This window comes from Leptidea sinapis, chromosome 23, assembly GCF_905404315.1.
Source record: "Leptidea sinapis chromosome 23, ilLepSina1.1, whole genome shotgun sequence".
NCBI lineage: Eukaryota > Metazoa > Arthropoda > Insecta > Lepidoptera > Pieridae > Leptidea > Leptidea sinapis.
The window spans coordinates 10042995-10170587 of NC_066287.1; the positions used below are offsets into that span (position 1 = coordinate 10042995).

At 37.4% G+C, this 127593-nt stretch overlaps 3 protein-coding genes and 2 long non-coding RNA genes across 23 annotated transcripts; 1 reads left to right on the forward strand and 4 right to left on the reverse strand.

Annotated features, from left to right (window-relative positions):
• Positions 1-47694: 47694 nt before the first annotated feature.
• On the reverse strand, positions 47695-50744 carry LOC126971295 (uncharacterized). The gene is made up of 3 exons (XM_050817518.1): positions 50717-50744; positions 49008-49416; positions 47695-48521 (listed from the first exon to the last, which is right to left on the reverse strand). The coding sequence occupies exons 1-3, from the start codon at positions 50742-50744 to the stop codon at positions 48056-48058; spliced, it is 903 nt and encodes a 300-aa protein (XP_050673475.1). The 3' UTR covers positions 47695-48055.
• A 2974-nt stretch (positions 50745-53718) lies between these two features.
• LOC126971222 (uncharacterized) lies at positions 53719-55500 on the reverse strand. Of its 2 annotated transcripts, XR_007730868.1 has the most exons (3): positions 55092-55500; positions 54275-54542; positions 53719-54191 (listed from the first exon to the last, which is right to left on the reverse strand). It is a non-coding gene; the product is annotated as an uncharacterized LOC126971222 (long non-coding RNA). The 2 variants fall into 2 exon arrangements; XR_007730867.1 differs by having other exon boundaries at positions 53719-54542.
• A 2441-nt stretch (positions 55501-57941) lies between these two features.
• Positions 57942-90533, forward strand: LOC126971205 (integrator complex subunit 14). Of its 10 annotated transcripts, none has more exons than XM_050817373.1 (12): positions 57942-58240; positions 59914-60068; positions 62148-62283; positions 65175-65284; positions 74657-74849; positions 76975-77075; positions 78262-78354; positions 83053-83248; positions 86117-86271; positions 88483-88703; positions 89404-89485; positions 90386-90533. In XM_050817373.1, exons 1-11 carry the CDS (start codon positions 58054-58056, stop codon positions 89417-89419), a joined length of 1563 nt encoding a protein of 520 aa, XP_050673330.1. In that variant the 5' UTR covers positions 57942-58053; the 3' UTR covers positions 89420-89485; positions 90386-90533. The 10 variants fall into 10 exon arrangements, with proteins under 10 accessions (XP_050673330.1, XP_050673338.1, XP_050673331.1 ...); XM_050817381.1 differs by having other exon boundaries at positions 83065-83248; XM_050817374.1 differs by lacking the exon at positions 90386-90533 and adding an exon at positions 89986-90133.
• LOC126971220 (uncharacterized) lies at positions 88623-90533 on the reverse strand. Of its 9 annotated transcripts, none has more exons than XR_007730863.1 (5): positions 90386-90533; positions 89986-90285; positions 89686-89785; positions 89404-89485; positions 88623-88703 (listed from the first exon to the last, which is right to left on the reverse strand). It is a non-coding gene; the product is annotated as an uncharacterized LOC126971220 (long non-coding RNA). The 9 variants fall into 9 exon arrangements; XR_007730859.1 differs by lacking the exon at positions 88623-88703 and adding an exon at positions 88716-88903; XR_007730862.1 differs by lacking the exon at positions 89686-89785.
• A 3689-nt stretch (positions 90534-94222) lies between these two features.
• LOC126971204 (serine/threonine-protein kinase Pak) lies at positions 94223-120952 on the reverse strand. The gene is made up of 13 exons (XM_050817372.1): positions 120775-120952; positions 120400-120533; positions 120083-120243; positions 116100-116271; positions 113593-113708; positions 111585-111686; positions 110212-110357; positions 108706-108834; positions 107774-107951; positions 105760-105961; positions 104663-104778; positions 103558-103776; positions 94223-99509 (listed from the first exon to the last, which is right to left on the reverse strand). The coding sequence occupies exons 2-13, from the start codon at positions 120509-120511 to the stop codon at positions 99426-99428; spliced, it is 1737 nt and encodes a 578-aa protein (XP_050673329.1). The 5' UTR covers positions 120512-120533; positions 120775-120952; the 3' UTR covers positions 94223-99425.
• Positions 120953-127593: the final 6641 nt, after the last annotated feature.

Consider the following 127593-nt stretch of genomic DNA (forward strand, 5'->3'; position numbering starts at 1 on the left):
GAGTGCTCGGGGAGGGATTCTCCGGCTCTGGTAGAGCTGGTACCCTCCTGGGGTAATATCTTTTTACGGACCGCTCTCATAATTTGTGTGGGGGGGGGGGGGGGAAGGGATGGCCTCCGGTCCTCGACACTAACCTATGCGAAACATAGCGGCACTAGGCCGCTACTTCACGCCGGTATTCTGTGCGAGTGTGGTAATTAACCCGGACGAGTCTGGCCCGATTGTGCTGACGTCATAAGACGGCAGCGTGACTCTCCCACTTCTAAAAAGCCCTTAGTCGCCTCTTACGACACCCATGGGCCTGGGACTCCCCTATTCTTTTTACGCCCCGGAGAAAGTACAGGGCATAAAATAAAATCATTTTTATATTTCAACTACAAGTTACAACCCCGAACATACATAATAATTTATCTCCACAGAAGTCTTCAGAGCACGGCTTTAAATTGAAGTTTTCAGGTTTTCATGATTACACTAATAAAATATAAAGCTGCTGCCTCATTTGCAACCCCAACTCAACCCCAAACGTCACTCGAACGGTTGGCTCAGTTGGAACGCGAGAGGTGACGGATTCGAGGCCCACATCGTTCATAAATTTTGTTTTCAAATTTTATTTGTGTAATAAATCTTAGAAGTGAGGGTTATCACTTTAAAACATAACAAATTGTTTTCCAAGGTTTCCAGAAAGTTTTTATAGAAATATGTAAGCCTTGCCTAAAGGTTACAGTTAAAGACTGTCTTTAGAAGTTTCTGTGTTGTCGAGTAGAGAGACAAAAGTCAGGAAGTCTGTGGGAGGAACGGGAAGTCAGCTCGGATACATCCGACTTCTAACTTTTACAGGGACACACAGGAAAACATTTATGTACACCAATGATGTAAGTTCTATAACTGAGGTAGATACGATGCACTCACTCCGCACTGGTTGTGGGGTGTTTGACGACCCAGTGGTTAGTAACCCTGCTTACTGAGCTAGAGGTCCCGGGTTCGAATCCCGGTAGGTGCAAACATTTATATGATGAATATGTATATTTGTTTCCCAGTCGTGTATGTTTATAAGTGTTTATATATGTTTTAGTATTTAATTAAATATATCGTTGTCTTGTACCCATACAGGCAATGCCTAGTTTGGGCCAAGATAATTTGTGTATAGGTGTATCAATATTTCATTATTATTATCGTATGTCAGCTCAAATAGGTTTTTTATTCGTTCAAACTTGTTTATCTATATATATATAAATGAATTGCTGTTCGTTAGTCTCGTTAAAACTCGAAAACGGCTGGACCGATTTGGCTAATTTTGGTCTTGAATTATTCGTGGAAGTCCAGGGAAGGTTTAAAAGGTGAATAAATAGGAAAATTCTGCTAAATTAAATTAAAACAACAAATTTGTTTTTCCTTTGATGTGTCCATACATAATTTCCATGAGAGAATTTATTGACGCACGGTTTGACAGTTCTGCTGTGAAACAATTTCATTACGACAGCAGGGTGCATATTTTACGAAGTAATTTTTGATGTTATGATATATTATTGACAAATTCATATAAAAACATTATTTTATTTATTATATACAGAACAACGTCTGTCGGGTCAGCTAGTAACAATATAAAAATGATACGGCCCAAAATTTAACTCAAGTAAAAAAATAAGCATAAGTGACTGGCGTTTTGGCGCTTTAGTGGACACGAACCATGACGTCACAGTTCGTAGCACAAACAAACAAGTGGAGAGGATTGGTTGAATAATGACAATTATCGCCATTTTTTTACTTCTAAATTCAATCTGACCAATGGCGTCGCTTTTCAATTCATAATGTATCAAAGCCAAAACTATTTTTTCCCTATTTTATGGAAAAAAAGAAGAGTGACACCCTACACTTAGCAAGCCCAAAGTGACACAGCACGCAATAACGCATCAATTCTTGCTTACAGTTTTATTTCAAGCACAGCGGCGAGCTCTATCTAGACAGGTTAATATTGCATCTACAAGTCTATAGTAAACTTTATTTTTTATTTGTTGGCAAGTTAGATATTTTTTAATTTAATAGATTTATTCGAGATAAAGTCTCTTGCTGTTAGACAACCGACAAAAACAGGCTAGGAATATTAGTTTAGTGTGCATGACAAGCTACGTGTTACATTCGCATTTGTATGACACCTTTAGTTAGTGTGCGAGCATTGCTCAAAATAGAGATTAGTTCTAAACTCAATATTTTTGACGTTTTCACAGCTGTTATAGTCTATCGTATAGATCATCTTTCTTTGCTCTGTGGTATAAATGATCTAAGGTTGGCAAATTCTCTGTTATTTACAATAAAAGCAACAAAAGAGATAAGTTGACGAATAATGAGAAATAAAGAAATCCCACGATGTGGCCTTTTAATTCTCATTTCATAATATCTTGCGTTTGATGTCGAAGGAAGTTATATTTATTAGCAACCTGGATCCATTTAATATAATTTTTCAAAGCTACTCAATCAAAAATTGCGTGAGCATTGTTTAAGATATAATTTTTTTCTATCATTTATGGACGAGTTGGTTTATATTTGAAGTTTTTTTATTCGTGAAGTATGGCTGTCCAAAAAGATAAATCATATCACAGGCATAACTCGGAAATTTTAACTTAATGTATGCCAATGTACTTTTACCATACTAAGAATTTTTGTTTGTTTGTCTGTTTGTTTGATATTCTGGCTATGACTGTGCCCCGTGATAATCTTTATATATATAAATCCAGTATCATGATGTTTGTTTCCAGTGAACTCCTAAACGAATGAACGGATTCTAATGGGGATTACTTCATGGAGTGCAGTTGAGAGATAGGATAGTTTTTATTTCGATTTGGGACCCATAATATTTTGTGTGGACATTTTCTACGAGAAAATTTGGCGCACGGTTTGACAGTTTTGCGGTGAAACACTTTGATTATAACGACAAGGACCATATGTTACGAAATAATTCTTGATGTTATTAAATATTATTGACATATTCATAAAATACACCATTTTATTTATTATGTACAGAACTATGTGTGTCGGGTCAGCTGGTATTACTATAATTATAAAAAACAAGTATAACAATGTCGTAAATTATGGTGCAGTTTCAGAATGTACAAGTTAAGTTGTGAATAGTCTACTTGCGACTCATCTATCGAATAAAGACATCGTTTGAGTATCACAATGTTTACTCCTTTGCACAGGATGCCGGCTAGATTATGAGTACCACAACTACGCCTATTTCTGCCGCGAAGCAGTAATGTGTAACATTACTGTATTTCGGTCTGAAGGGCGCCGCAGCTAGTAAAACTACTGGGCAAATTAAACTTAACAACTTATGTCTCAAGGTGACGAGCGCAAGGTGAGTGGCACTGCATTGTAATAGGCAGTTTCAGTTCGATTGTCCTGCTCGTCTTGTCCCTTATTGTCATAATAAAAGAACAAAATACCACCTCAAGTTATAAGTAACGATATATTCAATACACGTTATAGATATGTATTAAGTGTAGCGACTGAGATAATTGAGATCCTTAATGTGCGATTAAGGCAACGATTTTCCTATAATGGATCATAATAATAATGTTGATGTCGACACGGTAAATATGTTATGGAGCGCGGCGGCTAAGTCGTGAGGAAAATATGTTAGGAATTGCTTTGTGATTCTCCTTTCAAATGCACAGCAAGAACTTTCAACTATGCGACACATTTCTTTACAATTATTTGTCGTTTGTCAACAACATACGAAATTGTTTAGATTTGCAGAAGCGACCTCTCAAATCAATTTCCTAATACACAAATATTGGAGTTGAGAAGGTTATCAACTGTAAAGTAGATCCTGTGATGCCACAACCTGAGAGTTGAACAAGATTTACTAACGATAACGGTTGGCTCAGTGGGAAAGAGCGCTGGCACGGAACGCGAGAGGTCGCGGGTTCGAGTCCCGCATCGTTCATAAAATTTTGTTTACAGTTTTATTTGTGTCATATTTCTTTATTCAAAATTAATCTATATAATTAAAATGATAGAAGTTTTCATTAGATTATGGCAGAGGAGGACAAACGAGCCTACGGATAACTTGATGTTAAGTGATCACCGCCGCCCCCCTCTCTCCTGAAATACCAGAGGAATCACAAGAACGTTGCCGGATTTTAAGGAAGGTATACGCGCTTTTTTTAAGGAACCAGTGCCGTATCGTCCTGGAAACACCGCACAAGGAAGCTCATTCCATAGTGAGGTTTTACGTGGAGGAAAGTTCCATAAAAAACACACTGCCGCATATCCAGAAGGTGGATATGATACTTATTTCATTTGTGCGCGCATTATGAAAAAACTACTGGATAGATTTCGATGAAGTCTTCTAAGTTTTATGCATAAGACACTTGGCCCTTATGTAAAAAAAATATTGCGCTATCTTCATTCAATATAAAATTATAAGAGTATAAAAAAACGATTTTTATAAGCACTACGTCCTCAGTCATGTATGTATGCGTACCAATTCGTCGGTATCAGCTAATTATATAATAAAAAGATCTCTATTTTGTTAATAATACATGAATTTATTAAAATTTCTAGTTCTGATTGCATTTGCCCCAAACTAGGCATAGCCTGTACTATGGATGCAATATAACGATTATATTTTATACGATATACATACATGGACGAGTAAAAAAAGAAGGACTCCGGTTAGGGTGCGGTTACCAGTTACACAATTTCTTCCCTTCTGGCCCCAATTACTTTAAACTCCAATTTTTTAAATTCTGATAGATTGTTTTACACTGTTACACAACCCACGACGGCATTTTTAAAATATTTTATTGCGACGCAAAACTGATCTGGCAAATATCATAATGGCGGCCGATCGCCTTGTATTGGTGTAAGTGTTTGCGTGGGGCTATGTATGTACAGGTTAACCGGCTTGTTTTGGTGCTTCACTGATTTGTAAAGTGACACGGAGTCCTTTTTTTTTATTCGTCCGTGTATACATACTTAAAAATATATGTATACAAATAAACATCCATGACTCGGAAACAAACATCCATATTTATCAAATAAATGTTTGTACTCACAGGAATTCGAACTAGGGACCTCTTATCAGGCAGGGTCTAAGGCAGGCACTAGCTACTGAGCCGTCAAATACATCTCCAACCAGAAATTAATCGATCTTCGAAATTCGATATTTCTCGTCTCAAAAAATTTCGTTTCGTGATTTCTAGTGTAATTTATAAATGTTGGAGAGCCTATCATTCAAACTATATCTAGTTCCTTCATTCTAAAGTAAGGCTGGTTTCCTTTTGTTGAAAATAAAGAATAACTCAGTTAATTCTGAAGCCAAATCTTTTTTATTTCAGGCAATAAATTCACTGTTATCGACAAGGGCGATATGCCTATTGCAGAGATTGCCCACGTTACACTTGACAGCGAATACTTTCGCAGTGGGCAAAAAGAACATTTTTATTATAATTCCTTTTTAAAAATAAATGTATTCCTCGCTAGCTTAGCTTATGTAAAGCAGTGTTATATCACCGGTTGACTTTTACTAATCTTTATATACTTTTAAATTTTCTATAAAAGACATTTATTTTCTCAAAATTATTATTCCTTTAGAATTCTTTTAGAAACTCTCCTAGCATTTTTTCTTTTAAATCAAATATATAATTTAAGACGTTATATTTTTGTAAAAAAACTTCAATAACTTATATCACACTTGAAAGTGTAAAAATGGTATATTTTTCACAAAATATTAACGATTTCTACGAGGGTGTAATTTGTTGGCACGAGACGAAGCTGAGAGCCTCAATACACACGAGTATGCGTCTCCATTAACCAACAACAAATTAAAAGAAACTATGATAATTTTAGTCTATAAATCAAGCCAATTGAGACCTATACAGTGACTAGGGTTGCCACCTTTCTAAACAGACTTCAAAAAAAGAGAGGTTTCAAATACGTCGCGTAGTAGATATTGCTGGGCGTAGCAAAAACTATCCGTTTCTTATTTATAGGAACCGGGCATAAGTGAATGAAATGATTACGAAATTCAAATAGACACAACCTAGGTAATAGTAAAGTACGAAATGACTTGTCCGTAAATGGGCCTTAAATATTTTTATTTTTCATACTTTATAATTGAAAGTTTTTTATATTAAGGCCTTTCAATCTAGCCTTATTTGATGATTAAAATAATTTTAAATACCTGCGTATTCACAAAAAAGTAATTTGAATATCACTATCACTAACATCTAAAAATCTAATTTTTTTATGTTTATTTTAGCATGGATTCGATGATTTTTTTGTTAATGTAAAAATAACATTGAATGATTATTTTATCATTGGTTTTTTTTTAAATAAATAAACATATTTTATGTGTGTATCGCTTTTGTACATGCTGGCAATACACTCACAGATTCCACCTTCGCACGACACGCCACAAGTTAGGATATCATCCCCACCATCTGGATGTGTGGCGGTAATCCACAGTGCGGTTTTCAAGGAGTTTTCCCCTCGTACTACAAAGCTGTGGAATGAGCTTCCTTGTTTGTTTCCGGGACGATACGACATGGGCACCTTCAAAAAAGCGCGTACACCTTCCTTAAAGGCCGGCAACGCTCTTGTGATTCCTCTGGTGTTGCAAGAGAATGTGGGCGGCGGTGATCACTTAACACCAGGTGACCCGTACACCGTAAATAAAAGATTATTATTTTTTATTTCCAAAGCTTTATCTTTCAATAGTCAATTTAAACGTTTGATGTCAGATTGAGAGTAGGTGTCTCTCATTGCTCACAAGTCACAACAATCAAAAGTACATACAACAACACAATAAATATATTATTTTTGCTGTAGCCTCCAATTAGCATTATAGAGTAAACTGGGGAAATGTATAACTCATTTTAGGATGGAGCTCAGAGTCGATAGTAAACAGAATTTACCCCTTGGTAACGCGGTATTTTATCACATGTTTTTTCACAACCCAATATCAAAATATAGAAAGCCAGGAGACATTTATTCACATTATATAGAAGTGATATTATAAAAATATCAACATAAACATCATATCAAACTGAGTAATCGATACGTCTTATAATATAATCCAAGTCGGACAGTCATTCCTATTCTTGCCTCTTGGACTTTTTGCTAAACGTAAACAAACATTTTGACGTTGACAGTTGAGAGCAGATAACATAAATACCATGTTGACATAAGGCTAGTAATAAAGACTATATATTTTTGCTTTGTAATGTTGCTATATATATAGTATAATGGTGGCAGCTTTGATATTTAATTTAACAAAGTGTTTAAAATTATTGAAGTAGCTATTTTAGATTACTTAATTTAAAGTTTCATAGGGCATTGTAGTTTGGTTTTGTTTAGTGACCGCAAATTTAAAAAAAAAACACACTCCATATAAAAACGGGACAAGTCTTTAATACTATCTACTATCTAATCGGTTCATTCCTTTGGGAGCTACGATACGAGATACATAAAAAAAGACGTGTGGCACTCGGGGACAGCCGCGGTAAAGCTATTGCTTAGCATTTTTTATCAACTTATGCAATTATAATTATTTCTTTATTTTATTTATGCAGTATTTTTTTTGATAATATTAATTTAAAAAAAAAAGCAAACGGAAAGTGAGTAAAATTTTACTTGCAAGATTTGATTACAGACAGACAACGGGACAGCTGAAACTAAATAAAAATGCTTGTCATAATAAAAAAATAAAGAAATTAAAAAAAACCAAGACGTAACCCCAGAAAGCATACGTGATAACCGCTGTTCCACGGCAACTCTAATGACCGTGGCAAAACATCTATATAAATCTGGTAAGTAAGTGTTAGGTTATTTTCGTTACGGAATTTCTGGATTCGGTCTCCACGTTCAAGGCCCGCGATAGAAGCTATGAAATAGCTTAATAAACACACGTTAAACTTATACTCACTCATTTTTTTCATTGGAGGTAATAAATTACTAAATATTATGATCGAAATGAAATGAAATGAAATGAAATGAAATGAAATGAAATGAAATGAAATGAAATGAAATGAAATGAAATGAAATGAAATGAAATGAAATGAAATGAAATGAAATGAAATGAAATGAAATGAAATGAAATGAAATGAAATGAAATGAAATGAAATGAAATGAAATGAAATGAAATGAAATGAAATGAAATGAAATGAAATGAAATGAAATGAAATGAAATGAAATGAAATGAAATGAAATGAAATGAAATGAAATGAAATGAAATGAAATGAAATGAAATGAAATGAAATGAAATGAAATGAAATGAAATGAAATGAAATGAAATGAAATGAAATGAAATGAAATGAAATGAAATGAAATGAAATGAAATGAAATGAAATGAAATGAAATGAAATGAAATGAAATGAAATGAAATGAAATGAAATGAAATGAAATGAAATGAAATGAAATGAAATGAAATGAAATGAAATGAAATGAAATGAAATGAAATGAAATGAAATGAAATGAAATGATTTATTTGTATGAATCGTGGTAACATAGTTGTTAACAATTAATTGGTGTACAGCACAATTCGCCAATATATCGGCATACAAATATTTGATTGTCAATATTGGAATATCATATTTAATTTATACTTATACGTTCTTAATACACATTACATAGCTTTAATTCAATGAGATAATATAAAATAAACATTAGTTTGTAGGTACCTCTCAAAAATTACATTTGAATACTATTATTTTTGGCTAAAGAATTCTTTTAAACTATAACAGCATTTATCTATTAGCCATAATTTTAATTTCTTATGCATTAATGTTTTAGGCATCTCTCTAATATTCTTTGGAAGGTGGTTAAATACCCTAATACACCTAACATTTGCGTTATTTTGATGAAGCGCTGTTCTACAGTATGGCATCAGAAGGCGAGTTGGATCTCTTAATCCTAATATGGAATAGTCCTTTGCTGGTTTAAAAAGTTCACCATGTTTTTTAATGAACATACAAATTTCTAATATATATAGACCAGTAAGCGTTAACAGACGGTGCTTTTTGAATAATGGTCTACACGATTCTAGAGGACTGACATTGCATAAAGCTCTTATACATTTTTTTTGTGCCAGAAAAACATTTGAAATATTAGTGGAGTTTCCCCATAGTATTAACCCGTACCGTAAAACTGACGCAATATAAGAAGAAAAAAGAAAACAAATAGCATTTTTTCTGTGTTTCCAACTCATTTAATTTTAATATATTAAAACAACATAGAGTATGCAATATTGAACAGTATTTCCACAGTTCAAAGGAAACCTCTTGAAATGCAATCTTGTGCGAGCAATATGCTTTGAAAGTCGATAAGATGTTTTCAGTAAACATTGACAATACATCTAACATGCATCGTACAACACTTAAGTACCATGTCTGAACTTTTATGATATACAAATCTTTCTGCTGTTATAATCTTTATCTACACCCATGCTTTAATTCCTCTATTAAAGATTCTATAACAGTAAGCTTATTGCCAACATTAAAACACCCAATGTTCTAATAACCATTCCATCATCCAAACGAGTGTTGTAATGAAACTCAGTACAAGATTACAACACTCCTTTGGATGATGTAATGGTTATTAGGACTGGCTTTTTTAATGTTAGCAGTAAGCTTACTGTGATAGAATCTTTTATAGAAGACATATTATGGGTGTGGATAAAATAAAAAATCTTGTATACAATTGTTCATAATAAAGCATTAAAACACTCATGTGATACTATTGTCAATCATAAACCCACATTCGTGTTTTAATACCCCTTATTACACATTGCATTGTTGCATATATTACGGCCGCTATTCCAAGAAATCGCCATAATAGCGCATAATTGAAAATATTTTATGCCGGTTTATATAAAGCTTATATTTTTACAAAAACTAATTATATATCTACAGAATATGAAAAGAAAATTTATTTTTTCTTTACATTTAAAAAAACACTTTGAAAGGATTAAAACGCGTGTAATTGTAGCTGTTCTTACAGTTTGGCAACAACTGTAAAAGTTCTATAAAAGTCAAGTTATCAAGTTCTATAAAAAATAGAAATGTAAAGAAAATTTTTATGACAAGGAATGAAAAAGGAATGCTGAAATGGTTTGGAAACGTGAGTGAAGAAAGAATGACGCATCAAATATATAAGGTAAGTGTGTGTGGGCAAGTCGGTCGCGGGAGACCTCGCAGAACATTCGTCGACCAAATTGGGGACGTTTTGAGAAAAGGAGAGAGGCAACCGGCGAGCATGTATGAAAAGAGTAATGAATGTAGAGGAAGCGCGTGAGGTTTGTAAGGATAGAAGCAAGTTGGATTCTATTGTCTCTGCCTACCCCGACGGGAACAAGGCGTGAGTATGTATAAACAAAATTCTATTTTTTATGGACAGTGCGAAAAAAATCACTAAAATACTTTAGTTTATAGTTGTTGCCATGCGAATCATTCAATCTGTATAAAATTAGTATGAAAATTTATTAATTGTACCCCAATACTATGTAACATGAAACGGTTTCGTTAGTTTTGTGAAGGAAATAGTATTATGTTTGTTCTAAATTAAAATAGCATCTAATTCTGAATTAAAAGTATGGTGATCTTGTGCGAGAGAGGTTACCTAGCTCCACTCGATTCAGCAAGGCTCCCATTGGCTCGGTCCCCAGCCTTAAAAAAACGATTAATTATGAACGCGGTTATTATAAGTCTTTCTAGTGCCTATTGTATAAGTTTACTATTAATACTAGAAAATAATAAAAGTTACAAGGTAATGATTTACAAGTCGTACTAATTTGTGTTGTAGAACAGTTTTTGGTTTTACAAATAATACAGGAAAAAATGTTTTTTTCTTGGAAAAGGAGGTCAAAACTCACAAAGTTTCATTTTATTGAAGTTGTTAGCCAAAGTATATCAAGATTAAACTAGACACTCTTTAAAAATGAACTCTAGACTTTCCAGCAAGACAACACCACACTAAATAATTTTTATGGAAAGGGGGACAAGTGAGCGTACGGGTCATCTGGTTGTTAGTGATCACCGCCACCCACATTCTCTTGCAACACCAGAGGAATCACAGGACCATTGCTTTTTTTGAAGGTACCCATGTCGTGCTTAAACTGCTAATAATTTTTCTAAACTACAAGTTTTATGATCTCAATTTACTAGTACTAATGTATTTATTCTTCTTAGTCGAACACTCTTGTCAGAGTGGTCGTGGTTGCGCTGACGAGGTACATGGTGGGGTGTTCGGTGGGTCAATATCCTTTCTGAGGGTAGATCTCCTGGCAATGTGCTTCCATTTCTGACGGTTAGAGGCGTTGCGAGTACACTGGACTATGGTGGACTCAGTAGCCTTTGTGATGGCATCCATCCAGCGGGTTGGCGAACGACCGCGTGCTCTCTTGCCTTCCACCTGGCCCTGAACTACCATCTCTCCATCGAGTTCTCATTTCTAGAGACGTGACCAAAGAACTTCAGTATTCTTAGTTGCACAATTGACGATAGTCTGTCTTTAATACGAAGCTCTTTGAGGATGGATACATTGGTGCGAAATGCCGTCCACGGGATCTTTAGGAGGCGTCTCCAGCACCACATCTCTAATGCATCGATTTTACGGCGGTCCTGCAGTCTCAGAGACCAAGTTTCTTCAAATGTATTTATCCGATCTAGTAATATTGGTGTTAATATTATCAGCAAGCTAGTGGAGAGTAGAACACATTTGTTGACTGGGAGAATGTGCAGCACCATAACATCTTTGTTGTATTTTATGTGAAATAGCTTGAAGAGTACGCATTTCATAGATGTTTGCACTATTTTCAAAGGTGAAATCTATTCGGCTTCTTGTTCATCTACTGATGAATTTAATAAAGTGTACATTTTCCATGAACGAATACTTTAATGGTATGGTGCTAATTAGAACTAGTAGATCTAATTAAAAGTTTCTTCTAATAATTTGTATTTTCAGCTTCAAATTTCAACAGAAACTGGTAAAATTCACTTATTATACCATTAATTATTACATAATATATTTTGCCACTTGTAGTTTCTGTGTTATGCAAGAGGCCCTAGAGTACAGATAAGATGAGTGACAATGAGTGTTTTAATACTTAATTATGAGCAGTTGCATACAATACTTTATCTACACCCATAATATGAATCCTCCATTACATCATCCAAACGAGTATTGTAATGAAATTCAGTACAACATTACAACACTCCTTTGGATGTGGTAATGGGTAAAATTGATAAAATTTGAAACTTAACCTTTTGCGATTAATTTTTGCAATATTAAAATATGCTAATTAAGGATTTTCGACTTAGTGTACGGCAAATTGGAAGTGACGCTTTGCATGAAAGTATGTGATTGTTAAATCGTAATAATGTTTATAATCATAAGAGTTTGAGTTTTAGCTACTAAGCTTAAATAAATAATGCTCATTACAAATTTTAGGATATTCACAATTTAGGCGCTACAAAGGCTTAAAGGTCATTTATATTATGTTAAGTTTATGATTATACAGGCAGGTGTCATGCTAACCTATCAAAAATAGGTAAGTACCCATTCAAGAGGTAAAGTAAAATAAGTTTAGTTAACGTTTTCCTTGCTGGATAACGATTCGTCAAAATAATTGCTTTGCTAAAACATCACTTTACGTCCTTCCCGTGTCCAGAATTCAGTATCAAAAAGATAAATAATTGTTTCGCATCATAACAATGTAAGTGTCAAAAGTTGCCGCCATTGTGCGTAATGAATGAGTATAACTAAGATTAAGGATTGGTCTCAGCTGCGCTCACACTAGATACCGCAGGCGTAGTTGCAAAGTGCGGCAACTAATACTACGCCCAAGTGAGCGTACTCGAGCCAGTCTCGAAGAATGTGTGACGTTGACGTGCCACATGTTCTGTTCAACTTTGGTAATAATTGAAACTAAAATGTCGCGTTGCGTACTAAAACTTTGTAAAAATAGTACTACAAGAAAAAAGAAAGACACCGGGATCACATATCATCAGTAAGTATTTTATTTTATTAATTTATTAATTTCAATGTAAAATAACACGAACCATTGATGCCATTTAGTGTCAAGATGCCACGCACAAAAGCATCTAGTAGCCGTAATTAAAAAGCTATTGTTCTTAGTTAGCGTGGTATCTAGTTGGTGCGCAGCGGATACCTATACTAAGGAGTATTTATTTTGAAATGATCAGGTTCCTAGCCAAAAAACTCAGTAAAATAATAAAATTAATGGAAATAGCAAATACAGTATGGTTCTATACTTTTTCATTGAGAGCAAAATTCAAAGAAATTAACATCTTGACTGTTGCTTCTCAATATATTCTTGATAATGTAATGTATGTTCATAGGCACATAAGTGAATTTGCCAGAAACTGTAATAACCATAATGTTAACATCAGGAACAGACATAAACTTATGATGCCTACTACTCGGCTAAATCGAGTTAGTAAGTCTTTTGTGGGGCGATGTATATGCTTTTACAGCAAGATCCCAGAAAATGTTCAATTCAAAAGTATTACGGTTTTCAAAAGAATTGTTAAAAAACGTTTGTGTGGTTTACCACCTAGTAACCTTTAGGTTACTATAGCATAAATGACTTTCTTAATGACACCACAGATTGGGAATAGAGTGACCGCCCTCTGGCTATTAAATAATAAGTTTAATTGTACAATATTACTTTGTAAACATATTTATTCGATGAAAAAAAAGCCCGCTGAGTTTGTTGCGCCCATTCTTCTCAGGTCTGAGGCATTCATTTTGGAATGGGTGGTACTTTTTTGACTTTCAATAAGTGATGTCAAATCCTATTTTGAATGAAAATATTTGAATTTGAATTCCGTCATCTTTTTGTTTGTGTACTAGACCTAGCCTAGACAATAGGCCTAGACTAGCCTAGACTATTCTGGGCCACAGAAACATCTCTTTTCGAAAACTTAATAGGAAAAAATGTTCTGTATTGTTTGCCAGTTTTGTATACCTGACTTTTGCTAGCGGTATGTTGAGTAGTTCAGTATACCAAAGTTGGATCTTACTGTTGTTCATCTATGAATTTCAATATACGCAATAAAAAAAAGGTAATTTATTTCAAACAAACAATCCTTGTAATAATATTTACTATACTATGATTTTATTAAGCTAAAACTATCATTACGGGGAAGTGTACCAAGAAACACTGACAGCATTTCCGCGGTGGATTTTTTTTATGAAAATAAGGGACGAGATGAGCAGGACTTTCAGCTGATGGAAATTAATACGCCCTGCCCATTACAATGCAGTGCCGCTCAGGATTCTTGAAAAACCCAAAAAATTCTTAGCAGCTCTACCCTTTTTGCGCTCGTCACCTTGAGACATAAGATGTCACGTTTCATTTGCCCAGTAATTTTACTAGCTACGGCGCCGTTCAGACCAAAACACAGTAATGCTTACACATTACTACTTCACGGCAGAAATAGGCGCCGTTGTGGTACCCATAATCTAGCCGGCATCCTGTGCAAAGGAGCCACTGGTAAAATATAGCTAGGCTGATCCGTTGGCCGTAACAGCTGCCAGCGCTTGGGCTTACCATAGTCTTATTGAGGCGCGTAGATAGTACTTTGTATATTATCCGCGCCACACGAGCCAAGTGTCGCGACACCAGACACCACAAAGATGTAAGACTCACCGACATAGGTAATGTGATTGTGAAATTTCACACATTTGAATCTTTAAATCTCAACCCGAGTAAAATCGAGGCAGGCGACTAGTTAATTTTATCAAAATAAGTCGCAGACGAAATAGAATCGTACTTAAGCAAAGTCACTCCGGGGCGTCCTTACTTACTAACTCAAATAAAAATTAATGTAACAACGCAATAACAAAGTTCGAAAAATTCACAGCGGGAATTAACTTTTGGGTAGTCTTTGATCCTTTCATCGTGGAACGGGGTGAATATCAACAGGTGGCCACCCAGTTGGAGCGTACATCAACCGCACCTGTCCAAAGTAAATAATACTGTGAGCTTACTTTTAGCTATCGAACTGACTGTAGACTTACGGCCGTTCCCTATATACTATATACAGATAGAGAAAAATTACTACCTTCTACTTCGACAGTAATTTGCAGTCAATAATCTGAAACTATCCCAATATACCCGATAAGTCATTCTTACCGCCTTATATTGGGACGCTTGAATTGCAATTTCCATACAAACTTCTATCGCTGGTAAGCTAAACGTCGTGCCATTGACAGATAAGGTGGGTTACCGTCGATAAGTTTATTATTAGATAAGAACAGCCGTTAATGAATATAGATATTGGTTGGCCAAATTCAAATTCAAAAGTTCTTATAAAGCACCAAGATGAGGAAAGTCGCATTTTTGGGGCACGTGCTTAGGCACGAGAGGTAGGAACTCCTACAACTCATCATAATGGGAAAAGTTGCCGGAAGAAGAGGCGTCATGGATCGCAGGAAAAAGTCTTGGCTGAGCAACATCTGAGAGTGTACAGGAATCGCGTGTGCGGCAAAAATAATTCGCCTCGCGTAGAACAAAAAGTTGAATTTACAAAGCTTATTGCCAAACTTCTCTAGTTGGAGAGGCGCGAGAAGAAGAAGAAGACTTTTACCGGACTGCGCCAGAAGGAGGGTTATGTTTTTCGATAGTATGTATGTATGTATAATTATTTGGCACTTTCTCCGGCCTGCACGGCTCGATAGATTCTTGCTCGAGTTGTGTTGTTAGATTCATATTAACTGTGAAAGTGGCACTATATTAAAATAATAAAAAAACAAAATGGCGGATTTTTGGCGAATTCAAATGTTTGGCACGCTCTGCAGCCTGTACGGCTCGATGGATTTTAGCTTGAGAGGTGTCGTTAGATTTGTATTAATTGTGGAAGTGACACCGGGTATAAATTGTGAATCAGAAAACAACATAAGCTGGGGGTAAGGTCAGGCGTCTAGTCAGTATATTGGAGTAATCTGCAATGTAATATAATACGTATCTGCTATCAGTTCACTGAGCCTCCATTTCTAGAATATATCACGACTGTTACAATTATTCTTGTATTTAAAAATATTGTTAAAAATAATATGAGCTCTTTTTATATAATTAACCTGCCCGTATTAGTCGAGTGCCCGTTTGCATTAAACTTCTTAAAGCACCTAATTATCACGTAATTTCTAAATTTACATTTTTGTATGGATGTGACGCTTATAAGCTTCGCTTTGGGGTTTTTTATTTATACTGCGAAAACTACTGAGCTGATAGTAATAATACTTATAGTATAATAATATTATAAGATGAAAAAAAAGCCCGCTGAGTTTGTTGCGCCCATTCTTCTCAGGTCTGAGGCATTCAATTTGGAATGGGTGGTAGTTTTTTGACTTTCAATAAGTGATGTCACAACCTATTTTGAATAAAAATATTTGAATTTAAGTTTAACAAAAACACGATTAATGTAAACTAACGAATACATATTTAAATCCTTTTAAATCTTTAAAATGTGCTGTGCTGTGCCCTGCGTGGCCTACAATGTCAGTACAACTTTAGATATGCACCATAATTATTATAAGACCATTGTTGAATGCAATAAATATTTTGAGTTTTGAGTGGAGGTTAAGTATGTATATTTTGGTGGTTATTTATCCGGAACCTATATTTTTTGTACTTAGAAGTTACTATGTATTCGAAATACAAATAAGTCAGTCAATGACATTTCGTTACATATCATAATTATACATACAACAAACAGGCGTGGGTTACTCTATATCTATATATATAAAAATGAATTGCTGTTCGTTAGTCTCGCTAAAACTCGAGAACGGCTGGACTGATTTGACTAATTTTGGTCTTGAATTATTTGTGAGAGTCCAGGGAAGGTTTAAAAGGTGAATAAATATGAAAGTGTTCGGAATTAAATAAAACCAACAATTTTGTTTTTCCTTCGATGTGTCCCCCGTCGTCGTAGATATTTGTTTTGTATGGACATATTTTCTATGAGAGAATTTATTGACGCACGGTTTGACAGTTGTGCTGTGAAACAATTTCATTACAACAACGGGGAGCATATTTTACGAAATAATTCTTGATGTTATGATATATTACTGACAAATTCATATAAAAACATTATTTTATTTATTATATACAGAACAACGTCTGTTGGGTCAACTAGTAATATATTAAAAAGATTTCCATCTATATATTGACTCATCACCATATTATCTCTAGAACCATATGGCGTAGAAACTTGATAACAAAACCACGTCTGTCGGTTCAATTAATTAAACTAAATTGCAGAACAACGTTTGCCGCGTCAGCACTTGTGCCAGGATAAAATGTTAATGTAATCCGTAAAGCGTTTTTTGCGCATTAGAATCAACCGTTGACACTCACTACTTTAACCCAAGTTAGATCCTCGCCCGACACTATAATTTCTATGTTTGTTTGTGACAATCGTAATGTTAACACAAGGAACAAACATAAACTTGTTATGCCTACTACTCGGTTAAGTCGAGTTAGTAAGTCTATTGAGCGGTGCAAAACAAATGTGTTACGAAATTTAAAAGAATTGTTAAAAAACGTTTGTGTGGGAAAGGTTATTATAACATAAATGATTTTCTTAATGATAATGACTGGGAATTAAACAAACACCCTCAGGGTCAGTAATTATAAATGTTTATTGTACGATATTACATTGTAATCCATATTTTTATAAAAAAAAAGCCCGCTGAGTTTCTTGCGCCTGTTCTTCTAAGGTCTGAGGCAGTCTATTTTGAATGGGGGGTAGTATTTGACGATCAATTTCAATCACGATTTTGGATCCAACTGAATTAAATTTACTCTGAATTTTTGATCTGAATTCAACTATTATTTAATTATTTTCTCTGAACTTAATTAAAATAAAAGTATTTAATATGCGAAATCATCCACGAAACGCATAACAATATTGTATCAATATCGCTCCTAGCTCGTTGAGTAATTTAGTTGTTTCATAAGCCTGGGGATAGCTCACTTAGAAGATCACAAGCTACCCACATCATAATTCAAATTCACGTCCAGGAACGGAATATAATATGTTCATATATATGAGGTTGTCCTGTTTGTCTTATAATGTTTTATACATACATATATACTTTTTTTTATGAAAATAAGGGACGAGACGAGCAGCAGCCGATGGTAATTTATACGCCCTGCCCATTACAATGCAGTGCCGCTCAGGATTCTTGAAAAACCCCAAAAATTCTGAGCGGCACTACAGCTGCGCTCGTCACCTTGAGACATTCTTATGTAGAAAGATGTAAAGTCTCATTTGCCCAGTAATTTCACTAGCTACGGCGCCTTTCAGACCGAAACATAGTAATGCTTACAAATTACTGCTTCACGGTAGAAAAAGGCGCCGTTGTGGTACCTATAATCTAGCCGGCATCCTGTGCAACGGAGCCTTCCACTGGTGCTTCACGGTAGAAATAGGCGCCGTTGTGGTACCCACAATCTAGCCGGCATTCTGTGCAAAGGAGCCTCCCACTGGTACAATACGCCTATCTGTCACAGAGGGGACAGAACGCATTATTCTCGCCAGTGTCCTGACCACAGACTAAGAATATACTATTTTTTTTATGACAATAAGGGATGAGACGAGCAGGACGTTCAGCTTATGGTAATTGATACGCTGCGCCACTACGCCACTCAGGATTTTTGAAAAATCCAAAATTTCTGATCGGGACTACCATTGTGCTCGTCATCTTGAGACATAAGATGTTAAATCTCATTTGCTCAACAATTTCACAAGCTACGGCGGCCTTCAGACCGATATACAATAATGTTTACACATTACTGCTTTACGGCAAAAACGCACCGTTGTGGTTCCCATAATCTAGCCGGCATCCTGTGCAAAGGAGCCTCCCACTGGTAGATACTAGCGTATATACGACCTGACAGCCCCGATAATGGGTGGCCAATTATATTTGTACATATTTGCGTTAGCCAGTGGCTTAATAGTCGCAATACTAATGAGCTAAAATGCCAAAAGTGGCTGACTGTTTACAACTTTACAGATGTTCTTCTCTCTCGCACGCGTTGTCTATACGCTAGTATATTGTACATCTATGATTGTTACTAATTGTGCTACCTTTTGGCCTGACTTACCTATGGTCCTGAATAACTTTCATACGTGATCTCTCATACTTCGTGTTCTTGACTTGACTCATTTTGCATCCCTGACCTGTCATGCAATTTATGATAGGTCTTTTCCTAACACTTCCCTCCACATTTGTGACAGACATTGTCAGTCTCACTTTTATACCATTGCTTTTTTATTTAAATAAAATTTATTAATTAAATAGTCTGAGTAACCTTACCAAATTAAAAAAGTTTTTTTTAATAATTCTTTTAAATTTCGTAACACATGTTTTGTACACTTTCTGGAATCGTGTTGTAAAAGCATATACATCGCCCGACGCATTTTTTTTTACGCAAGTCTCACAACACCACCCGATACCCGGTGATATCTTAGCACCCCATCCCCGCCATCGTCTGTCACCCCGTGGGACGGTCGCGCATCAAGTTGTCGCACTATAATCGCAACCATCTTTTAGATTAGATTCAGATTACCGGATCAAACTGGTTTATGGCCACTGTCCCAGAACAACATTATACCTAAATAGGTAGCTAGGCAATGTGTATAAAATTATTCAATCATCTACCTCTAACCACAGAACATCTAAACTTACCACAGAAACGATTTAGTGGACTCCTGTTGAACCATTTAAATCCTGTTTAAACATTTAAATCGACAATTTTTTTTTATAGTGTTAAGGTTTTTTTTTATTTTAAGTAAACTTTTTGCATGCTAATTTTAATTAGCTGAATAGAAGACACTAAAATTAATTTAATATCTATAAGGTATACTGTATCTGACGCAATACATATATTTCATTTCATTTCATAAGTGAGTTGTCTAAGGCAATATATGCAAGTCGCATTTCATTCAAGTAATATTGATATGCATCAAGTCCATCCCATTTGGCTAACAAGTTTGCTAGATAAAAAAACAAAAACTATAAGGCTGTACTGCCTTATATTAGCTGTTATAGTTAAGATCAAATTTAACGTTAACAGTAACGCTGGCATTAACATAGACTGCGGAATGTGTTGCACCATAGTATTCCTTGGCGTAGTTGAAGTTAAAAAGTGAAATATCAACTCTGTATCGAATATTTATTTGAAACTTTTAACAGGTCGCTATTTAGCTATTTAACAGTAACAATAGCTTTAACCAGCGTATATTGGACAGTTAGGGTTAAGACTTAAAGTTATGACGTCGTCTAAAAATTGTCAAATGGTGCAACTTATTTTTTGATTAACCAGTACTTTAACATGTTTTTTATTGCTAAAGTTAGTTGGTGCAAGCCGACCTATCGGCAAGTGGGATTGTCAAGGTTTATCATCTCAATTATTATATAACAGTACCTAGTTATAGACTAGTTCAATCGAGAGGCCGTGTTGTTCTAAGAGTCCAATAAATTAATATCCATCCCTTGGGTTGAAGGGACGCTCGCGGCAGTCAAAGGCTTACCTACTGTTATCGATAACCATTTACGATCTCGTGACCCGCGTTGATAAGATATGAAATTCGCTTTCATTATGGGGCTAACAATCAACTGATACCTCAAAGGACTAATTATTTGTGGACGGGTAGCCATTATCTTTGAATTTGTGTGTTTTGATGGCAATAATATGATGTGATATTTAACATAAACTAAATTTCGTAATAATATAATTTATTGAAAACAAAACAATACTTCAATAATTGGCAGACTTTTTCGGTCAGTCTCGTGCTAGATCACACCAAGTTAACATCTACTGAAGAAGCCTCGTGAATTTGTGATAGAATTATTTCCTCATAGAAATAGATAGAATTATCCTAGTGGCTTGGGCTAGGATAATTCTATCTATATATGTACTTTTAAGACTTAAGAATGAACGATAAGATTCGTAATTTTATTTGTGACCGTCAATTCGCGAGAGGTGTGCGACGGCCATAAAGCAGCCAAGCATTACGTTTAAAATGTTTTACAGAATTTGTTCTTTGAAAAGGGTGGAATTGGCACTTCATTATAACTGTTTCTTTGGAATCATCTACATTTATATGGAAGAGGACGACAAGAGTGTGAGATGGAGCCTTTTATTTTATTTTTATTTTATTTTATTAAGAAAGCCAGCAGCATTAACAGCATATTACAGATTAGATAAATAACAAATTATATTTTACAATAATAATGCCAATAACAGGTTTTCCTTATATTATATTATATTAAATTACGGTTTCCGAAAAATTTCAACATGGTGCGATACCTACTAAACAAAAATGAGATTTATTTTGAGATTATATAGGTCGTTTCATTATATTAAAAAAAACTGTTACTAAATATATACATAATAGATAATACATAAATATGTATACTATATGTGGTAAAATAAACAAACATATTAATATATGTTAGTGCATCAGTTACTTAGATGTAACATTGAAAGTAGCTATGAGTTCTGATTTGAATTTTGATTTATTTATGGTGAAAAGATCTACGTGACTGAAGGTTGTGTTGTAAGTATGTATTGCCCGTGATATGAAAGTGTTTTTGGAATAGTTTGTATAGTGTAGTGGTTCATATAGTAGATTCGTGTGCCTCGTGCGGGTTGACGGTGTACAGTATGATATTTTAGGGATCAATTTATCACAGTCGACAAAGCTGTTCACAATATCCAATAGTAGGCTCATATCAAGTGGGTTTTAAGAAGGTGTACACACTTTTTTAAAGGTGCCCATGTCGAATGGTCCTGGTAACAAACCCGCGGAAAGAAGCTCATTCTATAGTTTGTTTGTTTAACTATTAGTTTAATTTCTTTTTTATGAAAATAAGGGAAGAGACAAGCAGGGCGTTTAGCTGATGATAATTGATACGCCCTGCCCATTACAATGTAGTATACTGCGCTCATCACCTTGAGACATAGATGTTAAGTCTCATTTCCCCAGTAATTTCACTAGCTACGGCGCCCTTCAGACCTAAATACAGTAATGCTCACACATAAGTGCTTCACGACAGAAATAGGCCCCGTTGTGGTACCCATAATCTAGCCGGCATCCTGTATAAAGGAGCCTCCCACTGGTGTTTTGTTTACAATAAAAGCATTGTTAAGGCGACTTATGAATGTCGTATTCGCGTCATCGTATGCCTTTAGGAACCTGTTAGGGGTCCCGTGGTGTTGTAGTGCTTCTAGAATGTTTGATGCATCTGTGGTTGGTTTCAATGCCATCATGTGCAAAGCGGTCATTAAATCCTAAAGATGATTGCTGCCAGAGCTGACTGCTCCTTCCAGAAACACTGGATGCAGTTAGCTGTAGGTTTATAAATATATTTTGTTAATAATACTAACATAGCTCATAAAAAATAGAGTAAGAAACACATTTACTTCAATATAAATGGAGGTTTCTCTGAAATGAAATGAAATAAAATAAACAAGAAATTTTCGATAACTTTCATAAATATAGTACCATGTCTCTTGCACCAGTTCTTCCCAGATATGAGGCATTGCAAATAATTCTCATAATATTATAGTTATTTCATGAATTTGAAAGCGGGAAAGCTATATTGAATTTGTTTTAATGAGGGAAAACATGTAGTAGGTGTAAGTAGAAAATGGTTCTGAATCTGAATTCAGAAGAATATTAACCTCGCTTTTAAATGAGAATTCAGCTTGTGAGTTATAAGCATATCCAAGCTGCATTGAAACGTTGTTTCAAAAGAACGAGTAATCATTAGACTCGAATATTAGAAGCAACAATTTCGTTGAAAAGCTCTTTAGAGTAATGAAAAAATGTTTGTCGAAAATGATCCGATGTTGTTATTAATGTTTGAATATGTTTCAATGATATCTGTGAGCCTTATCAAATATTTTAAATAAACAAAATGACCTATGTATTTTGAATAATGTGATCATATATAAGTTTATTTTTACGAGAAAAATTGGCGACACAAAGAGTTTGTGAAATGCGATGTCCACTACAAGGCTGTGCCAGGGTTTTGATAAACGATTTTTTTTTTATATAATTTAATCTAACTACCAAAGAATTGTCGATTTGATGATTTGAAGTTCGGTCAATCATAAATGATTGAAAATGCAAACAGTTAAGTTTCTGCGTAGCCCTTAATATATATGTCAGAGATTTATTTGGATTTAAAATCGGGCGTCACGGTGTTGGTATCCACCATGTTGTTTTAAGTCGATCAGTGCGCACAGCCGGCGTGGGCGCTAGCTTGAAGACGAATGCGACTTCTAGATGAACGCTCCACTGATGAACAATAATAACTAACTTCAATCATGTCACAGACATTGACGTACACAATGACAACTACAAACACACTTTGACAGATGACGTTCGCCATCAGTTCAGCCCACTACACAGAATAGAATATAATCATACAGGCCGTATTACTTTAATATTCTGATTCTGCGACATATATTATCACGCCATAATTATCATAATAATACTTATTAATGCCTAATATTATGTTAACTCATAAGTACAATGTCCACAACGCCTACTACAAATTAACTAACTAATCATATTTGCATATTAAGGCGCAGTTAATAATAAACAAACAATACATTGCTGATTGCGTATTCGATTAAGTTGTCTATATTTAACATAGGCATTGATGTATGTCATCTAAATCCGTGACCGATAGAAGATAGCTGCTATGTTGAAACTTTTCCTTTATTAAGAATGAAACGCGTATTGTTAAACAATTTAGCCTTTGTAAATGTTCTCGCTTCGGCAAAATTCATCTCGCAACCTATCAGGACACAATACCCTCGTGTGCTGAAAAATTTTGCTCCAAATAAATGTCAAATTGGTTCTTTATTTACGCATCGACCCTGTATCAGTCTTGCCTATACAAATATTATGAATATATTATTTTCTTTTTCTCATTGACTTTGGAAAGCATAAGACATAGTACATAATCATTTTTTTGATTAAAAAACCATCAATGTATCATCATTTGACGTTCTCTTCCATAAAAAACAGTGACCTGTATAAATACCACGCGACAGGTTTGTCAGCAAATTTTTTGTGCCTATTTGAAGCGCCACTCGTGAGCGCCCAGAGAACTAATTTTGACGTATAATACAAATGGCTGCGAAGGAATGTACAATATTCTAAAGTATTTTTGCATTTTGAATTAATTTCGTTCGTTTTCCGTGTTATATACTTCAAGAATCAACGTAATAAAGTACACATTTTTTTTGTAAATAGTTTCCCACTATCTATCGATGTTTGCTGAGGTTGTCATCTTTAGTTTTAGTACCGCAGAATCTCGATACATGGCCAACAGCGCCAAAATGGCGGATATCAAACAGGCACAAAAGCACTTTGACAGCCACCAGCCCAGTGGTATATATACCATACTATAGCAGAGGTCAGTGACAAAATTTAAGATTTACAATTTGTCACTACTTCTATGGTCAGTAGTCAAATGAAGTCTTTTTTAGTACCCGTTGTTCCGATTTGAGGTGTAAAACTAGAACAGATCAAACCATAGCTAACTGTAACATTACCTATTGTAAGTACAGTTGACTTATTTTACTAATTGTTAAACATAATATTGTGTTCGCGATAAATAAAATAAAGATTGAATATCTTATCAAAGATGTATAATTCGTCTGTCGATTACGAGTCGTTTCTTTTGTACGAGTAGTTCAGGTGTCGTGCGCAATAGGAACGCAACTTCCACACCGTTGTTTAAGGCACAACTTCGAAAGTGGCTTCTCGGACAAATGGCACTCTGAGAGAGAAGATGCGGCGCAAGAAACTACATCAGCATTTTTTGCGCTCTTTTTTATCAAATAAACAATATTGTACTCTCATTGCTATTGTTATAAAATAATCATAATCTAGTCCCAGGCTGTCGGATCACTTAGATATTCAGGTGTGGAGTAGTAGGATTTACGACAGAGCCATTTTTTAATAAAACATTGAAATTTATTTATAGATAGTGTCTGAACAGACTAAGACTTTATAACAAAAGTGTGTACATATACCCATAAAGCTCATGTACCTTATGAAACAAGCAATCCCTTATTTCTAGTGTTATAATAATGAAAATATATTGAAAGTCTATGCCAATAACATAATATACAATTCAATTTCAAGTATAAAATTAGGGTGAAAATATATTTGCTGTTTCCGATGAGATTTGTACGGGATCATGTTATTTATAACATACAATTTATCAGGAAGATACTCCACGTTCGTACAAGTCTCTAGAGACGTCCTGTTCTCTATTTGTTTCAGATATTCTATCTATTCTAGATACACCCTTACTTTATTGCATCGAATTTAGACAACTAAATCTGGAGCCGGTTTTATCCGATACATATTGAAAATACGGAATCAAGAAGCTTAAAGCAATTCTATAGGATACTAGCTGACCCAGCAAACGTTGTATTGCCGATATTAAAATCGCGATACAAAAGTAACTGTTGATCGTAGATGGGTGAAAATTTGAAGTTGTTTGTATTTTTTAATGCTGACTCATAATCAAACAAATTTTAAAAAAATGTAAAAAAAATTAAAACAAAAATTGTCGTGGACCACCCTTAACATTTAGGGGGATGAAAAAGAGAGTCTGATTCTCAGACCTACCCAATATACACTCAAAATTTCATGAGAATCGGTCTAGCCGTTTCGAAGGAGTTTAACTACAAACACCGCGACATGAGAATTTTATATATTAGATATAGATATAAATGAATAAGTCCTACATTCTCCATAAGTTTTGGTACAAATTAAATTTCTATATATTAATTCCAGAAGTGAGGTGGGGGAGTCACTTAAAAATAACAAATTGTTTAAATTTGAAACAGTGACATCTGAAGTGAATTTCCTAATTCGCAATTATTGGGGTTGAGCAGGTTATCGACTGTAAATTAGATCCTGTATATGGAGCCTCAACCTGAGAATTGAACAAGAAACGTGCGTCACTCTGACACTTGGCTGGGTTGGTAAGAGCACTCGGACGGTACTCGATAGGCGCAGGTTCGAGTCCCGCATCGTTCATAAATTTTGGTACAAATTCAATTTGTATAAATGACAGGTACATTCAGATTGAATTGTATTGTAAACGGCTGGATCACTTGGCGTTGCGTAGAGACGTCGGTTCATTGTGTGTCTTTTACCGCATTTACAACTTCACTTTCCTCTAAAGAAGTAGCAACTTTTTTCAAATCGCTCTCTTTGACTCAGTTTAGGTTGAAATATTAGTTCATGGTACGAATGAATGAACGAACTAAAATAGTTTGCAATTCACTTTCCGACTTGATTGGACGTCAACCTAAATTAGATAGCTCCAATCCCGTCGTGGTACGAAATAGCAAAGAAGGTCATTTTAGCTTGTCAATTGAATCGCAATAAGGGTTCATGGTGGAGGATCATTTAGGAGTGGTAGTGCCATGTTGGGTCCTCACGGACACAACCGAATTGGGGCCGGCACGCCCGGAGAAATACCACTCCCCCACTCGAAACCGGCGTGAAATAGCGGCTATGCCGCTGTGTTTCGTCCGGTGAGTGGGGTATCCGGAGGCCTACACCCCCCCCCCCCCCTTCCCAAATACAAATGGCAGGGGCTAAAATAAAATTTCATTTGCGTTGACACTCTTGCTCCTTCTCATGTCCAAGTTACGTAAGTTTGTGCTAGGGCTGCTGCTTCGACTGCCGAAGACAGCAAATGTGACAGATATGTTGATCTCATTTATTCATACATCTTTGTGTCGTTTTTTGGTGTCAAGACACTTGGCCCGTGGGGTACAGAGGCGCGGAGAATGTACACAGTACTATTTTCGGGCCTCAATAAGGCTACTTGAAACCCAAGCGCTCGCAGCTATTTCGGTCAACGGGTGAATTTTTGATTGAAAATAAGGGTTCTTTTCCGATATTTGCGTCAAAACAAGGTGAAAAAATATATATTTCAATTCAAATAAATTACAGTGTATTTGGGACATAAAAAGGTAACTTTTTACAATATTTCGTGAAAGAAATTTTTTTTTTTTGTAAAAGATAAAAATAAAAACCAAAAAATTGGTTGTTTTAATTTTTCACATAAACTTTGAGGTTATGTGAAAAAAGTGTAAATACAAAAGTTGTAGATCTCTTTATTACCTACAACTTTGCCACTTAACTTTTTGCCATAGGACTTGTAGTTTTGCCGGAAATCGAGATAAACCATTTTTTACCCTAAAACACCCCCCCCCCTTTCCACTTCCCGACCTCAGATCGCCCGTAATTTATTATTCCCTTAATTTTTGTTATATTCTCGTCCTTTTCCAATGGGTTTCATCCTACTATTATTTTGTTTCACTTTGTATCATTTTCAAAGGCACTGGTCTAAAATGTAGTTATAAGATTTGTTTTGTTTGAATAAAATAGTGTCATCTAGACGTTAGCAATGATCTAAATTTGTATGCCAATTTATTGGCAAATTGTGCTGTACAGCTACTATTATTTTTAAAGAATTATTTTACTGCGATTCGTACACATAAATTTTATTTACAGTACTGTTCTACTTATCAGTAGGACTATTCACCCGTGGAACTTCTTTGCACAGAATATAAAAAAAATCCAGCTAGTTGGGTACCACAGCAGCGCGTTTTTCTGTCGTGAATTAGTAATATGCATTATTATATTTTGGTTTGAAGGGCACCGTAGCTACTGATGTTACTGAGAGTCAAAGTCACTGTCATAGTGCACCTGGTTGCGAAACTGAAGTGGCAGTGGGCAGGGCACACAGCTCGATGGACAGATGGCCGTTGGGGCAGTCAAATCCTCGAATGACGACACCGTACCGGAAGACGTAGTGTTGGTAGTCCCTCCAACAAGATGGACCGATGATCTGCTCAAGATCACCGGAATACGTTGGATGAGGGCAGCGCAGCACCGATGGTCTTTGATATCTTTGAGGAGGCCTTTGTCCAGTAGTGGATGTCTTCATTCTGATATAATGATGAATCAGACTTAACAGCTTATGTGTCAAAGAGATGAGCGCAATAATTGCGATACTCCCAAAAGTTGGGTTTATCAAGAACCCTTAGCGGCACTGCATCGTATCACAAACTCTTTGGGTATGTTCCGATATACACTACGAGCACTGCACAGTGCTATCAGTGTAGAAAAATTCGTTCCGTTATGGACTGCCAGTATACTGCCGCAGTACCCTAGGGAAATATATGACGTCATAAATCGCCACCATATTCTACTGTGACCACTGGCGTTTTCGAGGTAAGGTACTCGCAGTACTTTGATCACGTGATCAGTCAAAACCACTTGAGTGCCTTAAATATTAAAATATTTTTAATTTGACAGTACTCCAACAAAAAATTTTTTAATGAACTAGATTGGGAGAGATCGAGGGATTGCATTCCGTTTTAAATAGTAATCATTATAACTAACTATAAAGGAACGGCTTCACAGTATACTAAATTAACGTCACACTGTACAGTGGTCGCAGTGCATATCGGAACATACCCTTTATGTCGCCAGTTTTACTCGTAAATTTATATAAGAACACTGTATTTAAAATACAAACAGGTAAGTTTGTCTATTTAAAATATTTGATAAAGCTCACAGATAATATTGAAACATTAATAACAACATCGGATCATTTTCGACAAAATTTTTTCATTACTCTAAAAAGCTTTTCAACGAAATTGTTGCTTCTAATATTCGAGTCTAATGATTACTCGTTCTTTTGAAACAACGTTTGAATGCAGCTTCGATATGCTTATAACTCACAAGCTGAATTCTCATTTAAAAGCAAGATTTAATATTCTTCTGAATTCAGAATTATATTCTTCTCACACCTATACTATATGTATTTCCTCATTATAACAAATTCAATATCGCTTCCCCGCTTTCAAATTCATAACATGGCTAACATATTCTAAGAATATTTTTAGCCGCTTTTAATATACCAGCTGTTTTATAGCCAAATAGTATTACCCGCCTCGATGGCAAGCGTCCTGATAGAATAACGCTGGTGTGGGACGCGATTTGCGTCAATACTCTTGGTGCTTGACAGAAAGTCGCAAATATGTCGGTCTCAGTGAGTCATACATCTTTGTGCCGTTTAGTGTCGAGACACTTGGCCCGTGGGGCCCAGAGGCGTGGAGAATGTACAAAGTACTATCTTCTCGCCTCAATAAGGCTACTGGAAACCCAAGCGCTGGCAGCTATCTCGGTCAACGGATCAGTCTAGCTATCCAGCGCGGAAATGCTGCCAGTATTCTTGGTACACTTCCACGTAATGATAGTTTTAATTTTTTGTCATGTAGTCATAGTAATTAATATAGTTATAAGATTTGTTTTATTTGAAAAATAAATTATTATTAATTTTCAATTTTAACATCGCTTATAAGTTTATTGGGTAACTTTTTTTTCATTTTGTTTAATTATATTATGATTATATACATCAACCTGATTCGCCAGCGCAGTTCCGCCGTGACCACGATTCATGCAAATGGATCGAAATATCGGCATCAAATATATAAAATATATATCGTGAGTCCCCGTCATATTAAGTAATTTTTTTTTTACATTGGCGGTGAGGCCATCAGCTCAAACCAAAAGATATTTTCTATTATTTTCAAGTATTTTCAGCGTTTAGTAACCAATTATATTAATTAATAACACTTTGTAAGCATTCATTCATTGGTTGATATTAATTTTGATTATATGGTAATATTATTTATGGCAGTTTTATTGTAGGATTCGTGCAGTGGCAGTGCAGTGTCAGTGTAGTGAAGTTGCAATTATTTAACAGAATTGCCCTACAGTACTCCATGTGAGGCCAAATTTGTGCCTTACATAATAATTGCAGGCGGTGGCTTGAAGTGAAATACCGTCTAGCCTTACTGAGTACACCAAACTTTTTAGAGGCCAAATTGGCCTTCTCTTCTAAGTGACCACGAAAGCGAACGTCACTCGATATTGTGGCAGAGCAGTGATCTCGAATTGAGGGCATGACAAAAGGAGACGTTTATTCGAACAAGTATGACTACGGGCGCGAGAAAATACCCCACATGACTTATAAGTGTGATTGTTTGTCCAACTCTTAAACAAAAAAAATTGTCTGAGTAAGCGACAATGTTGGAAATCGGAAAAAAAGGAAAATGTCAGTATCAGATAAAAGCTGACAAAGATACGAAACGCCAAGGATGGTACAAACAGCACATAGTAATAATTTGTCTACTACTAAGTTATATCAGAATTACTGAATCTTGATATGAATATGTGACCTTTCCAAAGGATAACTTTGATTTTTCAGAGATGTTATTCCTGTAATGGATCTGTCCTAAGAAAACAATATTTTAATCATTTTTAGGAAACCAATACTAGGATTAAACAAACGATGGTTTTCTCAACTGTTTGCCATTATGTATGTCGTTCTATTATTAAATAGTTGTAATTCATCTCGACTCCGCCTGTGTAAAATTATTATGAAAAAAAAACCACCATTATTGTAGACTGTGCACGGCTTAAATCTATCGTCGTGCTTGTTGACATCCACAACACCAAGGGTCCAGAGATGTGTTGCCTGCCATTAAGATTACTCTAAGCTTGAAGGTATCTAATTCGTATGAATTCCGCTGATTTGTAGCATATCACTGGTATGAGAAGATACAGTATAGGGGATAGCACGCAACCTTGCGGGACACCATCGTTTGCAAAATCATAAAGATGTTTAACTATCAGTCACCACGTCGGAAAAGTTGACTTTTAATGAGAAGAAAGACAAGAAACTTATTGCTACTCTAATAATATGTAACCAATTTTAGTGGTATCTAAGTTTATTTCACTACATGGTGAACGATTACCTTCTTACAAATTTGGCTTACAGCTGTATCCCGACTTTGAATCTTTTTCGAATTTTTAAGGATAAAAAAGATCACCACTAACCCAATCACGTGAAGCTCCAGTCACAGGAAATCGTCCTGTAAGTTATGAAGAGGTAATTTAAGCTAGAGGCCTTTGTAATTTTTAAGAATTAAATCAATATTCCCGTCGCGCTCACACAGTCGGGACAAACATTATTGCGATAAAAACAACTGCAGTTTTGCCTAAAAATCTTGAGGAAAAAACTCATCCAAAACTTAACCAATTCCCTTAATGAAATTTTAGAAACGAAATGGGAAGGAAATATTCTTTTTCGGACTGTTTCAATTCTTCCACGTATTGTTACCGGATCTGTATACTGGGCTTCTGTTTGCAGCCTATTTGATTAAGCCGCTTAACCAATCGTTTAACACATTGTTTGAAGTATTGTAGCACTTACAAAAACGAAAAATATCAATAAAGGCAATACAGAGAGAGACAGATGAACAAGAGAGCTGGGGCCCGCATATCATTTAGGCAATGCGTAGTTATGAACCAAAATAAATATAGTACTAGTGTTAAACTTAATTTAGTTTAATTTGGTTCTGTTTTTTTATAACCAAATTTCTATTTAACACCCTCTCATAAAATTATTCCTTACTAGATACTAAATACCTACAGTAAGCAATCTTTCATAAAGCTCAACTACGACTAGTTAGATACACCGTGCCTACCTTACCATAAAACTTCGATTGAACTACTATTGAAGTTCTATATCTAAGTATACAACTTCTAGGTTATGCTTTTAATTGCTGCGAAATTACTTAAAAAAATTGTAGTTTTGTTTAGATTTATATGAGAGAAAGTGACAGAAATACACCCTGTTCATTTCAATGTGGTGTCGCTCAGAATTCTTGATCGAGTTACTTATAAAATTGGCATCGTAATTGCGCTCGTCTTTGAGATAATATGTGGTGATAAGTATCAAAAGTACAGTAATTTCACTAGGCCCTTCAAACCCAAACACAATATGTTTTGCTCTGTGCTTCCCCGGGGCATAAAAATAATAGGGAAGTCCCAGGCCTAAAGGTGTCGTAAGGTGACTTGGGCATTTACCAGTGGGTGGCTCCTTTGCACAGGATGCCAGCTAGAATATGGGTACCACAACGGCCCCTTTTTCTGCCGTAAAGCAGTAATGTGTAACCATTATTGTGATTCGGTCTGAAGGGCAATGTAGCTTGTGAAATTACTGGGCAAATGAGACTTAACATCGTATGTCTAAAGGTGACGAGCGAAATTGGAGTGTCGCTCAGATTTTTTGGGTTATTCAATATTCCTGAGTGGCGCTGCATTCTAATGTGCAGGGCGTATCAATTACCATCACCTGAACTTCATCCTCGTCTCGATAAAATCTCATAAATACACAATAATACTTTATAAATATATCCCTCTGTGGTACGGATCTACCTGGCACCGCGTTCAAAGAAGCCGCTGATATGGGAGAATCCTAAATTATTACTATTGCAATGTGAAGAGATGCCCGGGTTTATGTGCATTATAAAACTGTCTATAAATGCGGATTGACTTGTTGTTTATGTATCATTCACAAACACGGCGCAACCGGGATTGCTTTTAACCGTCAAACAGCCAGAAGGCATACAGCCGCGATACTTTCAAATGAGTTCAGAGACTACATTGCTTTGATTAACTAGTCCTAGAACCTATCTATCTATCGAAACCAACGTTTTACTATTAATTAGGGTAAGAGTGGTATCTCGTTTGCTGAGGGTTCAGTGAACTCTTATCTTTTTTTTTATAGAGGAGGATAAACGAGCGTACGGATCACCTGTTGTTAAGTGATTACCACCGCTCACACTCTCTTGCAACACAAGAGGAATCACAGGTGCATTGCCGACCTTTAAGAAAGGTACACGCGCTTTTTATAGAAGGTAACTATGCCGTATCGTCCTGGAAACACCGCACAAGGACGCTCATTCCATAGCTTGATTGTACGTGGATGAAATGTTCCTTGCAAACTGCACTGTGGAGCAACGGATCCAAATGGTGGGGATGATAATGTAATTTGTGGCGTGTCGTGCGAAGGTGGAATACGTTACATTAAATTAATGGAAGTCTTTAGGGTTCAGTAAACTCTACTGTTTTTTTTTTGGAGTAAGTGACCTGCTACGTTGAAAGAATTATCCAAATTTACCCTTGCCCATGCTATTTGCAACATAAGGGTAATATAAGCTGGTTAGGTCAGTTGGTAGATAATCATTATTCCAGGCCGATGTAACGTAATAGTGAAGCAATAATGTGCAATCATTATTGTATTTCAGTTTGATGGCCGACGTAGCTTTTTTTTTATGAAAATAAGGGACAAAACGAGCAGGACGTTCAGCTGATGGTAATTGATACGCCCTGCCCATTACAATGCAGTGCCGCTCAGGATTCTTGAAAAGCCCGAAAAATACTGAATGGCACTACAACTGCGCTCGTCACCTTGAGACATAAGATGTTTAGTCTCATTTGCCTATCACTAGCTACGGCGCCCTTCAGACCGAAACACAGTAATGTTTACACATTACTGCTTCACGGCAGAAATAGGCGCCGTTGTGGTACCCATAATCTAGCCGGCTTCCTGTGCAAAGGAGCCTCCCACTGGTGAAGTGAAGTGTGACATTACTGGGCAAACATAACTTAACATTACCGATCGTTTACATTTCTACATTACTAGCTGACCCAGCAAACGTTGTATTGCCATCTAAACTAATAAAAAAATCAATAATTAAAATTTTTGGGGTATAAAAAATAGATGACGACCGATCCTAATACTACTACGATTACAATAATTATTATGTTCTTTATTGCCATCTTGCGGATCTGTGATGGAACAGAAAAAATATAAAAATCGCGATACAAAAATAGGTGTTAATCGTAGGTGGATGAAAATTTGAAGTTGTATTTAATTTTTATCCTGAATCATCTAATATATAAAATTCTCATGTCGCGGTGTTTGTAGTTAAACTCCTTCGAAACGGCTTGACCGATTCTCATGAAATTTTGAGTGCATATTGGGTAGGTCTGAGGATCGGACAACAACTATTTTTCATCCCCCTAAATGTTAAGGGTGGTCCACGCCAAATTTTTTTTTTAATTATTTTGACATTTTTTTTTTTAATTTGTTTGATTATGAGTTAAAAAATACATACAACTTCAAATTTTCACCTATCTACGATCAACAGTTATTTTTGTATCGGGATTTTAATATCGGCAATACAACGTTTGCTGGGTCAGCTAGTAATAAAATAAAAATAAATAATTTTGTCACAAAAATTAAAAAAAATATATGTAGGGGTGGGTACGCTTATCATGTAGGGGTATGAAAAATATATGTGAGCCGATTCTCAGACCCGATATGCACACAAAATTTCATACAAATCGGTTTGGCCGTATCGGAGGAGTTTGGTGACAAACACCGGGACACGAGAATTTTATATATTAGATTAACAAGTTCAATGCCGCATAATATTTCCGGTTTAATCCGGTGCGCTTCACGTCATCTTAATAAATGCATAAGTATATTTATTAAAAAAATTATATAAAAATTAAAATCTTTTCGAAATTTGTAGATGTTAGATAAAACTTATTTCGTTTTTCCCTGTTCTTATATTTAAATAATGTCGAATTTTATAGAATTATTCATACAGATATAATATTTAATTTCGATGGGTGGTAAATTTTGCCGTTTTATATGTGATTTCAATATACTATATTGAATAATTAATATTTGAATTTAATTATGTCGTCTTATTGTCATGAGAAGTGCTCCACGAAAAAGTCTTTTCATTTTTCGGATTAATTATACACTCACAAATAAATTGGCTTCCAGTATTTTTCTTCCTTCGTGAAAAGTAACCAAATTTTTAAAATCGGTTTAGTAAATCCAGAGTTTACTCCGCCCCACTTCCCCACTACCTTTAAAACTTTACCTCATTTAAATAAAACACTTTTAAAGGATTAAAACGAGTATAATTGTAACGGTTTTACATTAGATGTTTGCGTAAAAGTTACATTTTTATTTTAGTTAACCCGTTTCAAGACCTTTCCAGATCTCGTCACTGTCTCCCTGAAAACGAGATCTGTGAAATGTGTAAAACTCGCTTTAATCAAAGAAAATACTACTTTACCTCTTTATAATTTATAAGTGTAGATAAATTTAACCTTTTTTTTTAAATCGTAATGGTGACTGTCTCTCGTGCTACAATTAATAGTATTTCGTACAAATAAAAAAAAAATAAAAAAGTACAGACTTCAAATATGCGTATATTAATACAAGGACTAAAGAATAAAAACATAAATCTTATCGTGTATATTTATCACAACCAATGTTAGGTAGAAAGAGGAAAGAATCATATAAGTATCTAGCCCTTCCGGCCCGCTTTGCTGGACGAATTTTGGAAGGAAATAAATTAATGTGGAGTGGGATTCTAAAAATAAGTAGCTATAAACCATCTAGGATAAATTTCGCATCGAATGGTGGTAGTTTCATGTCGATACGATCAGTGGTTTAGGCGTGAAAGAGCCTCAAACATTTTAATTTTTATTTTATTTATAGATAATATTTTTTAGTTTTTATTCATCAACATAGGAAAAAAAATTTTTTGAAGTTATAACTTAAATTAACAGCGTTATACAAATTTCGACAATGATGGTGTCTAGGGACTTCATTTCAAGGATTTTACTTTACTACAAGAAGAAAACTTTCACCAGCATTTTATTTTGGATACCACTAATTAATATAATATTGTTGAGTTGTAACTTAGGCCTAATTAAATATTGATTAGGAAACGATTTAAATGATTTGACTTCTGTCATTTTTATTTAGATAACAGTTAAATTTGTTTTAGTATTAGCTTTTTTTATTGATAACTGTTAATTTAGATCGTTATAAAATTGCATACGTTTGTAATAAGCTTACTTTTTGCAAATCTTTTAAGCTTCACTGTAGGAAAATTAACAAAAAATTACAATGTAGGAAAAATTTTTAATAAAAAGACCCCCAATTAAGTTAATCCTCAAACAGATTTTTTGTAACGATTGTATCTAACAAGAAAAGTTCGTCAATTACCAGAACCGTGCATTATTTTGTATCAAAATTTTATCGGTTGTTCTCGAAATAATACAATTTTCTCCTTTTACATATAAATTTTATATTATTTTAGAATTCCTTTATAGAGATTGATTATTTATACCAATGATTTTTAATAAATTAGTTTAAAGATGTTTTAGCTATTCTAATATTAATTGTCATAGATTTATAGTGGTTTAACCGAAGTCGATAAATAGCTACTTTCAAAAAATTAAAAAAAAATGTTTATAGTTTGTACCGCCCTTAAAAACTATGAAGTTATAACAGCACAACTTACCGTAATTGCAGGACAATGGACAAAGTTGTTCAGCAACCACAAACTATAGCACAGAGCACAGGAAAAGTTTCTATTGCAAGTTCATAAAATCGGTTAATCGAAGCCAAAGTTCTCGGCGAATGGGAGGGCGCGAAAGTTGTGTGGCTTTGGTTAGATGTGGCGCGCTTATATGCACTAGATTCCAGCCTCCGCGCATGCGCAAGAACCATTCATCCTGACATCTCAATGGCCACCTCCGCAACGGCCGTTGTCATGTCATGTCAATTTTTGAGCTTCTGGCGTCATCAAACTGAATATAATTTCGCCTTAGATAATTATACGCATAGATAATGCCTCTTGCTGATAGACAGCCGATGAAAACAGGTTATTTATTTTTTATGAAATAGTTTATATCATTTAAAGAGGACTCATATATTGAATGCAGCAACTTACAAACCAATTTGTTATGTATATTACAGCCATTCTAAATTACTCTATTTGATTGAAAAGAGAGGCCGTTGAGTTTCTTATATTATGTTCTTCTTACGTGCTCAACTTTTTTCGAACATATGGTAAACTCAGTAATTTAAATTATATATTTGAAGTGACGATTCATAAGAGCTTAGTTTAAAGCTAATTGACTTTGACTTTGAACGGTAGATAGTATGACCAGACTGCTTCCATGTTTTATATGCGTATACGGAGGTCACGGACGAGTACAAAAATAATAAATAATCTTACATAACAGTGAGCCACCAAAACAAACCGGTAAACGTATAAATACATAGCCCCACGCATACAATTACATTAATACAAGCCGATCGGCCGCCATTATTAGATTTGCCATCGCCTGTAACAGATCAGTTTGCGTCACAATAAAATATTTTAAAAATGCCGTTGTGAGTTGTGAAATGTGTAAAAACAATAATATAAAAGTATTTGTGGATATATGATTATCTAAGGGAGAAAAAATTTTGTAACTGGTATACCCCGTAACCGCACACAAACTAGCATAAAGGTGCTTCACTTGCTAATATCACGGCGCGAAGTCTTTCTTTTTTTACTAGTCCGTGACTCAGGTCAATGTTTTGCCCCATATCAAATGTGTCCAACGTTCCTAAAGATTTTTTCACTCCAAAGACACGAACCTCTTATGTAACATAATTAATTAGGTACACATTTCTTATTAACTTCTCATAGGGTTATAATAATTTAATTGATGAGGAGAAAGCATTGTATAATTTCGACGTAGTAAAATACGTGTTTCTTGTTCCATAACGTACTTAAATGATCACTTGATGTCAACATTAAATTGTTAAGAATATTGTACGAGGACTTGTTCATAATAAATTAACAATATAAACTTTATTGCATAATTAATTCTAATTTTAAGACGATGTTGAAGATTAAGCTGTTGCGATATATGTTTTAATTGGTGCTTTAAAGCGTTATATTACAAAAGCGGACGACATTTTTTATTATATTACTGGTTTAAAATTTTAATCCTATGGATGATTGTATTTGCTATAGACAGATGCTCTAGACTAACTCCGAGGCCATAAATGGCGCTCAAAATTCATGATGACAAGTATGGCAAATATTATCTTGACTCATTTCAACTGCAGTCCCCCTGAAGAGAATTGAAAACGTTACCTGGAAATGTCTCGAAAAGTCTGGTTAGCGAAAATAATAATAAAATGTAACTTTTACGCAAAAGGTAATGTCATCATCGTCATCATCAGACGGAAGACGTTTACTGCTGGACAAAGGCCTCCCCCAAAGATTTCCACGACGATCAGTCTTGCGCTGCCTTCATCCAACGTATTCCGGCGATCTTGACCTGAGCGTTGCATCTTGTGGGTGGCCTACCAACACTGCGTCTTCCGGTACGTGGTCGCCATTCGAGGATTTTACTGCCGCAACGGCCATCTGTCGTCGAACTATGTTATGTCAAAACGCGTGCTATTGTAACTGTTTTGCAATTACACGCGTTCTAACTCTTTAAAAGGTGTTTTATTCAAATATGTAACACTCGCGTTAAGCAAAGAAAATGTATTTTTAGTGTGGACAGTCTCTACATTGTGGTTTTCAAGGAAATTTCTTCACACAGTTACACGAAATAGATCACTACATTTTTCACTGCCGTTCACTCTCTTACAACAGAAAAGCAAGTCAAGTAAATGTCATGAAGCTAGAAAGGGGTAAAAGTTCGTAAAGGGGCTTTGACATGGGGAGAAGAAGTGATAAATGCCCATCTTTTACATCACATATTGCAACAACACTTGGTAAACCCCATGAAGCTACATCTTGTCTCGGCTTGCGCAGAACCAGTCAAGAACCATGCATTATCTAATATATAAAATTCGCATGTCGCGGTGTTTGTAGTTAAACCCCTTCGAAACGGCTTTACTGATTCTCATGAAATTTTGAGTGCATATTGGGTAGGTCTGAGAATCGGACAACATCTATTTTTCATCCCCCTAAATGTTAAGGGTGGTTCACGCCATTTTTTTAAATTATTTTGGCATTTTTTTTTAATTTTTTTTTAGTTTGATTATAAGTCAGCATTAAAAGATACATACAACTTCAAATTTTCACCCATCTACGATCAACAGTTACTTTTGTATCCCGATTTTAATATCGACAATACAACGTTTGCTGGGTCAGCTAGTTATCTTCTATAATGTAAGCATTTTTCGTTAAAGAAGTTTTAATATATTTCTTAAATATGTGCTGACTAAGTCCTAGTATACTGGTCTCGTATTTTAAAACTGAATACCAAGATCTATGAAGGCATACTTAACGGAAAAAGTATCATTATGAGATTGCATAAGTAATTAAATTTTTATTTGACTTTTCCGCAGCGCAAAAGCAATTAACTTGCAGTTATATTATTTACAGCAACACCCGAGTATTTTACAGTAACGATTAATTCGGTAGCGCTCGAATAATTATGCAATAGTTGTTGTTCAAACTAGACAAATTATCGATCATGTTAACAATGAACTTTCAAGGACCCGTGATCTATTCGAACAGTTCATTGTATCTATTACAACACCTTATGTTTGATTAGTTAAAAACAAATCTTATAACTATATTTACAATACTATGACTACATAAAATTAAAACTATCATTACGTGGAAGCGTACCAAGAATACTGGCAGCATTTCCGCGTTGGATACCTAGGCTTATCCGTTGACTGAAATAGCTGCCAGCGCTTGGGTTTCCAGTAGGCTCTGGGCCCCACAGGCCAAGTGTCTCGACACCAAACGGCACAAAGATGTATGACTCACTGAGACCAACATCTTTGCGACGCTTGCTGTCTTCGGCAGTCGAAGCAGCAGCCCCCTGCACCAATTGACGTTACTTGGACATGAGAAGGAGCAATTATGTGTATTACCAGCCAAACCCGATTTTAAGTTAGTTACAAGTTAGTTAGTTAGTTAGTTAGTTACAAACTAGTTTTTCCAAAGCCAAATCAGTTCACCCCTTATGCGATAGGATACATCAGTACAGACTAGGTTAAACTAGGTTCATCTATCGGCCTTTGGACAAACCCGTTTAGCCTAGGCTGAACTACTTAAGCCTATAACAAGTTTACCTCAGGATGAACTGGTTTGGCCTAGTCTATACTAGTTCTACTTCGTGAAAAATCACATTTTTGACCGGTAACATATATATTGGAGCATTTGTATACAATTAATGTAGTCATTCCATAATTGGTCTAATATCAATCAAATAAAAATAAATTTATTTCAGATATTTTAGTCATGTTTATAGATCGAGATAAATAAAAAGACACCCGAGAGAAGCTAAAGAACGGCTTAGTAGAAAAGAAACCTACGTAAAGTTAAACTAATAAATTCCATGCCTGCACTGAACCACTGTTAGCACATGAAATATCTCGGTAGGAATTCTAAAATACATTTTTAACGGCACCAAAATATAATTTTCATATGTACCAATTTATACTAAATAAAAATTAATTACTTGGAAAGTTACTTGAAGAAATATGAATAACACTAAATATAAATACTTGAAAAATTCGTAATATTAAATAAATAGTTTTCTAAGCCGTTATTACACACCGATGCAGTTTTCCCGACCCGATACGAGTCAGGGTCCTTCAAGCATAGAACATACTCCCTTACCTTAAAGGCCGGTAACGCATCTCTTGACCCAGGGGTCAATATTACCCATGGATATCCGCAAAACCCCGGCTTTGCGGATGTCCATGGGCGGTTGCCTTACTGCCCACCATGTAAGTCTCTTGCCTGCTTCCCTAAAGCTTCTAAAAATATAAAAAAGCTATTCATATTATCTGAAAATTATCTAAAATTTTCATAAAACTGTGTTAAGCTGTTTAGGAATTCAGACACAATTCAATAATTAAATAATATCTAACCATGTCAAACCTCAGGACTTTTTACCACTTATTTATTAGTATTATTGCCAAAATTTACTCTTAAACGCATATTGTAAGTACTTAAGGAAAATAATATTTTTATTTTTTGAAATAATCTAAATTATAGAAGACAATTTCAACATTCAAGTTTATCACATTGTATTACTCAGAAATAACCAACTAAAATTTAGTTACTCGAATATTTTTTGCTTTCTAGAAAATTCGGCAAAGTTGTCGTGTAAAAGTTGGTGATTGCAAAAAATTTCGGGTGCAATAAATTGTTAAAATGTTTTAGCTAGCGTAGCTGCAATATTTCATGAAATATTTGGACTAGTTTTAACGAACTTAAGTGTTTCCCAATTAGCGGTCAACGAGTTGACTTCCTGTCGCTTGTAGTTTGCTGTATGTTGTACTTAGTTGTTCGATTTTTGTTCATAGTTCATTAAGGCACTCTTGATATGATTAGATATTTTCCTAATTCATTAAATTGAGGGACTATATATTCATAAAGGGATGGTTGTTCTTAAGGCGACGTTAAGAGGAAGGTAAAATTAGCGATAACAAAGTCTTAGAAAAATCTTCAAAATCTTAGAAAGGTGAGGACCTTTCTGCGTCTGGTTGATAGTGAGCGTTCCCCGAGGCTCAATTTTGGGTCCTTTCCTCTTTCTAGTGTATATAAATGATTTGCCACATATAATCCAAACTCAGCCGAAGATAGTGGAATGTTAGAACTGTCAATAGCCCAGTAGGTACTTTCACTAGCTAGGGTGCGTTCCAAACCGAACTACCCAACAACACACTTGCTCATAAAGTGAACCATGTTACACCGTTCTTAGGGCCATAATCCGAACTATAACACACACGTGAATAGTTATATAACACACTCGTGCGTAATAGAATTATCCTTTCAATGTTAAGTTAGTACCTCACCGCAAATTATATGAGAGTAAACAGAATTTTCAATTTAAATGTGTGAAACTGGTTTTTTTGTGGCAACAAAGCGATGTTATTTTACCGCTGATAATCCACTTACATTTTGGAATAAATAAATGTGTCCCTAATTAAGAAGAAAAACATTTATTATTATCAAATTAATTATAATTCACTATAATTGTTTTCAAAAACAAATTTTATAACTATATTTACAATACTACACGACTACATAAAAATATTATTAATAATAGTATTGTAAATATAGTTATAAGATTTGTTTTGTTTGAATAATTGTTATAAAATATATGCATTTATCACTAAAATTATAATTTTGAAGTAGGCTGTATGGCTATATGTAATCGATCACCTTACATTTGGCGCGTGCAAAAAAAACTTGCGCGCCATTTCTCACATATTTCATATTTTCTTTGTATTGCATTTTCTGCTGTGTGGTAAATATTTGTAAAAATGTCAAGTTTGAATACAGAAAATGAACAATTGAAAACAACCTGTGAAATTGCTACCAAAAACAATCCAATTTCGTTTTGAAAATTGGACGTACATTCGCCAATTGTTTTAATAATAAAACGATTTATGCAATACATGTTTGTGATTTCCTCGCAAGTGTGTTGAAAAAGTGCGTATGAAACTTGTGAGCATCTTGCTCACTAGACACAACGTCGTGTATAAAGAGCATATTTAAATAAAACACCTTTTAAAGGGTTAGAACGCGTGTAATTGCAAAAAAGTTACAATAGCACGCGTTTTGACATTACAAAGTTCGACGACAGATGGCCGTTGGGACAGTAAAATCCTCGAATGGCGACCACGTACTGGAAGACGCAGTGTTGATAGGCCCCCCATAAGATGGTCAAGATCGCCGGAATACGTTGAATGAAGGTAGCGCAGGACCAACTGTCGTAGAAATCTTTGTGTGAGGCCTTTCTCCAGCAGTGGACGTCTTCCGGCTGATGATGTTGAACCTCTCACTACCATATTAGGCTCTCTACTTTTATACTGCAACACAAGAAATATAGCGAATTAAAATAAACGGATAGTATCTACGTATTATAAAGGCAGTAATAAAATCGACTATAAAAGAATAATATGCCGCTAGACAAATCTTTATAAATTCCTAAATATTTCACGTTCCCTTGAATTCTTTACGAGGCAAACAAGAAAGCAATTAATAATTTTATTGCGAGTCGCCGAACGAACTCATCAATATTAAACTCCTCTACGAATTGATTTTCTTTATGTGAAGATTATCAATTGTTTGTAAGTTATTAATGGAATTTCCCATTGACTTAATGGAAGCTTAAAGCACGTTAAAGTACCCATCTACTTGGGTAATCGCAGGGCAAATATTTCTATTTAGCACCTTATTTATCTAGTACCGTGGCCGAGTGTCGCCAAGACGAAAGTATAAAGGATTTTCCACATACAATGAACAACGGCAAACGAATTGCGTTCCTTCTCTTATTATAATTATTTTAACATTATAAACGCGAAAGTTCGTGAGAATCTATTTTCATTACTCTTTCACGCAAAAACTACTGAATGGACTTTGGTAAAACTTTACAATAATATAGCTTTCATAATTCAAATTCAAATAAATTCAAATTCAACTATTTTTATTCAAAATAGGATGTGACATCACTTATTGAAAGTCAAAAACTACCACCCATTCCTAAATGAATGCCTCAGACCTGAGAAGAATGGGCGCAGCAAACTCAGCGGGCTTTTTTTTTATCGAATAAATATGTTTACAAAGCAATATTGTACAATTAAACTTATTATTTAATAGCCTGAGGGCGGTCACTCCATTCCCAATCTGTGGTATCATTAAGAAAATCATTTATGTAATAGTAACCTTTACCACACAAACGTTTTTTAACAATTCTTTTGAATAACGTTATACTTTTGTTTTGAACATTTTCTGGGATCTTGTTGTAAAAGCATATACATCGCCCCACAAAAGATTTATATATTTGATATTACTAACTCGACTTAGCCGAGTAGTAGGCATCATAAGTTTATGTCTGTTCCTAGTGTTAACAGGTTATGACAGTTTCTGGCAAATTCACTTATGTGCCTATGAACATACATTACATTATCAAGAATATATTGAGAAGCAACAGTCAAGATGTTAATTTCTTTAAATTTTGCTCTCAATGATTCTTTAGGACTTAGGTTATAAATAGCGCGAATAGCCCTCTTCTGCAGCACAAATATTGTATTAATATCGGCAGCGTTGCCCCATAGCAATATACCATAGGACATAATACTATGGAAATAACTAAAGTATACTAGTCGCGCCGTATCTATGTCAGTTGAATATAACACATAGTCAATAATTTAGAAAGATATATTGTGAATTATCCAAAATATAACATTAAATGTCACATAAGTATGAAAAAAATCTGCCATCAACGAGATATTCATGCGTGCGCCGCAAAAAATCATATGAGTTACAAATATACATATGTATAATTCGACACTTATTCGAAATTCTTCTTCGAAATTAAACAAAAAACGCTTATCTAATTAAAAATTAACTATCTATTATCTTATCTTAACATATATAAATTACGTGTCACGTTGTTTGTCCGCGATGGACTCCTAAACTAATGAACGGATTTGAATGGGGATAACTTCATGGAGTGCAGTTTAGTCCAATTTGAGAGATAGGATAGTTTTTATTTCGATTTGCAACCCATAATTATTTTTATTTCCAATATTCGTTTTATATGGACATATTGTCTATGAGAGAAATTTTTGACGACCGGTTTGAGAGTTTTGCTGTGAGAAAATTTAATTATAACAACATCAGGGAGCATATTTTACGAAATATTCTTGATGTTATGAAATATTATTAACTAATTCAATGTCGAACGTCGATAAGGTCGATAATAAAAGGCATAAAAGGCATTTATTTTGTCAAAATTGATTCCTTTAGAATTCTTTTTGATGTCATAATAATATGAGAATCTGTACTGGGATTCCTCATTAGGAATTTCATTGGAAATCTGTGGTAAAATCATATAGTTTGTAACTCCGAGGTTTGTAAAGATATGTTGAACTGAAACCTCCGACAAACCAAAGAGAATTTAAACACTACGTTCAAACCGCCTTGCACCGTTGACAATTCCTGTCAATATATTCAGTATGTCATCTTAAAAATATTATTTGTTCAAAATCCATAGCCTAGCTCTATAATATTAAATAATAAACATGTTATTATTATAGCAAAAATGTCAGTAAATGAAAGCAGGTAAGTAATACACACGTTCACACTCGTAGTTAATTCAAAACAATTTTTTATTCTCATTGCTTACCGAACATCGGCAAAGTGTACTAACATGGAAATCTGGATACAAAAATATTAAAAAATTAATTGTTCTTCAAAAAACCCTGACGGATTGATACGTAAAGCGAAATTTTTACGACACTGGAGGACGAAATTTACATTTTAATTGAGGTTCATTTCGACTTGGTTACAGGGTGGTGACAGACTGGATTTGGTGGAAAATCTCAAACCCCATCTACCATATGACATGTTGACAAGCGATTAACGAACAATTTTTACATGGACGTGATCGATAAATCGGCTGATTGCTTTTATATTTGATGAAGCTTCAATTTTGCGAACGAATTTCAGCTAAATCGTTAAGGTATTGTTAATTATATCTCATAGTTTTTGGATCCTCTAGTCATTTTACAAAAAAAAGTTAAGGGTTCTTTTGATACTTATTACATTTTATTGAAACAAATCATCTATCTATATACATATATATATATAAATGAATTGCTGTTCGTTAGTCTCGCTAAAACTCGAGAACGGCTGGATCGATTTGGCTAATTTTGGTCTTGAATTATTTGTGGAAGTCCAGAGAAGGTTTAAAAGGTGAATAAATAGGAAAATGCTGCTAAATTAAATAAAAATAACAAATTTGTTTTTTCTTTGATGTGTCCACACATAATTTCTATGAGAGAATTTATTGACGCACGGTTTGACAGTTCTGCTGTGAAACAATTTTATTACGACAGCAGGGTGCATATTTTACGAAGTAATTTTTGATGTTATGATATATTATTGACAAATTCATATAAAAACATTATTTTATTTATTATATACAGAACAACGTCTGTTGGGTCAGCTAGTTAGGAATAATTATTAACACTTTTATTACTTAATCTGGATATGAGAAAAATTTGATTTACTAACAAACACTTCAAACTGGTGATCTTCGCAATTCTGGAAATGTTAATCTCAACACGCATATAATTCATCAACCTTGTTACAATTATTGAATGAAATAAAACGATAAGCGAGCCTGCGGGTTGGTCAAAAGTCAAAGTCAAATAAACTTTATTCAATTTGGGTTAAGCTAAGTACTTTTGAATCCTCACTATAAATACTTCAATTAAATTACTGAAGTAAGCATATGTTCAGAAAAAGTTGAGTTTGTGAGAAGAACAAGAAACTCGACGGCAACTCTCTTCAATCAAAAAGATTATTTTACAATGCCTGTAATATACATAGCAAATTAGTTTGTAAGGTGCTGCATCCAATATATAAATCGTGTTTCAATAATATAAATTATTTGATAAAAAGTAATAAAGAATTAACTGTATAAATATAAATTATTGTATATGGGATGCATCAACATTCAGAGCTTCGTGAACATGATGGTCGTGATTACTGTCATAATTAGTAATTGCTATCCTACTACCTGGCACCACAAGCCACACCCATTCACGAGTTGACGCATGGACCAACCATCGTTCCCTTCGCACATATTTGAGGGAAGGAGACGTTACGGTTAACTGATGTAAAGTGATCCTCGCCACATCACATTCTCTTGCAACACCAGACGAATCACAGGACTTGCTGGCCTTTAAGAAAGCTGTACGCGCTTTTTAGAAGGTACCCATGTCGTATCGTCTTGGAAACACTGCATATGTAGATCTTTCTATGATTTAACTATACGTGGAAGAGATGTCCTTGAAAACTGCACTGTAGAGGAATGCCCGACAACTAGATGGTGGGGATGGTATCCTTATTTGTGGAGTGTTATGGGAAAGTTGGGATCCGGTAGCAGGAATCGGGTTGAACAGTTCTTCGGAATACTCCCATTGATAAATTTGGTAGAAGACTCACAATGAAGTGACGTCTTTACATGACGCCAAGTGATCGAGCCGTTCCCGGGGCACTGGATCCATGACAATACGGACAGCTCTGCAAGCAGTGAAATAAGTAATTGGAGCCGATGCTGCAGTGTGCCAGACCAGAGATGAAAACAATACTCCACATGTGGCCGGACCAGAGCTTTGTAGAGTGCTAGAGCATATGTGCTCTATTTTTAAGCTTAAAGCTTCTTTTCTTTTTCTGAATGTTGCAAGAGCTCACTTAATGCTCATGCAATATCTGATCAAAACGATTACAAGCAAAAAACATATCAATATATTATGGAATGAGATAGGTATATAAGGTGCGTTTCCGCGTTGGCGATCCAATTCCTTTTTGGTTGCCAAAAAGCCAAAAAGGAATTGGAGTTGGTGCACGGTGCAATATCATTGACCGTTATTATAAATCTAATTCTTGTGAAGTGAGTTTCGGGTTTCTTCGATTCTCATAAAGTATTCATGTTTCGTTTGACTTCAGCTGCGTCTCGTCTATAACCGTTAACTTTATGAGTATAAGTACGCTCTATAGAATTCAGCCTAAGTCTTGTGAAGTGATTGTTGTTGTTGTTTCTGGTTTGTTTAATTCTCATGGGCTATTAATTTCTACTGAACGAAATATGAATAGTTGTAGCAGTATCATCTGCGCCTCGTCTATAACCGTTAACTTTATCTTATGATGCAGGGAATCTGGCCGTTGCTCAAAAATACACTATGAAATATCTTCAACAAAATTCTAAGGCCAACACATCACTGGATACCAATAGTTTACAAGGTCTAGTTGGCACTAATTATCCACACTCATTATTGTATGCAGTGCTTATGTTAATTGTAGTCCTGGCAATTTACTATGTTAGTAGGGACTGGAAGAAATTCACGGCCCCAGAGGAAGTTGATCTCGGATCTATAAGAGTTTTCCATCACCGTTATAAACGCAGATATAGTCGCGGACACAAACATAATTAACGAAACTTATTGTTATAATAAAATATAATTTCATCAATCAGTCTTTTATTGTTTAATTTAATAAAATTAGCTACTTTAATCAATGACGTTCTATACATTTAGACATATCAAGTCGTATAAAAACAAATCTGAAATATGGAACACGCTACAAATGACACCATAACATTTTTACATATTGCATATACGTATAACATATAAATACGTTGTGCATAATAGTGAAAATGAATTATATTTTGTAAAATAATTAGAATGTTCTAGTATGTAGCATTTTTATCTGGTAGTACACACGTTTGATATTTGCAAAACATGCAAATTTAGTTTTTGCTCTGTCGTATGCGCTCGTTGAGGCTAAGCCATACAGCCGTTCATTTTGAACTAGAAGATCGCCGGCCCTTATCGGGCAGTTCTCTAGGTCCTTTACACATATGATATTCTTTTTTTTGAAGTGATCATGCCAGTCTATGGAAATTTCATCGGGATTTGTGATCACAGTCGCAAGTTGGACTGACAATGAGCGACCGCCACGATAGGGCCTGCCAATCACATATGCTTGCAGTTTAGCTTCAATACTAGCATATACTAATTTAATTGGCTTGGAACACTTCGACAAATCTCCATAAGTGGTTAACACAACTAAGGCCTTTGTAACGATACCCTCATGAGGTATCACGTCAATAGCATCAACAGGAAATCCTTTTTTACAGAAAGGGCTGTAACAATTAAGTATTATTAAGTTTCTTAAGTTCACATTATATTATTAAGTGAAGACATTAACGTACAATAAACAGCTAGACTCAAAATCAAGTTCAAAAATGTCTGAAGCAAAACCCTGCGAAGCGTCTAGTAGGTGAGTTTTCGTTCAGTTGTGTTTCAACCGCGCTTTGAATACAACTCCGCGCAATGAAAAAGTGTTCAATGAAAAAGTTTCCAAATAACAACATGAAAAGTAAGGAGTGTTGTATTTCAGGTAAGTGCCCCTTTATATTAACAAAATTGTGTAACTAACTTGACGGTTTTTATCATTTTGCTAAATAATTATATTCCAATTGCTAAAACAAAACGTTATTGTATACGTATATACAACGCCGCTCGGATAATAGCGTTATTGTATACGTATATATAACACCTTATAATAGGCGATTGGGAATCTAGTTGTTTATTGTACGTCAATGAATTAAAATACCAAAATTGCTTACTCGGTTGCACTCCCTAAATATAGACGAACGCTACCAGACCGAATACAAAGTTCGTTCGCCAAAACGGAGCTAGAAGAGAGAACTGCCCCAACACAAATAAGTTCTTTTGTTGTTACTGAATGTAATCTAGCAACAAAACGATATGTATCGACTTTAACTAAATTGCAATCCACCTTTGAATACTCACTTTTCGAAATTAGCGAGTCGAAGCCCCTGTAGTGCATGATAAGATTATTAATCACTAAACCCATTGTAACAACAAATATGGCAGTCATTAAAACGACGACATATATTTTACTATTTCTAGTTCGATCGTCCCATGGTATTGCAATAAAGTAAGGGTGATATTCATTTTTAGGATGTGAGATATCTTCCTCAAATGCATTGTTTTCTAGAGCTTCCATTCTAACTAATATAACATAGACAGGTCAAGAGAGCGACAATTAATCTAGTTGGTCACATTCGAACCAGGGAGCTAATATCCAATTAGGCGGGAAATGTCAGATAGAATACCAAAAGCATACCCGTCGTAGAAGGTTTCTTTGCACAGGATGTCCGACTAAGTGGGTTCCACAACGGCACGCTTTCAATCGTAAAACAGTAATATTTTTTTTATATAAGAGGGGGCAAACGGTTAAGAGGCTCACGGGGTGGGAAGAGGAGATCCGGACATCCGCAACATCAGGTATCAAGAGATGCGTTGCCGGCCTTTAAGGAATGCTCTTTTCTTGAAGGTCCCTAAGTCGTATCGGTTCTGGAAAACTGCAGCCGGCAATTGATTCCACAAAGTAGCTGTGCGTGGCAAAAAATTCTTGCAAAACGCGCGGTTGTTTTTAAGTTTGAAAGCCTGAGATTTATACAGCGTACTTAGACTTTGATCAGACTTTACTTACGTAAAGTTTAGCCGAGTGTAAGCTTAGACTTTTGCATTGGGCTTAATTTCAACTGTATGCTTAACTTATTCTCAGCCAAGTTTTACGTAAGTAAAGTCTGAGCAAAGTCTCAGTACGCTCTATAGATCTCAGCGACGAGCGCAATTGCGATGCCGCTCAGAAAATTAAGTTTCAGATTTTAATTGATCCATTTACACTTAGTAATAAGGGTTAAAATATATGTCACCGTTCAGTGATAGGGCGATAGCCTCGCTTACATAAACTTAAGAAAATCATATTGTATGAGTAATTCAAACTATGTTAAAAATAGCAACAACTGGTTTAATTGAAAGTCAACTCTCTCTTGGCTAAATCCATAAGTACTTCAAAATAGTACCTACAACCAATCATCAAAACTATACATATGTAATGGAGTAACCTACCTACATGGAGAGTAATACCTAGGTAATGAAACAAGATTAAATAGTAAACCAAACCTACATATAAATTATAAACTGATAAGAAGAAGGCACCTAAGTACCCAACGGAGTCTATTTTTACTGATTTTCTAGTATCCACACAAAACCTCCGTTGCTATCTTAGTGAAAAAAAATATGTAGGTAAGTACCTACCGTTTTGAGGAAACAATTTTATACTCAGGTATTTCGAAAAATAATTTGCTTTTACCCGAGTTTTTTATAGAACTTCTGGCGGCAAGTTGTCAAAACATCATATTTTTTATGCTCTGAATTAGAAAGAGTCTTTTGATGATCTGAATGACGTTTGCTTTTTTTATAGAAGAGCCTCCTCTCCTCCATCAACGAGTGTACAGGTCACCTGATGTTAAGTGATCAGCTCCGCCCATATTTTCTTGCAACACTAGAGGAATTGCAGGATCGTTGCTTGACTTTTAGAAAGATATACGCGTTTAAACGCAATGTTTGACAAAAGCGTTTAACCGTGTTCAGCATGAGACTATTATCAATAAATTATATCACTACGGTGTAAGAGGATTGTCGCTAAAACTGAAATGGAAAACTATACCCTGATTCTCAATAGGTGAATCTCAAGACTAAATATTAGTACCTTTCCAGTTGTCACCATCCAACAATCCAAGTTGGAGTTAGCACATGTTTTCTCAACGTTCTAGTTTTTAATAAACAATATTAACCATGCTAAATCAACGTGAATGAACAATTTAAAGTGACATAGTTAACCTTTAATGGTTATTTGTCTTCTTTAACCCAAGATGCACAATAATTGCCTCATAATTGCCACGATAACATACGATGAAGCTGATGTGATGATGATAAAATGAAAAGAGATTACCAACTGAGAAAATTCAACGTGTGTAAACCAGGGATGTAACTACATATTATAATAGTACTGTGCACTACTGATCAAAACTCAGTCAGATAGGCATAAAAATGTGGCCATCTTATTAAAGAAAAAACAGTTAATAATATGGGACTGAGGACCCTCTCGATTTTAGTCCAAACATTCGGTCCCATATAACTTCCTTGTACTAAATATAAATGGCCCAAGTTTAAGAAAATTTATTGAATTAGGCGTTACTTTGCGGAGATCCATAATTATACAAATGATTTAAGGTTTTTTTAGTGTTAATTCCGCCAATATTTGTTTTTAAAACAATTCCACACGTGTTTCGCCTCGTGTAGAGGCCCAAGTTTAGTAAGTATAACAAAATGACTAAATAGTAGTCAGCTTTTTTTATACTAAACAAGGATACGATGGTAATTTTTGTACGCCACTTTGTACAAGTGCAGCACTTGAGGTTACGAAGCATCTAAATTACAGTTTATTATGGTGTAATAAGAATTTTATTGAGCGTAGCTGAGCGGAGCTCCCACCGGTTGACTCCAATTGATTTCTGTGTTAAATTGTTTCTCGGCCTTTTCTGGACCGATTTTTAAAAATTTTTGAACTCATAGAAAGCTTTCTAGGTTACCTACTGTCAAGACAGAATTTTGTATTTCTACTTGTTTCAATTATTATAATTAAAAACAAACATAATTTACAAATTATTCTAAATTAGCACGCGCTATTTATATTTATTTAAAAATTGAGCTGATTGATCAAATCACAATAAGTTTTAATTGTAACACTGCTATCCTTTGATCATTTTCGAATGATCATGTTTCGGATTAATTTGTTTTGTTACCGTACATAGATTTAGTTAACCTCGCTTCGCTCAAGTATACGCCGCAGCGAAGCGGTACGATGAGCGACTGCGGCATCCTAGTAGTATTTAAAATTAAATTCATAAAATATAATACACTTGTGCTCTTTGTAGGTCAGGCTTGATGCTTTTGTTGTGTCAAGTTTTTTTTTTTTTTTGTTTTTTTTTTTTTTTTTTTTTGGCGGGAACGAGTGAACGAAGGAAGGCGCGCTTATACAAAAAAAAATTGTTTAAATTATTGTTCATAGTGCATATATTTTTCATACTTGTAAATTGTTTATCCTGGTTTATAAATATTCGATTTTTGTATATATAAATTGTTAAGTGCGCTTCCCCATCGCCATGGGGAAGCGTACAGGTAAAAGGCCGAAGAACGGCCAGAGCGACGCAGAACCAGCAGACGAACTTCCCCTATCCGAATCCTCGGTATCTGACGCGGAGGTGACTGAACGTCTCATTGTAAGAAGAAAGGATAAAGAGAAGTATACCCCTTATAGAGCGACAAATTATTATAGGTTATACGACGAAAATTCAAATAAGAAAGAATTTATTGTATTTCTCAATCGCAAGCAGGGTGAAGTCAAAATATCAGACAAGGACAGGTTGGGTCTGTCAAATGGAATCAGGAGGCATTGCGTATCGGGTGTGTTGCACCTGAGGTCCGTTAATGCTTTTAAAGTTGGTGTTACCTTTGACCTGCCTAACAATGCGAATGTATTTTTAAAAAATGAAAAGTTACTTAGCGAGTTGGAGATGGTTGCCTCAATTCCGGCTTCTGAAACGGAGGTCACTGGAGTTCTTACTTCTGTTCCCACTGATTACTCCAACAAAAAAATTCATCAATTAATTGCATCGAGTAAAAAAGTTATTGCTGTGAGAAGGTTCATGCGGCGAGTAAAGGACCCACAGGGTGTTGTCTCCTTTGTTCCAACGCAAACTGTTGCAGTCACATTTGCATCAACGTTGTTACCTGAGTATGTAACACTTGATCACTGGAGGCATGAGGTTAATGTATATGTACCCCCTATTAAACAGTGTCTACGCTGTATGAAATTTGGCCATATTGCTAAATTTTGTAGAAACAATGAAGTTTGTTCCATATGTTCTGACAATCACAATTTTAAAATGTGTCCAAAAACTTTAACAAAATGTGCCAACTGTGGTGGAGATCACATAGCTATCTCATCTACCTGTCCTCTGAAAAAACAAAAAATTGAAGAAAACAAAGTGAAGTCCCGTAGTGTTAGATACTCAGATCTCTTCAATGAAACTGCTTTCCCTCAATTAAACTCAAAGTATATTGACACACACCTGAGCAATCTTATAAAATCTGACAAATTTATGAACCTCTTGGTTGAAGCAGTTTTACAAATTTGTACAAATAAAGATAAGTTAACTATAAATTCAAATAGTATTAAGGAAATTCTGAATAACACTTTTAGAAAAAAGACACCTAGTTAATTGTTATTATGGATACATTGAATATAGTGCAGTGGGACGCTTAAAGTATTATTAGTAATAGGCTTATTTTTACAAGGTTTTTATATGAAAATCATATCCATATTGCTATAATTTCGGAAGCTTGGTTAAAACCACATCAGTATTTTTTAATAAAAGGCTATAACACAATAAGGAATGATTGTGGTAATAAACACAATGGTGTAGCAATTTTTATTCATAATAATATCACATTTTCTAACATAAATACATATTATGATAGTGCTCTACAAAATGTTTGCATTAAAATTAAAATTAATAACAAAGAACTGAGTATTGTGAGTTTTTACAGTCCTTCCAATTCAAATCCTCCATTTAATAAAAACAATTTAAACAGTTTAATTAAGTCCATTCCAGAGCCAATGATATTTGCAGGTGATTTCAATGCTCATCACATGTTGTGGGGATGTGTTGATACATTGCCTCGAGGTAAAGATGTTTTAGAGGTTATAGATGAGAATGGTCTTGTTATTCTGAATAATGGTCAAGCTACCACAATAGGATCTCCATCTTGGCGTCCTAATGCTCTTGACTTGACTTTGGTAACTCCATCTTTGGCTCTTTTATGTGACTGGTCAGTTATTGACAGTCCTCTGGGCAGTAGTTATCATCTCCCTGTAATAATAAAAATGGCAGTAAGTAGTGATAGTATTAGTTTGCAAAACACATTATGTAATAATCTACATTTGCCCACTCACCCTAATTATAAGCAGGTGAATTGGAATATGTATAGTAACTTAGTTGTTTCTTATTTGGATGATGTTAAATTTGACACTTTATCTTCAATAGATGCTTTTAATTCCTTTTGTAATATTTTACTTTCTGCTGCCAAGCAGTCAATCCCTAGCTGTCTGTTTTCCAAAAGTTCTAATAGTAATAATGCTACTAGTTCTTGTTCACAAAAATCTTTTAAATATCCTTGGTCGCCTTGGTGGAATCAGAGGTGTACAGAAGCAGTTTTAAATGCTAAAAATGGTTACATTAATTTTAAAAACAACTCCACTGATGAAAATTATGTGGAGTTTAAGAGATTGCGGGCTTTAAAAAAACTTATCTTAAAAAGTGAAAGAAGAAATAGCTGGATAGGCTTGTGCAATTCATTTAATCGTTGTACTCCTTTGTCTTCAATTTGGAAATACATGCGCAAATTTAACAAAACTTACATTCCTGACAGTGTGTTGAATGATAGTTGGATTCCAGATTTTCTACAAAAGTATACTTCTGACTTTGTATCAAATGAGTTAACTAACTATGTAAATGTTGTTAATGATAGTAATAAATATTTGATAGAGCCTTTTTCTTTACAAGAACTAAAATCCGCTTTATTTACTAGAAGAGATACATCTTTCGGTCTTGATACCATTCCATATATTTTACTCAAAAAACTTAATTGCCACAGTCTCAACATCTTTTTAAATAATCTTAATCGCCTATGGAAGGAGAATACTATTCCTGCAGAATGGAAAACAGACTGTTTAATCCCAGTTTTAAAGCCAGACAAAAATAAAATGTTACCTGACTCTTATAGACCTATAGCTCTCACGTCTTGTGTTGGGAAGATATTTGAGCAGCTTCTAAAACAACGTCTCGAGTTCTTTATAGAACAAAATTGTCTTTTGCCTAATAATCAGTTTGGTTTTCGCAAAGGTCGGTCTTCTAGGGAGAGTATAGCGCAGTTACAGCTTGATGCGCATCAATGTTTAGCAAGTAATCAATATCTTTTGTCTGTATTTTTTGACATCTCAGGTGCCTTCAATAGTGTAAATATTGCCGTGCTTTGTGACGAGTTATCAATGTTAGGGATACCAGGTAAAATAATAAATTGGATGCAATCCTTTTTGACTGACAGAAAAGTATATGTAAAATTTAATAAACATTTGTATGGACCACGACTTTCTTCTCTAGGTGTTTGTCAGGGGGGAATATTGTCTCCTTTAATTTTTATTATGTACAGAAGACGATTGAACCTTATTTTGGGGCCAAATATAGTAAACCTACAGTATGCAGATGACTTAGTCGTCTATGTATCGGGAGTTGATCTGATTAATTTAGCCGCTACTATTAATAAAGCACTTGTAAATTTATATCAATACTTTTCTTATCTTAATTTAAATGTAAATCCAACCAAATCAAAAGTCTTTGTGATTGGTCGTAAACGCATCATATTACCTCCCATTTTATACAATGGCATTCCACTGCCTATTTCATGTGACATAAAATTTCTAGGTGTAACATTTACTCCAAAACTTTCTTGGAAAAAATATACAGATAGTGTTATAATTAAAGCGAATAAAGCTTATAATGTATTAAAATCTTTGTGTGCAACGTCGTGGGGAGCGGACCCTAAAATATTGTTAATTTTGTATAAATCGCTTATTCGTAGTCATTTTGAATATGGCTTTCATTGTTTCGCCGCAGACAGCAAAATTGTTAATAGTCTGGATAAAATACAAAATAAATGTATGCGTACAATATTGGGTGCACTTAAAACTAGCCCAATAGCTGCTATGCAAATCGAGGCCAACCTTCCTCCTTTGTGTATTAGATTTAGTTATCTTAAAGAAAGATTTATTTTAAAGCTCTATAGCTTGCCGACGAACAATCTTCTTAAGAATCTTATTGCTTATCAATCGTCTTCATTTCCGAGACAGTTGTTTATCTTGCAAGATTTTTCTTCATTTTTTAAATTTCTACAAGATTTAAATATTCATCGGAATAATGATATACTTCCCTGCCATGCAGGTTCTTTTCGATGTAAATATTCTGCAATTAATGTTGTAATAGATCCAAATTTAACTTCAAAAGAGGAGGTTCATGTATTATTGTCAGAATGGTCTAATTGTAAATTTGTTTATACGGATGGCGCAAAAAACAATAATAATGTTTCTTTTGCAATCTACCTTCCTGAAATTAGGAAGGGTATTGGCTTTAAGATTAATAGATATGCCAGTATTTTTACTGCTGAAGCCGTCGCTATTATTTTTGCTTTAAAGCATATTAAGAAACAAAATCAACTTAATAAGAAGTGGGTAATAGTTAGTGATAGTATGAGTGTGTTAAAAAGTTTGTCAAATAACAAAATGAGTGCTAACATCAATTACATCATTTTTGCTATAAAGGAATTGTGGTTCGAACTATGTTTAATCGATATTAAAGTGGATTTCGTTTGGGTCCCGTCCCATATAGGAGTAGCAGGAAACGAAAGCGCTGATTTTCTAGCTAGAACTATCATTAATATATCCGATCTATCCCTATATCCTGATTGCAAAGATCTAGACATTAACATACCATATACAGATATAATAAGTAATCTAAAACAGCGTATGACTCTTCTTTGGGGAAGATATTGGTACAATTGTACAGAAGTTGAAAATAAGGCTCATTCGTATACTTTGTTAGATAATCCCGTTAATAGCACACCCTGGTTTTGTAAGTTTAAAAATAACGCTCACAGAAAGTTCTATACTACAATAACACGAATGCGTATTGGTCACTATCGATTGAATTTTCATCTTCATCGCAAAAAAATTGTCTCCTCTCCTTTTTGTGACCATTGTAATAAGCAACAAGATCAGTCTCTGGATCACATCTTTTTTGATTGTTCGTCCTTTGGCATATAGCGCCTTGTGCTGATGGATGAGCTACTGGAAATATATGGTGCACCCAATATAATCCCGCTCTCAGTAATAGATCTATTAAAGGACACATCAACTTATATGTCCTTGTATAAATTTGTATGTAGTACTGTAAATACATTGTAATTTGTAGATACATACGTTGTAAATTTGTTTATAATTATGTAAATACGTTATAACTTGTACATATACAACTAGTAATAGCATAGCGCAATTCGCGAACTGAACAGATAATGTAAATAGGTAGGTATTATTCTAAAAAGTTATGCAGATTACACTGGATTTGACTTTAAGAAAAGGGGAAAATTATTAGAGACTATATTACTGGATTTGGACTTACTAAAAGGAAAATATGGAAAATATTCTTTAGAGAATTATACATTAACGGAAATGGTAAAATAACTGATGACTTTAAGACTGGATTGGATTTGATGAAAGAAACTACTATAAATATTCGCTATCGAATATACATAATTGGAAAAGGAAAATGGAAATAATGTAAGATGAAATGAGAAAACTGGATTGGACTTTTTGTAAAACAAAATAGTGAAAATAATAAATACCAAAGAAATGAAAATACTAACGACAAGGCAGTAAGGCCCCTGGCTATAGCCTGTTCGAAAGAACGAATTAATATAAAAAAAAAAAAAAATTTTGTTGTGTCAAATTACAGCAAAATTGCAAACAGCTGTTCTGCAAATGTCAGTTGAGAATGACAGTTCTACTTGTTTAGTGTTTACCTGTTGGCGTTATCGATGTTGTTGCCGGCAAAAATATAAATATAATATTTTTTAAAGTGGGAGTTAGTTTACAAATAAAGTATAGAAAAATTATGAATTAAGATGCCTACAGTATTATTACTAGACGTGTCTCTGTCTATGAGTCGGCCCGTACCATCATCAGACTCGACAGAAAACCATACCAGACACACAATCGCATCAGCGGCAATTAATACATTTCTCGATTATTTGACCGATCACATAAAGCTGGAATATGTAGCCTTGTTAACATTCTCTTCTGTGTGTGAAGGTAAGACTAAATGAAAATTCTAGTTTCCCTCCAAAACGTATAAATCTTTCGTATTTTACTAAAAGTTAAATATGGTTATTTTAGTTTAAAAACTTTTTAGTATTTCAACTATTATAATTATTACAATACATAATGAGGAATTCAGTGTTATATGCTCAGAATACCTAATTTGTCCATTTAATTTAGTCTCTACTGTATATAGGTTAATATCACTTTCTTTATGAATATTTTCCATATAATTATGATAAAGTTAGGTACCTACCTAGCTATATAATATTTACTTAAATTTTTAACACAAATATGGATACTGAACTTAAATAAACTATAATAAAAAAACAATAAATAGTAATCATCATGAAAGTTCCAGTCCAAGTTTCCAGCAATAAGGTGAACTGATAATGTGCAGCACATTACAATTGCCAAACATATCTTATGTGCCACATTTGGGGTTACCTATCAAATTAATTAGTCTGAATAACTTTAAATGAGGATTCATGCTGATGATTTCCTTAATGATACTATGGTATGACTGGGAAAGGAGTGAACACCCTCAGGCTCTCTAATTATAAATTTTTATGGTATGATATTACATTGTAATCTATATTTTATTTAAAAAAACACTGAATATAGTAACCCTTTCTTTTCAGGCCTAAGGCTTTTTTGAATGTTATTGAATGATAACTGCTTACTTATTACTTAAAATAATTCAGTAAGTGAGTATTTTGACTAAAAATACTTGAATCTTGTGGACCCTATTTACCCAGAGTCTCAACCATTGTATCACCTAGTGCAACATATTTAAGTCACTTAAGGTTTCAGCTCCTCGGGGCATCTTTGCTAATGGTGAGAGGGTACTACACATGTATATCTGTATAATCCAACATCACATTCCACCTTCGCACGACACGCCACAAATTAGGATATCATCCCCACCATCTGGATGTGTGGCGGTCCTCCGCAGTGCGGTTTTCAAGGAGCTTTCTTCCTCGTACTACTAAGCTGTGGAATGAGCTTCCTTGTGCGGTGTTTCTGGGATGATACGACCTTCAAAAAAAGTGTTTATGCCTTCCTTAAAGGCCGGCAACACTCTTGTGATTCCTCTGGTGTTGCAAGAGAATGTTGGCGGCGGTGATCACTTAACACCAGGTGACCCGTACGCTTGTTTGTCGTCCTATTCCATAAAAAAAAAGCTGTCTTCCACAATTGCAAAAAATCCATACCATTAGGCACCTTACCATATTTCTATGAAATAATATTTATATGAAATATGGTTTGTCCGTTACATAGCTGACAGGGTTGCAAAGGCCCAAAGATAACATTGTTAAAGGTGTTATGGCTGGGAAGCAGGCCTGTGATGATATAGTAACTATCTATGTTGCCTCCGCAGAACATTTATGAATATGAATCTGACACAAATTCAATCATTTTAAATACAATTCATTTTAAGTATGAGTTTAATATTATGTTTAATAAACAAATTTACCAATGGAACTATCCCACATTTTCTGCATATGGACTATGGATTTAAAAACAATCCTCACCCGGTCAGGTTACTTTCCATTTATCTCTACCAACTTCTAAAAATCTCGAAGCCTAATCCTCTTAGAAGAGCATGAACCCTCTTTTGCCTTTGTTACTAATGCAGACACCCATCTGTATTTATTCATCTTCAGTTGCAGTACCATTTACCCGGGAATATGACAACATACGAGCAAAGCTTCTGAATATTGAAGACGGTGACAAGACATGTATTGAAACTGCTCTGCTAGTTGTTAATCAGCTAGTATTAAATGACTGGGGATACCAGACTCCTGTGCATATTGTTATTGTAAGTTTTGTTTTTAAATTCAATTTCTTCTATCTGAAGTACATATTTAATGAAGTTCACATACATACATACACACACCCCCACACACACACAGCACATTAAGTTTAGATTACAAATAAATCAATTTTTATTACGTTATTATTGTTAGTAGTTTTCTTTCCCTTAGTTAATTAATTATATTTATGTTGGTATGGTATGGTATGGTATAGGGGCTCCTGTTTCCGCAATTAAACCACTAGCATGGGTCCATTTTGCGTGCAGTAATGGCCGGTTACTCCAACCAGCCCAGCTCCTTCCAGAAGTTCAGAACATTCCTGGGGTGTTCACAGACTTCTTGGAGCGACCTTGTATTGGTTAAGGTTTTTGCCCAATGGTTGGCCACCCCCGCACATTCCAGGATTACGTGAGCGACCGTTTCGTCTTCGGTCAGACAACCTCTGCACTTAGGGCTGTCCGTTACGCCGATTGTGAAAAGGTGTTTGTTTAGTGATGTGTGACCCATTAGGGTGCCCACCATTATACGGATGTCATGTCTGTTGAGGCTGATAAGTCTACGTGTCAGTTTGGGCGATAGTGCAGGTATCGCCACCTTCGACTGTCTACAGCTTGAGACATTCATCCATCGGGTGTTGTTATATTTATGTTAAGGTCAACTTGTTTATTATTACATCATATTATTATGTTTTTGCTATGGAAGAGCGAGGCCTCCTACTACAGGCAACTGTTTGCTTTAAAGGAGACCCCAACACTGAATGTATATTTTGTATTTTGTTGTAATAAATAAATATTTGTATTTGAATTTGTATGAAATGTTTCACTCTGTGCTTTAGGTTCTAAAATGTATGTATGTACCTTATATCTTTAAACAAGCATTCTTGTATATAAATATTTATGTATATAATCTGAATCAGAAAGGGCTCCAATGATTTTAATAAAATTTAGTGTACAGGTCATTTTGGGAGCGAAAAGTTTCCATTTAAAAAAATTTAGTTTTATCCATGTTTTAATGAGAAACAGCTAGAATAACATTAGAATACAAAGGTAAACTTCGCCACTATCTATACTAATATTATAAAGCTGCAGTGTTTGTTTGTTTGTTTGTTTGAACGCGCTAATCTCTGGTACTACTGGTCCGATTTGAATGATTCTTTCAGTGTTGGGTAGTCCATTTATCGAGGAAGGCTATAGGCTATGTTTATTTTCAAAATTAGGGATCCGTAATAAAATTGCTATTTTGTAACACAAGGTGTAAAATCGAAAACCTATTTTTGCGTGCGCTGCAAAAACTATTGACAATAGAACAAAATGATGTACAGGCAATATTTTATTACTTATAAAACTATCGCGTGAATTATACTTTATATGGCAAAACAACGTTTGCCAAGTCAGCTAGTATATTATATGACTATAATAGCTCAGATGGGACATTGGGTCATCAGGAAAGCAGAAGACCCCAGTTCGAAACCAGATGTCCTATTAGTTTTTTTTGTTAAAGTTTTGTACTTTCTTAAATATATAATATATGAGCATCAATCATAAGATAATTGACAACAATTGGGTGTCCAATTATAAATAAATAAATTTATGAATAAATTTCCATCAGTTTGGTATACTAGGAATAGAATTTTATCAAAGTATTGCATGTTTTCATAAAAAAAAAAATATTTTGATACTAAATTACATTGATGAATGTTGCTTATATCTTATAACCTTAGATTATTTATATGTCCAGATAGACAACTGTAAATACGTCGGAAAAAATAGCGGTGAACTGTTAGCCTCTATTGTCATCAAACGCAAGCACACTTAAACAAAGTAACTAATGTATCGCGAGTGTAAGACGTAGCTGACGTGCACACTAAAGTTATAAACCTAGCCTGTTGTTGTGTTGCCTAACAACAAGAGTCTTTATCTCGACATATAAATTATCTAAGAAGCAAAAAAAAAAAGAATACTGCGTGTGTCTTGCGCCGCTTCTTCTTCTCTCAGAACGCCATTTGTTTCCGAAGTGGTAGTAGTATCTATTATATTAGAAATTAATTATAAATGAATCAATTTTGAGAAAATAAATGCTTTCAGGTAACGGATGGAAGCTGTGGTGTGGGAGCAATCGGTAGAAACCGCATCTTACAAGCACTGCCGTTACCCCCCACTTACCCAGTAAGGATACACATATTGCCAGTCGCCGCACCTCATGACCCAAACTTACAACAAGGTACTACTGTACTTATTTCAGTTACATTGTCGAGACTCATGTACTTTTTTCATGGAAAAGGAGGACAAACTAGCGTACGGATCACCTGGTGCTAAGTAATCACCGCCACCCACAATCTCTTTTTACACCAGATGCATCACAGGAGCGTTGCCGGCCTTTAAGGAAAGTGTACGCGCTTTTTTTGAAGGTACCCATGTCGTATCGTCACGGAAACACCGCACAAGGAAGCTCATTCCACAGCTTTGTAGTACGTGGAAGAAAGCTCCTTGAAAACCGCATTGTGGAGGACCGCCACACATCCAGATGGTGGGGATGATATTTTAACTTGTAGCGTGTGGTGCGAATGTGGAATTCTGCTTATATTAATTGTTATATATTAACTTATATACTAGCGGACCCGACAGACGTTGTTCTGTTATAAAAAAAACTTGCGGATGGAATTTCGTAAAATCCGTTGTTAGCTGACCTCTACCCGGTGAAAAGAATATTCCTACCAAATTTCAAGTCTTTAGCTCTAATGGTTCCAGAGATATGTGTGAATATATACGTGGAAATCTCTTATAGATTGGAATTAATTTGATTAGGCGTTTACATGTTCAAGTTCAATATATTTTGTTTTATTTTGGATTATAAAATTGCTTGTTGATAATCATCACCCATCCAAATATATCATCTGAGAAAAGGAGGGAGACACTCATCGGGCCTTTTAAATCTTAAATTATTTATTATTTGTTTCAAGGTGTGAATGATATAAAGTTATTTCAAACCTTACCTACCTTCCAAAAAAAGCGCGTACACCTTCCTTAAAGGCTGGCAACGCTCCTGTGATTCCTCTGGTGTTGCAAGAGATTGTGGGCGGCGGTGATCACTTAACAACTGGTGACCCGTACGCTCGTTTGTCCTCCTATTACATAAAAAAAACCATGTATAAGCTACTGACTGCTGTATTCCCGAACCGATACGACTTAGGGACTTTCAAGTCCAGAGCATACTTCAATTTTTTTTTATGAAAATAAGGGACAAGACGAGCAGGACGTTCGGCTGATGGTAATTGATACGCCCTGCCCATTACAATGCAGTGCCGCACAGGATTCTTGAAAAACCCCAAAAATTCTGAATGGCACTACAACTGCGCTCGTCGCTTGAGACATAAGATGTTAAGTCTCATTTACCCAGTGATTTCACTAGCTACGGCGCCCTTCAGACCGAAATACAGTAATGCTTACACATTACTGCTTCACGGCAGAAATAGACGCTGTTGTGGTGTCCATTATCTAGCCGGCATCCTGTACAAAGGAGCCTCCAAAGGTGACGAGCGCAATTGTAGTGCCGCTCAGAATTTTTGGTTTTTTCAAGAATTCTTAGCGGCACTGCATTGTAATAGGCAGGGCGTATCAATTACCATCAGCTGAACGTCCTGCTCGTCTCGTTAAAAAAAAAGCTGGCGAAACATGTGAAACTGTAATGTTGTTGTAACATAAATTGTTACGAGGGTATAACATATACGCAAATAAAGAATTTGACTGATTGATTGATTAAATATGCGTACGATTGGTGCTGTTGACAACCCTAGCATATTTTAGCAGCTACACGTCGATACAATGTTGTACGTTATTCAGCGGCAAACAAAGGTTTTTATTTTCTCCCGATATTTTGGTGGCTCCGTCTGTTTGTTTTTGCCACTCTATGGATCTAATCTACTGGTCCGATATTGACGAGTATTTGTCTGTCATAACGCTTATGTTAATATATATTAGGTAGACTTCTTTGTCTTCCTTTATTCTTATGCTAGAAATTGAAGTAGGATCTGTTATAGTGCAGATGAAACCCCGTTACACATCCTCTCTGAATGTGGTCCATTAAAGTGTAGACGTAGCATCTCTCTGTGTAGACCAATTCCTCGATACGTCAGCTCACTAAAAGTGATATAATAGGATTCATGAAAAGAATCAGTCTTAGTAGTGAGCTATAGTTAACAGTGGCTATCACAATAGATCACATTGGTTGCACTGAACCGTACTTAAGCCGCTTTACCAACCATTTTTTTTATGGAATAGGAGGACAAACGAGCATACGGGTCACCTGGTGTTAAGTGATCACCGCCGCCCACATCTCTTGCAACACCAGAGGAATCACAAGAGCGTTGCCGGCCTTTAAGGAAGGTGTACGCACTTTTTTTGAAGGTACCCAAGTCGTATCGTCCCGGAAATACCGCACAAGGAAGCTCATTCCACAGCTTTGTAGTACGAGGAAGAAAGCTCCTTGAAAACCGCACTGTGGAGGACCGCCACACACCCGAATACGAATCGAACCATAACCTATAGTCTTCTATTGTGAGCGATGAATTAAGGTTACGTGTAAAAAAATAAGTAGTCAGCACGTGAAATAAATTTTCATAATCGAAATAGGGCGCAGTCGCATGTTTAAACAAAAAAAATCAAACAAGTTACTATAAAGACATAAATTGATGATGCCTACTACTCGGCTAAGTCGAGTTAGTAAGTCTTTTGTGGGGCGATGTATATGCTTTTACAACAAGATCCCAGAAAATGTTCAAACCAAAAGTATTACGTTATTCAAAAGAATTGTTAAAAAACGTTTGTGTGGTAAAGGTTACTATAACATAAATGGCTTTCTTAATAATACCACAGATTGAGAATGGAGCGACCGCCCTCAGGCTGTTAAATATTAAGTTTAATTGTACAATATTACTTTGTAAACATATTTATTCGATGAAAAAAAAACCTCGCAGAGTTTGTTGCGCCCATTCTTCTCAGGTCTGAGGCATTCATTTTGGAATGGGTGGTAGTTTTTTGACTTTCAATAAGTGATGTCACATCCTATTTTGAATAAAAATATTTAAATTTGAATATAGATGTACAATATTTCAGCAATGCTTCTTTACCAGAAGATTGTCGAGATGGCTGGGAATACTAATAGTTCTACTGGAAACATAACTAGGGGTGGCATTTATTGTCCAGACCAATTGAACGTGCCTGGGGTAAGTCTTTTTCACATAAATACACTACTTACTTTCGTTTCCGAAACAACTTACGCTCGGATGACGAGTTCACACGGACTGATTTTAGTTTTTTTTTTATATATGAAAATAAGGGCGAGACGAGCAGGACGTACAGCTAATGGTAATGGAATACGCCCTGCCCATTGCAATGCAGTGCCGCGCAGGATTCTTGAAAAACCCCAAAAATTCTGAGTGGCACTACAACTGCGCTCGTCACCTTGAGACATAAGATGTTAGGTCTCATTTTCCCAGTAATTTCACTAGCTACGGCGCCCTTCAGACTGAAACACAGTAATGCTTACACATTACTGCTTTACGGCAGAAATAGGCGCCGTTGTGGTGCCCATAATCTAGCCGGCATCCTGTGTGCTAAGGAGCCTCCCACTAGTTGAGCAACTAAGTGTTAAAAGTCAATCCGAATGAGCAATATTTAATGTTGGTAGCAAAGATGGCGGACATTGAACAATTCAAAGTCAAATTTAAATAAAATTTATGAGGCCCAGCTCCATCGAAGCCAATTTGGCTTTGCCCTCCAGACGACCGCGGAATTGGCAATCAATTGAGATCCAGTATTGATTCGACAAATAGGTTTTTTTTAGTTGAAAACGCGCAAACTCTTTTGGGGGTTAAATTGGAAGGTTCAAAATAATATTAATAATAATCGAAGCACGATTGCAGAAATGCCATTCGGCCCGCTCGACTTACTGACGTCCAACGTAAACAGAGCTCGCCGAACAGTTTTCTGTCTGAACTGTAGTTCAGGCATAGAGCTCTGACACTGCGGGATGGTCGGCGGTGTTATTCCGTTGTCGTCAAGAGTCGAGTTGGAGGCCAAAAGAGCGCACAGAAGATCGGCTTTCTCTTGATTTTCTCTCTCGATTGCCGTAAGGGTCAGGGTCTCATTTCTCATGTGCAACGGCGGCAGGGACGACTGGTTGACGTTACGAAGAGCAGCTTTCGACGACGACCAGAACTTGCGTGTTCCAGTCGAGTAACTGGAAAGCTGCTCGCCGATTTGGACAACGTGCTTAAATTTAGCACTGGCGATTTGCCACTTAAAGAATCTGGAGGAATGGTTATATTTCCTCTTTAGAACTTTGCAGTTCGGATCTTTTGTGCCCAGAGCCGCAAACCAAGTTTACGCCTGTTTTTTGCAGTTAGATGCTGCTTTAACTGACGCATCGAAACAGGGCTGTGATCTGCCGATCGGTGCTACAAAGCTTGGAATAAAAATATCCATGGCCTGTAGTATCACATTGGCTTCTGCAACGGCGCAGGCACTGGGATCATCTGAAGGGGAAAAAACCTTTCCTCAAGAGAAGGATGCAAAAAAGGAACGCATCCTATCCCAATCTGCTGACTTGTAGTGCCAAACGCGACGGGTCGACGGTTGGATAAGCACTACCCTCCTGACCAGGCAATAGTCAGATGTTCCGAGAGGGGCGTCGACAGAGACCTGGTAACTATGGGGATTTTTTAGTCAGTAAAAGATCTAGTGACGGCATGACTCCAGCAATTGGGACGTATACGCAGTTGCAAAATTATGCACAGATCGCCCTGCGTAGTTTATGTTACGTGTCCCAAACCATTCGCCATTGTGCCCGTTGAAATCACCCAAGACTACAATTTCAGCGGGGATCTGTGCATGCACGTCGGCAAATGCCGCTTGAACGCAGCCCATGAGATAATCCGTTTCTGTTACCACTATGGGACCTGTAGACACACGCATAGATGCGGACGCGGTCCTCAAAATCTACACGGAACCAGGGAGTAGACCGCTACCCTCAAAATTGCCGAGAAGACGACAGCAGATATCCTCCCTAACGTCGCACATGCCCCGGCATGAGGCAAAAAATTATGCTCAATTTTGTATATGGGGTACGTTAAATATGACGTATCGCTAGACAAAGCCGGCGTTTAAATTTGGAGTGGATTCCCCTGATGTTGCAAAAGTCCACAATAAGCGTGGAGCGGGGTGCCGTGGTGTTACTGCCTCGTTTGACCTCGGACGTGAGCGGTTCTGTGCCATCCCCAGAAAACGACGGGCAGCCCGAGCGAGAATGCTCGAGCTGCCCGTCTGAGGGCTGAGGATTCTCCGACGCCAGTAGAGCCGGTACCCTCCTGGGGTATAAAATGCCAACATGCAACGGCAGCGTGACTCTCCCACTTCTAAAAAGCCTTTAGTCGCCTCTTACACCCTTACACCCTTTGGCCTGGGAGTACCCTATTCGTTTTACTCCCCGGCGAAGCACAAAGCAACACACCTTTTGTAAAACCAAATTGTTTGGGATGTAAGATGTTATTGTCAGATAAATAGTTTAACAATTGATTTAATATAAACTTTTCAAAAAATTTACTTATTATAGGTAGCACAGAAACTGGTATATAAAAGTTAATATCTATTCCGGTTATGTTGTTAATATTTGGATTAATTGATATTATGAAGAGAAATTACTTTTATAAGTACGTGATTGGATTTCGGAGAGACAAATTTATTCACGCATGCACCAATTTTATATTAACACTAGCTGACCCAGCAAACGTCATATTCATATAAAATGAAAAAACAAATTGCAATAGAAAAATTTGTTATCAAAAAAAGATGTTGGCTGATTCTCAGTCCTACCCGATAAGCACACAAAATGTCATATCGGTTCAGCCGTTTCAGAGGAGTTTGGTAACAAACACCGCGACACGGGAATTTAATAAATGACATTTTAATGTACAAATGTTACTGTTTTCGAATTCAAGTACGTTTTTGCCACACTTTATAAGGTCGGCAATGGCCCTGCTTGCTCTAGTGTTACACCGCGGTGATCACATCCCACCAGGTGACCCGTATGCTCACTCTTCCATATGAAAAACGTTTCAAATCTGTCTAATAAGTAAGAGACTTTAATACAGCGTGTTTAGGAGAAGGTATATTAATTATAATATAATTTATGGTGATTACTGATTACTTATCTGGAGCCTAGATATTTTTTGACTTAAAATACCTTTATTTGCATTCGAAATTCAAATAAATTCAGTCAATGACATTACATAATACGTAGGTCACACTAAAAGTTTTGCTGAACTTAAAAAAAAACAACATGTTATAACCAAAATATTATGTTTATTGCTTTTCAAAATACACTCCTTTTTATTTTAAACATTTTTTAAAACAGGAGGACCACAGATCTGAAGGCATGTATTCTACGTGTTGATTGAACGCTATCACTGCCTCTTCGGAATTGGTAAAAGTGAAACCTCTCATCAAATCTTTGAATTTGGAGAAAATACAGAAATCACAGGGTGCTTGCTAGGTCGGGGCTATGTGCAGGATGGGTGACGAGTTGTACTTTTTCGGAAGCTAAAAATGACTTAGTTCTATTGGCCGTGTTTGAAGAAGCGTTGTCATGATGTAGGAGAACGCGGCAGAAAAAAGTTGGACGAAAACTTTTTTTTAACACACAAACAAATGGTAGAATACCACACGGCATTAACACGGCCTGTTCTCATTTTCAAACACCCATTCACAAGATTGCTGTTTTTTTTCGGGTTCAAAACAATAAATCCACGTTTCGTCTCCTGTGACAATGTCATAAACATCATTAGAAAGTCCGTGGTCGTACTTCATTAGCATCTGTGAGCACCATTCCACGCGAGCCCGCTTCTGTTACGCTTTCAGTTCATGAGGGATCCAACGACAACAAAGTTTCCGAACTTTCAATTGTTCGTGTAAAATTTTCTGATTTTGGCTCATACCAATCCCCAACCTTTGATTATTCTGAGTGGTTTGTTATTAATAAAGTTTACATTCATTCATATAACAATATGACGTTAATTGAAATTTGTTTACCGGGAAGTTTGCAAAAATAGAACTGTCAAGTCTTTATACCAAAAAAAATATAAATTGCGACCTCTTTAGGTATGAACTATGAAGTGCGGTTTTTACTAGCGGAAGGACGGAGGTGATTACTGTCATATTTAGTAATTGCATCCAACAAATCCAATGATTTATTAACTATAACAGGTCGAACTGTCACCACAAGCAGCACCTGTTCACGCATGGAACAGTCATCGTTCCCTTCGCACATATTTGAGGAAAGGAGACGACCCGACACACAACGCCCTCGCCGCGGCGCTTAGAAATGCCATTCAGTGTGCTTGACGAACCTTTTAATATGAAGAATTATTATTAGGTCAACCAGGAGTGGACCTATTTTCCATACCTACTTCTTTATCCTCTATTTATCTTTAAATCCTATAGAAAGCGATTCCTTATAACTTTTTTGAATTTAGGTCTGCAAACTGAGACAAACAGAATAATTTTGTATTTTAACGAGTATCGTCTTTGGAAAAGCGATTTTATTTTAATATTGAGGGTATGTATATCTTTATTTTGAATGTATTCATTCCTTTTAGTATATACTATACTAATATGATTTTAAATGAATTGGGATGCTATTGTTAGAATTCCTTAAGTGTTTAAAGTGTTTTTAAGGGATTCTCTAGAATTCAGATTATAGATCTCCCTAATCGCCCTTTTTTGCAAAACAAATATTGTTTCGATATCAGCTGCTTTCCCCCATAGCAAAATTCTATATGACATAATGCTGTGAAAAATAACTGAAATAAATCAATTTCGCTGTGTTTGCGCATCTGCGCAGTAAGATTTTTAATTTTTTTGATAGCAAAAGTAGCAGCACTGAGTTTGTTTTAGGTTGCCTCAATATGAGCGCCCCATTGTAGTTTTTCATCTAATACTATTCCAAGAAACGAAGTAGAATCTACAAGTTTTGAAATTCCCTATTTTTTACCTTTGGTAGCGAGAATTCAATACCTTTTGTTTTGCTCGCGTTAAGTGACAAATTATTCACCATGAACAATTCAGATATGTTTTCCAAGGACAGGTTTATTTTATCTGTGAACTTCAATCAATATTATAAACTAATGAAGTGTCTTCTGCGAAAAAAGAACAATCTCACATTCTTTCGAGGCTACAAATGGCAAATCATTACTGTAGACGAGGAATAAGAAAGGTCCTAGGATTGAACCCTGAGACACGCCCATCCGCAGTTACAGTTCCTGATGAATGTTCATTATTAATAACTACTCTCTGGGTTCAATTAAATAAGTATGATTTAATAAGATCAAATCACAATCATAATTCAGTTTTCGGATAAGAGTACAATAGTCTACGCAATCAAATGATTTCGAAAGATCACACAATATTCCTACGGTGTTATCTGATTTCTCGCAAGCATTAAATAAATGTGTCGAATCAACGCCATACCGGCATCAGATGTTGAATAACCTTTCGTAAAACCAAATTGTTTAGAATGTAAGATGTTATTGCCATAGAAATCTTTTAACAATTATTTTCTCAACAATTTCACTAATTGTACACAGAACAGAAACCTAGATCCTGCCTAACCTAGATGTATAATTATTAGTATCTTCCTTATCACCTGACTTAATAACTGGTATAACTTTACTGTACTTTATATATTCTGAAAAAAATCCAGTATCGCAACATTTAAGAAGACTTTTTTGAAGAATAAACATAATTGGGGAGCAATCTTTTTGATTATCTGTACTATAATAGCCACAGACATGCCTCATACCATAAGTCACATGTTTTTTTTACATTTTATGAGTTAAATACTTCGATTATTTCACCTGTAGTAACGTACCTAATTTTGAATAAAGCTGCACTCAGGTACATTGCTTTTAAGTATTGATTCAGCTTGTTCAGAATAAGAATTTAAAGTAGTTGTATTCTGAACAGTTTTTAGAACTATTTTTCTAATAGGTTTTTAGAAAAAATGTTATTAGTAGTTTGAACGATGCCCCTACTGTTTTCGATGACCACAGAATCTTTTCTAATACATATAGAAACTTTATCTGTTTTATTTTCATCTGTTTCCCTATTTATTATGGCCCAAATCGTTTTTATTTCATTACTTGAAGAAATACTCAAGTCGCGAATATTTATAAATTTTTAAATATGAATAGTACCGCGCATGACCGAGGACAAACGAGGCAGTAGCACCACGGCACCCCGCTCCACGCTTAATGTGGACTTTTGTAACATCAGGGGAATTCACTCCAACTTAAACGCCGTCCACCACCACCTTGAGATGGCGCAGCCGGCCTTGTGTTTCCTTACGGAGACGCAGATATCTCGACCTAGCGATACGTCATATTTAACGTACCCCGGGTACAAAATTGAGCACAATTTTTTGCCTCATGCCGGGGTATGTGTATACGTTAGGGAGGATATCTGCTGTCGCCGTCTCGGCAATTTTGAGGGTAGGGACCTGTCCACTCTCTGGCTCCGCGTAGATTTAGAGGACCGCGTCCGCATCTATGCGTGTGTCTACAGGTCCCATAGTGGTAACGCAGAAACCGATCATCTCATGGGCTGCGTTCAAGCGGCAATTGACGACGTGCTTGCACAGATCCCCTCCGCTGAAATCGTAGTCTTGGGTGATTTCAACGGGCACAATGCCGAATGGCTTGGATCACGTACCACAGACTACGCAGGGCGATCTGCGCATAATTTTGCATTGGCGTATGGTCTGTCCCAATTGGTCGAGTCGCCAACGCGGCTCCCGGATGTGGATAGCCACATGCCGTCCTTATTGGACCTTCTGCTGACTACACATCCCGATGGTTACCAGGTCTTTGTCGACGCCCCTCTCGGAACGTCCGACCATTGCCTGGTCAGAAGTGTAGTGCCTATCCGACGCCAACGTCGCAGACCACCAGCGACCCGCCGCGTATGGCACTACAAGTCAGCAGATTGGGATAGGATGCGTTCCTTTTTTGCATCCTACCCTTGGGGCAGGGTTTGTTTCCCTTCGGATGATCCTAGTGCCTGCGCCGTTGCAGTAGCCGATGTGATACTACAGGGTATGGATATTTTTATACCAAACTCTGTAGTACCCATCGGTAGCAGATCACAGCCCTGGTTTGATGCGTCAGTTAAAGCATCATCTGACTGCAAAAAACAGGTGTATCGAGCTTAGGTTGCGGCGCTGGGCACAAAGGATCCGAACTGCATAGTTCTTAATAGGAAATACAACCGTGCCTCCAGATTTTTTAAGCGGCAAATCGCCCGTGCAATATCAAAACACGTCGTCAAAATCGGCGAGCAGCTTTCCAGTTAGCCGACCGGAACACGCAAGTTCTGGTCGTTGTCGAAAGCTGCTCTTGGTAACTTCAGCCAGCCGTCCATGCCGCCGTTGCACATGAGGAATGAGACCCTAGCCCATACGGCAAAAGAGAAAGCCGATCTCTTGTGCACTCTTTTCGCCTCCAACTCGACTCTTGACGACAACGGAAAAACACCGCCGACCATCCCGCGATGTCAGAGCTCTATACCTGAAGTACAGTTCAGACAGAAAACTGTTAGGCGAGCTCTGTTTTCGTTGGACGTCAGGAAGTCGAGCGGGCCGGATGGCATTTCTCCAATCGTGCTTAGAACTTGTGCCCCTGAGTTGACGCCGGTGCTAACGCGTTTATTCCGGCACTCTTATTATAAAGGCGTAGTCCCTGACTCATGGAAGTCAGCCCTTGTCCATCCGATCCAAAAAAAGGAGACAGTTCGGATCCGGCAAACTACAGGCCTATTGCTATTACCTCCCTGCTCTCCAAAATCATGGAGAGTATAATTAGCCGTCAGCTCTTGGTATACCTAGAGGGTCACCAGTTGATCAACGACCGACAATACGGGTTTCGCCATGGTCGGTCGGCAGGTGATCATCTGGTATACCTAACACACAGATGGGCTGCGGCTATTGAAAGCAAGGAGGAAGGCCTGGCAGTCGTGTATAGCACAATCCTCTCCAAACTTCCATCATTTGGGCTTCCCGAGAGCTTGTGCAAGTGGACCTCCAGCTTCCTCACTGGGCGCAGCATACAGGTCGTTGTCGACGGATATTGCTCGAACCCGAAGCCCGTGAATGCTGGAGTGCCCCAAGGCTGTGTGCTGTCTCCCACTCTGTTTCTTCTGCATATCAATGATATGTTGGACACCTCCAACATTCATTGCTATGCGGATGACAGCACTGGTGATGCCGTATACACGGGCCATGCAGGTCTCTCTCGGGAAATCGTTGACCAGTGCCGGGAGAAACTTGTGTCTTCTATCGACTCCTGTCTTGAGAAGGTCGCGGAATGGGGAAAATTGAACCTTGTCCAATTTAACCCCCAGAAGACTCAAGTTTGCGCGTTTACCACTAATAAAACCCCTATGTCCTATAACCGCTCTTCGAGAACACTTCTCTTAAAGCCTCGCCTAGTATCGGAATACTGGGTCTCGAAATCTCGAGCGATTGCCAATTTCGTGGCCATATGGAGGGCAAAGCCAAATTGGCTTCGAAGAAGCTGGGCGTCATCAATAGAGCACGGCAATACTTCAAGCCGGCCCACATTCTAGCGCTCTACAAAGCGCAGGTCCGGCCACACATGGAGTATTGCTGTCATCTCTGGTCTGGCGCACCCCAGTATCAGCTCGATCCATTTGACCGCGTGCAACGCAGACCAGCTCGAATTGTCGGGGACCCAGTGCTCTGCGAACGGCTGGATCACTTGGCGTTGCGTAGAGACGTCGCTTCATTGTGTGTCTTCTACCGCATTTATCACGGGGAGTGTTCCGAAGAGCTGTTTAACCTGATTCCTGCCGCCGAATTCCACCTTCGCACAACACGCCACAAGTTAGGATATCATCCCCACCATCTGGATGTGTGGCGGTCCTCCACAGTGCGGTTTTCAAGGAGCTTTCTTCCACGTACTGCAAAGCTGTGGAATGAGCTTCCTTGTGCGGTGTTTCCGGGACGATACGACATGGGTCCCTTAAAAAAAAGCGCGTACACCTTCCTTAAAGGCCGGCAACGCTCCTGTGATTCCTCTGGTGTTGCAAGAGATTGTGGGCTGCGGTGATCACTTAACAACAGGTGACCCGTACGCTCGTTTGTCCTCCTATTCCATGAAAAAAAAAAGTTACGCTCGCTAGGATCATTGTTCAAATTCCTAAGCTTATAGAGTTCATAAAGACGCGTCCTATGAATAAACATTAAATAGGTACTATAACTAAAATTTTATTTTGATGACGTAAGGTATGTGTTGGGGTCATGCCGCTAACATTAATATAGTTTAGCGCTGTAGAAGACAGGTGCTTACGTTATTAGACTTATAAATAAGTTTTAACGAAATTTTATAATTAAAAAAAAAGTCTGCGGAGTTTCTTGCGCCCGTTCTTTTCAGGCCTGAGGCATAAATTTACGAGTGTTTTTTGCCGTTCATAAGTGATTTCATATCCTATTCTGAAGAAAAATATTTGAATTTGAAATCACTCAACAGGTGATAACCGCCATGAACAAGTTATGTGAGCAGCAGTACCAGGAGTTCTGGTGCACTTTGAAGTGCGGTCAGCTGGAAACGAGGGTGCAACTGTTCCCCGCACCGCAGCCAACGTCACACGAGGGATTGGCCGCCACATACACCATCTCTAACCAACTTCACGTCATAGGATTCATGTCTCAACAAGATTTAGGTAAATTAAATTCGTAAAATAACAAATTGTTTAGATTTGAAACAGCGACATCTCCAGTCAATTTCATAATATGCAATTATTGGGGTTCCACAAACTGCGAGTTGAACTAGACGTACCAAGATTTATGAACGACACGTCACCCGATCGGTTGGCTACTTAGAGCACTTGGAACAGCGATCGGACGCGAACCCGCGACCTCTCGCGTTCCGTGCGAGCGCTCTTTCCAACTGACCCAACCGTTTGAGTGACGTATCTATATATATAAGAGATTTCCACGTATATAGTCACTCATCACTATATCTTGGGAACCATTAGGCGTAGAGACTTGAAATTTGGTAGGAATATTCCTTTCAGAATGAGACAGGTCAGCTAAGGATTTTACGAAATTACATCCGAAAGAGTGTTTTTTAATACAACAGAACAATGTCTGTCGGGGCAGCTAGACGTTGATAAAATCTTGTATGCTTTGTTCAACTCTCAGGTTGTGGATTTTTTTTCTTTTCAGTTTTATTATAGTTTACGTCTTATTAATCAAAATCGGTTACAGTTACAATAGATTTGCTTACCTTTTCTATCTTGCTGTGTATCTCCGTTAAAAATCTTTATGGTTTGTATATACTAACGCGAGTTTGTATATTGCAATAGTAAGGTGCCAACACATATCTTTTATTAACCGACTTCAAAAAAGGAGGAGGTTTTCAAATCGTCGGTATGTTCTTTTTTTATGTTTGTAACCTCAAAACTTTCGACTGGACCGACCGATTTATTTGAAAGCTGGTGCTTCCCGTGTGCTCCCATTGTAATTTGGTTCAGATCTGACAATGGCATCCATGAGAACACCATAAAAGTCTTAAATTTACTATACATACGTATAGCAAAGTGGTTGATAAATTTACGAATAACTCAATATCGCGCCAACCGATTTCGATGATTCTTTTTTTTATTGGAAAGGATATACTTCAAAGATAATTTGGTTAGGTTTTGATTACGGAATGCATGACAAAGTAATGGAACTGTTCAATTCTTAGGAGCAAATTAACGATATTCGGCCGAATCTTTTTTATGTTATCCGGATATTTAAGTCATCTACCACAACACATTGTTATGGTCTAGTAATTGTCGTCGATGATTAATGGGACTCCTTAACGACTTACATTAAGGTTGCGATCTGTGACAGAATTTCTAACTTACGTTCATTGCTGCATTGAAAAATTTTGTATATCTACACATATGTAGACAAATTGTTAGTTAGTGTACTTCCAATTCACTAAAAATCGTGAAAGACTCCAAAAACACTATTCCAAAACAATAGATATAATGTGCACTAAAAAGTATAAAAATAATTGCGTATTTTTATGCAATCTAATCAATTAATTTAATTCTAGTTACGATTATTGTAATTTTTGGAGTCGGTGTCATCCAAGATAGGTTTGTTACTACATACATAGTGATAGGTGAGATGTGCTTGAGTCGTGAGGAGGCGTGAGCGGGTTGCGACGGAAGGACACCGATTCCGAAAATTACAGTAATCTTAACTAGAATTAGATTAATTAATTAGATTGTATAATAATACGCAATTATATTTATACTTTTTAGTGCACATTATATCTATTGTTTTGGAATAGTGTTGATAAGTCGGTTTTTTTTGGTAAACAAATTTTTGATATACTAGTATAGATAGATATAGAAAAGATTTATTATAATATTCAAATTAAACCTTTAATTAGTGGGAGGCTCCTTTGTACAGGATGCCGGCTAGATTATAGGTAGGTAGCAACAACGACGCCTATTTCTGCCGTGAAGCAGTAATGTGTAAGCATAACTGTGTTTCGGTTTGAAGGGCGCTGTAGCTTGTGAAATTACTGGGCAAATGAGGCTTGATATCTTGTCTCAAGGTGACAGGCGAAGTTTTAGTGCCGCTTAGTATTCTTGGGTTTTTCAATAATCTTGAGCGGCGCTGCATTGTAATGGATAGAGCATATCAATTACTTACCTTCAGCTGAACGTCCTGATCGTCCCGTTCCTTATTTTTATTAAAAAATATATATATAAGTAATATATAAATTGAGTACATGTAGATTAATTGTCTGTTATGAAATATTTGTATACTTAATAACTTTTTCAGGTACTCCCATTGCTGTTAGCAAACATCTAGTAATACCACAAGCACAGACCAGCAACACAAACACACCTCGGGAAAACTATGGCTCTAAGACACCAACAAAGGTAAACCTAAGGTTACTTGGCGGTGCGTAGAAACTTCACTTCAGCATGTGTCTCCTACCGCATTTAGCACGGGAAGTGTTCCGAAGACCTGTTTCAAGTGATTCCTGCCGCCGAATTCCACCTTCGCACGACACGATACAAATTATGATATTATCCCCACCATCTGGATGTGTGGCGGTCCTCCACAGTGCGGTTTTCAAGGAACTTTCTTCCACGTACAACCAAGCTGTATTTCCTACATTACATGGGTACCTTCAAACAAATCGCGTACACAGAGATCCCTAGGAAAATTGCAATAATTGCAATAAACAACAAATATTTGCGTACATATATTACTAGCTGCGTCCCGCGGCGGCGTCCGCGTGGACTCTATATAGTAGCAATATAATACGCCTGTGCTGTGCTGTAGTCGGAATAAAAAACGAAAGAACTTGCAGATTTTGCCTTGAGGCCGATAAAACGCCTCTACGTCTCCTCTGCAATTGGGGCCCATTAATGCATAAGCGTAACACCATCCTTGGCGACTACACCCTGCTGATGCTGTTAGTAATACTCGCGTCAATGCGCCAGGGCTTGCATCGAGCTATAAGTATGAGTGGCGAACACAACAGTTCATAAATTCTGGACTAGACAAATAGCCACCCTCTCCAAAAAATAATAATAACACAAATAAAATTTTGAGAACGATGCAGAACTCGACCCCACGACCTCTGGCATTCCGTGCCGGTGCTCTAACCAACTGAGCTAACCGTTCGAGTGACGTATCGTCATAAAATCTTGTATACTTTGTTCAACTCTCAGGCTGTGGCTTCATCTACAGGATCTACTTTACAGTTGATAACCTGCTCAACCCCAATATTTGCATATTAGGAAATTGACTTCAGATGTCAAGATTTTATGACGATACGTCACTCGAACGGCTAGCTCAGTTGGTTAGAGCACTGGCACGGATCGCCAGAGGTCGTGGGTTCAAGCCCCGCATCGTTCATAAAATTTTGTTTTATTAGTTTTTATTTGTGTATTAATCTTTGAAGTGAGTGTTATCAGTTTAAAAACATAGCAAATTGTTAATAATAATAACTTTACACTGCTTTTACTAATAAGACAGAATATGTATTTTATGTGGCAATAGTAATGAATTATTGTATGTTATATTCAAGTATTATATAATAGCTTTCTGACTCAGGAAGGATCAGGCACCGACGGGTCTACGGACGAGGATATGTCAGATCCCAGTAAAGTGCCGAATTTCTGTGTTCTTCTGCACGGCGCATTGAAGGTACATTTTATATCTTATTTGTTATTGTGTTATCGATCTAAGTCTTAGGCTGAGATCTCATTTGCTTAGCTAAGTGTAAGCTTAGCATAATATTTTTTTTTATGAATATAAGGGATGAGACGAGCAGGACGTTTAGTTGATGGTAATTGAAACGCCCTGTCACTTACAATGCAGTGCTGCTCAAGATGATTGAAAAACCCAAAAATTTTGAGCGGCACTACAAATGCGCTCGTCACCTTGAGACAGGATGTCAAGTCTCATTTGCCCAGTAATTTCACTAGCTACGGCGCCCTTCAGACCGAAACACAGTAATGCTTACACATTACTGCTTCACGGCGGAAATAGGCGCCGTTGTGGCACCCATAATCTAGCCAGCATCCTGTGCAAAGAAGCCTCCCACTGGTAAACCAACTAACTCATATTCTTAAAAATAAAAGTTATATCATTCTTGACCTCTGGTATTGGTGAACGGCTGGCTTTTAGTTTTCTGAAAAACATACACGATAGACGTCCACACTGCTGGACATAGCCTCCCCAAAAGATCGCCATAACGATTGGTCCTGTGCTACCCTGATCCAGCGTATTCCGGCGATCTTGACCAAATCATCGGTCCATCTTGCAGCCTACCAAAATTGCGTCTTCGAATGGCAACCACATACTGGTTGACATTCGAAGACTACTGCCCCAACGGCCATCTGTCCTTCGAAACAATGAAAACAAAATTGAACAGATTTTCACACAAAAATAGAAAAACAACAATAAATTTTGGGGGTCCCCATTTTTTTTCATCAAATCCTTACGCGTGGGTGAGACCAAAAAAGGTGACGATTATACCAGTTACGGGTAGCCGTCTCGAGAGGCTTAGAAATAATTTGGTAAATACCATATCATTTTTACACTGTGGTGAAACTGCTAATTTTCACTACAACTTAGTCTTCAATTCCTTTTATGAGGAATTTGACAGGATTTTCACTTGAGTAACGGTAACAGTAAACAACAAACATTGTTTTAATGATTGGGCAACAATGGGTATCCACAAAAGTTGTAAACGCTTATATGACCTTTATTATGAGAAACATTACAATAATAGTGAAGAATTTAAAATACACACATAAAAAAAGTCTAAGCAACAGGTACTAAATTGAAATTTTAGGATGGTTTCTCACATTATAACTGTAGGTATTTTATTTTAAAAATAATATTTTTAGGGTATTAGTTAGTATATGTTATTATAAAAAATAACAGTTGTTGTCTTCATAAGTTCTTTTAATAACAGAAATTAACAATATTAGAATATACTGCAGAAACTAACGTACATAAAAATTTTCTTAACAAAATGAAATTTCTAAAGAAAATGAATTTATTGTGAAGGAATAGGATAATTTAATACAAAGTATGGCCTTCTCTATTCAGAACTTGTCGGCAACGATTATTCATTGAATTAATGAGACTGTTTATGTCATCTTACGGTATTCGCTCCCAATGGAATTGTAGCAAATCCTTCAGCTGTTGGGTTGTTGTCACTCCGTCCAAGTCCTTCAAAACACGTCTCTGGAGCATGTCCCATGCGTTCTCGATGGGGTTGAGGTCTGGCGATTATGCAGGCCAGGGCAATACCCGGACGTTCTCCGTTGCCAAGTATTGACTGGTTCGCCGAGCTGTATGTGAACGCGCATTGTCATGCATTAAGGTAAAATCGGAGCCAATGGTTTGTGCAAATGGATGGATTTAAGGTCTGAGAATAGCCTCAACGTAATTTTCAGCGTTCATATTTCCATTTACAAAAACGAGCTCAGTTCGCCTGTTCTTCATAATACCTGCACATACCATAACTGTTGAGCCGCTGTTTGGATGCCAGGCCTAAACCCGAATCGCGACTCATCGGAAAACAATTTTATCCCAATGTTCCTGGGTCCATGTTTTGCGTTCTCTACACCATTCATTTCGACGAGCGCGATTCCCGTGACGTATCGGTGGGCACCTCATTGCGCGTCGAGCTCTTAGGCCGTACTCATGTAGTCGATTACGCACAGTTTGGGGACTTACATCAACCCCACTTGAATTATGTAGCCTCAAACTTATCTCTCGAGCGGTTAACATCGGCTGGCGTCTTGCAGTCAGTTCTATGTACCGGTCTTTCCGAGTGGTTGTACTCCTTTTACGGCCTGACTGCTGTTCATCAGGTTCCGTTGTATTATTTTAGCGCTTCCAAAGACGACAAATAACACTTCTAAGAATGCCAAAATGCCAAGATACCTGAGATTGATTACTTCCCGTTTGCAACATCCCTACAGCTCTTTGCATTTCATTTGCCGTCAAATGACGTCGCTCCATGACGTAAAGAATATCTAACAATTCAATTTTGTCGCTAACTTTATTTAAATGGTTGGTAAAATTATAAAATAATACAAGACTAAACGTAGCAATAAAAACGCACATAAATTCAAACCAATTCCCTTTCATTTCATTTTATGTAAAAAACAAAACGTAATCGAAATTTTTTTTACAACTTAGCTGGTTGTCATTAATTACAAAAAAGTTTACATACCTATGCACTTTGAGTGAAAAAAGACTTAGAAATTAATTAATATAAATGGTAAATTTGTAATATCATGCATGTTGCATAGACTTTTTTGATGTGTGTATATGTAAAAAATTCTCCAAGCTCTTTAAAGTAGGTTGCGATATAATAAAATCTTCAAATTAATTAACCTAAAAAATACAAAGGACCTATGGGGCCATTCGACTAATATTGTAAAATACATACTTGACATTATAGCAATTGAATTAGCAATAATATGTAACGAATGGATAGATGAGGATGTGTTCCCTGACCTGATGAAATACAGCAAAGTTATACCTTTGCTTAAATCGGGCAGTTCTTTTGAACCTTTCTATAGTTCAGGCCTATTTAAGCAACAGCTACAACAGCTACAAATGCATTTTTGTAAATAGATGAACAAAAATCAATTTGGTTTCACTAGGGACTTATCAAAAATAAAAAATCAATTTGGTTTCACTAGGGGCTTATCAAAAATAAATGCGGGTACTAGACTCATTGAGCACATCTTTGGCGCCTGGGAAGAATCACAGGATGCATTGGGCATTTATTGTGATTTGTCCTAAGCATTTGACTGCGTCCACCATGAAACTTTACTCCTAAAACTAAAGCATTATTGAGTAAAAAATAGAGCCCTAAATCTGTTATAATCATATTTAAGCGAAAGAGTTCAGATACTCGATGTAAATGGCAAAGGGTCTTCGGGTAAACCTGTGGGAATAGGTTTTTTTTTTTATTTATTTATTTATCATATTACATATACCGATATAAAACTAGGTCAAATTAGCATCTAAAAAAAACCACAAAGGTTAACAACTAATGCTAATAACACTTAATAATACGTCACAACTCAACAACAACTTATGCTATAAATTAAATGAACACAGTGAAAATATTTTAAAAGACTTAAAAACGAATAAATATAACTTATAAATATGACTTAGCAGGTTCAAATTCTCTTAGCTGCTATAATTTATGTAATAGGTAATCCTTTATTCTATAATTAATGTTTTTAGTATTTAAATTTTGCCGCTCACTGAAGGGCAGCTCATTTAGCAAACGAGGTATTAGGTAATCGGCAGTTCGTTCGCCGTACACGTTGCAGGCCCGGAGAATCGACAACCGGTTCTGAGTTATGGCTCTTGTTTGTATAGGGTGTTCTATCTTTTGCAATCTTATTTTTTCATTAAAAAAGTATTGGCTCAATAGCATTTGCTTAACTTTATGATAAATGGGCAAGATATTGCAATGTTTAAATATTTCATTTTCGTTTTGTTTTAATTTGTTCCGCGGGGTTCATTCTCGGTCCTTTCTTGTTTTTTATATACATGTGAGGCTACGTGCAGATATTGATGACGAGGTAAACAATGCACTCTTAAAGATAGTGCGTTGGTTTGAGACGAATAATCTGCACTTATACAGTAAAAAAACAAAGTGTTTATGGTTCATTCCATCAAACACAGCGGAGGTACAAACCAACGTACTTATAAATGACCAGAGATTGGAACTTGTGGACATTACGTCTTCTTGGGTATCACGTTAGATAAAAAGCTTCAGTGGTGTCCACATATTGCTTGTAGCTTATTCTAGTAAGCTTCATTAGATACATAATAGCTTTAAGGGTAAATGTATACACTTTTATATTAAAGTCCCAGCCAATGTTCAGGCATTATCTATAAATAAATTTAAATGTTTTATAAAAAAATGGCTCTGTCGTATATTATATATCATATAACTCCACAGTTGTATATCTAAGTGATCAGACAGCCTAGGACTAGATTATGATTATTTTATAGCGAAAGAAATTTCTGTTCAATATTGTATATTTTTATTGAAAAGAGCGCAATAAAAATAATGCTGGCAGAGTTTCTTGCGCCGCTTCTTCTCTCAGAGCGCCATTTGTTTCCGAAGCGGTAGTAGTATCTAGTATTTATTGGTATGAACGAGATCTAGTATGTAGTTTTTTTACTTTTATATTCATGTTACTTTTTGCTACGGAACCCTTCATGGGCGAGTCCGACTCGCACTTGGCCGTTTTTTTTATTACCAGTGAGTTTATAATATTTTCTACAACATTCAACGATTCATGTAGGTAATATTTAGTTGGACGTCACTTAACCTGGTGTGACATGAAGCAGTTGTTGTTGAAGGTGGAAGGCATGGCGGCGGTGCTCCAGCTGGGTCCCGACTGGTGGGGGTCGTTGTCGGCTTGGTGCCACATGTCGCGCGCGCGCCGCTCCTGGCTGCTGCTCAGCATCATGACGCCGGGAGCCTCCGCCGCACCCTGGCTGGGCCCGTTGGATCAGCTCGGGCCGGCAGACGAATCTTCTGCTGGTATATAATTTTTTATGGAATAGGAGGACAAACGAGCGTACCACCTTGTGGTAAGTGATCACCGCCGTTCAAATTATCTTGCAACACCAGAGGAGGATCACAGGAGCGCTGCCGGCCTTTAAAAAAGGTGTACGCGCTTTTTTTGAAGGTACCCGAGTCGTATCGTCCCGGAAACACCGCACAAGGAAGCTTCAAAAGGAATTCCATAGCTTTATAGTACGTTATTAATTAATAATTACTTATTAAGTAATTTTATTATGACAATAAGTGAAGAGACGATCAGGACGTTCAGCTGATGGTTATTGATACCCCCTGCCCATTACAATGCAGTGCCTCTCAGGATTCTTGAAAAACCCTGCACAACACTGAAAAACACTGCAGGGTTTTCCTGGAAATTCTTCCATTGAGTGGAACCTCACGAAATTCAATGAATTGAAGATATTATTTAGAATGTGAATAACTGTTAGTGATTAAGCAAAGAATCACTGCAAAAGTTAAATTATATTGAAAATCTTGGAAATGCTAATGCATTAAAGCATAAGCATCAAAATCTTTCTGTCAAACTAAAATGTATATTTTAGTTTAACAGAAAGATTATGATATTATAACATAATATTTTATTTCTCGCTTAAGACGCCTTGAAGTGTACGCCTGTGAAACCGTATTAAGCGGTTCTTACTGTATAAAAATCAATGACTCGGAAACAAACATCCATATTTATCAAATAAATGTATGTACCCACCGGAATTCGCACCCTTGACCTCTAGCCCAGTAGCAGGGTCACTAACCACTGGGCTATATGGGTTCTCAATTTTATATCTTGTTCAATTCTCAGGTTGTGGCTCCATCTACAGGATCTACTTTACAACTGATAATCTGCTCGACCCCAGTAATTGCATATTAGGAAATAGACTGAGATGTCGCTCTTTCAAATCAAACAATTTGTTATTTAAAAATGATAACCCTCACTTCTCGGATTAATCATACAAAATTGGATTCACTTAAGGGACCCGGTCCAGATCTTATTGCTCCAATATTTCTAAAAAAATGCGCACACCAATTAGTTAAACCACTATCATATATAATTGTTCTTTGCAAACGGGCATATTTCCTACCAAATGGAAAATTGCATATGTCACACCAGTCCATAAGTCCCGCAACTCAAAAGATATAAAAAACTACCGGCCTATATCTGTTTTATCAATATGTGGAAAAGTCTTAGAAAGTCTAGTTCAAAAAGTAATATATTCTCATATAGCTCCATATCTCGATCCTAATCAACACGGGTTTCGCCCTCGGAAATCCACTACCTCGAACTTAGTTAGTTATATTTCAGACATCGCAGAGGTTGTAGATGCTACTGGTGAGGTACATGCAATTTACGCTGATTTTCAAAAAGCTTTCGATATGGTGAACGATAATATTTTACTGTCAAAAATTGAGTTTTTGGGAATTCATTGCTCATTGTTGCGTTGGTGTGAATCTTACTTAAGAATTCGGTCACAACTGGTTGCTGTTAATGGTCTCAAGTCCTCTGAGATAAAAATAGCATCGGGTGTACCTCAAGGATCACATTTAGGACCCACATTCTTTTAAATTTTTATAAATGATTTGGCACTCAAGTTAAATTCTAAATTCAAATTGTTTGCAGACGATATGAAAATTTACAAAACTATTAACAGCCAAGCTGACGTAACAACACTACAAAATGATATTGATGCTGTTCACTCTTGGTGCAACACAAATGGCATGTCTTTAAATATTGAAAAATGTTTCCACATTAAATTTACCAGAAAGAAAAATCCGTTAGACTGCGTATATAAAATAAACAATGTTAGTCTTAAGGAAGTTTATAGTATCAGAGACCTTGGTGTTATAATAGACTCGACTTTAAGTTTTCGCCCACACATAGAACAAATAACATCTAAAGCGTCAAAAATATCTGGCCTAGTCTACAGACAAATGAAAATATTTAAGGACCCCAGTTTATCTATACTCGTTTACAACAGTGTTGTCCGCAGTATCTTTGAATATTGCAGCACGGTATGCTCGGCATACCGTGTCGGCACGGTCCAGGGTATCAAGTTCATTCCGATAGAATAGAACGAATTAAAAAACGGTTTCTATACCATCTATCTTACAAAGACTTCAAATGTAATAAATTGTTTTCGTACGACTCTCGTCTCTCTTACTATAGAATGAAATCACTTAAAGTTATTTTCTTGGCAAAGCTAATGAAGGGACACATTGACGCGCCTGAATTACTTGAACGCTTGAATTTCGTTGTGCCTCGTGATTGTAGCCGCTTACATAATCGCAAGACTTTCTGTTTGCCACAAACCAGAACCAAATTAGGTGATCATAGTCCGCTTTATATAATGCATTTTTTTGCAAATTATTACAGAGATGCTATAGATATCTTCTGTGACAATATACCCAAAATAAAGAATAAATTAAGTACATAGATAAGTTAGCAAGTAAGTAATCCGTAAATCTTTTTTTTTCTTGTTATTGGCTGTTAGAATAAGTCCTGTTTTTATCAAGTTTGTTTGTTAAGCGTGTTTTGTTGCGCTGTAGTTATTGTTTCACTTAATCACGCATGGCACGTCCACATCCAGTAGACTCAATTGATAAATAGTATTTTTGTATATTTTACTACTTTGCAATCCATACAATTGTAGTCAGTTTTGTGGACTAATTAAAAAAAAAATTGTAACTAAAATTTATGAACAATGCGAGACTTAACCCGCGATCTCTCGGGCTCCGTCCGAGCGCTCTTTCCAACTGAGCCAACCGTTCGAGCACGCATGAGTCGTAAATTTTGGTATATGTTGTTTAACTCTCAAGTCACATTTGTGTTTGACGCAGCGGCCGCAGAGACGTTTCCTGTGCGCTCGTGGCGGTCGTACAGCGGCGGCGGCTCCAGCTGTGCCTGGGCTCGCCCGCACGCGCTGCTTGCTGACGTGCAGAAGGTGTTGCGACACGCCAGGAAGCTGCCCGACAAGACGCAGCATCTCTATAAGGTACCTTGATCATCATCATCAGCCGGAACACGTCCACTGCTGGACAAAGGCCTCCCCCAAAGATTGCCACGACGATCGGTCCTGCGCTGCTCTCATCCAACATATTCCGGCGATCTTGACCAGAAAATAAGGGACGAGACGATCAGGACGTTCAGCTGATTGTAATTAATACAATGCAGTGCCAATCAAGATTATAAACCAAAAAATTCTGAGCGGCCACTACAACTGCGCTCGTCACCTTGAGATATAAGATATCAAGTTTCATTTGCCTAGTAATTTCACTAGCTACGGCGCCCTTCAGACCGAAACACAGTAATGCTTACACATTACTGCTTCACGGCAGAAATAGACACTGTTGTAGTATCCATAATCTAGCCGGCATCCTGTGCAAAAGGAGCCTCCCATTGGTACCTTTATAGCTACAATATTATGTTGTCCATCCATTTGGCCGCATACGCCAATATAACGCATAATTGATCGGTGATTCGAGTCAGTGTCTTCGGATTTATGATTTTGGATTTCACTGTTCACATTTCACAAAGCGGCTGTCGAAGTTAAGAAGTTTTTTGCTAGTCGCGAGGTTTCGGATATCAACGTAAATGTGGCGCGTGAGAAATTTCGCATTATCCAGCTGCCGGCTCCATTTTCTACCGTTCCTTCAATTCATTCAATAATCATTCATCTGTAGCGTCTACTTGATAAAACATGTCAACGATAAGGCAAGGCAATCCTTAACTGATAATAAATCATAACATACGGCTCTAGGACAGGCGGAAAAAAGGATAATGACGTAAAGTATTAAGTCCAGGCAACAAAAAAAATACTAAATCTATCGCTTTGTATGCATATTTTGGCCTTGCAAACACAAAACTGCTATGGTCGGAATTTGCGATACTAGTCTTAACATAATATTTTGTCAAAATCGCCATGACATATCATTTTATCACTGAATTGATTGGATGGATTTGTTGCAAAATTTTCCGGCAAGCGGCGCCTTTTTTTTATGGAATAGGAGGACAAACGACACCTGTTGTTAAGTGATCACCGCCGCCCACATTCTCTTGCAACACCAAAGGAATCACAAGAGCGTTGCCGGCCTTTAAGGAAGGTGTACGCGCTTTTTTTGAAGGTACCCATGTCGTATCGTCCCGGAAACACCGCACAAGGAAGCTCATTCCACAGCTTTGTAGTACGTGGAAGAAAGCTTCTTGAAAACCGCACTGTGGAGGACCGCCACTCATCCAGATGGTGGGGATGATATCCTAACTTGTGGCGTGTCGTGCGAAAGTGGAATTCGGCGGCAGGAATCAGGTTGAACAGCTCTTCGGAACACTCCCTTCACTACTTTACTGCATTCAAGCAAATGCGAGCACTAGTTGTTTTTCAGTCTATATGGCGCCTTAGCTAGTGAAATCACAATGAAACTGAAACGATGTCTAACCGTCGTGGTGCTGCTCAGAATGTTGAACAAACAGAAATTCTGACCTGCTGTATTAGTGTGCAGGACTTATCATACCGTTTTATATAAAAGTGTGATTTAGTCCGCACGACTGAAGTATAACAAATGAAATTACGAAAGACTTAGTGTTTCGTAACGGTCTCATCACGCTTATACTAGTTTACTTCCCAAGTCAAGAAATCACAGTCCGCGTAACGCTCTCGTCACGCATTTACCAGTTTATTTCCCAAGTCAAGAAATCACAGTCCACGTAAAGCTCTCGTCACGCATTTGCCAGTTTACTTCCCTAAGTCAAGAAATCACAGTCCACGTAACGCTCTCGTCACGCATTTGCCAGTTTACTTCCCAAGTCAAGAAATCACTGTCCGCGTAACGCTTTCGTCACGCATTCACCAGCTTACTTCCCAAGTCAAGAAATCACAGTCCGCGTAACGATCTCGTCACGCATTTGCCAGTTTACTTCCCAAGTCAAGTAATCACAGTCTGCGTAAAGCTCTCGTCACGCATTTACCAGTTTACTTCCCTAAGTCAAGAAATCACAGTCCACGTAACGCTCTCGTCACGCATTTACCAGTGTACTTCCCAAGTCAAGAAATCACCATTCGCGTAACACTAACTAGTTCGTAACGCTCTCGTGTACCATTCAACAACTCAGGGGAGAAACCCCAAGTGTGCGTAAAGAAGTTTTACTTCAAAAATATAACATGCCTCTAATTAAGTATCAACAACTAAGCAACAGTACTGGGTTGTAGGAGCTGAACCGACTGCGCCGCGCCGCCATATCGCTGGGGTTCTCGGAGCTGCTGACGTGTGTGGGCGGCGCCCTGGAGCGCGAGTGTGCGTCCCTCCCGCCCGGCGCTCCGCCCGAGGTCGCGCTCCAGCTGGCGCACGCCGCGGCCGCGCTGCGGGACCCTCGCACGGCGCTCGACATCAAACACACGCTGCAGCCACTGACCTCCAACTTCTCCGTCACCTCCATGACACATTGAACCGATTCCGGCGCTGCGGGACCCTCGCACGGCGCTCGACATCAAACACACGCTGCAGCCACTGACCTCCAACTTCTCCGTCACCTCCATGACACATTGAACCGACTCCGGCGCTGCGGGACCCTCGCACGGCGCTCGACATCAAACACACGCTGCAGCCACTGACCTCCAACTTCTCCGTCACCTCCATGACACATTGAACCGACTCCGGCGCTGCGGGACCCTCGCACGGCTCTCGACATCAAACACACGCTGCAGCCACTTACCTCCAACTTCTCCGTCACCTCCATGACACATTGAACCGACTCCGGTGCTGCGGGACCCTCGCACGGCGCTCGACATCAAACACACGCTGCAGCCACTGACGTCCAACTTCTCCGTCACCTCCATGACACATTGAACCGACTCCGGCGCTGCGGGACCCTCGCACGGCTCTCGACATCAAACACACGCTGCAGCCACTGACCTCCAACTTCTCCATCACCTCCATGACACATTGAACCGATTCCGGCGCTGCGGGACCCTCGCACGGCGCTCGACATCAAATACACGCTGCAGCCACTGACCTCCAACTTCTTCGTCACCTCCATGACACATTGAACCGACTCCGGCGCTGCGGGACCCTCGCACGGCGCTCGACATCAAACACACGCTGCAGCCACTGACGTCCAACTTCTCCGTCACCTCCATGACACATTGAACCGACTCCGGCGCTGCGGGACCCTCGCACGGCGCTCGACATCAAACACACGCTGCAGCCACTGACCTCCAACTTCTCCGTCACCTCCATGACACATTGAACCGACTCCGGCACTGCGGGACCCTCGCACGGCGCTCGACATCAAACACACGCTGCAGCCACTGACCTCCAACTTCTCCGTCACCTCCATGACACATTAAACGGACTCCGGCGCTGCGGGACCCTCGCACGGCGCTCGACATCAAACACACGCTGCAGCCACTGACCTCCAACTTCTCCGTCACCTCCATGACACATTGAACCGACTCCGGCGCTGCGGGACCCTCGCACGGCGCTCGACATCAAACACACGCTGCAGCCACTGACCTCCAACTTCTCCGTCACCTCCATGACACATTGAACCGACTCCGGCGCTGCGGGACCCTCGCACGGCGCTCGACATCAAACACCCGCTGCAGCCACTGATCTCCAACTTCTCCGTCACCTCCATGACACATTGAACCGACTCCGGCGCTGCGGGACCCTCGCACGGCTCTCGACATCAAACACACGCTGCAGCCACTGACCTCCAACTTCTCCGTCACCTCCATGACACATTGAACCGACTCCGGCGCTGCGGGACCCTCGCACGGCGCTCGACATCAAACACACGCTGCAGCCACTGACCTCCAACTTCTCCGTCACCTCCATGACACATTGAACCGACTCCGGCGCTGCGGGACCCTCGCACGGCGCTCGACATCAAACACACGCTGCAGCCACTGACCTCCAACTTCTCCGTCACCTCCATGACACATTGAACCGACTCCGGCGCTGCGGGACCCTCGCACGGCGCTCGACATCAAACACACGCTGCAGCCACTGACCTCCAACTTCTCCGTCACCTCCATGACACATTGAACCGACTCCGGCGCTGCGGGACCCTCGCACGGCTCTCGACATCAAACACACGCTGCAGCCACTGACCTCCAACTTCTCCGTCACCTCCATGACACATTGAACCGACTCCGGCGCTGCGGGACCCTCGCACGGCGCTCGACATCAAACACACGCTGCAGCCACTGACCTCCAACTTCTCCGTCACCTCCATGACACATTGAACCGACTCCGGCGCTGCGGGACCCTCGCACGGCGCTCGACATCAAACACACGCTGCAGCCACTGACCTCCAACTTCTCCGTCACCTCCATGACACATTGAACCGACTCCGGCGCTGCGGGACCCTCGCACGGCGCTCGACATCAAACACACGCTGCAGCCACTGACCTCCAACTTCTCCGTCACCTCCATGACACATTGAACCGACTCCGGCGCTGCGGGACCCTCGCACGGCGCTCGACATCAAACACACGCTGCAGCCACTGACCTCCAACTTCTCCGTCACCTCCATGACACATTGAACCGACTCCGGCGCTGCGGGACCCTCGCACGGCGCTCGACATCAAACACACGCTGCAGCCACTCACCTCCAACTTTTTCGTCACCTCCATGACACATTGAACCGTACATACAACATGAACACTAGCGGCCGTTTTCAATAACGCATCTCTAGTTACGGATATATTGCTATCAACCGTTTAGTGACAAGGATAGGATACATATCCATAGTTATGTCCAATATAGTTATATTATTAGTTATAGTCCAATGCTATCTGTCGATAGGTTATTGAAATGTAAGTAAGCGTAAAAGGATAGATTTGTCTAGCTCTAGTAAGTTAAACTAAGGATAGATAAATTATTGAAAACGGCCGATAGTCCAATGCTGTCTGTCGAAAGGTTACTGAAATGTAAGCAAGCGTTAAAGGATAAATTTGTCTACCTCTAATAAGTTAAACTAAGGATAGTATATAGGTTATTGAAATCGGCCGTTAAGTGGCTGTCAGTTATGTAAATGAGATAGGAATACTCTATAACGTGTATTATGTTATCATGGTCTCGTTATCAAAGATTTGTACAACGTAATACACAACAACGTCCCATATTTTAATAAGAACTGAATTCACACCAAATCGCTCAATTACGTATTAAGAATCAGAATTTATTCAATTAGAATATAAATTAAATAGTATTTCACCACGGCAGCCAATGTTTCTTGGGAGCCGATGCACGGAGTCCAAACAAAAAAATCGCATATTCAAAAGGGATAGCAGATATTGTAGTGTATCTCGCTTACTCTCAATACCAAACTTATTTATGTGTATCTGTCACATTATTATTATTTGTATGACGCATCTATTGTTCATCTTCTATCTACGCATTAAACTGATGACCTGAACCACGAGACTTTTATTTTATGACAACTAGTGACTGAACCAGCAGCCAACCTGGTATATTTAATACCACAAAGACTTTAAGACTCCTCTTTCCACAATTAAACTCTTTAATTTTTTGAAGTGAAAACTTCTTTAGCATCGTTGATTTGAAAGTCGATGAAACGAAAAAGCGACAATAAAAAGAGACGGACACATTAATAAATTCGTTAGATTTAACGTGGGAGAATATGAAATGGGAGCATTATACAGTGTTTTGGTACCAGACGATCATAATTGAAGAAGAGATTGTCTTCTGAGAGGTATGACGCGAACATACCTTATTACATTCTGACATCACTCTGAGAACATAAATATGGTAGCGGTGATAGGTAATGTCTTTCATAGCGGTTTAAATTATGTGTCATCCTAGCAACATCTACCAGGACTTCATATGCAGTTTAGAGGTTCATGCACAATGCAGGTTTCACTTTTCTTTATTATGGAATAGGAGGACAAACGAGCGTACGGTTCACCTGGTGTTAAGTGATCACCGCCGCCCACATTCTCTTGCAACACCAGAGGATTCACAAGAGCGTTGCCGGCCTTTAAGGAAGGTGTACGCGCTTTTTTTGAAGGTACCCATGTCGTATCGTCAAGAAAGCTCATTCTATAGCTTTGTAGTACGAGGAAGAAAGCTCCTTGAAAACCGCACTGTGGAGGACCGCCACACATCCAGATGGTGGGGATGATATCCTAACTTGTGGCGTGTCGTGCGAAGGTGGAATTCGGCGGCAGGAATCAGGTTAAACAGCTCTTCGGAACACTCTCCGTGATAAATGCGGTAGAAGACACACAATGAAGCGACGTCTCTACGCAACGCCAAGTGATCCAGCCGTTCACAGAGCACTGGGTCCCCGACAATTCGAGCTGCTCTGCGTTGCACGCGGTCAAATGGATCGAGCTGATACTGGGGTGCGCCAGACCAGAAATGACAGCTATACTCCATGTGTGGCCGGACCTGCGCTTTGTAGAGCGCTAGAATGTAGGCCGGCTTGAAGTATTGCCGTGCTCTATTGATGACGCCCAGCTTCTTGGAAGCCAATTTGGCTTTGACCTCCAGATGGCCACGAAATTGGCAATCGCTCGAGATTTCGAGACCCAGTATTCCGATACTAGGCGAGGCTTTAAAGGAAGTGTTGTCGAAGAGCGGTGATACGACAAAGGGGTTTTATTAGTGGTAAACGCGCAAACTTGAGTCTTCTGGGGGTTAAATTTACCCCATTCCGCGACCTTCTCAAGAGAGGACTCGATAGAAGACACAAGTTTTTCCCGGCATTGGTCGACGATTTCCCGAGAGAGACCTGCATGGCCCGTGTATACGGGACATTTGTACTTTTGACATGTGTACTTTCCACGCAATTTTTTTTAATAAAATTTTAATTGAGTCGTTTTTGCGTGTAGTGTTAACTCCAGCAATATTTATAGCATTGACTTTCACCACGGAGCCCCCGGTTCCTCGCCCGCCACGTAATAATGTGTTTTCGAATTCATTTGTACATGTATCTATGCTTTACAGCAGTGTTTTTTAATCTTTTAGGCAACTCCTAGGAGTTGGAGTAGGAGTCTCGAAGCCTTACTTAGGGTACACTAACTACATTAAAAAACAATTTTGGTGAGAAAAATGAACTTGTAGAATTTTCAAAAATTTTGTCAAATCGTGGTGCTATTTTTGAAATGTCAATAATCAAATCATTTTCTAATGGAATCGTCCATTCTATTATTTGTTTCGATATCCACCATTGAAGAGAATGTCAGTTCACACAGGCATGAAGTGGCGAATGGTACTAATTATATTAGAGCTTCCCTTGCTCTCTGGATATTCTTGTTTTCTTTTCAACCAAAACACATCGACTCTTTGTGCATAAAATCAGTATGGTGGTATGGTGTTGAATGTTAAAGTTATCATTAACCTTTCTGATGGATACGAGCGCCGCTGATAGCAGCCTTACGCTTGACAACAGTACTTTCATAGGAATCTCAAATCACTACATATTATAAAACAAAGTCTTTCGCCGCATTTTGTCTGTCTGTTCGCGATAAACTTAAAAACTACTGCACCGATCGTCATTCTGTTTTCACCAATTTAACGAAACAACAAACCAACAGCTTTCAACGAAAATGCGAGATATAACAAAATAATTTACGATGGAATTGTGTAATTGTCTACAGAAAAGTCCGCGATGGCATATGACGTCTTATTTCAGAATTATCAAATCGAAGTTATTCAAATAAAAAAAAAATTGAATTAGGCGTTACTTTGAGGAAATCCAGTTATCCAAATGTTGTGAGCCTTAAGTGTAAATCCCGCTTAGATCGTCTTCAATCAATTCGACACGTGTTTTGTCTCGTGCCAGAATTTGGATAGTCAACATCACGTGAGGATGCCTCGTGTAGAGGCGAAACTCGCGGCGAATTGATTGAAGACGAATCTTAGCGGAATGTACACTCGAAAAGGCTCACAACATTTGGATATTAAAATCAAACAAGTGAATATCAAGGTGAGTCTTTTATTTATCATGTTGTATGTCATAACATGCACAATGCTCATGCATGGCACGGGTGTTATCTAAACAAAACATATGTATAACATGAAGAAACCACATGTTCCGCATTACATTTATTAATACACTTTAGCTTACGTTTAGATACAGTAGTGCTATCTTCATTCATCTTAATAATATTAGTTCAAATTCATCTTCATGATCACATAGTTAATACATATCTTATTACATAATAGTATTTGAAATGCACGCGCACTGAACGACTAAGTCAGATTTATATTTTTTTTTTGTACAACAGCGGTATAGGCCGGACAAACATACACTTTCATTTATGTGCTCTCCTAACTCTCTCCTCATTTTTTTGCGGTAGTTTTTTTTTAAACAATTTTAACACAATGGAGCAGATACGACAGTTAGTGGCTTATTTGAAAGAGCGCTGGGGCGTAACCCGGGAGGCGAGGGTTCGGATGCCGCATCATTCATAAATTTTGGTACAAATTAAATTTGTCTACTTAATCCCAGAAGTGAGGGATATCACTTAAAAATATCAAATTGTTTATATTTGAAGGAGCGACATGTCAAGTCAATTTCCTAATATGCAAATATTGGGGTTGAACATGTTATCAACTGTAAAGTAGATCCTGTAGATGGAGCCACAACCTGAGAGTTGAACAAGAATTCGGTATTCTTGTTATGATTTAGATCATGCAGTATCCGTCCGATGGCTTAGTTAGAAGAGCGCGGGTTCGAATGCACATAAATTTTAGTACAAATGAAATTTGTATATTTAATACCAGAAATGAAATAAATATCATTAAAAAATAACAAACTATTTAATTTTAACACGTCACTAAATCGAATCGCTAAAAATTGAAAATGCTCATTGAGTGAAAAAAAGTGTTGTGGTCATTAAAAAATATCGCAACACGTATTTACGTTTCGCTCTTGAAAAAATGATTTCGACTGTATTAAGCAAAATTCGTGTGAGGTTGCGCATTTACCACGCATTAGCGATGTTAATGTTTTAAAGCCATTTTTTAACCACAAAGCGATGCGGGATTTTTATTAGTTGAATAAGCGTTATCGGTCTTTGAGAATTGAGAGTAAAAACATGCTGTTTGACACGAAAAGGCGTTATGGTTAGCTAAAAACGAGTCTCAACTATATTATCTTCTGGCAACACATAACAGATAGCAGTAAATAACTCTACAGTTGCTATAAGTACCTATATGATATATAACTAAGCAATATACAAACGATAACATACAGGGTGGCGCTATCACGGTGACATTGGTGTACAGCTATCTAACCTTAATCGTAAAAAAATAAATTATGTTTTTAAACTTCAAACAACAAGTTGTTTAGATTTGCTCTTGCAAAGCGACATCTCAAGTCAATTTCCTAAAATGCAACTGTAAAGTAGATCCTGTAGATGAAGCCACAACCTGAGAGTTGAACAAACCATACAAGATTTTATGAAGAATACGTCAGTCGAACGGTTGGCTCAGATGGAAAGAGCGCTCGCACGGAACGCGAGAGGTCGCGGGTTCGACCCCCGCATCGTTCATAAAATTTTATTTTCAGTTGTATTTGCATTTGTATAATTTTTTATCTAAAATTTAAAGTAAATAACTGAAATTTTAAAAAACAAATAAATTATATATTTGGGAAACAAAATATTAATCAACCTTACGTGGTCGCATAAGACGGCACGAAATAGGTGTCTCTGCCTACGCTAGACCGCGGCTACTATATTTCTTACATAATGTAAGGTTGTTCCAAAATTATGATATTATGGAAAAATGATTTATTTCGATGAATTATATATTTCATTTTTGAATATATTTTTATGATTACGGTTCTACCCGTGTATTTATTTAATGTAGACATACAATCGCCACGCTGTGTAAGCCATGTTTTTAAATTTATAGTTTTTTATATACATTTTTTATGATCGCTTATAAAATTGCTCGCCTAATACCGCGCATCTACTGTACTCAAGGCATTGAGTATTTGACGTTTGAATATTTTTGTTCCATCACTTTACTATCTAATATATAAAATTCTCATGTCGCGGTGTTTGTAGCTAAACGGCTAGACCCATTCTCATGAAATTTTGAGTGCATATTGGGTAGGTCTGAGAATCGGACATCTATTTTTCATCCCCCTAAATGTTAAGGGTGGTCCACACCAATTTTTTTTAAATTTGTTTGATTATTATGAGTCATCATTAAAAAATACATACAACTTCAAATTTTCACCCATCCACGATCAACAGTTACTTTTGTGTCGCAATTTTAATATCGGCAATACAACGTTTGCTGGGTCAGCTAGTTGATTAATAATTTGTAAAATGATGAAGCTGTTAATGTTGATTTAAAAGAGTGGCAGTGAGTCTCGTGCCACTTCTTCTCATTAAAGCTCAACCTTTTCCGAAGTGGAGGAAACTAGTAAAAGAAAAAAAAACTTGTGACATTCATAAGTGTCATTTCCTCGAGCTTTCATTACCTGAGTAAAACTGATGATTAAACATTGTACGGTATGTGATAACCATCGCCCATTCTTGCATGCCGCATAGAAGAAGATTTTAGTTAAGAGTTAGTTAGAGCACATAAATGAAAAGATTTTTATGTTGTTTAATATTGTCATCACGAAACATTTATGAATATTAAATAATTTCAGGTTTATATAATTCAACATTATAATAACTATCTCTAATATGATTGCTTTACGACACATGTGTTCACAGTACTGAAGTTTGTTTGAATATTATAAAAATATGTTATGCTTACTAGTTTCAGATAACCTAAAATTAGTTTATTAATATATTCTTTAATATAATCAATAAACAATATAAGTATAATTAAATGTATAGCCACTAATAATTATAAACAGCTTCTGTCGGCACAACTTAGCATATAGTTAAAGAGAGACAGACATATATACTGTGCTGATATATTTTTTTTAATTTTGTTGTTACCCATAGACAAAGTACATCTATTATTTCAATAAGATTTTGTTGATCTTAGCCAAGTTATATATTTGTAAAACAATAATAGTTTTTTTTATAGCTCTCATCGAATGATAAAAACGTTTAATAGCAAGGTTAAATATTATAAAGCTGGTTATTAGCATAATTATTTTTTATGGCTTGATCAGCAACTTAAATACAAATTAAAACATAAACTTGATAATCTCAATTATTACATTCATAAATTGTCAATTTCTTATATGTCTTGCAACAAATTCACCATTTCAATTAAAATGTCACATAATGATAGACTATATAAACTTAATACTACGTAAATGCATTACTGCCATGACTAACAATAAAAATGAAATAAAAAAAAATTACAATTTTCATATTTTGCATAATTATCATTTTGAATAATAACATACATAAATGATAAAACAATATTGTAACATAAAACTGCTTGTCATAAATATACTGATTAAAAGTCATAAAAAAATATCGCAAAATGAGTAGCCCGCCATTTGCCCGAATTTTATATTTAAATAATACATTAAATGCCACATCATAGTATAATCTGCTGAAAGACTTTTATTATATATTGTTGAATAGTGCTCTAGTGATATTTGTTTTGTTCTTTTTCTAACTAAGCAGAATTTATGTAACATACTGGTGGCCCAGAAGTTGACGTCCAAAGCTAAAATTTGAAATTGGCTCATTTTATTGGCCAATGTTCTGGGAATAGGTTCTTTTATTTTTGATACCTTGAACATTTTCATGCATTTATCTGGCTGGAGCATTTATCTTGAACTTACGACTCAATTCTAAACCAATTCCGCATTGTCTAAACTATTCATAGTTTCTTATGTGGTTATTGCAACTGTAGTTAATAATTATCAACAATAAAATTAACTAAACGTGTTCAAAAAAATTAGAAACAAGTCCTATACCACAATTAGGTGAAAAACGCGGATAAAAGGGGAAAAAATTATTATCTCCTAAACTAAGCAAAATCGTAGAACATACATAAGGGTGATTCGGATACTCATCACCATGAGGCTTTCAAATTTCAGCTTTGGACGCGAACTTCTCGGCCATCCTGTATAAAGCATTAAGCTAGTCCTTTAAATAGATTTTCTAGTAAAATTAATATTATAATATAAATATATATTAATTGTCAATTTGCGACTATGTGATAGGTCAATAACCGACAAAATGGCGGCTTCGTGACCAGAGTATAGTTTGGCTTACTCATATTGCGCATTGCTATACAAAAGATACAAAGTCAATGAAACACTATTATTCTATTAAAGCAGTTGATAGGTTACACGAATCATAAATAAATCTCGCATTATAAAACTAGCATTGATACTTTTAACTATATACTTCATTCATCGCACACAAAACTAATGCATATTATAATTCAGTCTAAAATAAAATAAGACGCACAAAAATAACAAACGAAGCAATTATCTCTTTTTATTTATTGTAAGTAGATAAGAAAATAGTAATGACTCTATCATACTACATTAATCGAACATTCTCCATACGATTATTTCCGTACGTACCAACGTCTGCCACTATAAAAAACATAACGGAAATTTAAAAAAAATAGATTAGAAATCAGATAATATACGACAAAATTAAATAATATAAAATAGATGGCAGCCCAATTCATAATAACATTACGTCTAAGCTCCGGTCTACATTGACGTGTTACATCCAACTACCCACATCTCATCACAGTATTAAGCTGATCTCAAACGTACGACTACAGTAATCTAATATTTATAAGTCTAATATAAACTGCCAGTCTTCAATTGCAGATATCGTAACGTCGATCCCTCTATCTACCGCTATATCTACACTATCCGTAAGCTCACCGGGTCGGACGCAACACGTCAATCAGTGTTGGTCACTATCGAGTATCAACACGACACGGCTAATCTACACGACACTACAGATACGCTACTGGACTGTATTATCGTCGAATGTCAACTATACTTGTATACGCAGCCACTTACTGATCTATACTGGATGGGTGATGAGGTCGAGTGGGCGTGCGAAACAAGGGAGGCACTGGTCGCGATCGTGGTCGCTTATGTTGAAACGGTTGGTCGCTGACGACCACTATGTAGGTCGCGGTCGCAACAATCTTCGCGTTTCTATCACCATCACGGCCGCTAGTCGGGGGCTGGAGCGGCGGGCGCCGCGGGCCTGTGTTAATGTCCTTTGGCTGCTTCTTTCGCGGCCATTATCAGAGGTGTCAGCGAAGCCAACGGACGTGCCATTTTAAGGAACGGGTGCTGCAAAGAAATGATTAAAAGTACTATTTTTTATGACAATAAGGCACGAGCAGAACCTTCAGCTGATGGTTATGGATACGCCCTATCAGATTTTTGAAAAACCCAAAAAATCATGAACGGCACTACAATCGAATTTGAATGTACCCAGTAATTTCAGTAGCTACGGCGGCCTTCAGACCGAAACAAAAATGCTTACTTACACATTACTGCTTCAGGGCAAATAGAACCGTTATGGTACCCATGATCTAGCTGGCATCCTGTGCAAAGGAACCTCCCACTGCAAATGCCCTTAGTCGCCGCTTCCGACACGCTTGGGCCCTGCGATCTTCCTTAATCTTATAATGTCCCGGGGGAGCACTATTTCATGATCAGATTGTGTCATCAGATTTATTTTAATATAAAAATTAAACTTTGCAAGAGTTGGTAGCACTATACTAAATTCCCTTAAGAAAAAACAGATAGTCGTACAGTATAGCACACTCTTCAAAAAAAGCAGGTATACCTGACAGCAACGCTCTTGTGATTGTTTCGTTGCCGCGTTGCAAGAGAGTATGTGCGGTCTTACCATGTGGCCTGTACGATCGTTTGTCCTCGTATTCCATAAAAATACATAGAAACTCCCTTTAAAGGAGGTAATTCATTTACATCACTTATCGATCAAAATTATTCTTCATTTTATTCATGTGGCACACTCAAGAAATAGTGTGCCCCTAAAAAGGCCGCCATTTTAATTTTTACATCAGAGTTACGTTAGTTCATGTTATTACAATAAATTGGTATCTATGGATCAAGACTACTAATGTTACGTGTCGGGACTACATGTTTCTTAAAAGACCAGCATATTTCCGCAAATAATTTATTACAAGTCGCAGCAGTCAGTAATATACTCCTTACTAAGTACCAGTAACAGACTCAATAATAATTGATTAACACAACACAATAATTAATACTTGTATCACGTTTTGTCATAGGTATCACATAATTATGAGCGTTCACTAATTTATCGCTCAATTTTTTTTTATGGAATCGGAGGACAAACGAGTGTACGGGTCACCTGGTGTTAAGTGATCACTGCCGCCCACATTCTCTTGCAACATCAGAGGAATCACAAGAGCGTTGCCGGCCTTTAAGGAAGGTGTACGCGCTTTTTTTGAAGGTACCCATGTCGTATGTATCGTCCCGGTAACACCGCACAAGGAAGCTCATTCCACAGCTTTGTAGTACGAGGAAGAAAGCTCCTTGAAAACCGCACTGTGGTGGACCGCCACACATCCAGATGGTGGGGATGATATCCTAACGTGTGGCGTGTTGTGCGAAGGTGGAATTCGGCGGCAGGAATCAGATTAAACAGCTCTTCGGAACACTCCCCGTGATAAATGCGGTAGAAGACACACAATGAAGCGACGTCTCTACGCAACGCCAAGTGATCCAGCCGTTCGCAGAGCACTGGGTCCCCGACAATTCGAGCTGGTCTGCGTTGCACGCGGTCAAATGGATCGAGCTGATACTGGGGTGCGCCAGACCAGAGATGACAGCAATACTCCATGTGTGGCCGGACCTGCGCTTTGTAGAGCGCTAGAATGTGGGCCGGCTTGAAGTATTGCCGTGCTCTATTGATGACGCCCAGCTTCTTCGAAGCCAATTTGGCTTTGCCCTCCAGATGGCCACGAAATTGGCAATCGCTCGAGATTTCGAGACCCAGTATTCCGATACTAGGCGAGGCTTTAAGGGAAGTGTTGTCGAAGAGCGGTGATACGACAAAGGGGTTTTATTAGTGGTAAACGCACAAACTTGAGTCTTCTGGGGGTTAAATTGGACAAGGTTCAATTTACTCCATTCTGCGACCTTCTCGAGAGAGGACTCGATAGAAGACTCAAGTTTCTCCCGGCACTGGTCGACGATTTCCCGAGAGAGACCTGCATGGCCCGTGTATACAGCATCACCAGTGCTGTCGTCTGCATAGCAATGTATGTTGGAGGTGTCCAACATATCATTGATATGCAGAAGAAACAGCGTAGGAGATAGCACACAGCCTTGGGGCACTCCAGCATTCACGGGCTTCGGGTTCGAGCAATATCCGTCGACAACGACCTGTATGCTCCACCCAGTGAGGAAGCTGGAGGTCCACTTGCACAAGCTCTCGGGAAGCCCAAATGATGGAAGTTTTGAGAGGAGCGCCATACACGATCAAAGGCCTTCGCTATATCCAGGCTAACTGCCAGGCGTTCCCGCTTGCTTTCAATATCCGCCACCCATCTATGTGTTAGAAGATCTCCTGCCGACCGACCATGGCGAAAGCCGTACTGTCGGTCGTTGATTAACTTCTAGATAAACCAAGAGCTGGCGGCTGATTATGCTCTCCATGATTTTGGAGAGCAGGGAGGTAATAGCAATAGGCCAGTAGTTTGCCTGATCCGAACTGTCTCCTTTTTTTGGATCGGATGGACAAGGGCTGAAGGCCTTTGGAATAAGAGTGCCGGAATAAACGCGTTAGCAGCGGCGTCAACTCAGGGGCACACGTTTTAAGCACGATTGGAGAAATGCCATCCGGCCCGCTCCACTTCCTGACGTCCAACGAAAACATAGCTCTCCTAACAGTTTTCTGTCTGAACTGTACTTCAGGCATAGAGCTCTGACACCGCGGGATGGTCGGCGGTGTTTTTCCGTTGTCTTCAAGAGTCGAGTTGGAGGCAAAAAGAGCGCAAAGGAGATCAGCTCTCTTGCCATCTTTTTTGCCGTATGGGCCAGGGTGTCATTTCTCATGTGCAACGGGGGCAGGGACGGCTGGTTGAAGTTACCAAGAGCAGCTTTCGACAACGACCAGAACTTGCGTGTTCCGTTCGGGTAACTGGAAAGCTGCTTGCCGATTTTGACGACGTGCTTAGATTTCGCACGGGCGATTTGCCGCTTAAAAAATCTGGAGGCACGGTTACATTTCCTCTTAAGAACTTTGCAGTTCGCTCAATCACTGAATAACCCTGTGAATAAAAAGCGCCTTTATATATACCGGTACGGATTATTCTCAAATGATGTCGAACAGTATCAGATAAAATAAACATGTTTATAAAATATATAGGTTTGTGAAGCAAGATCGACATTCCTTTTCACTGGTGCTTATAACTCTCGAGTGAATAATAGCACACCTTTAGGATACCCCTAAACAGAAATGCTATATTATCATAAGCCTATATATACCCTTAAAATTTTATATTAATAGAAACCTTATTCCTTTTCTTAATTTGATAAAAAGCTAGTTCATTGTTGTGTTCCTTTGCTCGCGGAATTAAACAAGCTCTGTTTTTAGAAATGCTTTATAGTTAAATTTCGACAATGAAGAACTTTATAAGTGGCTGTTAAGCTCAAGTTGGAGTAACTAAAAACAAACTCGATTGGCATTGATACCTGATTTAAAATTTAAAACGTTGGGTGTACCTATACAAGAAGTTATACTTCTTTGGCCTAACAAAGCAAAAATCCTTAAAATTATCATTGCTTCTGCTATTCTACGAATAATATTGTAAAAATCTTGCAAAGATGGCTTTAACAATTAATTGTTAATTAATGAATACGGCTGTATGGGCTTGAACCCTTTGCCTGTCCTGATAATGGACGAAGAAACCAAAAAAAATAATAACGAATGTCGCAAATGTCAGAAAATTTTAGGAACCAACTTCACCCTGTTAATTTTGTGTTACAGTGATGCGCGCGCATCTTAAAATTTCACTCCATAATTTCTTCATAACGCGCCTAAAGAAGTATATTATCTTCAATAACGAATGTCGCAAACGTCAGAAAATTTTAAGAACCAACTTCACCCTGTCACTTTTATGTTAAGTATAAGTATAACTTCATTTAAACTGTAATTTTATCTGTAATTTAATTAATATCAAATTAAACTCAACAGTATTATGTAATTTAATTTAAGTTAAGATTGTTTGTATATCTATGGGTAATGCCTGAAAATAAAATGATTTATTATTATTATTAATAGAAGCAAGACTGAATTAGTTATAATATCAGTGATCATTCAAGTTTAGATAGAACTTACCTTGAGAAGATCGAGTGCGGCCGCACGCGTGTCGACATCCACCTCGAGGCACTGGTCAAGGAAGTCTTGGAACACTGCACTTAGTTTCTCCTTGTCCTTGATGTCTGGTTTCCCGTTAGTCGCAATGAGGTACAACGCTCTCAGAGGATTTTCATTGAGATATGGAGGCTCCCCTTCGATCATCTCAATGGCCATTATACCTAGCGACCAAACATCAACCTGCAAACAATCTTGAATAAAGCTTTCGTTATCAGAGCATCGGAGGGGAAACTCTAGTGCCGTTGCCTTTCATTAGAGGCGCTGATTCGATTCCTATCCGCTAGGTACTATAGTCCGACAAATTCGTGCACGACCGTCCCACGGGGTGACACACGGTGGCGGGGATGGGGTACTAAGATGTCAGCGGGTAGCAGGTTACGGCAGTCACAGATTAGGAATGGAGCTACCGCCGCAGGCTATTCAAAAATATTTTTTTTTGTACAATATTACATTGTGACAATATTTTATTAAAAAAAGGAGCCTGCTGAGTTTCACGTGCCCATTCTTCTCAGGTGGAAGCATTCATTTTCCAATGGGTAGTTTTTGACGTCGAAAGTGAAAGAATAAGTAAAATATTTGGATTTGAAACCTTACACACAAGTTAATTGTGTGTCAAGTTGAGCAACTCTTTTGGGCTTAAAAGGGCTTGTACTCAGGCGGCCTTACAAATACACTGGGTATAAAATTATACTAGAGAATAAACCATAAATTTGTATGAAAAAAAACATTGTTGACTATACACTCAATACAAAGAATATTCTGAACTTTTCCGAATGTCAAAGCAGACTTACAGAATATGATGTAAACGAGGGAAACGTTATACGTCCGTATAAACCAATCATAAGCAAAATGTCTGTATGTATTTGTAAAGATTTTGCATATTCTTGGTGTATGCTCAGGCATAACTTTAAACCGAGTTTATTTGTAAGGCCGAAGGTGTCTTAATAGGCATACAGGCAAAATAGGCACACAGTAGATGGTCGAGATACTAAAATGAGTGAAAAACATTTATATATCTCATATGTTTAGGGCGGGCCTAAAGTGTAATACAAATTTTTCACGATACCTTTGGTCCGTACTGTTTCCTCGTAACAACCTCTGGTGCCATCCAGTATGGTGTCCCCACCATCGTCGTTCTTTTGTTCTGCTCTGGAGATATTTGCGCACAGAAACCGAAGTCAGCTGTAAATTAATATAAGTTCTTAACACATGTTCGAAGAGCTTGAGCATTGCCACAATACAAGTAAAAGAACAGAAGCGTAACTCAGCGTAACTCTGCTTGAAATTTAAACCATGTCTGAGCGGAGCGCTAGGGTTGGTACATACAAAAATATTGACAACGCGGACGGCTTGGCGCAGCTAATTTTACTCGGACAGCAATCCAGTTACGGCGGCGTACCGTGTGGCATCCAATAGTTTAGTCTCCCCAAGATTGCTTAGCAGCCGTGAAATTCATGTGTATGTGTGCTTGAGTAGATTCAGGCGCTCCAGTATGAAGTTAAAGTACTGTTGTATTACTGTTTTGTGGCATTGTACAGCATAGCTTTGACATTGTTTGTTGGATTGAGCAAAGATGAAATGCTAATACTTGTTTGAAATCAGCTCCTGTAAATCACAATGGCGACAACTGTCACGCGTATTGCTATGGTTTTTTATGAGAAAAAGTGACAAGATGACTAAAGGCATTCACCAGATGGCAGGTGATTCACCTTGGCCATTACTATGCAGTGCGCTCGTCACTTTGACGGCATGTAAGATGTCTCATCACTGCCAGTAATTTTATAGCAACGGCACCTTTCAAACCGAAACACAATATGTTACGAAATCTAAAAGAATTCTTAAAAAACGTTTGTGTGGTTAAAGTTACTATGACATAAATGATTTTCTTCCACAGACTGGGAATGGCGCGGACACCCTCAGGATATTTAATTATAATTTTTTTGTACGATATTACATTATAATCCATATTTTTATTAAAAGAAAAGGCCGGCCCGTTCTTCTCACGTCTGAGGCACACTATTTCGAATGGGTGACAGTTTTTGACAGGGTAGTAGTTTTTGATGTTCAATAAAAATAATATTTAAATAATGCCTGTACCCACCCACCTCAGACGGACATCACAGCGGCCACATCTAACCTATTTACAGGACTATGTATACATACTTAGCTTGACTTGTCCATCGAGACCAAGCAGTATATTATCCGACTTGATGTCGCGATGTATGACGTGGTTGGTATGCAGGAAGTGAAGCGCCTGCAGCACCTCGCGGCACACCGCCGCTATCTGCCCCTCGTCCATGCATGTCTCCGTCACCACATCGGTCAGAGACCCACCGGCAAGATACTCCATTACCACCCATAATTCCTAAACAAAGAAAACGCAGTGTACATACATTGATTTAGCTGAATTCAAATTCAAATTCACTTTATTCATGTAGGTCACAGAAATGACACTTATGAATGTCAAACAAAAAATATATAAAATATTGTTTCTTATTGAATTTACCGCTACTTCGTAAAGGGTTGAGCTAATGAGAAGAAGTAGCAAGAAACTCATTGCCACTCTTTTAAGTCAAGATTTACATTTTAGTTGTTTTACAAATCATATTAATTACAATATATGCAAAGTGACTCAACAAAAATACTCAAATGTCAAAAACTGAAAGGCTTACATGAGTAAATCAAGAAAAAAAAAGTAAATTAATACTTATAAATACAAGAGTTATTGAGTATAGTAGATGCATCAATCCACACATATCGTAAATAAATAGAGGCATTATGTGAGCATTTCATAAAATAAAATATATAATAACTTTAACTTTAAAGGAAATAATAATAATATAAAAACCCATCAAGCAGACCTCCCGGTAACAAGATCATCCAGCCCCCACGAGTAGCACCCGTTCACGAGCATGACGCATGGACCAGCCATCGCCTCCCTCGACCATATTTTAGGGAAGGGAACGACCCGCCCCACGTCGCCGCCACAAGCATAGACGATTGATATAGACGATTGTATCCATTCAGTGACGGATTAAGTAGTTATTGTAGTAAGTCAATAAGATCGATTGAAAGTGGCGGATTATCTAGGGTTGGCTTCCTCTTAATCGCCTTAAGTAAGAAGTCAAGATTAAAGTATTTTTATAGTTATATATACATATTGTTTTTTCTACAAGCGTAAAATAGCATGAGGAATAATTTTTTTAAAGCATTTTTGTTTTATTACGCCAAATAAGAATAACTATTGCGTGCGTTCATAAGTAGACACATACTGTTTTTTGAAGTGAAAACTTCGTCATTGTGATTTGAAAGTCAATGAAACTTAAAAGCGACATTAAAAAGAGACAGACACATAAATTCATAAGATTTAACGTGGAAGAAAATGTGATAGGAAGCATTATAGAGTATTTTGGTACCAGGCGATTATAGATGAAGAAGAGATTATCTTATGTATGACGCGAGTATATTAGTATATTCCGACGTCGGTGATTTTAACAAATAGTTCAGATCGAAGAAAGTACCTATAAACACTCAGCATTTAAGGTTAATATAAACAAGTATAGAAAATTAATTATAGTTTTTTTATTTATACATAAAATTTGTTAATATACCAGAAATAAAACAAAATTTTTTAGATAATAATGTAATAATTTTTAATTAACGATGTAAATAATCATACCGAAAATTAACCTCAAATCTATAAATGCACTCAAAACAGTTTATTCAAATCAGTTTTATCACTAATATTCAATATAATATATATACTTACTAATAAATTATTAGTAAATACTATCACCGTCGTATATGAAAACCAAAATAATATTTATTTATTCACACTGTTTAATTGTACTGTTACGAAACACGTGTTCTAAATATAAAAATACTAGAATATACAACTTGAACATAGTTATCGATTTTCATGCCATCTAGAACTAACTTCACGATGTAGAATTCAGGTGTCGGTGTGCACGTGCATCGTAAAAATTCACTCACATAATTTTTAAAGAATATAACGTCAATATTATACAAGTACTGACCATCTTGAAGCCAAGATTTTTCAAGATTTCACTTCTACCACTTGTAAATGTGAACACATGTTTTTTTTTGTCTATGGATATATCCCAGACAATTCACATGTCTATAGTGTGTTATGAAATAAAATCAATTGGACACTTACTTCATTCACAAGATAACTGTCAAGATAGTTGACAACATTGTTGTGTTTGTTCTCCCGCATCACAAGTATCTCGTTTATAATTAGCTCCTTCTTGGGCTGATGACTTAGATTCATTTGTTTGATCGCTACCTCCATGCCCGTTGATGTTTCTATTGCAGTGTATACTGTACCAGATGCTCTGAAATAAGTAAAAATATAAATAACCCCCACCGTCTGGATGTGTGATCCTCCATACTGCGGTTTTCAACTTTCTTCCACGCTCTATAAAGCTGTGATATGAGCTTCATTGTGCGGCATTTCCGGGACGAAACGACATGGGTTCCTAAAAAAAGCGCCCTTCCTTAAAAGCCGGCAACGCTCCTGTGATTCCTCTTGTGTCGCAAGAGAATGTGGGCGGTAGTGAAAGTCAATTTCCTACTAAGCAATAATTATTGGGGTTGAGCAGGTTATCAACTGTAAAGTAGATGATCCTGTAGATGGAGCGACAACCTGAGAGTTGAACAAGACATAACAAGATTTACGTTCGATGCGTCGCTCGAACGGTTGACTCAGTTGGTAAGAGCGTTTGGACGGAAGCCAAGAGGGACGGGTTCGAATCCCGCATCATCCATAAATTTTGGTTACAAATTTAAAATTAATTAATTTAAAATTATTTCGTAAAAATGCTCCCTGTTGTTATAATGAAATTGTTTCACAGCGGAACTGTCAAACCGTGCGTCACTAAATTCTCTCATAGAAAAAAATTTCATACAGAACAAATATTGAAAATAAAAATAATTATGGGTCCCAAATCGAAATAAAAACTATCCTATCTCTCAAGTTGGACCAACTGCACTCCGTGAAGTATAATCCCCATTAAAATCCGTTCATTAGTTTAGGAGTCCATCGCGGAAAAACACGTAATTTATATATATTAAGATTATGTAACTCACCCTTGGCCAATCTTTTCCATTTTGGTATACTTTCTATTTGGATCACCGACACTGACAATTGTTCTTAATTTTTCTAAAATCTCCTCATCTGTCATTTTCTTCTTTCTTTGCTGTTGCCCAGTTGATCTTCTGTAAAGTAACATATATGCAAGTAATTAATATATGTCGTAGTCAAGAACGTCAAGCACAAGTAGCGAGAACGAAGACGATTCGGTATTCGTCATAGCTCGGGTGTGATCGGCGTGCGGTGCGAGTGCGGGCGCAGAGCGAGCGCCGAGCAGGCAGTCCTTGCAACACCAGAGGAACCACAGGAGCGTTACCGGCGTTTAGGAGAGTGTACTAGTTTTTATGAAGTTACCCATGTCATATCGTCCCGGAACCTCATTCCATAGCTTTGTTGTGCGTGGAAGAAAGTTCCTTGAAAATCGCACAGTGGAAGAACATCACACATCCAGATGGTGGGGATGATATTCTAATGTGCGACGTGTCATGCGAAGGTGAAATTCGGCGGCAGGAATTGAACACTAAGTTGTTACTAATGTATGATACTACTATTCTATATCTATCTAATGATGTGTCGTATCTGACTCTATTAGAGCATGCTTCCTAATGTGATATCAGCCACCTTCTGATCCTGATGACGATGAGTGTACATATGTTTCAGCCTTGTGTTCAGCGTAGTTCTTGTTAACACACTACTAGTTTTTGGTGTAGAGACTTAGCTTTTTAGTAATATTGGACTGTGTTTCCCTACCACCAAATTTTTTTTAGAGACCAAACATAAAATGATCTTAGATAATTTATACGTCTAGATAGGGTCTTTTGTTATTAGACAACCGATAAAACAAATTTTTAATTCACTAGGTACGACGCCCTTCGGACCGAAACACAGTAATGTTTACACTTTACTGCTTCACGGCAGAAATAGGACTTGTTGTGGTACCCATAATCTAGCCGGCATGCTGAGCCTCTTGTTGTTAGACAACCGATAAAACAATTATTTTTTCGACGTTTTCACAGCTGTCACAATCTGAAAAGGGATGCACTTAGGGGCAGACACATACATTGGCCTTATGGTAAAATTTTTTATTTACTTAAGATACCAAACCAATCGATGACACTTGGTAAATAACTATAATTATTGGTTCCATTTGTGAGCACGCGGATCTCTACCATTAATTGGTTAAAATGGCCACTCGGACCAGTCCTGTAATGGTTACAGACAAACGGCCAATGGTAAGCAGGACCGGACCGATCAATGGCCACTCGCGCACTGCATCTCATGTAATAATGTTCAAAACGGTCACTCGGGCCGGTCCTGCAATGGGCAATGGCAGCTAGGACCGGCCCGATCAATGGTCACCCGCATACTGCCTTACTAAAGGGAACACATGGTTATAAGTAATTAATATTATCTACTAAGCAATATTTGTAATATAATGCTGTTCGATGGATTTACTTCGAACACAATCTATCTAGTATAAATAATGTAAGAAAATGTCATACCCGGTGTCGGTGGTGGCAGGGGGCGTGCCATTAGGTTGCGTGACGGGCGCCGCAACGGGCGCGTGCACCGGCGGCGTGTGCGCGGGGTTCTTGTTGCGGTCCAACGGCAGAGGTGCGGGCGACACATCCACTCTACTTGATGATATCTGTAATAACAAATAACAATATATGTAAATTAACAATGTTATAATAAATCAGTCATATCCCTCATTACTGGGATTAATTAAATTAGATATTTTGTAATCAAAATTTATGAACGATGCGGGACTCGAACCCGCTACATCTCGGGTTCTGTCCGAGCGCTCTTCCACTGAGCCAACCGTTCGAGTGACATTCATAAATCCTGATATGTCTTAGTTCAACTCTCAGGTTGTGGCTGTAATTAATCTCAGAAGTGAAAGTAATCATTTTAAAAAAATAAGAAATTGTTTAGATTTGAAAAAGCCTCTTATCTCAAGTTAATTTCCTAATATTCAAATATTGGGGTTGAACAGGTTATCAACTGTAAAGTAGATCCTGTAGATGAAGACATTCAATACAATATGTCACTAGTTATATAGGTTGTTATATGTCAGTATATGATCAAAATCATTTCTACACATTCACTGCAAATAACTTAAATTACAAAATTTACTATGTCTATTATATATTACTAGTTAATTATAATTTATATGGGTTTATTGTTAATTGTAATAAAATTCAAAAACGGTATTGCTATATCAAAAGGGTGGACCTCTGACCCCGAAACTAGTTAAAACTGTATCTTCGCGGTGATTCCTCAACAAATGAAACATAATTAAAATAAATAAAAATTTATGTGTGTGTGTGTGTTTAATTCTTATTAAGTAGGATAAAGTAGACTTTCCATTTCTGAATATGATAATTGCTTAAGATAGGCATTGGTTTTCTTTTTTACCTAAAACTTGCTTAGTGTGTATAAGAATATAGCTGCATCACCTAACTAAGTCTATATATTGTGTGGTAAATACTCGGAAGTATATAACAGTGAAATATTAAAGTATTTCTAGTGGATTAATTTATATTACTGGTCAAATTCTAAAGAGGCCATTTATTTAACGACACCAGTGGTTAGTGACCCTGCCTACTGAGCTAGAGGTTCAAATCCCTGTAGGTGCAATCATTTATATAATGAATATGAATGTTTGTTTCCGAGTCATGGATGTTTATATGTATTTATGTATGTTTGAGTAAGTATATTGTATTAAATATGTCGTTGTCTTGCACCCATAGTACAGGCTATGCCTAGTTTGGGGCAAGATAATTTGTGTAAGAGTTTGTCAGTACTCAGTAGTATTATTATGATTATTTTAAAATAAAGTGGTATTTAACTACCGTAAGTGATAAATATTTACCGAATGAGTTGTGAGTGCCGGATGTGGCACATGAGGAGGAGTGGCGGGCGCGTGTGTCGACCTCGTAGGTGGTGTTTCTTCTTCTTCTATGGGTTTAGTATACTGAAAATATACAAATGACTTGTTATACTATTTATCATTTACATCTTAACTACGCAAAATAAAATATAAAAACAAAATTTTATGAACGATGCGGGACTCGCAACCACGACCTCTCGCGTCCCGTTCGAGTGCTCTCCCAACTGAGCTAACCGTTCGATTGACGTATCGTCTTGTATGTCATCATCTACAGGATCTACTTTACAGTTGATAACCTGTTCAACCCCAATATTTGAATATTAGGAGATTAACTTGATATGAGATGCTTTTTCAAATCTAAACAATTTGTTGTTTTTAAACTTATAACTTTCACTTCTGGGATTAATTACAGCCACAACCAAAAGAGTTGAACACTAAGACATTCACTAAGGATTTATGAATGTCACTCGAACGGTTGGCTCAGTGGAAGAGCGCTCGAACGGAAAATAGGTCGCGGGTTCGAGTCCCACGTCTATCATAAAATTTTGTTTTCAAATTTTATTTCTGTACTAATCTCATATGTGAGGGTTTTCACTTTTAGAACGTAACAAATTGTTTTTTTTTTTATGGAATAGGAAGACAAACGAGCGTACGGGTCACCTGTTGTTAAGTGATCACCGCCGCCCACAATCTCTTGCAACACCAGAGGAATCACAGGAGCGTTTCCGGCCTTTAAGGAAGGTGTACGCGCTTTTTTTGAAGGTACCCATGTCGTCTCGTGCCTGAAACACCGCACAAGGAAGCTCATTCCACATCTTCGTAGTACGTGGATGAAAGCTCCTTGAAAACCGCACTGTGGAGGACCGCCACTCATCCAGATGGTGAGGATGATATCCTAACTTGTGGCGTGTCGTGCGAAGGTGGAATTCGGCGGCAGGAATCAGGTTAAACAGCTCTTCGGAACACTCCCCGTGATAAATGCGGTAGAAGACACACAATGAAGCGACTTCTCTACGCAACGCCAAGTGATCCAGCCGTTCGCAGAGCACTGGGTCCCCGACAATTCGAGCTGGTCTGCGTTGCACGCGGTCAAATGGATCGAGCTGATACTGGGGTGCGCCAGACCAGAGATAACAGCAATACTCCATATGTGGCCGGACCTGCGCTTTGTAGAGTGCTAGTATGTGGGCCGGCTTGAAGTATTGCCGTGCTCTATTAATGACGCCCAGTTTCTTTGAAGCCAATTTGGCTTTGCCCTCCAGATGACCACGAAATTGGCAATCGCTCGAGATTTCGAGACCCAGTATTCCGATACTAGGCGAGGCTTTAAGGGAAGTGTTGTCGAAGAGCGGTGATACGACAAATGGGGTTTTTTTTAGTGGTAAACGCGCAAACTTGAGTCTTCTGGGGGTTAAATTTACCCCATTCCGCGACCTTCTCAAGAGAGGACTCGATAGAACACACAAGTTTCTCCCGGCACTGGTCGACGATTTCCCGAGAGAGACCTGCATGGCATGTTTATCTTAACTATGCTTGTACCCCAGTTGCCTTAGCTAAACTTAGGATGAGAGACAATTCGCTTTGTGAATGTGGCCTATATGAAGGTAATGTGGATCATTTGTTCTTCAAATGACCTGTAATGCAACCTTCTTTGTACAATTTTATAGCTGATGAAATTCCCCACCCGACTTCCTTTAAATGCCTCATCTCCCTAGTTTTCACTCTTTTGTTAAAAATTTGTGTAAATATATTAAAAAGAATAAGATTAACTTGTAAATATCACTAAGTATATTTAATAATTTTGTAATTATATTTGCTTGTATCAATCTTTAGCCCCGATCTCTACCATTAAAATCATAAAACAAATACTCTAAGCTTGGTGGTCTACTTTAACATGGCATTGGCTACCTTATGGTATACCTTCCACATAAACCACAATAGGAAGAATGAATAGTAATGATGACAAATTCTGATAAATATATCAACTCACAATACTCTTAGTCCGATCAGGTCTTGAGGGGGGTGGAGGAGGAGGCTCTGGGTGTTCAGTATCTGTCGGGGTTGATGATGATGGACTGCTCGAAGACACTCTTGAGACTGATGACCCTGCAATACAGATTTTTTTAAATACAGTATTAATATAAAATGCATATTCTATATGATTCTAGTAATACAAGTGGTTCCATAGCAGGAAATTTTAGAAATAGAATGATCTGTAAATAACTATTAGAACCTGTTCCTCAGTCCTCATAGTGTAGTGTGTATCCCCCTTATTCATAATGGTCCGCTAACTTTAAACAGCCGCTAAGGAGTGTTTTAACTCAATCTGAATTAGGTGAGAATTAGCAATGATTTAAGTTAGCAGACTATTATGAATAAGGGGGTTAACCTTTAAGTGACTGATGTGTAATTATGGGTATATATTTTTTAAATGTATTTAACATATTACAATTCCAGTATATACAAAACTAGGGCAACAATTAATTAATTGCTAATAATTAGTTAATAATACACCACAACTTAACCTTTCAACTAACTTAAAAAAGAATAACTTAGCAGGTTCATTAATATTATTATAGTCGGTTTTTTAATGGGTAATCCCTACATTATTTATAGATTTAGATAGATCCTATGCTCCTAGACAACTGATAAATGCAGTCCATGTTTATTTACTTTAGAGTCTAGCTATACTCGTATCTTAGTTAGTGTGCGTGAATTGCTCAAAATAGAAGTTAATTTTTTTTTCGACGTTTTAACATTTTCGGTCATTATCTATCTAGATGTATAAACGATGTAAGGGTAATAGTAATAAAATAGTAATCCTTTAACCAGTGTGAGTTGAGTTAAATTTTGCCGCTCAATGAAGGGCAGCGTTTATTGTGGGCGTCTCGGACGATGTTTCTTGTAGAAAGCTGTTTAGAGAACTTAAAATCATGCCTCTACCTTGCGAGCTGATTTATCAAATAGCACTGTACATGTATAATTATATAAACCTCGTCCGACAGAAAGGTGTTAATAAATCTAGATCTTTACGCAGCAGCAATCTCGCACATTTACTGGTTACGCCAGACCATAAGCTGAGTAAATCGGAGAGATCAGTATACATAATGGGTCCATCTGTGTATAACAGGCTGCCGAAGTCGATAAAGAAAGATGCAACTTCCACAACGGTGTTTAAGACACAACTTCGAAAATGGCTTCTCAAACATACGTTTTACTCAGTTGAGGAGTTTTACAAGATGGCAGTTATTTGACTAGGTAAAACTTATTTTACAATACGTAAAAAAATATCTATTTTCTTTATATACATAACAATATATAATTACATAATACTGTATTATTGTGAGGTAGGACTTCCCTACCTATTTAAAATGATAATTTGAATTTTAAATTGACCTATTTTTGTTTTTTGACTTGTAACATGGTGTTATTAATAAATGGTTTGATTTAGCAAGCGAAGTATGAGGTAATTGGCGGTTCGTTAGCCTTACATGTTGCAGGCTCGGAGAATCGACACCCCAGTTGCCCCCGCGCATTTTCAAAGAAAAACGGTCCAATTATTCCTCTACCAGAGATTTCTGCCCATACTGTCACTTTAGGACTATGCAGTGGTTTCTGGTGCTTGAGTTTGGGATTCTCACTGTTCCAGTAACGACAATTTTGACGGTTTACGAACCCATTGATATGGAAGTGGGCCTCATCCGAGAAAAGGATATTGTCAAAATTGGAAAATCGATTAAGCATTTCATTAGCAAATACGAGCCTTGCTCCGAAGTCAGACTCTTTCAATTCTTGTGTTAACTGCAGCTTGTAAGGATGCAGTTTAAGATCCAAGTTTAAAATTCGTTGCAAACTTCGTCTCGATAAGTGTAAGACAGACGATCTCTTGCGAGTAGACATTTGTGGATCTCCTCGTACAGACTGCATAACTCTCTCAATATTGTCGTCGGTCCTAGATGTTCTTGGACGACCTTTTGCTTGCGGTTTAAACGTTGAACCAGTCTCTTCAAAACGCTGTACCCATATTTTAATTAAATTAGCACTCGGAGCTTCACTAATTTGCCGTAGTCCGTATTCAGAACAATATAAACGCCTAGTAACGATGTATGAACGAGAGTTCTGGTAAAATGCGCGACGCTTCCCGTCGAAGTGACTCATAGTGACTAAAACTCCATGAGCCCGCCTACCCAACGATGCAGACTCCCCCCGCCCGCGCACTTTCTACCCCGCGAAAAAATATGATGCAATATGCACGTTCTATTGCGCCACCCTGTATAATGACACTTCATGGTAGTTGTGCTGATGGTAATTTTAATCCATTAATTAAAAAAAAACCAACTACATTATTTTATATTTAATACCCTATAGAAGTATAATTATTATGTTCAGTCTCTTTGTATATTTTGCCCATTGCTATAACAGCTGGCTGACCAACCTTCAATCAATCAAATCAAATATTACTTTATGTAAATTATGTAATGTAAAAACAAATTTTACCTGAATGAGTTGTATGCATCTGTGCAGATGTCATGTATTTAGATACTGGAGGCTGTGTGGCCGATGCATCATACCACTTAAGAACATCAAGAACAGCTTGAGGATTACTTTTCTGTTCTTGCTTACTAATGTTTGATGCCATCAACAACCGCGCCCATGCTTCCGGCATTCCCTGTAACCAGTGAGGTTATAGGTGAATAATTGGAGGTTATAGATGTTCAACAAATAGTAAAACAAATGGATGTACACTTAGGGCTATATTTCAACGGTGGCGCAACCAGTCGCCTCACCGTGGTCTCAGTAAGCTACCAAATTAGACACCAGAGTCAGAGTGCATCCGAGCTGGTGACGGACACCAGATGAGTAACTTTCTATAGAGCTGTATATATTTTGTTGCTAGCAGCATCTGGTTACCATACCATGGTATCCCACAGTGAAATATAGCCCTTACACATCCTTAGCATAGGAACCGAGCATAGGAATAGTGGCAAAACTGAAACATTTGCAAATTAAAATGTATTTGCAAAATACAGAGGACATTGATATACAATTGGATACAATTTATAAATGCAACTTGGGCAAATAGCGATTTGGTGATTATTTTTAATGTTAACATCAATTATGATATTTTCTATTTAACAATCCAATTCAAGCACAAAGCAACTAGTACATCCATTCAACGCTAGAGAATGCTAAAACTATGGTCTGTAGTTTAAAAATCTTTATATCTTGTAAGAATTAAAAATTCATTTACCGAGAAAACTTATATTATCTAAAATAGTAAGTAATATATGTACAAAGCAAACAAAAACCAAATTTCTATATTTCTCTTTTCTTTTAATTTATTCTGTTATCAATTTTCTCAAGCAGTAAAAAATAAGCAAATAATAATCACTACCAATACAATTTATTAATAAAGACACACTCAGAGTTCTTGAACAACCTACAAATCTAAAACTAAGTGACAATTTTAAAAAAGAAAGATAGCCTAATATTATGCTGTCGCGTCGCTTTGCTAAGTGCACTGACCCAGTGAAGGTGACACTGTTTAGAGCTTACTGTCTAAGCTTCTATACATGCCAACTTTGGGCGAAGTACACCAGGCGTGCCATCAACAACATCAGGGTGCAATACAATGTTGCGTATCGTATCCTGATGAAGTTGCCTCGGTACTGTAGCGCGTCGGCCATGTTCGCCGAGGCCAGAGTACTGGATTTCTTTGCGATCTCATAGATCGCATATCGAGACATTCTGGAGCCGATTGCGAGAATCCAAGAATGAGATCCTGAGCACGCTGGCCGGGTGTCTGGATTGCTCAATAAACAAGCATTGGCGTTCAGTGCACCAGGAGGCTAATGGGAAATAAATAGACCTGAATACAGAATTGTATTTTAATTTATTTAATTTTAAATTTAATTGTATTATATAATTTTACTTTATATTATTATTATAATATCAATAAAAAATGTAAAGATTTGAAATAGACATTAATGAGGCATTCTCAGGAGTTGGTATGAATTGAGTCGACTACAAAATTGTTTAAGGTTTACGGTTGAAGCCACTTTGTTAATCATTAATGGTTAAATAATATATGGCTTCAAAAAATTAAAGAACAAAGGTTTAACATATTTACAAACAGTCTTAAAGTTTCATGAAATTTTAAGTTTACATTTTAGACATATAATTAGTATCAATTAGAGTTTAGACACTAATTTATTATAGTCTAAATTTTAAATAAATTTTAGTTTGGACATGTCGAGAGAATGAATGAAGAACAATTGACGAAGAAAATGTATAAGGCCAGTGTGAATGAAAGTGTTGGCAGACATTTCAAGATCAAATCAGGGATGTCTTGAAAAAAGGCCGGGTCAAGAGTACCCTAAGCCGGAGAGCATGTATGAAAGGAATAATAACGAAAGAAAAGTGGACGAAGCAAAACAAGTATGTAAGGATCGTAGCAAGTGGAAAGAAGTGGTCTCTGCCTACCCCTACGGGAAAGAAGCGTGATTTTATGTATGTATGTATGTAAATTTTAGACTATAATAATATGTTATATAAAATACTTCAAATTAGTTTTTAGGTTATTGGTTTAATAATGTATGGTTACAATAAGTTAAGGAAAATACAGGTTAAGTATTTTTGCAAACACTGTTAATAACATTTCATGACATTTTTTGTTTACTTTTTAGACATCTAATTATGGATTAGACATAATTAAATGAAACTAATAGCTTGTTTCAGCACACAATATAACTAGGCAGCAGGGGTGTGCATTGGTTTTCTAGCATGGTAGGTACGGTAGATCTAAATAGTCGTAGTTGCACATTAGTCTGACAGTACGACATAAGTTATATGAAACGCTACTTGCTTAGTATATGCAATCTGTAGACTGCCTACTGTAGGTAGTAAATTAACTTTAACACTAGTGCTATATTTATTTAGGTTCGTGACAAGGTAGGCACTGCCTAATTGCCTATATGATATGCACACCCCTGCTAGGCAGGCTCAAGAAAGTACAGTAAACCAATTTCTACAACTAAATTCAAGCACCACATATTACCGCAAAAATACAAAACAAATACAAAAAACATTGATGTATTGTAAGTAACATTTACATTAAATGATAAAATGTTGAGTAATTTTAAAGTTCAACATTATGGATATAAAAATAAGCAAAAGCATTTACTTACTGTTAGAGGCAGCTTGAAACAAAAGCGGCAATACATGGAACTCAATATATAAATATATATTAGATATTATTATAATTATTACACATAACATACACATAGAAATTATAACATTTATCTATCTAATGATTGTCACTAAAAGTAGACTGACTAAACATTATTATTAGTATTTATTTTAGGAGAAATAGTATATAGACAAGCTATTATGTTCACCAGATCGTATTTTATATTGATACACCGTGTCCATTGCAATGAGGTGGAACTAAGGATAGTTTGAAACTAAAATTTTTTGGTGCATAGCAATAGTGCTCTTCACTAAGAGACATATACCACAAGAAAAGTAATTTAGACTATAAAAGTTAAGAATTTCAAAACTTTATCTGTGTAAAATACGACAAGCCATCAAAATGCGGTCAGCCGTAAAAATTATCTGTAGCAGTCGATTTAAAAATTATTTTTTGTATTATCTATAAAAAATTAATACATTCGTTAGTAATAATCGAAATGTAATCTGTAGGTAAATCTAAAAATGACAGCCCTACTTTAAATGAAATTTGTTTAAATTTCGCAGTATCTATTGTTTATGTTATATAACAAAGTGCTAGCTTGTTTAATAACAAAAGCATTGACATTCCTTTTTATAAACAAACCGAAACACTTCAAAAGCAATAATTTATTGTGTAACCCAAGCCTGTTGACCTTGGCGTCGGTTATGTGCGGCAGCCTAAGACTGGCATGGGCGCCGCACGCTTTGTGGCAGATTAGCCAATGAGGGGATAAGAGGTCTCATTAGCGGAGTAATTTCACATACTACACAGCCCTTCAAACCAAAACACAATAATACTTGGACATTACTGCTTTATGACTGAAAGACATGAAATTAAATAGATATTGAAACAATTTCATACCAACTATCAGATTGCAAGATCTGTGATTAGATATGGCAAGTCATTCACTACTTTCTCACACTAGCTATTATTTTTACTAAAACCATACTTAAAAACACAAAAAACTGCATTAAAATATATGAAAAGCAATAATATAAGCTTACAATAATAATGTTATTGGACTATTAAGCTCTTTTCTTGTATAAAAATAAATAAAAACAAGTTGCAGATTTTGTATTGTGCATTATATAATAATATGTTAATTAAGTTAACAAAAAAGAAGAAAAATTGTATTATAAGGTTATATTGTTAATATTTCTGTGTCATAGATGTCACACTTTATTGTTACACAGTTTGGTTTTCTTGAAACCTTAAACAAGCTGTAAGATATAATAATATATTCACTTACCGTAAACTCTCCTGTAACAGCATCAAATCCTACATGCACTGTGTGTTCAAAATTTGTTGGATAGCTTATATTTGGTTTATTGTCATTGTGTGCTGTGCTCTTGGAACCCTTAATTTTAGCTTTCAGTGTCTTCTTTTTCCTCTCACCGCCATCATCTGGCTCTGAAAGTAGAAATGACTTTTTGACACATTCCTTGTACCAGAACCTGGCTTAGAATTTATAATGTGAAGAGATTTGAAGATATTTTTTGTTGGTGATAATGAGTTCCATATGTGGTGCCTATACCAATAATTTAGATTGGAATATAAGGAAGATACCTTTGGGTAGAGGCCTCATATCTACTGAAGCAACAGAATCGCCCCGATCTATCGCTCTGTTACTTGTGAGGCGCACCGGTGGCGCCGGAGGTTTATCCTCATCACTTGACATATTTTAATATTCTTCCGAACTTCTGTAACGACCAAATATATTTTTAAACTATGTTGACATTTAATAATAGGGCATGGGAGTAAGAGTTTAAAAGCGAAAAATATAGCATCGCACGAAATACACAACTTTCAGAATACAAATAAGAATATGTAAAGTATTATAGAGAAAAATAAAACCCTGTAGCAATAATATTAGTCATGGACGCGCCCCGCAAGGTTTCCCAATCAGATTCATGTATCTTTTTCTACTCCTTGAATACGTACAAGATCAAAAAACCTCACGGCGAATAAGGCAACACAAATCACATTTCAAACAAGTAATTCGCCTGTTCCACAAATACAATTATTTTTCAGTCCTAAAGCTAATAAGCTTTATTATTTTTACTCAGAATTCAAGAAACACATCGCAAGGTAATAGGTATAATTTACAAAAAAGACGAAGGTCGAAACCATCACAGATAAACTAGAAATAAGTCATTCGACAGATCAACGAAAACCAAACACAGATGATAGACCCAAAAACCTAAATGGAAGTTTTCTATATCGAGTTTAATGAAAAATGATTTAATGTTTATTGTATTTTGGTTTGATACCAATATTCTAAATAAATAAAACTAACTAAAAAACAAAAATTGAAGCATGGAGGGCACGCATTTAATTGAACATTTTATAAATAGTGGCATTCTTGCATCAAATACACCTGCGGCAGTGTGATAAAAAGAGACGACATGTGGCATTTTACTTGGTATTTAAGTCAATATGGTAGTGCTGGCCACTATCATCATCAGCTGGAAGACGTCCATTGCTGAACAAAGGCCTACCCAACAGATATTCACGACGAACGGTCCTGCGCTGCCCTCATCCAACGTATTCCGGCAATCTTCACCAGATCGTCGGTCTATCTTGTGGGGGGCCTACCAACACTGCGTCTTCCGGTACGTGGTCGCCATTTGAGGACTTCACTGCCCCAACGGCCATCTGTCCGTCGAACTATGTACCCTGCCCACTGCCACTTCAGTATCGCAATCATTTGGACTATGTCAGTTACTTTGGGTCTCCTACGGATCTCGTCATTTCTGATTCGATCTCGCAGGGAAACTCCGAGCATAGCCCTCTCCATTGCCCTCTGAGCAACCATGAGCTTCCTCATAAGGCCCATAGTTAGCGATCACGTCTGTGTACCGTAAGTCATCACTGGCAGCACACACTGGTTGAAAGCCTTGGTCTCAGATAAATACCACAGGTATTTGGGACGAGAAGATTTTACGGAGCTTCCCGAACGCTGCCCATCCGAGTTGAATTCGACGAGTGACCTTGTACGGTGTTCTGGTTGCCGTACAGATTAATTTATGTTTGGTTCATAAATTAAACTAGACTTATGAAAAATTAGTTTATTGAACTTAGTTTAAATGGTTATAATGATAAATGGTTTTGAGCACACGGGAACCGATTGATGCTCGAACGTCAACTGAGGGAAAATGTGGAAACACGGCAGGCGCAAGCGAACCGCTAAGAGGGCGCAACGTGATGTGTGATGTTCCACTCGTACAGACCGCTTCCGCGAAATTGGACCTGCCTAACTGGATTGTTTGTCCGAGGTAGACGTACACGTCGACAATTTTGAGAGTACAGTTTCTAATTGTAATGGGAGTAGGTGCGACATGGACATTTGATATGATTTTCGTCTTGTCCATGTTCATTTTGAGACCTACTCCTTTGGAAGCTCTATTGAGGCCATCGAGCATCTGGCTGATGTCTTCCATGGTCTCTGCCGTGATTACGATATCGTCTGCGAATCGAAGGTGAGTGATGTATTCGCCGTTGATGTTGATGCCCAGTCCGTTCCAGTCCAGAAGCTTAAAGACATCTTCCAACGCAGCGCTGAACAGCTTGGGCGATATGACATATCCTTGTCTGACTCCCCGCTGCAGTCGGATAGGCTTCGAGATCAAATAAAATAGGAGACTGGCTTGACTCCTCTTGAGGTCATCGGTGGCGGCTTCAAAGCTATGATACCACAATCGCGGATTTTCCCGCCAAAATGGTGGTATGCGCATCGACAGTGAAATGCTGGAGACTTCTGTCGCGGTGGGCGCTGGGAGTAGCTGAGACTGGTTTATGTCTTCCATTTCTTCGTTGGGTAGATATTCCTCGAGCAGAGATTCGATGAACAGTAATTCTTACTTATAAAGCTATGGACAACCAACTCTGGTTTGTTGCAAATAAACTGTTATTACCATTGCATCAAATAACAAGTTTCCATTTTATCATAATATAATACCTACTCAGAGTTGCTGACCGTAGACAGTAGTACCGTAGACGTTAGTAATTAGGTAGGTATTTATTAACTATTTGCCTATGGTTACTAGTTCCTATCCTTAAAGATTTTTGGAATTGGTGTTATTCAGTGTTATTGTTGTTGGAACATGTTAGTTGGAATATAATAGATAAGTATAATATAGTTAGAACGGTAAAGTAATAAAAATAAAAACCTAACCTAAAAACTCAAACAAAATAATCATTTATTTCTCCATTATCCCGGTTCCAAATTAAAAATGAATAATGTCAGTAGATGCAGAAAATTATAGAGAATTAATTAGTACACGTCAGTTCTTGAGACTCTTCCATTCAATTTCAAATATTTTGTAGTATGAAGCTTCGCCATTGTTCTTTGTCGAGTACATTCTTATAGCAAATTTAAGACTTTTATGGTTTTCTCATGGTTGCCATTATCAGATCTCAACCAAATAGCAACACGAGAAGCACCAGTTTTCAAATAAAAAATTACCAAAATTGATTCACCCAATTCTGAGGTAACAAACATTTTAAAAAAACATACCGAGGAATTGAGACCCACCTTCCTTTTTGAAGTCGGTTAAAAAGAGCGACTCTATTGTTTTCATTTCTGACTGTGTCCTTTCATCTGTCCCATTCTGACAAGCGGATCTTGTCTGAGAATTGTACCATATTTAATGAAAAAATATTAATTTTATTAAATTACATACGCTCTTTGCATATCCTCCTCCTCCTCGCGTCGATTACCTCAGTGCTGAGGGTCGTGATCATCTCGACAGAGTACTTTTTTGCGTATTATTTGCCGCCATCTGCCCCTGTCGGAAGCAGAGTGTAAAGCGTCGTGGACAGTGGTTTCAAGGGCAGTGCGAATCTGATCGGTCCATCGCATGGGGCTCCTTCCTCTTGATCTTCTTCCCTCCACCTTCCCTGTTACCATCAGTCTCTCCAGGTTGTCTTCATCCCTTCTGGCGATGTGACCGAAGTATTCTAGGACCCTACGCAAGCAGATGGTAGAGAGCCTAGTCACAATGCCCAGCTGTTTCAGGATCGACACATTAGTTCGGTGTGCTGTCCAAGGTATGCCCAACATCCTTCTCCAGCACCACATTTCGAAGGCATCGATTCGTTTTCGGTCGGCTTTCTTTAAAGTCCATGTTTCAGCGCCATATATGAAAATGGAAAACACCAGTGAACGCACAAGATTGGTCCTGGTTTTTATGCTGATGGTTCTACTCTTCCATATTTTCTCTAATTGTGACATGGCGCCTTTTGCCATGCCGATCCTACGACTAATCTCTCCCTTGCAAGAACCATCGTTGCAGATTTCAGAGCCCAGGTATTTGAATCTGTTGACCATTTCTAATTGTAGTGTTCCGGTAAGCTCCAACCTGCCAGTCCGATCCACAACCATAACCTTTGTTTTAGACCTGTTTATAGCGAGACCCAGCTCAGCGCTGACGCTCTCCATCCTGCTAAGAAGTTCATGCATTTCAGCCTAGTTGGCCGCCAACAGAGTGGTGTCGTCAGCATAGCGTAAGTTTGTGAGTTTATGCCCGCCAATGTTGATTCCACCGCTCCAGCCGTCGCAGGTCTTTCGTACGATGTATGATGTACTTTGCATATCAATCTTATTTAAATAAAATAACCTTACCTATGATAAGTCACACCATCTTTTTTAGAGTTAATGAATTATTTAATCACTTTTTATAGCACAATTAGGCTTGTTGATTGACACACAGTTGACACACGACTAAGGAGAAAAGTATGCTTACATTGTCTTTAAGCAAAGTACTTTTGCCGTTCCACTGTCAGACTGCGAATGATATGTCCATATGTATAGAACGTCATTGGTGTGAAGCCACATCCATCTTTGTAAAAGAGGGGACTCCCACCGAACTGCAAAAATAATCAGGATTACTCAATATTGCGCCAACCGATTTTGATGAGGTTAGAGTTTGGTTAGGTTCTGATTATGGGATCCATAACAAATTAATGGAATTCTTCAATTCTTAGGAGCAAATTAACTATAGTAGGCCGAATCTTTTATATGCTATCCAGATATTTGAGTCACCTACCGCCACGTCGTTATGGTCAAATAAGTCTTCTTCTTCGTCGGATTACTCTTGACAGAGCAGTCATGGTCACGTCGAACGACGAACGATTCTACGCCAGTTATCCCTGGCTGTTGCTTCTCTGGCATATTTGTTGAGTTCAATTGAGGGAGTATTGGTTAGGGCTTTGATCTGGTCTGTGCAACGCATAGGGGAGCGTCCTCTTGACCTACTGCCGTTGAACCTTCCCTGAACAACAAGTCTCTCTATAGCATGCTCTCCACGTCGCGTGATATGTCCGAAGTATCTGAGGATACGGGCTCTGATTATAGCTGAAGAAAGCCTTTCGTTTTTCAAGTATCGAGACGTTTGTGCAGCGTTGTGTTCAAGATACTCCTAGCATTCGTCTCCAACACCACATTTCTAGTGCGTCATCTTTTGTCTCTCTCGTTCTTTGACTGTCCATGTTTCGGCACCATATAGTAGTATGAGAAACACTAGAGATCTTACTAACTGAACTTTAGTAGCTTTAGTGATATTCCTGTCCCACCATATCCTCGTCAACTTCTGCATTGCAGATCTGGTAATAGCAATTCGCCTTCTAATTTCGTCTTCCGAGCCACCAGTATTAGCAACAAGTGATCCTAAGTATATGTATGACTGTACAACCTCGCAATTAGCAATCTCGACTATATCTGGTGCATTGTTTTGACTTCGATCGACAATCATCATTTTTGTTTTCTGCCGGTTTATTTTAAGGCCATACTGGAGGCTGGTATGCTCGATACGATGTAATAATTCAGCAATGTTTTCCTTACTTGTCACTATTAACGTGGTGTCGTCAGCATATCGGAGATTGGATATATTTTTGCCGCCAATTGGTATGCCATCTGTCCAATCTTCTAGAGCTATCCTCATAATGTGCTCCGTGTAAATATTGAACAGAAGAGGCGACAAAATGCAGCCCTGCCTGACACCTGCAGAGGGATGAAGTGGGTCGGACGTGACATTATCCACCTTGACTGAAGCGGAACCATGTTCATAAAGGGCTCTGAGGATTTGCACCAAGTGCTTGGGCACTCACATCTCTATAAGGTTCTTCCATAGTTGTGGCCATTTAACAGAATCAAATGCGTTTTGGAAATCAACGAAGCATATGAAGCATATAAGGTAAGGTCAAATAATTGTCGTAGTCAAATATTAATGGAATCAATGGAACTCCTTAACGACGTACAGTAAGGGTGCGATCTGTGGCAGATTTCTAACTGTCTGTAATAAAATTGCAATGCGCTTACATTCATTGCTGCATTACAAAATTTAGTAGATCTACACACATTTAGACAAATTATTAGTTAGTGTTGTTGAGATTCACTAGAAATCTAAAAATAAAAAATAAAAGAAACAAAAACATTAAAACTTCAAAAACACTATTCCATAACAATAGATATTTAGAGACTGAGCGTTTGGCGATTGAATAAAACAACTGCTTGACTGTGAGGAATATGTGGAAGATATATGGAAGATATGATTTTTTTTTTTTTTTTTTTTGAGATGAGGAAATACTGTTACGTATTTACGCCCCGGAACGGGGCGTAATATGTCGGACTCGAGTGTCCGCGTAAGCGGACACCCCATACCGACTAAAACCTCCTCTGTGCTGTTAGCAGCTCTGGCTTTCACAGCGAAGTAGGACGTGGGCCGTGGAGGCCGCAAAGACTACGCAACAACAGTCGCGGGGCGTCTCCTAAGGAGACTCGAACCTCAGACCGGCTGTGTGCTTGTGGGAAGGAGAGAGAATGAAAATGAAGATGAAATGAAGATGAAAGATGAAAAGGTGATAAGAGCACACTCGCCGGCGAGTGTGGTGATGTTTTGTGTAGTGTATGTAAGTGTGTATGTATGTGTTTATGATTGTATGTATGTATGTTTGTATGTGTGTAAGTAGTGTAAATGTTTGTGTGCATGTATGTTTGTGTTTGTGTCTGTTTGTGGAGTGTGTTTGTGATTGTGTAAGTCGTGTATGTCAGTCCGTCAGTCAGTCCGTGTGTGAGTGAGTGTAGTGAAGCGATTACAGGACGAGGACTAACGTCTCGTCGGGTATCAAAACAATGTGTGGTGTATCTAGGGTGCGGGCCGCTGGCCATCGTCAGAGTGACGAGTGCCAGTGGTTTGCGGTGGTTGACCGCGCCTACGCCTGCGAAGGCGGTGTGTGCGTGTCTGTGTCGGTGTTTGTGTGGGTCTCGCGTTCGCGATGGTGATGTCGTCATCCGGGTCTACCGTTACGTGTCTGGGACGTCTTAATGGGTTGAGACTATGGTGAAGGGGGGTGTACCCGCATGCCTTCCTAACCAAGATGTTGGGATGGTTAGGCGCCTTGTCAAAGAAGCGTCGCGAGATCTCTTTAAAGTCTTGAGCTATTGTCGGAAGCTCTAGGTCGCGGTGAAGGTCAACGTTTCGGATGAACCACGGGGCTCCGGTTGCCATGCGAGTAAATTTATTTTGAACTACTTGCAAACGACGTAAGTAGCTCGGTCGGGTGTGCGCGAAAACGACGCTTGCGTATGACAGTATGGGCCGTACGATGGTTTTGTACAGCGTCACTTTGTGTTTGAGCGGAAGTTTGCTTCGCCCACACACAAGTGGATAAAGGCGACTGAGGACAAATCGGGCTCTATTGCATACCGTATCAATATGTTTCTTGAAGTTCATATTGCTGTTGAACGTGACTCCTAAGTAT

What these genes read in the sequence shown, in the direction of transcription:
- LOC126971295 (XM_050817518.1), bottom strand. Translation starts at nt 50,744, where the DNA reads ATGGGCGGAGCTGATCACTTAACATCAG. An exon ending in AGCTGATCACTTAACATCAG is followed by an intron (nt 49,417 to 50,716) that starts GTGACCTGTACA and finishes ATGTTATATTAG; the next exon opens with TTAGAATGGAAGCTCTAGAA. An exon ending in TATTTAGGGAGTGCAACCGA is followed by an intron (nt 48,522 to 49,007) that starts GTAAGCAATTTT and finishes TAATTGTTACAG; the next exon opens with CCCTTTCTGTAAAAAAGGAT.
- LOC126971205 (XM_050817373.1), top strand. Translation starts at nt 58,054, where the DNA reads ATGCCTACAGTATTATTACTAGACGTGTCTCTGTCTATGAGTCGGCCC. An exon ending in TGACCCAAACTTACAACAAG is followed by an intron (nt 62,284 to 65,174) that starts GTACTACTGTAC and finishes ACAATATTTCAG; the next exon opens with CAATGCTTCTTTACCAGAAG. An exon ending in AGACGCAGCATCTCTATAAG is followed by an intron (nt 86,272 to 88,482) that starts GTACCTTGATCA and finishes ACTGGGTTGTAG; the next exon opens with GAGCTGAACCGACTGCGCCG.
- LOC126971204 (XM_050817372.1), bottom strand. Translation starts at nt 120,511, where the DNA reads ATGTCAAGTGATGAGGATAAACCTCCGGCGCCACCGGTGCGCCTCACA. An exon ending in CTGTTACAGGAGAGTTTACG is followed by an intron (nt 116,272 to 120,082) that starts GTAAGTGAATAT and finishes CACTGGTTACAG; the next exon opens with GGAATGCCGGAAGCATGGGC. An exon ending in GATGCATACAACTCATTCAG is followed by an intron (nt 113,709 to 116,099) that starts GTAAAATTTGTT and finishes TCTGTATTGCAG; the next exon opens with GGTCATCAGTCTCAAGAGTG.